The sequence below is a fragment of the Hyperolius riggenbachi genome, chromosome 9, assembly GCF_040937935.1.
Source record: "Hyperolius riggenbachi isolate aHypRig1 chromosome 9, aHypRig1.pri, whole genome shotgun sequence".
Classification (NCBI taxonomy): domain Eukaryota; kingdom Metazoa; phylum Chordata; class Amphibia; order Anura; family Hyperoliidae; genus Hyperolius; species Hyperolius riggenbachi.
The window spans coordinates 265,304,140-265,426,035 of NC_090654.1; the positions used below are offsets into that span (position 1 = coordinate 265,304,140).

At 47.6% G+C, this 121,896-nt stretch overlaps 4 protein-coding genes across 7 annotated transcripts; 1 reads left to right on the forward strand and 3 right to left on the reverse strand.

Moving 5' to 3' along the window:
- Positions 1 to 3,429: 3,429 nt before the first annotated feature.
- Positions 3,430 to 6,701, reverse strand: IRF2BPL (interferon regulatory factor 2 binding protein like). Its single transcript, XM_068254495.1, has one exon. The coding sequence runs from the start codon at positions 6,553 to 6,555 to the stop codon at positions 4,489 to 4,491; it is 2,067 nt and encodes a 688-aa protein (XP_068110596.1). The 5' UTR covers positions 6,556 to 6,701; the 3' UTR covers positions 3,430 to 4,488.
- Positions 6,702 to 27,367: 20,666 nt separating this feature from the next.
- Positions 27,368 to 64,410, reverse strand: LRRC74A (leucine rich repeat containing 74A). The gene is made up of 12 exons (XM_068254500.1): positions 63,666 to 64,410; positions 60,513 to 60,620; positions 60,340 to 60,433; positions 57,252 to 57,301; positions 55,148 to 55,229; positions 46,559 to 46,644; positions 45,576 to 45,770; positions 42,637 to 42,732; positions 34,484 to 34,627; positions 31,613 to 31,717; positions 29,250 to 29,335; positions 27,368 to 28,147 (listed from the first exon to the last, which is right to left on the reverse strand). Exons 1-12 carry the CDS (start codon positions 63,873 to 63,875, stop codon positions 27,766 to 27,768), a joined length of 1,638 nt encoding a protein of 545 aa, XP_068110601.1. The 5' UTR covers positions 63,876 to 64,410; the 3' UTR covers positions 27,368 to 27,765.
- Positions 64,411 to 76,090: 11,680 nt separating this feature from the next.
- ANGEL1 (angel homolog 1) lies at positions 76,091 to 93,556 on the forward strand. Of its 4 annotated transcripts, none has more exons than XM_068254497.1 (10): positions 76,091 to 76,184; positions 77,748 to 77,990; positions 84,010 to 84,218; positions 89,419 to 89,488; positions 89,561 to 89,997; positions 90,068 to 90,194; positions 90,272 to 90,382; positions 90,481 to 90,541; positions 93,094 to 93,260; positions 93,342 to 93,556. In XM_068254497.1, the coding sequence occupies exons 2-10, from the start codon at positions 77,777 to 77,779 to the stop codon at positions 93,518 to 93,520; spliced, it is 1,575 nt and encodes a 524-aa protein (XP_068110598.1). In that variant the 5' UTR covers positions 76,091 to 76,184; positions 77,748 to 77,776; the 3' UTR covers positions 93,521 to 93,556. The 4 variants fall into 4 exon arrangements, with proteins under 4 accessions (XP_068110598.1, XP_068110599.1, XP_068110597.1 ...); XM_068254498.1 differs by having other exon boundaries at positions 76,097 to 76,355; XM_068254496.1 differs by having other exon boundaries at positions 76,097 to 76,341.
- Positions 93,557 to 97,791: 4,235 nt separating this feature from the next.
- On the reverse strand, positions 97,792 to 114,226 carry VASH1 (vasohibin 1). Its single transcript, XM_068254501.1, has 7 exons — positions 113,817 to 114,226; positions 108,775 to 108,863; positions 105,324 to 105,380; positions 104,622 to 104,696; positions 103,400 to 103,781; positions 103,213 to 103,319; positions 97,792 to 98,296 (listed from the first exon to the last, which is right to left on the reverse strand). Exons 1-7 carry the CDS (start codon positions 114,150 to 114,152, stop codon positions 98,227 to 98,229), a joined length of 1,116 nt encoding a protein of 371 aa, XP_068110602.1. The 5' UTR covers positions 114,153 to 114,226; the 3' UTR covers positions 97,792 to 98,226.
- Positions 114,227 to 121,896: the final 7,670 nt, after the last annotated feature.

Genomic DNA, 121,896 nt, shown 5'->3' on the forward strand with positions numbered 1-121,896 from the left:
AGAGGAGGACCCGCACGTGATTGAGTTCATCACCCCTGGTCTACACCAACCTGTATGTGTTAAAAAAAAAAAAAAATTGGCAAGGTATATAAATCAAGAAATCAATCTACCTTACACCATTCATTTTTGTAAAAATTCAAAAATCTGCAGCTCCCAATCTGACATATCGATAAAAATAGAGAATTTGATCAGATTTCTCACCCAAATTTAAAAGAAATTATTTTTTTCTGTATAACTGATCGCTTTTATTAACATTCTGTAAAATCAGATCTTTCTGTTGTACTGTGTGTGGCCGTCTTAAGGGGCCCATACACCTAATCATTTTCCCGCCGATATACAGCAGATTCGATCCCTGTGATCGAATCTGCTGTGAAATCGTTGCGCAAACGCTGACAGAACGATAGATTTCCATCCGAAATCAATCGTTCCCGTCGATCGGTCAGTGCGGAAGATTTTGCTCGATCGCCGGCAGGTCGGGAGTGCATCGATAGGGGCGTTCGAATGCCCGACGACCGACGCTAGCGGCAATACATTACCTGCTCCGGTCGGCGCGACTACCCCGGTCTCCGCTGTCTTCTTCTCCGCGCTGGGCTTCGGCTGGCTTCACTGAACTTCCTGTCCCGGCAGAAAGTTTAAACAGTAGAGCGCCCTCTGCTGTTTAAACTTCCCCCGGCAGGAAGTTCAGTGAAGCCAGCGGGACCCGGAGACCAGCGCGGAGAAGACAGAGGAGACCGGGGAAGTCGCGTCGGCCAGAGCAGGTAATGTGTTTAGGGGGGGGGGGGGGGGGGGGGGGCGGCGGCAGCTTCACAGATTGTGATCGGTTTCATGCTGAAATCGATTCACAATCTGATTGCAGTAAAGGCAGCCATACGATCCCTCTCTGATCAGATTTGATCAGAGGGATCTATCTGTTGGTCGATCTGATGGCAAATCGACCAGTGTATGGCTACCTTAAAGATTTGCAGCAGATTTGACCATCAGATAGATTTCTGTCAGATGCCTGTCAAAGTCGAATCTGACCTGAATCTATCTGATGTGTGCCACACACTTGGAACAGATTTCTCACAGATTTCAGAATGAAATCTATTGGAAATCGATCTAAAGGCATTACTATTCATTGTCCAGCGCTGCGTAATATGTTGGCGCTTTATAAATACAATAAATAATAAATATATTGGACCATTGGATCCAATGCAACTCTATGGGCCATGGATCTGCTACCAGCAGCAGATCGACCTAGATCTTCCATCCTGTCAGATAGATCAAATTCATCGAAATCAGCCACAAATCGATCGATTTGAAAGAATCGATTTCTGAACGATCCTATAGAATCGATCGAATGATGGCTGAAATCGACCAGTGTATGGGCCCCTTTAGGGGTTCATGGGGTGAATGTGCTTGTCACACAGGTAATTCAGTAGATAGATAGAAAAATCCAGCTGTACTCTTCCAGAGAACAGAATACAAACTGCACACAATTTATCGTAACAGCCCCGTCTATCAAAACAACAGGAATTTCCTCCACAGATCTGACAGGACATGATGTTGAGTTGTATGGTGTGTGGCCTGTCTTCCTGCTATTCTGTATGCTATTGCTTATAACTTGTATATGATTTTATTACTGATTGCTTGCTAAATGAACCTAAATACCAAGGATGAATCACCTCTAAGATCATGTGAGGATCCCACAGCACAGTGGCAGGATCCCCTTCTTCCCCCAATACCGTGCCAGGATCCCCCTCCTGCTCCAACACCATGCAAGGATGCCCCCTCCAACACTGTGCAAGAGGAGGATGCCCCCTTGCTGACACCTTACAAGGAACCCTATCCGCAACACAGAGAGGAATCGCCCCATCAGTACACAGCGAGCATTCAACAGCCCCCCCCCCCCCCAAACACCTTTGAGGAGTCAATCCCCTCCCCCACCACACCGAATGAGGATTTGCAAGGATTCATCCCCAACACAGAGCAAAGACTGTATTACCTCCCCCCAGCCTGAGATTGCAGCTGTGCAGCAGGCATGTCTGTGCACGTCACTTCTAGTATCACGGCATACAGTGTACACGTCATGCAACATACATGCAGCAGATCAATGTCCAGACATGCAACAAGCCCTGCCTACATCGCCTGAAACCTCACACAAGATAAATATACTATACTACACATCAATGAGACAGTGGAGCAAGCAAGAGACATCAGAGTGTGCAGAGACCTCTAACAAAACAGAGTGTAGAGCAAGCAGAGACCTCTAGCAATACATCAAAGAGAGTGCAAAGCAAGCAGAGACCTCTAACGACACACCAGAGAGAAAGAGAGAAAGCAGAGACCTCTAACAAGACATGAGAGAGGGAGAGAGCAAAGCAAGCAGAGACCTTTAACAAGACAGAAAGTGCAAAGCAAGCAGAGACCTCTAACGAGACATCAGAGAGAGTGCAGAGCAAGCAGAGACCTCTAACAGAGACATCAGAGAGCAAGCAGAGACCTCTTACAAGACAGAGACAGTGCAGAGCAAGCAGAGACTTCTATAACAAGGCATCAGAGATAAAGTGCAGAGCAAGCAGAGATCTCTAACGAGACATCAGAGTGCAAAGTGAGCAGAGACCTCTAATGAGACATCAGAGAGAGAGAGTGCAGAGCAAGCAGAGACCTCTAACAAGACAGAGAAAAGAGAGGGTGCAGAGCAAGCAGAGACCCCTAACAAGACATCAGAGAGAGAGAGAGTAAGCAGAGACCTCTAACGAGAGAGAGCGAGAGCTAGACAGAGAGAAAAATAGTGCAGAGCAAGCAGAGACCTCTAACAAGACATCAGAGAGAGAGAGAGTGCAGAGCAAGCAGAGACCTCTAACAAGACATCAGAGAGAGAGAGAGAGAGTGTGCAGAGCAAGCAGAGACCTCTAACAAGACAGAAAGTGCAGAGCAGAGACCTCTAGAGAGGCATTCCAAGAGAGAGTACAGAGCAAGCAGAGACCAACAAGAGAGAGAACAAAGCAAGCAAAGACCTCTAAGGAGATATCAGAGAAAAAGAGAGCGTGCACAGCAAACAGAGACCTCTAAGGAGATATCAGAGAGTGTGCAGAGCAAGCAGTAACCTAAGAAAACATCACAGAGGGAGTGCAGAGCAAGTCAAGACATCTAAGGAGACATCAGGGAGAGTTTACAGAGCAAGCAGAGACCTCTAATGAGACGCTAGAGAGAGTGTGCGTGTGCAGAGCAAGCAGAGACATCAGAGAAAGTGCAGAGCAAGCAGAGACCTCTAACAAGACATGAGAGTGCAGAGCAAGCAGAGACATGAGAGAGTGTGCGTGTGCAGAGCAAGCAGAGACATCAGAGAGAGAGCAGACTGAGCCTAGACTGCCAGAGCACAGGAGACTGTCGGCAATAGAGCGCACCCCCCTCCCCCAGCATCCAGAGAATACAGCAGCCAGAGTGTAGTATGAATCGGATTTATTACAATGTCATCAGCTCCAAGGCACATAACAGAGTCTGTTATACTACAGAAATGTCTTCTGGACAAACTGCCCACCCTAATGTACAGATGCCACTTCGCTCTACAGATTAAAAGCATCCGTGCAAAAAGAAAAAAAATAATATATATATATATATTTTCTTTACATATAAACATGTAACCCCCTACTGGCCCAGAGACAGCCACGACTAACAGCCCTCTAAGGGTTAAACCAATTAAAATTGCATTGTGTGTAGACCTGCAGTAACCTGCTGGCTGGTAATTCCTGTGGATTATCCACCCTTCCTGGAGTAGCAGAGGGGTGGGTGGGGGTTTGTGCCACACCCACCTAATGGGGAGGGGGTAGGGGGAGAGAGAGAGGAGGCATCCAAAGACACCCCCAGCCATGAGAGTGCATATCAGCCCCTCTACAATGCCTCAGCTAGTGGACATACCTTCAACAAGTGCTAAAAAAAAAAAAAAAAAAAAAAAAAAAAAAAAAGGGGGGGGGGGGGGGTAAAAAGTTGCCGAATAATCCCTCAACACCCAAACAAGATCTACGTCACCCTTCGAAATCAGCTTTACATAACCAGTGCCTCAAACACCATGAGAAATGGGTTCTGTACATAGGGCAGCGTTTGTGTGACAGGGACCCCCCATAGGACCAGCCAAAGCATTATACAACCATCGTCCAGCCAAGGTTGAAAACTTTCTGACCACTTCCAACCCACCGACTGACATCTTTTATATACATATATATATAATTTTTTTTCTTTAATTCCTGTTTATACATCATAAACTCCAGCATGTTATCCCCAAAAGAAAAAAAGAAAGTGTTCTCGGTTCCAAATAACAGATGCCCCCTCCCCCAATGCCTAGGCAATCTCTCTCTGGTATCCAGGGGGGGAAAGGGGTATGGTGTGGTCAGGCTTTTCCCAGGGAGGTATACAATGTATGTGTTTGGTATCCCAGAGCCTGTCCTTGGTCTGCAGGTTATACAGAGGAGCTGGGTAGTAAGTTTATATACACCACATCCACTCGTACTATGGGTCTCTCTCCTTTTTAACCTTAACGTCCCCGGCAAGGATGGTGGCAATCTCACCCTGCATAAAAGCCCAAGGTACATTTGATCCAACCAGGGGGCACTTTTCTCCACTGGGGCAGTAGACCTCACCTGTTGCCCCCTGGGCCTTAATGCTTTCTCGGGAACAAGGAAAACAGAATTTGTGGCTGGGTACAGAGGGGCACTGAACAAAGTGTGTGTCCTCCAACCGTTCATGGCAGATGGTGCAGCACAGAGGTCCGCTGTTGGCCATGGGAGAGTCAGGAATGTTCTGGGGGTGTACTTGGTCCATTCCTGGATGAGGGGCTCCCCCAGCAGGCTGAAGGCTAAGTTCTGCTGAAGACCCTCCATTACGTGAATTTAAACGTCTCTGCCCGGGCACGGAAGCGGGAGACACCGGACTGCTGCTGTTACGTCGAGCAGAAGAGGTGGTGGAGTGAACCGGAGGTCCCCCACCAGTCTGTCCATCTTTGGGGGAATGAGCAGTGCCTAAAGTATCTGTCACAGACTGCAGTGCTGCCATAGGAGAAGGTCCATTTGGTGGGGCACTCTCAGGTGGGGTGGTTCTCTGAGGGTGACCAGGGCCAAGGGGTGGCGGTGGAGCAGGGCCACCATATGAAGCTGCAGAAGAAGAGGATGATGGAGTAACCCCAGCTGCTAAACTCAACTGTTTAATTCCTTCTGCCTGTCCCGTAATCCACATTTGTCCCTCGGCAGAATCCGGTTCTGGAGAAGCCTTGCGTTTCCTCACTCCTGTCCGGGACTGGGAACTCTGACCAGCTGAAGAGGACGCAGCAGCAGCAGCTGCAGCCAGGGCTCGGGGTAAATTTACAAGTGCACTGGGCAGCATAGGACAACCAGGGTCCAGGTAGGGTTGTGGCAACATGTCTGCTACTACCATCTCTTTAAAGAAACGTACTGACTCCGGAAGTAGGTCTCCCAGTAATCGCCAATCTCCAGAGCCGTGTTTGCGTTCATATTCCAGATATTTAAAGCCCGAGGATAGGCCACGGCCAAAGTCTTTCATACAGTCCTGGTACATCTGCTTGGCCACTCCAGAAGCTGAGCTGAACACATTAAGGGAGCCACTCGGGTATTCCACAAATAGTTTTAGTTCATAGTCCAACAAACCTGGCTTGGAAGTTGCATCGAAGGCAAAAACGCGTCCCAGCAGAGCATGGTCCTTTTTGAAGCGGACATCGAAAGGCGTGCAGGCGCATAGGGTGAGCAGGGTGTCCCGCACAGCCTTGGGTTTCCCTGCCCACTCCTCTGCCCGAGAACGCAGACTCTCCGTCAGTTCAGACAAGGCCTCACTGTTCCTCTGCTTTTCCTTCAGTTCCCGTTCCTGGTCAGTGCTGGATACCGAGCCCGGACGCTTGCTGTCACCGGAAGAAGTTGCTGTTGGGGGAGGTGGGACGTTGAGGCCCCCAGAGCCACTGGGGCCCCTTCCCAGCACATGTGGGGCCCCAGATGATGAGGAGCTAGAAGGGCCATTCAGCAGGGTCTGGGGCAAGAGATTTGGGGGTACGCTCAGCTGTCCCGGCCCCAGCTGGGGGATCAGTCCATGCCCTGCTCGGCCTCGGGAGTTGGGGCTCTGTCGGTTCAGTTCAGGGGGGCCATCTTCACCTGGTTTGGGGAATCCGTTCAGGCCGTTGGGAAGGCGTGCGGCAGCGGCCAGTGTGTACTCGAAGCGGCTGCGTTCACTCAGCCCGTACCTCTCCAGGCCAGAGGCCGCTGCTTTGGAGGCTCCATCCAGGTGATTAAGTTGTGCGGTGTCCTTGGCGGTTACGGCCGGATGCTGTTTGGCGGCCCCTGCGGAGCCTGGCCCCTGCGGACCCGGTGAACGGCCATCCTGGAAACCATGGCTACGCTTGAGCTGGCGTGCAGTGTCAATGACGAACTCGATGCGGTCAGCACCCTCATAGTTGACGCAGCCCCTGCACACAGGCTCAGTGAAGTCCCAGATCATGGCCCACGGCATTCTGGGTAGGTCACACAGGTAACACGACTGGCGGCGTGACGAGGACACCTGTGCAGCCGACATCATGGGACAGGCTCCGGGCTCCGCCGGTCTGCCGCTCCGATCTCACTTCTCTGCAAGCCGCAGCCCGCCTGGAGCGCGCAATGACGGGGCCGCGCAGGGCTGGGATTCCGCACATGCGCAATCACCGCCGCCAGCCGAGGAATGCCACCTGGCCGTGACGTCACCGCAGCTCACAACACGGACTGTTGCGTTGCTGGAAATGGGAGGCGCATGCGCGCTACCCAGCTACACCCCGTCTGCGGCCTCTCAGCGCACGTGTGTGCTGGGTGACACGTGATCCTCTGCAGTACATGTGCTCCGGCTTTACGGCCAGCAGGGGGAGGTGGCGAGCATGCTGGTATCTGTAGTGCCTCTATGGGGGAATGCTGGGAGCGGCCTTAGTTCCGCTACGGAGGGAAAGGTACGTTTGGCGCTGTAATGTCTCTATGGAGGGCGAAGGCATGCTGGGAGCTGACTGTATTGCCTCTTTTGATCAGGCTGGGATTTGTAGTGCTTCTTTATGGAGAGCAATGGGCATGCCAAGAGTTGTGGCGCCTCTATGGGGACATGCTGGGAGGGGGAGGCATGCTGGGAATTATAGTGCCTCTAAAGAGTTGTAGGGACATGCTGGGAGTTGTGGTGCCTCTATGGGGGTATGCCAGAAGGTGTGGTACCTCTAAGGGGCGTTCTGGGAGCTGTAGTGCCTTTATGTAGGGGGAGGGAGATTCTGGGAGTCGTGGTGCCTCTGGGGCATGCTGGGAGGTGTAGTGCTTCTATGGGGCATGCTGGGAGCTGTAGTGCCTCTATGGAGGGGGACTCTGGGGGAGGCAGATTCTGGGAGTTGTGGTGCCTCTATGGGGGCATGCTGGGAGCTGTTGTGCTTCTATGGGGCTTGCTGGGAGTTTTAGAGCCTGGAGGGTCTGGCATGGAGAAATGTGGAAGAGGGACACTGGCATGGCGCACTGTGTGGGTTAGGGGGGCTGGCATCGAGCAATGTGGGGGAGGTATCTTCCATGGCACAGTGTGGGTGGTACATGCATGGTGTACTGTGAGGGAAGGGCACTGGCATGGCACAGTGTGGGTGGGGGGTACATGCATGGTGTACTGTGAGGGAGGGGCACTGGCATGGCACAGTGTGGGTAGTAGGGCTGGCATGGCATACTGTGGGGGAGGGGCACTGGTGTGGCACAGTGTGGGTGGGGGTGTTTGCATGGCACAGCATAGGTGGGGGAGAGGGAGTGTAGGCATGGCATGGTGTGGGGGAGGGGCACTGGAATGGCACAGTATAGGGGAGGGTTACTGATATGATACAGTGGGTGTGCTGGCATGGCACAGTGTGGATATGGGGCACTGGCATGTAGTACTCTTGGGAAGGGGCACTGGTATGGCTCAGTATGGGTAGCGGTGCTATTATGGTGCTGTGTGAGTAGGGGGCTGGCATGGTGCAGTGAGGGTAAGGGTGCTGTGTAAGTAGGAGGGCTGGCATGGTGCAGTGTGGGGGAGGGGCACTGACATGGCAGAGTGTGGGTAGGGGGGCTGGCACATGATGGAGGTAGGTGGCACAGTATGGTGTAGACAGAGGGTAGTTGGCACGTCGTGGAAAGGGTAGGTGGCATAGCACTGTGTAAGGGGAAGATAGCTGGCATGTCTTGGTGCGGGTAGGTAGCACAGTACAGTGTAGGGACTGGTGCCAGTGACGTACAAGTGGAGTAACAAACACACAACTGGTGTTGTTTTCCGGGTGTGGTGAGCAGGAATTGGAGCGAGATATAAGCATGCTACATTCTCTTCACGTTGTTTTTGTTCCATTTTGTTTTTAGTTGGGCAATGATCCAGCAGAGGATTCTGGGAATCCAGGCTGCGCTTAGCTTGGCATTAGTCCAGACCCCTCCCAGCGGATGCCTTTCTTTGTTGCTATGGAGACCGTGAGATGAGCGCAAAACTGACTCCACCCCAGGAAACACACTTAACCCCTTCCAGTGACACACATCATGCTACATGTTCCAAATATCCCCCGAGCTGCGCATTTTACTCGCCTGTCCTGGGTGATGAGATCAGCCGAGAAACTAACACCAACAGATCTGATCCCATTTATACGATGCCTAATTAAATACTAGAAAGGGACACGGCTGGCTCCAAGCTCACCACGTCACGTAGCTGTGACCTTCATAACACTGGACTCTGATTCCAACAAGTTAAACTGTAACTTCACCATGGTAAAAATTGATGGGCAGAAGAGTCAGAGAACATGGCGGAGGAGCAGGAGGGGGCTGGGGAGATCACAGACATAGCAGAAGGAGAGTGTAACAAGAGACCATAGAGCTGCTAGATGTCAGGGAGACTGAGCACAAGATGGAGGAGACAATCACAAAATGGAGGGAAAGAGGAGTCTGGGAACAAGATGGAGAAGGGTGTGGGGAGGCTGAGGGCAAGATGGAGAAGGTTAAGGAAAAATTGAGAGTAAGGAAATACGGAGGACAAAATGGATACTGCTGAGAAGGACAAAGTGGAGGATGAGAAGTTTTGCAATAAAGTGACAGACAGAGTAAAGGAACTGAAGATGAAAAGAGGCAGATTACTACATGAAGAGCTAGGAGAAACTGGGTCAGAATGGAGCGAAGGGTTGAGAAGAAAATTATAGGTGGTGGGGGAGAAAATTCGAGGGAGAATATAGAATGAGGTAAATTTAGAGGGTGTGGAAGGGCTGCCTGGGGTCAATGCTGAAATAAATGCGAAAATGAGGACAGAATGGATGTACGAGGAGATGCTTGGAGGGATGCAGGGAGTCAGGAGAGGATGAGGATAACGTGTAGAGGGAAGAGGAAAATTATCGATTTTATATAGTGCTATCATTTTGTGGCATACTGTAGATTAGGATATAATGTTGGGAGACACAGCTGGATATAACATAGAGGGTGAGGGGAGGCTCTGGACAACATGGAGAAAGGTAAGAGGAGGCTAGGGACAGCAACGAGGAAGGTGTCCCCTGGCTAAGGACAATGTGGAGGGAAGTGGGGAGATGCTGGGGAAAATATAGAGGAAGGTGAGGGGAGGCTGGGATCAACATGGAGGAAGGTGGGGAGAGGCTGGAGACAATATGGGGGAAGGTGAGGGGAGGCTGAGGACAACATAGAAGAGGGTGAGGGGAGGCTGAGGACAATGTGGAGGAAAGTGAGGGGAGGCTAGGGCAACAGAGGAAGGGGAGGGGCAATATGGAGTAAGGTGAAGGGAGGTTGGGGACAACATGGGGAAAGGGGAGGAGACGCTGGGGACAACATAGAGGAGGGTGAGGGGAGGCTGAGGACGACGTGGAGGAAAGTGAGGGGAGGCTAGGGCAACAGAGGAAGGGGAGGGGCGATATGGAGTAAGGTGAGGGGAGGTTGGGGACAACATGGAGGAAGGTATAACGCCTGTGCTTAGCAACCAACAGTAATTAGGATATCCTCATACCTTTATAAAGCACATAGGGCACACCCCAGCAACCAACATGAATTAGTACATCCACATCCATTTATAAAGAATATAGCGCCTGCACTAGCAACCAACAGGAATTATGACATCCTCATCCCTTTATAAAGTACAGAGGGCCCTCCCCTAGCAACCAACAGGAATTAGGACATCCCTTTACACAGGTAAAACTCTAAAAATTAGAATATCGTGCAAAAGTTCACTTATTTCAGTAATTCACTAAACGTATATTAGGTGAAACTAATATAAGAAATAGACTTTGTACATGCAAAGCGAGATATTTTAACCACTTAAGTACCATTGGCCTCTGCCCCCTTAACCAGTCAATGGAAAACTGACTTATTAAAACGTCCTGTTTGAGCCTGTTAATTGCAACAAGACATTTTAATAAGTCACTCGCTACCGTTGCCGGTCCGCAGGTGTGCGCGCTGCTCCCGCCGCCGTTACCCATCGGTACTCCGTGTTCCCGTGATTGGAGAAGAGGACCGAGCGGTCCTCTACCCATTCGCAATGCCTGGAATGAATGGACATGACCGTGATCAGCGGCCACGTCCATTCATTAAACAGGAAGCCGTCACAGTTCAGTAAAATGTAAAAAAAAAAAGAAAAAAAGTGAACACTTCCTATAAAACAGAAGTGTTCACTAGCGCCATTGTGTGGCCAAATAGTAAAATTACACATACAGGCACATACATACACTTATACACAATATTAATAAAATGAATAACTTAAACATCCAAAGACCCCCCCCCCCCCAACAAATAAATGCTTTTAAAAAAAACCCAAACATAAATAGTTGCCTTTAGGGACTCAACTTATATAATCTATATTTTATGAGGGAATATCACTATAACCTTACTACATAGGGGCTTGTAATTATGGACCGGACAAACCCCCCCCCAGAAAAATAACACCTATACTTCCATATAATATATTGTCGCCATACATTGTGATAGGGACATAATTTAAACGGTTTAATAATCGGGACAACTGGGCAAATAAAATGTGTCGGTTTTATCCACAGGAGAATGTTTAATTTTAAAACTATAATGGCCGAAAACTGAGAAATAATGATTTTTTTCCATTATTTTCTAATTTTTCCCGTTAAAATGCATTTAGAATAAAAAATTCGTAGCAAAATGTACTACCCACAGAAAGCCTAATTGGTGGCGGAAAAAATTAGGTATAGATCCTTTTGTTGTGATATGTAGTAATGATGTTGCTGATGTTCTTATACCGCTTACAGTGATGCACATTTGACGCTCTTAAGGGCCACGTTAAATGGCAAGGAATCTGTTAAAGTGTAACTGTCGGGCATAAAATAAAAAATCAATTCTTTATTTTTATCTGGTAAACAAGTAATAAGGATGCTAACCAGGCAATCAAAAAGTTAAAAATCACTCTTAGTTTTCTTATCCATAAAACAACATTCCCCAGCTCTTATTTGGTACATCTGCCACACAAATGAAATTGCAGGGCATGCTGGGTTATCTTTTTTTTTTTTTTTTGCTGCTTTACTTTCCCCTCAGACTTAACTAATGTAGCCTGATTGGCTGAAGCCTCTTTCCCCGACTGTTTTCCCCTCCCACACCTCTGTTCCTCTGGCCAATATTTTTCATGCTGAGACAATGCATTTTCTATTGCAGAGCTGGGTTGGAGTGCCTGAAGACTGGGAGGAGGGCGGACAATGCATACACAATCAGGCAGAGGAGAGTAAGGGAGGAAATGACATCAGGATTGGCTTCAAAATAAACACAGTTAAAGGGAACCAGAGACGTTGGGGGAAAGGTTTTATACATACCTGGGGCTTCCTCCAGCCCCATAAGCCTGGATCGCTCCCACGCCACCGTCCTCCGCTGCCTGGATCCGCCGGTACCGGGTCCCGTCATTACCGTGAGTTGGCCAGTCGACCGGCGGACGCGGCCAATTGTCCGCATCACAGGGGCTCCCTCCATATACCTACGCGTGCGGCTGCATACTGCGCAGCCGCATGCGTTAGGGTATGGAGGGAGCCCCTGTGCATGCGGACAATTGGTCGCGTCCGCCGGAAGTGACGGGGCCCGGAGGATTGCAGCGTGGGAGAAACCTGTGCTTATGGGGCTGGAGGAAGCCCCAGGTATGTATAAAACCTTTTCCTATTTTTCCCTATCCTTCCTCTCTGGTTCCCTTTAAGATGGAGAATCCTAAGAAGGATCACTAAAATCAAAATGTGGACAGTGCAATACATATGTTATGTAAGTAGAGCAAGTATTTATCTACTTATATAGGAGGGTTTTTTCTTCTGAGATAGTGTTGCTGACAGCTCCTCTTTAATAGAGGTGGAGCAATCTCCAGACATAAATGCAGGACTGGAGTATCAGGAGTCCATAGTGTAGTGTAAAGGATAAAATGGAGGACAAAGGGAAGAGTGAGGAGGTATAGATGACAAGATGGAGGAGCTAGAAAAAGATGGACAAGGATATACTGAGGACAATGTGAATGAGAAGATACCGAGGACAAGATGGAGGAAGGCTATGAAGATACTGAGGACAATAAGAGGAAGGATGTGGAGATACTAAGGGCAAGATGGACAAGTTGATACCAGAGACATTGGAGAAGTAAACAGTACAGCACAGATGTTTTGTATGGACTGCTGTTATGAAGGCAGCCCCTGAGAAAAGTGCAAACAAAGTGTAAAAATTCAACATCGTTGCTGCCAAAGATGTTCCCCAGCTCCTCTCTACACTTCCTCACAGACAGGCCCAAAATAGCTTATAAAGGGGTAAATCCATGATGAACGTGAGAGCAGCAAGGGGGCGTAGTAGTTAGCAGTTTCGCCTTGCAGCCCTGGGTCCCTGGTTCAAATCTCAGCCAGGGCACTATCTGCACAGAGTTTGTATGTCTGTGTGGGTTTCCTCTCACATCCCAAAAACAAACAGATAAGTGAATTGGCTTCCCCCTAAATTGATGATACATACACGACACAATACATACATAGATGACTATGGTAGGGATTAGATTGTTAGCCCCTCTGAGGGACAGTTATAGGATACCCGAGATGACATAGACATGGGTATGTACAGTGCCTAGCACACAAATAACTAAATTGGCTTTTGAGGGCAGGAAAGAGATAAAAATAGTCAATAGTTCATACATTTTAGCTCTGGCATACTTCAATGAATGTGTCATCGAGCAAAAACAATAAAACCGTTAACTTAAAAAGTAGATTTAAACATAAAATAAAACAGTGGAATATCTTAAAAAGTCATTTTTAGGAGAAGGAAGATGGATACAATTTCATTTGTTCATTTTCGCCTCGGGTGTCCTTAAGTGACAAAACAATATACTATAAGATGTCGATGCTATATAAATGCTAAAAAAAATTAATAAATCATTGTAACAACTCTGCTCCTTCTACACCAGTTTCTACTAGATAAATTATAAAAAGAACATTCAATTGGCTCCATATCTCCAACCCCCTCACAGTCAGATCAGAGACTGGCTGGAGAGAAAATAGCAGTTATATAAAAGTCTTATTTCCTGAGAGTAATTCTGAGCGGGGTTGAAAGGAGGAGACCTTTATAATTACACAGTTCCCCACAGTCTGTAAATTGAGCCCTTTGTTACATAAGCAGACATGCTGGCTATATAGAAATCCTGTGTCACTGCATTCTTTCCATTCAGCGAATGACTCGTGACAGGTTCTCTGTGTCGTGGTCACGGCTGTTCAGGGGTTGTGACTTCCTGGTGGTAGGAAGTTATGTTTGTGATGGAAGACTTGTTAAACTGAATCTGAAAGTGGCCGGGTCATGGTTGGTGATGTTAAGGCTAATATACATGTCCAACATAATGCACAACCAACTGCACAGCAAGTTGTTTACACGACAAGTACGTACACACACGCCAACCAACTGAACAACCAACACACTTAGATACTGCGTGCACAAGCGAACTGACAAACTGCACAACATGTCCGTTTTCAAAAACATGTACACACGTGGCCAACCTGAAAGATAGTTGTACAGATTGATCCACCGGATGTATCTGGCAAATCACTTGTTATCAGTTAGTCATCTTGTCTGCCAGATGTACACACACCCAACTGTCTTCCAACAGACCAAGCTTAGATGATAGTTGGGCAGATTGTTTGGACGTGTGTATGAGCCTTTAGACTGCCACTGATGAGAAATGGCCCAGAACCTATTGGTGGATTTTCATTTGATAATTCAGTAGTGAGCTGGTTCTAGGCCTTGATTTTCGTTGGTTTTTGGGTTTCGGCACTCCCAAGAGAGGGGGACAAAATGGAGGTTCATGAGGTGATGATGGAGGATCATGATGAAGAGAGCCTCAGAATCAAACAGGGAAAGATGAGAAGAACCTGGGGAGGGCAGAGCAGAAAAGAAGTACAAAATGGAGAGGGATGGAAAATGTGCTAGAACTGAGGGAACCTGGAGAATGATAAAGAAAACTAATGGCAGAATAGAAGAATTTGAAACCGGGAAATAAATGAGGAGAAACTGAGGGAGAGGTGAGATTGAAGATGGTGAGGAAAGGTCCAAAGTCAAGGACATTGAGGGGCACGTGAGGTCAAATTCGAGGGAGTTGAGTCGAGGCCGAGGACAAAACAAATGAAACGTAAAAGCTAACATTTGTAATATAGAAGGTTCTGAGGATCATCCGGTGAGAATAGGAGGCTGGTGAGCTGAGGAGAAAATGCAGGAGAGTGAGAAGCTGAGGACAAAACGGAGGATTACAAAAAAGACGGCAGAGAAAACTGAGAAGTGTTATGAAACTGTGGCCAGAAAGAGGAAGATAAAATGGAGGGTGATGAGACTGAGGACAAAATGGAGGATGGCTGGAGGAAAATAGAGGAGGGATCTGCTGTATGGTTTAGGACTGAGGTGGTGGCATTTGGTAAGTTAAGGGTCTGACGCCGCTGTCTGCATATGACACCCGGATATCTAGATCAGAAGATGTCTGCAGCGCCAGCAGTTCGGAGCACGGCGGCTATGGATCGGGCATGTACGAGTTGGCGGCTTCATAGCTGGCTCTTCAAAGCTGATTTTACATATTTGGCAGAAGGTTTGTCTGACCCCATGTGAACTGCGCTGGCTGCAGGAGAAGTCTCTACCTTGGCTGCCTCCCCACATTCGTGGAGCGGGCCTCTGGCACAGCAGTGAGCTGCAATTGTTTTCCTGGAATTTTACATTCTGACGGATCACCATGATGTTCCTCTGCGTCTGTCAATAAATAGACTCAGCTCACTCCCCCACCTGCTGCGGCCGCCATCTTCTCTCCTACTGCCTGCAACTACAAAATGATGTCAGTTCATCTGCGGGCGGGAGAGATCTCATACAGCCATACACAAAGCAAACATCTTCCCTGCTGCCTCAGCCGTGGTGCTGCTCTGCTAACACACATTACAAGTCTCGCATGATTCAACACGGCCACTGTACACCGAGATACAATCTCACACACCATGCTCCTGTTTCCTAATAGAGCGTAAGCTATAATGAGCAGGACCATCAAACCTCCTGTTCCATAATAGTGTGAGCTGTACTGCGCAGGACCCTCACACCTCCTGTCCCTTATTAGAGTGTGAGCTGCAATGAGCAGGACCCTCTCACCTCCTGTTCTCTATTAGAGCGTGAGCTGTAAGGCGCAGGACCCTCACACCTTCTATTCCTTATTAGGGTATGAGCTGTAATGAGCAGGACCCTCACACCTCCTGTCCCCCATTAGTGTGTGAGCTGTAATGAGCAGGACCCTCACACCCCGTCCCCTATTAGTGTGTCAGCTGCAATGAACAGGACACTCGCACCTCATGTTCTCTATTAGAGCATGAGCTGTAAGGAGCAGGAACCTCACACCTCCTGTTCTCTAGAGTGTACCACGAGGCTCCGTTCTTGGACCTCTTCTTAATCTATACTCATGGCCTGGGCTGCGACAATACACTCTTTTGGTTTCCAGTATTACCTCTCTCTCTTATGACACCCAAATCTGTCTCTCTACAGTAATATATCGAGTCCTCGACAGTGGACTATATCAAGCCTCGTAGCCGTGCCTAAATAGAAAGCTCCCTACTACCGTAACTCAATGAAGGATACATCGTTGGGCCAGCGCATGCGCAGTGACGCGCAACATGGCTTATCTAACGGTGAACAGCTGAGCGAGGGGGAGGACAGAGAGGGACATACAAGACTATGGGAGCTGGAAGAAGCTCCAGGTAAGTAAAAGAACAGTGCATTATTTAATTTCAGCTCTGGTATGCCATAACCTCTCTGGGGGTATGGACCAGCCTGACTCGATTTAATGTTTGAAACTTATTATACTCAAAATGTATACTAGACCCTTGCTTGACACATTTCGGTAAGTTACAGGCAAAAATTTCATGAAAATTATTTGAACCATTGTTTGCACAGAAATCCTGCAAAAATTGAACACCAGGGAGGTGAATGTAGAAAATACCCCAATAACATCGGGGGGGGGGGGGGGGGGGGCTGCATCTGTCTACCTAATTCTGGGGGCTCTTGTGGCTACCTTTACGGAAAGGTTGCATCCGACTACCTAATATTCGGGGCCCCTATGGCTGTATATCCTGGAGGGGGGTATGCATCTGTCTTACTAGGGGCTCCTCTGGCTATCTATATGGTGGTGTGGGGGGTTGCTTTTATCTGGCTAGCTAATACAGGGGGTCCTTTGCGAGCTATAATGGGGGCTACCTAATATTGGGGGGTGCCTCTGGCTATTGCATTGCAATAGTGTGCCAGAATCTATGGAGGCAGGGGCGCAATTTGTACACCCTCCCCTTGGGAGCTCTACAGCTTAGAAAATGCCCTGCCTAGCATGGCACCTTTTCTTGGGCATGGAGGGGGGATGTGCCCTTGTCCATGGTATGACTCATCTCGCCTCTCTTGCAGAGCCCCCCCGTATCATGGACCATGCGGGCTGGAATAGCTAAGGTTGTGGAACCCCACACGCTTCAGGTTCTGATTTCTGGCTATACCAACCTGTGTTAATTAGAACCTTAAATTTTAATACAATGCATAGAAACGGAATATTTTGTATACTGCAGCAATCTGTTATTTAACCACATTTTAAAAACATTTTTCCTACCTAAACTTTAAAATCGATTTTCTCAAAAAGTCTCAGCTCCCCTCAAGGTCATTCCTGGGCTACACAAAATCTGTGGTATCTGATGATATATCTATAATACACTATCAGCCTATTATTTAGTGCGGCTCCCCCTGATGGTTAGGCCTGGACTCAAGTCCTGTGAAGGTGTCCTCTGGTATCTGACTATATATCTATAATACATTATCACCTTTATAATATAATGCAGCTCCCCCTGGTGGTCAGGTCTGGACTGCACAAGTCCTGTGAAGGTGTCCTCTGGTATCTGACTATATATCTATAATACATATAATACATTATCACCTTTATAATATAATGCAGCTCCCTCTGGTGGTTAGGTCAGGACTGCACAAGTCCTGTGAAGGTGTCCTGTGGTATATGACTATATATCTGTAATATATGTGGAGTGGCTGGCGACTGGCTCAGTCAAGCGGCTTTCCGAGGGGTACAGCAGCTGAAGGGAGCAGCATAGAATGACGGCAAGGGACCAGGGGGCTAGAAGAAGCGCTAGGTAAGTTAAACTTACCTTGCCTTAAAAAAAATTATGATATAATGATTTGTATATGTAGTAGAGCTAAGAAATAAAACATTAGGAGTAGAGATGTCTAATATTGTTTCCAGTACAGGAAGAGTTAAACTCCAGTTGTTATCTATGCAAAAAAAAGCCATTGAGCTCCACGACTTTCAAAGTCGCAGAGAGCTCTGTCTTCTGAAGCTTGTTATCTCCACTGCCAGTCACTGTATTTTCTTTTTCTCTCCAGAGGACAGGTCAATAGTTCACAAGACTGCTCTGTAAAAACATTTAGAATGCTGAGTAGTTTGTAAACTGCAAATATTAGAGAATGATGCAATGTTATAAAAAAAAACAAAAAAACAAAACTATATAACTGAAAATAAAAATAGGAAATATTTTCTTTGCTACTAATGTTTTAGTAATTATCCGTACTACACAACCAATTCATTATATCATAATTTGTTTTCAGCTTCAGTGTCTCATTAACATACCCTGCAAATTTGGTGACTAAAGCAAGTACGGGGGCTTTGCTATTAACTTCTAAGGCCGGTGCTATTGACTTCAATGCAATTTTGCAAAACTGTTGTAAAATGTTGTGGAACCACCGGAAGTTTGAGGAAATTCTCACGAGCAGGGATGCAGCAATAGCCGTGGCAGCCATAGCAACTGCTATGGGGCCCTGGAGAGGAGGGGGCCCAGGTGGTACTTTGTGTTCACTTTGTTTTCCACCCTCTAATTTTTTTCTTTTCAGTGCCCACGGACTATACACAGTGTACATTGCATGCAGGGCCGGTTCCAGACTTTTTGCCGCCTGAGGCAAACTTGTGAGGATTTGTCCCCCACCCGATTTGGAATGCACCCGACAATTTACTCTGTTTCAATTAACGTTCTCACATGACATGCTGCAGCTCAACACAATAGCACACTGGCTGGCTGTGAGCCTTGTTCTCTTCCTACTCTGACTGCATGCTGTTTGTGTAAACACAGTACAAAAATGCTGCCCCTGTAATCTCTGCCGCCTGATGCAAATGTTTCACCTTGCTTCATGAGAGAACCGGCCCTGATTGCATGGAAATGGAAATTGCCCAGTCAACTTATGTCCCATAGGGTAGGGGCAGATGGCATTGCTCAGGAGTGCCTATCTGATGGCCCCATACAAATGTTGCTATGTGGCCCTATAGTCTCTAGCTATGCCACTGCTCACGACTTGTGAGCCATCCTCCCTGGACAGGTGGGGTAGTGGGCCATCCTCACTGGGGCAGGTGGGGTAGTGGGCCATCCTCGCTGGGGCAGGTGGGGTAGTGGGCCATCCTCGCTGGGGCAGGTGGGGTAGTGGGCCATCCTCGCTGGGGCAGGTGGGGTAGTGGGCCATCCTCGCTGGGGCAGGTGGGGTAGTGGGCCATCCTCGCTGGGGCAGGTGGGGTAGTGGGCCATCCTCCCTGGACAGGTGGGGTTGTGGCCCATTCTCACTGAGCAGGTGGGTAGCACTTGTGCTGTGGACAGTGTAATGCTAAGTAGACACGATGAGATTTTTTGGCAGATCAACTATTTCCAACATGTCCAATCGTTTTCAGATTCATTTTCCATAGAAATGAACAGTAAATCAATTGGAAATTAGATCAGACATGTTGGGAATATTCAATCTGACAGTAAATCTGCAGGAAAATCTCATCGTGTTGTGTGTAGTTAGCTTTGGCAATACCGGAGCTACTTGACATGTGGCTGTGACTGGGGAGAAAGCTGGTGTTATACTGACACCCTGTGGCTATTTGAGAAAACTGCAGGAGTATCTTGAAATACTCGGACTAGCAGTCTGTACCTTGTGACCATTATCTCCAGCGGTGTCTTCTGTAAATCCCGCAATCATAAAGCACACTTTTCCCTCCCCATTCATTTTACAATTCTACTTATTAATGCTGGGATATACAAGCTAAAAAACAGTTTATACTTTTTTTTTTGTACCCTATAAATGCAGAGTGTACACACAGCAAAGTCTTATCTAATCTACGCAGGACACAGGTGCGAGAACTGTGCTCTGGACTTCTCTTCCTCATTCCCTGCAGGTATGAATAGGGCCACCATAGCTGGAGAAGAAGGGGGGGAAGAGATACCGGGGGGGGGGGGGGGGGGAGGCTACAGGCTCTTGATCCCTGGGGCAATTGCCCCCTTTGCCTCAATAGACGCGCCAGCCCAGCTGGATAGCATAGTGTTTTTTAAGTGCTGTCCCTGGTTCAAGTTCTGTGACTGGCTGTGCCCAAATGCTTCCATCTCAATACAGGAGCCTCCGAACTGCGTATGTGCGAGCCAGACTCCTGCCTGCGCAGTACAGATGTGCTTATCTACGAAAGTACTCAAGGGCGCAAGTACTTCAGAAAGCTGCCTGAGGAGTAGCGAAAACCCTACAGGTTACATAACTTTTAACGGGACAGTGCAGGGACGAGGAGAGGACCGGGAAGGCCCACAACAGGTTCCCTTTAAAGGATACCCAAAGTGACATAATGAGATAGACATGGGTATGTACATTGCCTAGCACACAAATAACTATGGTTTTATTTTTTTTCTTTCTCTGCCTGAAACAATTAAATATGGAGGTATGTAAGTGGCTGGCTCAGACAGGAAGGGAGTACAGAGTGACCCTCACTGATAAGAAATTCTCAATTTTATCTCTTTCCTACTCTCAGAAGCCAATTTCTGCTAGGAAAGTGTTTTATAGTTGGAATTTGTTATCAGTGAGGGTCACACTGTACTCCCTTCCTGTAGTCACTTCCTGTCTGAGTCAGCCACTTACATACCTCATATTTAACTCTTTCAGGCAGAGAAAGAAAAAAAGGAACACAACATAGTTATTTGTGTGGTAGGTGCTGTACATACCCATGTCTATCTCATTATGTCACTTCGAGTATCCTTTAATGCAATGTCTGCAACATTTACAGCTATGCTTCTGGCAGACTAAGGGCCGGTTCACACTTGCTATAAAGACATATCTGTGGCTCCGTTTTCGGGCCAAGACTAAAACCAGAGCCACGGATACCAATGTTTAAAAATAGCAGCCGTCTTCACCCAATTAAGACGTATCCATAGGCGATCCAGGTTGAAAAACTGAACGGAGAGTCCGGATTTGCAGGTTTTTCACGGACACAGGATACATGGAGGGGTAGTAGAAGCAATGCAAAAAACGGATCTCCCTCTACACAGACAGATTTGGACACAGAAACTGATACGATTCTAGTGTCCCAGCCCTGTCTGTGGGTGGGGAGGGGGCCGCCATGCTGGAGGGGGTAGCAGGCACAGCGGTGGGAAGTGGGGTCAGATCCTCCTCCCTCACCTGGGTGCCCCCTTCCGCGCTCCCCCTCCAGCTAGTTTCTTTTAAAATTAATCAAGCAGCAAGCGGGGAACTCACTTCCTTGTTCCACTGCTTGCCGCATCACTTCCTGCAATGCCGCCCTTTCTACTTCAGTGGGCGGAATTGCAGGAAGTGATGCGGCGAGTGGTGGAACAAGGAAGTGAGTGAGTTCCCCGCTCGCTGCTTGATTGATTTGAAAAGAAACTAGAGATGCGAAGTTCGGATCTTTTCGATGATCCGGATGATTCGAATCGGATCATTGAAAAGATCCGGATCTTTGATCCGAATCTCGGATCATTTTACAAGGGAAGCATTCCGGGGTGAAATGACTAGTAGGACAGGAGAAGGGGAGGGGGGTGGACAGACAGAGAAGGGGAGAAGATGGACAGAGGGCAGGGAGTGGACAGAGAAGGGAGGAGGGACGAGCAGAGAGCAGAAATGTTTGTTTGCACGCAATACCCACATGCTGCAATCATTGTGCTTTACATATATTTCACCTATATGTTCATCTGTATACTCCCAACTCCCAATCCCCAAAGCATTCCCAGAAGTAAAGTGCAGCTGTTTAGAGCAGTGCATGAGGATCATATTGCACAGCAATCACAGTGCCTGCCCTGTCCTAGCCCAGCATGCTGCTAACGTTACTGAGCTGTGCCAAAAGTTTCCAATGTGTTCACTGTGCACAACTATGGAACAGACAGCCTATAATCAGCAGCACATTACAGCCAGTATGTGTGCTCTACACATATCTGGCAGTGGCACCAATATCCCCTCTCTCTCATCTACCTGTGGCTGTGCAAGGCTGGCTTCCCTCCAACTGAGCGATATATCTCCGCTCTGCTTCCAGGACCCCGGTGCCCGCTGAGAGAAGGGGGCGTGCCGCTCCTGGCTCCACCCCTTTTGATCTGAATCTGTTCATTTTGATGATCCGGATGATTCGACTCACAAAATAGATTCGAATCAAAGATCCGAGTCGTTCATGATCCGGACAACACTAAAAGAAAGTAGCTGGAGGGGGAGCTCGGAAGGGGGGGGGTCTGACCCCACTCCCCACCGCTGTGCCCGCTACCCCCCTTCCTGCCTGCTACTCCCTCCAGCATGGCGGCCCTCCTACCCACAGACTGGAAACGTGCTGCAAAAATGCAGCACGTATTCGTTTCTTATCCATTCCGGTCTTTGAAAACCGGAGCCCGGATTGCGTTCTGCAACCACGTGTAGTGTGGACCGAGCCTAACACAAAGATGTAGTGTAGCAGAGGCAGAGTTCAAAGAATTGGCAAAATACTTTCTAAAACATATACATAAGAGACAGTGCATACTAAATACAGCAAAAGGAATTGTGTAGCAAAATACACAACATAGTCTGGTTTATGTAATGAACAAGATTATACAAAAAATACTGAGATTTCTTTTTCTCTCCAGTCCACTTTGCAGAATCCAGTTATCAGTTTGTCTGATCTGTGTGAAGGTAACTTGCAATTAGACTTTCAGTTTCTGCACATTATTCTGATTACAGTGAATATACCCCTATGGGAGTTATTCTTAATTACAGTGACAGTTAATTGTCATGATTTACCTGTATATATTGTTGGTTGTTACGATAAAAAATGTCAGTTAAATATATCATATAGGAGACACACACAGTGATATTTGAGAAGTGAAATGAAGTTTATTGGATTTACAGAAAGTGCGCAATAATTGTTTAAACAAAATTAGGCAAAAGCATAAATTTGAGCACCACAAAAAATAAATAAAATCAATATTTAGTAGATCCTCCTTTTGCAGAAATTACAGCTTGTAAACTCTTCCTGTAGGTTCCAATGAGAGTCGAGATTCTGGTTGAAGGTATTTTGGACCATTTCTCTTTGTAAAACATCTCTAGTTCATTCAGGTTTGATGGCTTCCGAGCATGGACAGCTCTCTTTAACTCACACCACAGATTTTCAATTATATTCAGGTCTGGGGACTGAGATGGCTATTCCAGAACGTTGTACTTGTTCCTCTGCATGAATGCCTGGATTTTGAGCAGTGTTTAGGGTCGTTGTCTTGTTGAAAGATCCAGCCTCTGCGCAGCTTCAGCTTTGTTACTGATTCCTGGACATTGGTCTCCAGAATCTGCTGATACTGAGTGGAATCCATGCGTCCCTCAACTTTGACAAGATTCCCAGTCCCTGCACTGGCCACACAGCCCCACAGCGTGATGGAACCACCTCCATATTTTACTGTAGGTAGCAGGTGTTTTTTACTTGGAATGCTGTGTTGTTTTTCCTTCATGCATAATGCCCCTTAATATGCTCAAATAACTCAATTTTAGTTTCATCAGTCCACAGCACCTTATTCCAAAATGAAGCTGGCTTGTCCAAATGTGCTTTAGCATACCTGTTTGCTGTGGGCGGAGAAAAGGCTTCCCCTGCATCACTCTTGCATACAGCATCTCCTTGTGTAAAGTACGCCAAATGGTTGAATGATGCACAGTGACTGCATCTGCAGCAAGATGATGTTGTAGGTTTTTGGTGCTGGTCTGTGGGTTGATTCTGCCGTTTCTCACCATTTGTCGCTTCTATCTGTCTGAGATTTTTCTTGGTCTGCCATTTCGAGCTTTAACTTGAACTGAGCCTGTGGTCTTCCATTTCCTCAATATGTTCCTAACTGTGGAAACAGACAGCTGAAATCTCTGAGACAGCTTTCTGTATCCTTCCCCTAAAGCATCATGGTGAACAATCTTTGTCTTCAGGTCATTTGAGAGTTGTTTTGAGACCCCCATGTTGCTACTCTTCAGAGAAATTTAAAAAAGGAGGGAAACTTACAATTGACTTACAAAAGGATACCCGAAGTGACATGTGACATGATGAGATAGAGATGTGTATGTACAGTGCCCAGCACACAAATAACTATGCTGTGTTCCTTTTTCTTTCTCTGCCTGAAAGAGTTAAATGTGAGGTATGTAAGTGGCTGACTCAGTCCTGACTCAGACAGGAAGTGATTACAGTGTGACCCTCACTGATAAGACATTCCCCTTTTTACCTCTTTCTTGCTCTCAGAAGCCATTTTCTGCTAGGAAAGTGTTTTATAGTTGGAATTTCTTATCAGTGAGGGTCACACTGTGGTCACTTCCTGTCTGAATCAGGACTGAGTCAGCCACTTACATACCTGATATTTTACTATTTCAGGCCGAGAAAGGAAAAAAAGGAACACAGCATAGTTATTAGTGTGCTAGGCACTGTACATACACATGTCTATCTCATCATGTCACACGTCACTTCGGGTTGCCTTTAAATACTCTTTCTCATAATTGGATTTACCTGTGTATGTAGGTCAGTAGTAGTAGTCGCTGAGCTTACCAAGCCAGTTTGAGTTCCAATAATTAGTTATAAAGGTTTTGGAATCAATAAAATGACAACAGTTTCCAAATTTACGCACCTGTCTAGTTTTTATTTAAACAATTATTGTGCACTTTTTGTAAATCCAATAAACTTAATTTCACTTCTCAGATATCACTGTATGTGTCTCCTATATGATATATTTAACTGACATTTTTTATCGTAACAACCAACGACTTATACAGGAAAATGACGTTTAACAAGGTTGCCCAAACGTTTGCATCCAACTGTATAACTTATTACTATTGAGTTCTCAACTGTGGGAGATCCGGCAGTGTCTGCTCTTATCTTTATTTTACTATGCATACAAAACAAGGTGACAATAGTAAATGCAGAGCATAATGTTACATATTACACGTTTGGATACTGTTAGAACTTAGTGACCAGAAATAATAGCAAGAAACCCCCCCCCCCCCCCCCTCAAAAAACAACAACAAGCAAACAGTATCTATAGTACCGTAACGAAGTTATACTATAAAGTTTCTAGATACCTTAAAGTGAATGTTTACCGGATTAAAAAAGAAAAAGTCAGATACTCACCTAAGGAGAGGGAAGGCTCGGTCCTAATGAGCCTTCCCCCTCCCTCCCGGTGCCCGTTCCCGCGCAGGATCCCCCGTGGAAGTATTCGACCAGTTTGGTCAAATACTGCCACTTCCGCATGCCGAAGGGAGCTTTCGGGAGCACTCGGGCTCCCGAAGACGGGCCGCTCCATACTACGCATGTGCGAGCGCTCTCTATGACGCACTCGCGCGTACGTAGTATGGAGCGGCCCGTCTTCGGAAAACCGAGTGCTCCCGAAGACCTCCGAAGTCCCTGCGGCGGCGAACGGGGGGAGCCAGCGCAGCACCGAGGGCACCGGGAGAGGAGAGGGAAGGCTCATTAGGACCGAGCCTTCCGTCTCCTTAGGTGAGTATCTGACTTTTTCTTTTTTACTCTGGTACCTATTGGCTTTAAAGAGAAACCGTGACTAAGAATTGAATTTCATCCCAATCAGTAGCTGACTCCCTTTATCATGACAAATCTTTTCTTTTTCACAAATGGATCATCAGTAGACTCTATATGGCTGATATTGTGGTGAAACTCCTCCCACATTGGAATGTCAGGACCATAGTCCTAAAAGTTTCCAGTCTGTAAACCTCATTGCATTGTGGGAAATAACAGCTGTTTACCGCTGGGTCCAACTGCCAAAAAACAAGCAGCATCTCCTTCCACTGACCTCACCTGCCAGCAGTAAAAATGTCATGTAATAAATGTCAGAATGTTAATCAGGGAGAGGAAAGATTTTACAATGTGAAAACACTGACTAAATCATTTATACATAATTCTTGTAAAAATGAAGCATTTTTGATTACATTATGTTCTCAATTGCGTTCCTCTTTAAAACAGTAAAACTTAAAGAGAATCTGTATTGTTAAAATCGCACAAAAGTAAACATACCAGTGTGTTAGGGGACATCTCCTATTACCCTCTGTCACAATTTCGCCACTCCCCGCCGCATTAAAAGTAGTCAAAAACAGTTTTAAAAAGTGTGTTTATAAACAAACAAAATGGCCACCAAAACAGGAAATAGGTTGATGTACAGTATGTCCACACATAGAAAATACATCCATACACAAGCAGTCTGTATACAGCTTTCCTTTTGAATCTCAAAAGATCATTTGTGTGTTTACCTTTTGTCCCCTTCTTCTCTCATGCACTGAACATTACAGGCTTCCTGCAGACAGCTCTGCCTGTGTTTGTAATCCCTCAGTATGTGTCAGCCAGCTACTTTCACAGCCTAACAGAGGAGGATTTTTATCCAGCTCTCTTCTATCACTGATAAGATAGCAGAGAAGCTGCTGGCTTATGTAAATAAAACACACACTGGAGTGTGCATAGAGGAACAGACCAGCACTGAAGAGTTGGCAGCCTTCCAGACACAGGCCGACAAGTCTGACAGGGGAAAGATACATTGATTTATTACAGAGACCGTGATAGTACAAAGTGCTGCAGTGAGCCAGAACACATTAGAATAGGTTTAGGAATTTGTAGGATGGTAGAAAAAACGTTGTAATTTTTGTTACAGAGTCACTTTAAACAAAAAAAAACTTCCTGAAGGAAAAAACAAACAAAACATCCTGCAGTCTGCTCTTATATTAACAGTCTTTGAACCAGTGTTTGTGCAGACTCATGGCTCCTACACATTTCATGATATTAAACGTTGTTGCATAACATTGTAAGGTAATAAGGAAGAATCGAGAGCCCACTATGGTGTAGTATTTTAGACCAAAATGCAGATACAGAAGAAAGTGTAGAGTTATACTCACAAGTGTGGGTTACCAACTGGCAACCACTTTTTAGGCAGCAGGGGAACTTAAACACGTGTCCTCGGAGGGGATATTAAGATATCGCTCTCTGCAGATAGGTAAAATTGGGGTTAGACCCCCTCCACTGTAGGTGGACTTGATTGTTATGCAGATGGAACAGAGGCACCTATCAGGTTAAAACAAAATTAAAATGAATAAAAAAGGGGGGGAAGTAGTACTCGCCTCCCCATCGAAGATTCAACATGATATTTATCATCAAAAATCTTTAATTGTGTACTCCAAAATATTGCGACGCGTTTCGTGAGACACAGCACACTTCTTCAGGCAGTAAAACAGGAGCAGCTGTTTTGTGATCAGAACAAGCGTGGCAATAACAACTGGCTCAGCTGACAATCAGGCATGTGTACGGCAGCCAGCGACCCCCAACCCGCAAGTAGGTCTACGCAACGCCAATCCCATTGTTCATGCCACTCCCCCACACCCTGCATGACATTACGCACACGCCACTCGTCGTCCCCTCCCATAGCAACACAGTGCCATTAGCTACACAGCTGACGTGTGCAGCCCAGCGATGTCGCCCAAAGGGATCTGCTTCTGATTCCCGACAGGCGACATCAGTTGGCAATGTGTACACACCCTTAGGGCTTTGTTTTTCATTTTTTTTTTTAAGCGCTGACAATTTTTCAAAATCGCGCTTAAAGTGCTTACACCATTATTCTCTATGAGGCCGTTCACATCTGAGCAGTTCGTTTCCGATCCGCTCAGAAAAGCGGTGCATGGGCCATTTTTGAGGCGATTTTGCCTAGCGGCTAGCAGGCTGAACACGGAGCTCCACTCTGTCTCACGGCAGGGAAAGATCGCGCGTGCATGTTCCCTGCAAATCCCCGCCCACCGCTCTTGATGCCTTTCGGTGTTAGGCGGTCCTGGGGCTGCCACCTTCCAGATGCCTATCGGTGTTAAATACTACACCAGATTGGGTTCCCATTTTTCCTGAGTTGTTTTTTGTTTGCACATATTGTGGGAACAGAGGAGGATGACTGCAGACCAGCAGAAGTTGGAGACAAGGAAAGAGAGATGAGTTGGGATCACTTTGCACTGGATGACCGCTGTCTCATTGCCCGGTTTCACTCACACAGTCAGAGGACCTCTTTGTTGGGGTCAGAGATTCGGAGAGACTTCCGTGGGAGCTGTACAGGCACTCGGCCTCTAGAGTGTCTGCAGTGCCATTCTGGATATGCACAGAACTGGTTTTATGTCTGCTTTCCCCTTCCTGGTACCAAGAGCTCAGCTGAGAGCCAGAGAAGTGGGCAGAGCTGCGATTGCTGCCTGCAGTGTCTCTTGATGCTGGAGGCGGAGTCAGGGCCCTCACTGCATTGTGAAAAGACTGGAGAGCTCTCTGGCTGCGCTGCCTTTCCTGGCGCTCTTTGGTTTCCCGGCGACGCTGCTTCTTGCGCTGATCCTTCATCATCTTCTTCCGAGAGTCCACAAGAACCCTGGAGGATGTAAAATGGGACAGTCTACGTTAGAATGTTGACTGCGCTGGACAGGAAGTAGAGAAGGGGAATTCTGGGAGGGAAGAGAAGGTAGAGGTAGTATATAATGAAATGGGGACCACCATTGAGGCAAGTACCCACATAATACCCAAAGTACGGGTCAGGTTAGGGAACCCACATTGTTTGTAATCAGGTTGCAGGTCGAGTTGGGTAGAAAATGTTGCGGGGCTAGAGCGTGTAGAAAGTCTTGCATGTTTGGTAGAAAGTGTTAGGGCTAGGTGTCATAATCCCCTTCCTCACACCTAACCATAACCTCCCTCAACTTTATCCCCTTCCTGACTTCTCGCAATGTTTAAATTATTTAGGTGAAACAGGTCAAGGTAATTAGGCAACTGTTAGCGGTAGTAAAGGTAAAATTTCCATGCCCTACCTGGGCACAGCAATATTAAAGCAGCATAGTGAATCAAGGCCTTGAAGTAAATAGGATCCTGAAAAAAAAAATTCAAACAGATACCTAAGGAGAGGGAAGGCTCTGGGTCCTGTAGAGCCTTCCCGTTCTCCTCTCAGTGTCCTCGTTCCAGTGCTGGCTCCTGACCCCCGGTGGCAGTATTCAATCAAATTGGTCATATACTTTCCGCTGCCGAAGGAGGCTTCGGAAGTCTTCGGGAAGATGGGCGGCTCTGTACTGCGCCTGCTTATGCAAATGCAGTACAGAGCCAACCGTCTTTGGGAGCACTCGGCTCCCTCAGACTCCTCAGACAGGGGATTCAAACAGGGGACACAGCGCTGCAACGAGGGCACCGTGAGAGGAGCAGGAAGGTTCTATAAGACCCAGTGCCTTCCCTCTCCTTAGGTAGGTATCAGACATTTTTTTCAAGTTCCCATTAACTTTGAACAACACCAAGCCCTGAGGCTAGGTGCACACTTAACAGAAACGTTCCTTCTGTTCTTGATTTAGCCTGCAGGATCCAGCAGCAAATCCATAAGTTCCACATCAATTTCCACATCCAGCACCTGTTGACATTGCGGCACCAGAACCTTGCACGGCACAGTGAAAACATGAGGAATAGGGCAGCAAGACTTCCCTGTCTGCAAGACTTACCTGTAGTCAATGGTTCCGGTTTGTTCTTTGTCCAGCCTCTGCACCAATATGTCGATCTGCACAGAATCCAGAGGGAGACCAAGCGTCTGTGCATAACAGAGATAACAACGTGTGAGGAGAAAAGGAAAAGTTTCTACATCATACAAAGGTGAACCGCTCCAATAAAGGATGGGAAATGTTCTAGTCACAAATGTGCGATCTTACCAAGCTAGCCCTGCTACACACCTAACACTAGAAGCCAATACTTACAATACAATTCAATCCACCACCACCCTTCCACAAGTCATACCAAGCCCTCCATATATGACTCCCCACATACCGAACACTCCATAAATATCTCTTTGCAGGTCATACAAAGCCCTAACTATACATACTTCCCTACAGATCATACCAAACCCTCCATATATACCTCCCACAGGTCATACTAAGCCTTCCATATATACCTCCCACAGGTAATACCAAGCCTTCCATATATACCCCCACAGGTCATGCCAAGCCCTTCATGTATACCTCCCCACATACCAAGCACTCCATATACAGTATATATCTTCACAGGTCATACCTAGCCCTAACTATATATACCTCCTACAGGTCATACCATACCCTTCATATATACCTTCCACAGGTCATACCAAGCCCTCCATAAATACCTCTCTGCAGGTCATACCAAGCCCCCATATATATACTCCCACAGTTCATACCAAGCCCTCCATATATATACTCCCCACAGGTCATACAAAACCCTCCTTATATGCCTCCCCACAGGTCATACCAAGCCCTCCATATATATACCTCCCACAGGTCATACCAAGCCCTCCATATATACCCCCCACAAGTCATACCAAGCCCTCCATATATACCTCCCCCAAAATCATACCAAACCCTCCAAATATACCTCCCCACAAGCCATACCAAGCCTTCCATATATACCTCCTACAGGCCACACCAAGCCCTCAAAACATACCTCCCGCAGGTCATACCAAGCCTTCCATATATACCCTCCACAGGTCATACCAAGCCCTCCATATATACCTCCCACAGGTCATACCAAGCCCTCCATATATACCTCCCACAGGTCATACCAAGCCCTCCATATATACCTCCCCAAAAATCATACCAAGCCCTCCATATATACCTCCCACATTCCATACCAAGCCTTCCATATATACCTCCTACAGGCCACACCAAGCCCTCAAAACATACCTCCCGCAGGTCATACCAAGCCTTCCATATATACCCTCCACAGGTCATACCAAGCCCTCCATATATACCTCCCACAGGTCATACCAAGCCCTCCATATATACCTCCCACAGGTCATACCAAGCCCTCCATATATACCTCCCACATGCCATACCAAGCCTTCCATATATACCTCCTACAGGCCACACCAAGCCATCAAAACATACCTCCCGCAGGTCATACCAAGCCTTCCATATATACCCTCCACAGGTCATACCAAGCCCTACATATATACCTCCCACAGGTCATACCAAGCCCTCCATATATACCTCCCACAGGTCATACCAAGCTCTCCATATATACCTCCCACAGGTCATACCAAGCCTTCCATATATACCTCCTACAGGCCACACCAAGCCCTCAAAACATACCTCCCGCAGGTCATACCAAGCCTTCCATATATACCCCCCACAGGTCATACCAAGCCCTCCATATATACCTCCCACAGGTCATACCAAGCCCTCCATATATACCCTCCACAGGTCATACCAAGCCCTCCATATATACCTCCCACAGGTCATGCCAAGCTCTCCATGTATACCTCTCACCAGAGGCGTAACTAGAAATCACTGGGCCCCCCTGCAAAACTTTGAATGGGGCCCCCTCCCCCCTCGCTTTCTGCACAGGTAGACTGAGAACCAATGTTATTCAATTGGCTAGTGCACACTTGAATGTGTTTTCCCCATGTACAGTACTCAGCACTTGGGGAGGGGGTGGAGAAGTTGGGGGCTGGGCACTGTACACAAGAGCCTGCTGCACACTGAATTGGGACTGTCTACAAAACTTTGTATGATTCCTTATCAGTGGCTGAGCAGATGCAGTCATTAGAACAATTGTGCAGAGAGCAGAAAGTTTTGTTCTCTCCGCACCCTTAGTTATGAGACTCTCAGGACAGGTAAAATAAACTTCTCCCCGCACGGGGCCCCCCTGCGGCTGCATCCCTTGCAGGGTCTATTGTTAGTTACGCCCCTGCCTCCCACAGGTCATACCACGCCCTCCATATATACCTCCCACAGGCCACACCAAGCCTTCCATATATAGCACATGGATGTATAGTAGGCATTGGGGCAGGGGTTGGAGCATCACTTCATGCAGAGAGATGTTGAGCTCTGTGCAGACTCACCGCAATATACCTACAGAAGTCACCGACTGACACACTCATGCTGCCTCCCTTGTCCATGTTCTTGAAGAAGTCCAGCAACCGCAGCTTGCGTTCATCCAAAAAGTCCTGCCACAATGAACATTAGATAATGAGGTTCAGAAACCACAAATAGTAAGGCCAACGCAAGGACCGAGATGCTAAATACAATCAGTACTGTCCCAAATGGCCACTGCTCAGGACTGCTACATAGTCTACACCGTCATGTGGCGAGTGACATCACACAAGCCATACCTGGATCACCTTCAAAGGATCAGAGCGAGGGGGTGACATCACACAGCACATGGGGAACCATACCTGGATCACCTTCATGGTATCAGGACAAGGGGGTGACATCACAAAGCACATGGGGAACCATACCTGGATCACCTTCATGGGATTAGGAAGAGGAAGTGACATCACAAAGCACATGGGGAACCATACCTGGATCACCTTCATGGGATTAGGAAGAGGAAGTGACATCACAAAGCACATGGGGAACCATACCTGGATTACCTTCATGGGATCAGGAAGAGGAAGTGACATCACAAAGCACATGGGAACCATACCTGGATCACTTTCATGGGATCAGGGCAAGGGGGTGACATCACAAAGCACATGGGGAACCATACCTGGATCACCTTCATGGGATCAGGGCAAGGGGGTGACATCACAAAGCACATGGGGAACCATACCTGGATCACCTTCATGGGATCAGGGCGAGGGGGTGACATCACAAAGCACATGGGGAACAATACCTAGATCACCTTCATGGGATCAGGGCGAGGGGGTGACATCACAAAGCACATGGGAACCATACCTAGATCACCTTCATGGGATCAGGAAAAGGAAGTGACACCACAAAGCACATGGGGAACCATACCTGGATCACCTTCATGGGATCAGGAAGAGGAAGTGACATCACAAAGCACATGGGGAACCATACCTGGATCACCTTCATGGGATCAGGAAGAGGAAGTGACATCACAAAGCACATGGGGAACCATACCTGGATCACCTTCATGGGATCAGGAAGAGGAAGTGACATCTCACAGCACATGGGGAACCATACCTGGATCACCTTCATGGGATCAGGGCAAGGGGGTGACATCACAAAGCACATGGGGAACCATACCTGGATCACCTTCATGGGATCAGGGCGAGGGGGTGACATCACAAAGCACATGGGAACCATACCTGGATCACCTTCATGGGATCAGGGCGAGGGGGTGACATCACAAAGCACATGGGGAACCATACCTGGATCACCTTCATGGGATTAGGAAGAGGAAGTGACATCACAAAGCACATGGGGAACCATACCTGGATCACCTTCATGGGATTAGGAAGAGGAAGTGACATCACAAAGCACATGGGAACCATACCTGGATCACCTTCATGGGATCAGGGCAAGGGGGTGACATCACAAAGCACATGGGGAACCATACCTGGATCACCTTCATGGGATCAGGGCAAGGGGGTGACATCACAAAGCACATGGGGAACCATACCTGGATCACCTTCATGGGATCAGGGCGAGGGGGTGACATCACAAAGCACATGGGGAACAATACCTAGATCACCTTCATGGGATCAGGGCGAGGGGGTGACATCACAAAGCACATGGGAACCATACCTAGATCACCTTCATGGGATCAGGAAAAGGAAGTGACACCACAAAGCACATGGGGAACCATACCTGGATCACCTTCATGGGATCAGGAAGAGGAAGTGACATCACAAAGCACATGGGGAACCAAACCTGGATCACCTTCATGGGATCAGGAAGAGGAAGTGACATCACAAAGCACATGGGGAACCATACCTGGATCACCTTCATGGGATCAGGAAGAGGAAGTGACATCTCACAGCACATGGGGAACCATACCTGGATCACCTTCATGGGATCAGGGCAAGGGGGTGACATCACAAAGCACATGGGAACCATACCTGGATCACCTTCATGGGATCAGGGCGAGGGGGTGACATCACAAAGCACATGGGAACCATACCTGGATCACCTTCATGGGATCAGGGCGAGGGGGTGACATCACAAAGCACATGGGAACCATACCTGGATCCGAACACGGTAAATCCAGCGCTGGAGACTTGGGCGCAGCAGCGCAGGAGACTTGGGCGCAGCCGGCGCCACCATAGGCCGTAATAGGAACTACGGCTATCGCAGGCACATGGAGTAACTTCAGCGCCGTCAGAAGACGGATCTGAAGTTGCTTTTAAAACAATAATTCGGCTTCCAGCTATTGCTGGAAGCCGAATTATTTCATTCCCCCACTATCCATGTCGGCCTGGAGGGGGAATAGTAATTAACACGGCCAGACTTGTGCGGCAGCAGAATTAGCCATATACTGGCTGTGTCCTGCGCCCAAGTCTCCGGCGCCGTTCTCTCTCGTACGCACCTGGATCACCTTCATGGGATCAGGGCGAGGGGGTGACATCACAAAGCACATGGGAACCATACCTGGATCACCTTCATGGGATCAGGGCGAGGGGGTGACATCACAAAGCACATGGGGAACCATACCTGGATCACCTTCATGGGATCAGGAAGAGGAAGTGACATCACACAGCACATGGGGAACCATTCCTGGATCACCTTCATGGGATTAGGAAGAGGAAGTGACATCACACAACACATGGGGAACCATACCTGGATCACCTTCATGGGATCAGGGCGAGGGGGTGACATCACAAAGCACATGGGAACCATACCTGGATCACCTTCATGGGATCAGGAAGAGGAAGTGACATCACACAGCACATGGGGAACCATACCTGGATCACCTTCATGGGATTAGGAAGAGGAAGTGACATCACAAAGCACATGGGGAACCATACCTGGATCACCTTCATGGGATCAGGCCGAGCAGATGCTTTCTTCGTGATAAATCCTTGCTTTCCAGCAAACAGTACACGTAATCCAGGCCGGGACATGGCTGCCGCCTCCAGGAGAGAGAGGAATTGTGGGTTCACCAGAACATTCTAATAAGAGGCAATACAACAATATTACAGACCAGCAACCAGCACTCCACATACACAGATGTCACATAACAAGGCATAGGTACACAATGATTAGGCTCCATACTACGAATAACAACCATGAGTTATTGATCATTTAAACCTCTACCTGGAGAGCGCTGGACTGTTATCAGGGCTGGATTTCTGGAAAGGCCACAAAGGCCCAGGCCTTGGGTGGCTGCAGCGCACGGGGGCACCTTAAAGGACAACTGCGGTGATATGTGACATAATGAGATAGACATGTGTATGTACAGTGCCTAGCACACAAATAACTAGGCTGTGTTCCTTTTTTTTCTTTCTCTGCCTGAAAAAGTAAAACATCAGGTATGTAAGTGACAGTTTCTGTCCGGGTCGAGACCGGGTCAGACTATAGCATAACCCTCACTGATATGTAATTACAGCCATAAAACACTTTCCTGTCAGTAAATGGCTTCTGAGAGCAGTGAAGAAATAAAATTGTCAATAATTCATAGATTTGAGTTCTGGCGCACTTCAATGAAGGTGTCATTGAGCACAGACAATGAAACAGTAAAAAATTAAAAAGTAGATTGAAATATAAAATAAAACTGGGATATCTTTTAAAAAAAGGCATTTTTAGGAGAAGGAGGATAGATACAGTTGTTTTCTCATCAGTTTATTTTCATCCAAGATGTCTTTTAAATTGAAAGAGCGGTTGCTATATTCGAAAGAGGAGGCTGAAAATGGGGAGCAACACATACAAAGGGAAACTGATGTCCAAGGTGGCTGTTAATGAAAGAGAGAGGCTGCAGTACATGGATGATACACATGGGAGAGGGGGCTGCACATGGAATGGGAGGGACTGCTGTACAAGGATGTTACACATGGGAGAGGGGGCTGCACATGGAATGGGAGGGGCTGCTGTACATGAATGATACACATGGAAAAGGGGGCTAGACATGGAATGAGAGGGGCTGCAGTACATGGATGATACACATGGAAGAGGGGGCTAGACATGGAATGGGAGGGGCTGCAGTACATGGATGATACACATGGAAGAGGGGGCTGCACATGGAATAGCAGGGGCTGCTGTTCATGGATGATACATTGGGAAGAGGGGGCTGCACATGGAATGGGAGGAGCTTGTAACGATCGGTGTCAGCATGCAGAGAGAATCTGATTATTGGTGATCTGCAGTATCATCAAGAATACAGATCTATACCCGATTATGGATGATCTGCAGAATCACCAATAATAAAGATATAGTACTAACCTCTGGACACCTCTAAATATATATAGTGAGTGTTTGGTGTAACAGTATGACTTTGAGTAACCCACCTGATGAGCAGGTGGCCCTAGGCAGTACAGGAGGTACTGCTATAGAGAGTACAGAAACCTTCCAGCAGCCTGAGACTCTCCAAGGGGTGGAGTCAGGCTGAAGGTAGAAAGGACCAGAGAGTGAGTGACACCTGACGGTGGATGTCACTGACTGATCTGGAGACTATCTCTTTAGTGGAGCGAGATAGCTCTCGAGTAGTGATGGGCCGAACCTCCGATTTTAGGTTCGCGAACCGGGTTTGCGAACTTCCGCGGAAGGTTCGGTTCGCGGAAAAGTTCGCGAACCGCAATAGACTTCAATGGGGAGGCGAACTTTGAAAAATAGAAAAAATTATGCTGGCCCCAAAAGTGATGGAAAAGATGTTTCAAGGGGTCTAACACCTGGAGGGGGGCATGGCGGAGTGGGATACACGCCAAAAGTCCCGGGGAAAAATCTGGATGTGAAGCAAAACAGCGTTTTAAGGGCAGAAATCACATTGAATGCTAAATTGCAGGCCTAACGTGCTTTCAAACATCTTGCATGTGTATACATCAATCAGGTAGTGTAATTAGAGTACTGCTTCACACTGACGCACCAAACTAACTGTGTAACGCACCGCAAGTTACCAGCTGTTTGTGTAGTGACGGCCATGCTGGACTACTGCGCAACATGGCGAGATTGCTCTTCCTCACTCAGTGATGTCAGGTAATGTGTGACTGCCTTCTCAACTTTCCATGGCATTGTTAAAAAGCTTACGTTTTGTTTTTAAATTACATTTTCTACTTGTAGCGGTACTTGTTCAGTACCGCTACAATGAGAATCCTATGGAGGCGGGCAAGTCTGGCATTGTGACCCCGGGTAATGGCCGGGGAATGAGGGATGGAATCCGGTGTGGAGCCTGAGCAATGGCTACCACTACACATCCAAGGAGGGCAGCAGTCAGGCATGCACGCCCGCCCCGAGGTAGTGACCAAAAATAACAATACAGGAGGACTATCGAGGGCTTGCTGTATTTGAAATAAATGTACTTTAAATCCTTTAACGAGAACCAGTTATGAGTACAGGTGATGGTGGCTTTTCAGCCCATATGGTCGCCCGGCTGATGTAGCTGAATGACAGAACAGTGACTGTCCAGCTGATCAAATTTGGTCTGACCACAATGAACTAACTCAGACGTATGAGGTTGTGTACCTGCGCCTTCTTCTTGTTGTTGCAGTAGTAGCTGTGAATCAGTGATTTCACCACCACCACCACCAAATAACTCTTGCGAAGTGTCAAATGCAGCGGATGTGGTGCTTGTACTAGCGCTGGTAGCACTGGCTGCGGGAGATGAGGTCTTCTGTGTTAAATACTCAAGCACGTCCTCACAATTTTGGGAAGTGATGGCACGTGCCTTCTTCTGAGCACTGTACTTTGGTCCAGGTCCGCACTAAATCACAGCAACACCACCTCGCACAGACCTGCCAGTGCCAGGTGGCCTTCCTCTGGGTCTTCCTCTACCTCTTCCTCTACCTGGTTTGTCCATCTCGGGGGGAAGCTAGGTATATGCAGTGAGGTGAGTTCACTCAACAGAAAAGGTAGATATGCAGTGAGGTGAGTTCACTCAACCCAAAGGTAGCTATATATGCAGTGAGGTGAGTTCACTCAACCCAAAGGTAGGTATATATGCAGTGAGATGAGTTTACTGAACACAAAAGGTAGCTATGTGCAGTGAGGTGAGTTCACTCAACCCAAAGGTAGTTATATATGCAGTGAGGTGAGTTCACTGAACACAACAGGTAGTTAGATGCAGTCAGCTGAGTTCACTCAACACAAAGGTAGTTATATGCAGTGAGGTGAGTTCACTCTACAGAAAAGGTAGATATGCAGTGAGGTGAGTTCACTCAACTTAAAAGGTAGTTATATGCAGTGACGCAAGTTCACTCAACACAAAAGGTAGTTATGTGCAGCGAGGTGGGTTCACTCAACACAAACGTAGGTGTATGCAGTGATGAGGTGGGTTAACTAAACACAACAGGTACTAGTAGTAGGTAAATGCAGTACTGGGTAGGTAGGTAGTACAATGTGCAGCTCACTGTCACACCCAGGTGTCACTGAATGTGCTGCTGAATGCTGGTGGGCTGCTGGCAGTGGGACACACACATTATGAATTAGCAATGCTGTCTAAGCAACACAAGTGTCCCACACACACAGGTAGTAGTCACTGAATGTGCTGCTGCTGCTGGCAGTGGGACACACAGTATGAATTAGCAATGCTGTCTAAAAAACACAAGTGTCTCACACACACAGGTAGTCACTGAATGTGCTGCTGCTGGCAGTGGGACGCACAGTATGAATTAGCAATGCTGTCTAAAAAACACAAGTGTCAGTTTCAAACACAGAAAAAAAAATTGATCACACGAGCAGGATGAGCTCTGAAAAGAGCTTTTCTGGGGCGCTATTATACCAATAAGATTCAGCTAAGCAAGCTAAGAAGGCAAGAGCCTGACTAATCTGTCACTAGGAGAACAAGTCTGCAGCAGCTGTCCCTATTCTGTCTCTAGCAGGCACACGAGTGAGGCTAATGGCCGCCAGAGCCTGCCTTATATAAGGGGGGGGGGGGGGTGGGGCTCCAGGGCTTAGTATAGCCGGATTGGCTACAATGCGCCTGCTGACTGTGATGCAGAGGGTCAATGTTGACCCTCATAGAGCATTATGGGGCGAATTGAACTTCCGGGAAAGTTCGCCGGCGAAGGCGAACCACCCGATGTTCGCCTGAAACCGTTCGGCGGCGAACCGTTCGGCCCATCTCTACTCTCGAGGTCGGGCAAGCCAGGTCGGCAACACACGGACAGACAAAGTACAAAGACAGAAGGCTGACTCGGTATCCAAGGCAGGCAGGGTTTGGCAATGGAATATCAGATATGCGTGGTACCGAATCAGAGAGCAGAGAGATAGTCAGGAAAGCAACAGGTCATAACAAATATCAAACAATGCCTAGTCTTGGGAGTGAGGTCCGTGGTCTCTACACCCTGGAACTAGTCTGATGTATAACAGAATGATAACACAAGTTCCCTAGTCTTGGGTGTGAGGTCCGTGGTCTCTACACCCTGGAACTAGTCTGAAGTATAACAGAATGATAACACAAGTTCCCTAGTCTTGGGTGTGAGGTCCGTGGTCTCTACACCCTGGAACTAGTCTGAAATATAACAGAATGATAACACAAGTAATCTGGCTCAGTGTGAATTCCCAGGTCCTCCTGGTTCAAACACACTGTTGGATCTGACTAAGGTCTGAGTGCTTCCACGTAGTGTTCGCAACGGCAGACAATTTGAGAGTGGCCAGCAGTAACCATATATAGAGCAGTGCTCTCTGGCGCCACCCTTAAAGAGACACTGAAGCGAAAAAATATATATGATATAATGAATTGGTTGTGTACTATGAATAATTACTAGAAGATTAGCAGCAAAGAAAATATTCTCATATTTTTATTTTAAGGTATATAGTGTGTTTTCTAACATTGCATCATTCTATAATATGTGCAGATTACACAACACTCAGCATTCAAAATGATTCTTTCAGAGCAGTCTGTGAACTAATGACCTCTCCTCTGGTAGATAAAAAGAAAACTGTTCACTTACAGTTGAGATAATAAAAGTCAGAAGACAGCCCTCTCCACAACTTTGAAAGTCGTAGAGATTAATGGCTTTTTTGCATAGAGATAACAACTGGAGTTTCTTAACTCTTCCTGTACTGGAAACAATTACACTGATGTATCTGATCTTAATGTTTTATTTCTTAGCTGTGCTACACATACAAATCATAATATCATAATTTTTTTTTCGCTTCAGTGTCTCTTTAAGTGATCAACCAATGATTACCAGCTCTGAGGTCAGCTGACCGGCCAGGTCAGCTGATCCCCCCTTGGCCATCATAAAAGTTCTGCCTTTAGGCGCGCGCGCGCTTATTCTTAAACCTGTGTGAACTAACAGACTCAGCCACACCAGATGCACGCTGCTGCGTGCAAACCGCGGCACTGGACGCGGAACCAGCCGCCTTGCTGTCAGTACATGCGACGGTTTTTTCACGTTCTGCCATTTTACCAGACGCACGCTTCCACGTGCAGACTGCCGCGTTGGACGCTGAATCAGCCGCCTTGCTTTTCCGCGTTCTCTCACAGAGCTGCAGTACATGGATGATACACATGGAAGAGGGGGCTGCACATGGAATGGGAGGGGCTGCTGTACATGGATGATACACATGGAAGAGGGGGCTGCACATGGAATGGGAGGGGCTGCTGTACATGGATGATAATGTGAAAGAGGGGGCTGCACATGGGAGGGGCTGCTGTACATGGATGATACACATGGGAGAGGGGGCTGCAGATGGAATGGGAGGGGCTGCAGTACATGGATGTTACACATGGAAGAGGGGGCTGCACATGGAATGAAAGGGGCTACAGTACATGGATGACACACATGGAAGAGGGGGCTACACATGGAATGGCAGGGGCTGCTGTACATGGATGATACACATGGGAGAGGGGGCTGCACATGGAATGGGAGGGGCTGAAGTACATGGATGATACACATGGAAGAGGGGGCTGCACATGGAATGGGAGGAGCTGCTGTACTTGGATGATACACATGGAAGAGGGGGCTGCATATGGAATGGGAGGGGCTGCAGTACATGGATAATACACATGGAAGAGGGGGCTGCATATGGAATGGGAGGGGCTGCAGTACATGGATAATACACATGGAAGAGGGGGCTGCACATGGAATGGGAAGGGCTGCTGTACATGGATGATACACATGCAAGAGGGGGCTGCATATGGAATGGGAGGGGCTGCAGTACATGGATAATACAAATGGTAGAGGGGGCTGCACATAGAATGGAAGGGGCTGCTGTACATGGATAATACACATGGAGGAGGGGGCTGCACATGGAATGGGAGGGGCTGCAGTACATGGATGATACACATGGAGGATGAGGCTGCACATGGAATGGGAGGGGCTGCTGCACATGGATGATACACATGGAAGATGGGGCTGCACATGGAAAGGGAAGAGCGCTGCTGCACATGAAAGCAGGGCCACAACATTCTTGGTCTAGGGGCACAAAAAGTATAAATCCAGACTTGGTTATTATGTCATGGATGGCTTCTAATACCAGCAATCCTCCTGTCTGTGCGCAAGCACAGTAGGACTCTTGTTGACTGAAGCCTTGTACAGTTTAGACTAAGCCATAGGGTGCTACCACAGAAATATCGAGTGTTTGCACCTCTGTGTCAGTTGCAAACCTATTCACAGATCAGGCATTGAACAAAGGGTTAAACAAAATTTGTTTTGCATAACTTTTCAAACCATGTCTCTGTTTAGACAGGTGGCAAGAGATTGTATTGTATATGTGAGGGTAGCGGTTGTCTGTGGCCCAGCTCTCCGCTGGTTGGTACATAGAATATGGTCCTGAACAGCACGCTAGACAACTTATGTGCAGGGTGAGGCTGGAGAGGTGACTGGTCCATCTCTGAGGCTGCATGGCTCGAAGTCTTTCTTGGGGCATTATTGTGTGGATTGTGGTTGCTTGTTCAATGGTGGCAACCTTTTCCAGCTTCAGTCTTGTTGGCTTGGTGATGAAGTTCACTATTGCAGCATGGAGGCTGCTGAGTGTGGTGCAGCAGGGAGGCTGCTGTGTGTTGTGCAGCAGGGAGGCTGCTGAGTGTGGTGCAGCAGGGAGGCTGCTGAGTGTAGTAGTGCAGCAGGGAGGCTGCTGAGTGTAGTGCACCAGGGAGGCTGCTGAGTGTGGTGCAGCATGGAGGCTGCTGAGTGTAGTGCAGCAGGGAGGCTGCTGAGTGTGGTGCAGCATGGAGGCTGATGTGTGTGGTGCAGCAGGGAGGCTGCTGAGTGTAGTGCAGCAGGGAGGCTGCTGAGTGTGGTGCAGCAGGGAGGCTGATGTGTGTGGTGCAGCAGGGAGGCTGCTGAGTGTGGTGCAGCAGGGAGGATGCTGAGTGTGGTGCAGCAGGGAGGATGCTGAGTGTGGTGCAGCAGGGAGGCTGCTGAGTGTGGTGCAGCAGGGAGGATGCTGAGTGTGGTGCAGCAGGGAGGCTGCTGAGTGTGGTGCAGCAGGGAGGCTGCTGAGTGTAGTAGTGCAGCAGGGAGGCTGCTAAGTGTGGTGCAGCAGGGAGGCTGCTGAGTGTGGTGCAGCAGGGAGGCTGCTGATTGTGGTGCAGCAGGGAGGCTGCTGAGTGTAGTAGTGCAGCAGGGAGGCTGCTGAGTGTAGTAGTGCAGCAGGGAGGCTGCCGAGTGTAGTGCAGCAGGGAGGCTGCTGAATGTAGTAGTGCAGCAGGGAGGCTGCCGAGTGTAGTAGTGCAGCAGGGAGGCTGCTGAGTGTGGTGCAGCAGGGAGGCTGCTGAGTGTAGTGCAGCAGGGAGGCTGCTGAGTGTGGTACAGCACAGAGGCTGCTGAGTGGGGTGCAGGGTGGTTGCTGGACTCCAGGACTGGGAATCCAGGAGAGGCCTGAATAAGTTAGTGGCAGACAAGTGCCATGAGGCCTGTGGCAGGTTATCACTTCTGAGGGATGGTGCAGAAGCAGAGGGCTTTGTATCTTGTATGACTGCTTCCTAAATACCTGCTGGAGTGTATTTTCTTCATGCCTGCATTTTCACATGTGCCCCCATTACATTAGCTGCCCCCACACATTGTTGCTGGTCGCTCACCGAGATGTCTATGTCCTCTATTCTATTGTCCGGCCTCTTGGTAACGGCTCTCAGCATGATGATAGCGCCCTCCACTGTCAGAGGATTTCTGGAGAGCTGCAAGAAGTGTATTTATCATTATTCTTAACTTTATTTAAAAAAGCGGCAACATACAGTGGTTTGCAAAAGTATTCGGCCCTCTTGAAGTTTTCCACATTTTGTCACATTACTGCCACAAACATGAATCAATTTTATTGGAATTCCACGTGAAAGACCAATACAAAGTGGTGTACATGTGAGAAGTGGAACGAAAATCATACATCATTCCAAACATTTTTTTTTTTACAAATAAATAACTGCAAAGTGGGGTGTACGTAATTATTCAACCCCCCTGAGTCAATACTTTGTAGAACCACCTTTTGCTGCAATTACAGCTGCCAGTCTTTTAAGGTATGTCTCTACCAGCTTTGCACATCTAGACACTGAAATCCTTGCCCATTCTTCTTTGCAAAACAGCTCCAGCTCAGTCAGATTGGATGGACAGAATTTGTGAACAGCAGTTTTCAGATCTTGCCACAGATTTTTGATTAGAGTTAGATCTGGACTTTGACTGGGCCATTCTAAAACATGGATATGTTTTGTTGTAAACCATTCCATTGTTGTCCTGGCTTTGGCCTAGTGCACACCAGAGCGGTTCGGCGGCGGTTTGCGATCCGCTTGCGGCTGCGGATCCGCTTGGGTGATGTATTTCAATGGGTTGGTGCACACCAGAGCGGGAGGCGTTTCGCAGAAAGGCATACTCCCGGACTGCTGCAGATTTTGGATTGCGGAGGCGTTTCTGCCTCAATGTTAAGTATAGGAAAACCACAAACCGCTCTGAAAAACGGCACTTCAGAGCGGTTTGCCAGGTGTTTTTTGTTACAGTAGCTGTTCAGTAACAGCTTTACTGTAACAATACATGAAATCTACTACACCAAAAACGCTTCACAAAACCACAAAATGCTAGCTGAAACGCTACAGAAAAAGAAGAAAAAGGGTTTCAAAATCCGCTAGCATTTTGCAGATCTGCTAGCGGTTTTTGGTGTGCACTAGGCCTTTATGTTTAGTCTTTTGCAGACTCCAAGAGGTTTTCTTCCAAGTTTGCCCTGTATTTGGCTCCATCCATCTTCCCATCAACTCTGACCAGCTTCCCTGTCCCTGCTGAAGAGATGCACCCCCCGAGCATGATGCTGCCACCACCATATTTGAAAGTGGGGATGGTGTGTTCAGAGTGATGTGCAGTGTTAGTTTTCCGCCACACATAGCGTTTTGCATTTTGGCCAAAAAGTTCCATTTTGGTCTCATCTGACCAGAGCACCTTCTTCCACATGGTTGCTGTGTCCCCCACATGGCTTGTGGCAAACTGCAAACGGGACTTCTTATGCTTTTTTGTTAACAATTGCTTTCTTCTTGCCACTCTTACATAGAGGCCAACTTTGTGCAGTGCATGACTAATAGTTGTCCTATGGCCAGATTCCCCATCTGAGCTGTAGATCTCTGCAGCTCGTCCAGAGTCACCATGGGCCTCTTGACTACATTTCTGATCAGCGCTCTCCTTGTTCGGCCTGTGAGTTTAGGTGGACGGCCTTGATAGGTTTACGGTTGTGCCATACTCCTTCCATTTCTGAATGATCGCTTGAACAGTGCTCCGTGGGATGTTCAAGGCTTTGAAAATCTTTTTGTAGCCTAAGCCTGCTTCTAAATTTCTCAATAACTTTATCCCTGACCTTTCTGGTGTCTTCTTTGGACCTTATGGTGTTGTTGCTCCCAGTATTCTCTTGGACAACCTCTGAGGCCTTCATAGAGCAGCTGTATTTGTACTGACATTAGATTACACACAGGTGCACTCTATTTAGTCATTAGCACTCATCAGGCAATGTCTATGGGCAACTGACTGCACTCAGATCAAAGGGGGCTGAATAATTAGGCACACCCCACTTTGTAGTTATTTATTTGTAAAAAATGTTTGGAATCATGTATGATTTTCGTTCCACTTCTCACGTGTACACCACTTTGTATTGTTCTTTCACGTGGAATTCCAATAAAATTGATTCATGTTTGTGGCAGTAATGTGACAAAATGTGGAAAACTTCAAGGGGACCGAATACTTTTGCAAACCACTGTAAATATATCAGACAAGTCACATATGGTGGTGGAGAAGTGCACGCAGGGAGAAGGGCCCTGCCAAATAGGTTTACAATCTAAGGGGAGTGGGAGAGGGACACATAAGGGGGAGGGTGTCCATCTAATGGTGGGGGTTGGAGCTATAAAGATGTCAGGCAAGCAATTTAAGGCCTGCATGAATGATGGGAGCCTGATGGGAGGAGAGAGGGAGTACCATAGAGTAGGGGCTGCTCTGCAGAAGTCCTGGAGCCTCACGAGTGACCAAGTGATGTGAGAGATGGATATCAGTAGAGTTTTGGAGAAGCGAAGAGAGCAGGTTGGGGAGTATCTCTTGATGAGATCTGATGCTGCCGCTTCTTGTTGTCCTCAGGGTGCCCCTGTTCCTGGTCCCTGGTGGTCTTCATATTTGATGGAATCCTCTAGTCGATTATGAAACAAAAGAAGTGGCGGTGGCACGTATATCGGAGCTGCGGAGGTGCAAGTTCCAAACCTCGCAAGCACAGAGAAAGGAAGATCTCATTTACGAGCGCTTTTCTTAACTGCGCAGGCACAGCTCGGACTCAAGACTACGCACTTCAGAGTAGCACCTCTCGTTGTATGGTTGAGAAGGAGGTAGTAGGGGGAGGGTACATGGTTGGGAGGGAGGTGGTAGGGGAAGGGGTGTATGGTTGAGACGAGGATGGCATGAGGTTGGTGCAGAGGGTTTGGGTGTTATACCCAACACAGAAGATCCTCTGATCACTTGAGAACAGAGGAGGTATGGGGTGGAGGGTTTGAGGGCAGGGTGGTCATCATACCTTGAGGGCACACAGGGTCTCGTTACACTCCAGGCCTTTGGACAGAAGTCGGATCCCCTCGTTGCTGATGCGGTTGCAGCCGATATCGAGGTGTAGAAGAGAACTATTTACTCTGAGAGCTTCTCCCAGGGCAAGAGCCCCCTCGTTCCCGAAGCCATTATAAGACAGATTCAGCGTCTTCAGCATCCCATTCACCTGAGACCACCAAGAAAATCAATGTGCAAATAATGCCAGCAAATATACCAGTTGAAGAAATGGAGGTCTCCTGTGTTTGCAGACAGAAATTGGAAGTCTCCTGTGTATGAGAGGATTATGGGTCTCCTGACTGTGTAGAGAGGAATGGGAGTGTCCTGTGTATGTAGAAATTAATGGAGGTCTCCTGTGTATGTAAGAAGGAATGGGGGTCCCCTATGTGTAGAGAGGAATGCGGGGGGCTCCTGTATATATAGAATGGTTTGGGGGGGGGGGTGCCCCATGTATCTACAAAGGAAAGGGGACTCCTGTGTATGTAGAGAATTTTCGGGGTCTACAGTGTATTTAAAGAGGAATGGTGGTTTCCTGCATGTAGAGAGGAATTGGGGTCTTCTGTGTATGTAGAGAGGACTGGAGGTCTCCTGTGTTTACAGGAATAAAGGTCTCCACATGTACAGACATGCTATACAGGAAGTGGCTATGCTGTTGGTGGCGCAGTACCGCAGCATGCTATACAGATAGTGGCTATGCTGTTGGTGGCGCAGTACCCGCAGCATGGCATACAGGAAGTGGCTATGCTGTTGGTGGCGCAGTACCCGCAGGATGGCATACGGGATGTGGCTATGCTGCTGTTGGTGGCGCAGTACCCGCAGCATGGCATACAGATAGTGGCTATGCTGTTGGTGGCGCAGTACCCGCAGCATGGCATACAGGAAGTGGCTATGCTGTTGGTGGCACAGTACCCGCAGCATGCTATACAGGAAGTGGCTATGCTGTTGGTGGTGCAGTACCCGCAGTCCGGCACTCAGGGCGACGGCTCCCTTCATACGGATGTGATTCCAGCTCAGGTTCAGCTCCTGAAGACCCTCGTTGGCAGCTGTAAAGTGACAGGAAGTGATCTATTATCGAAGATAAGGTTAAAGTGTACCAGAGATCGTGAATAGTAAAGACTTGATACTTACCCAGTGCTTCCTCTCGCCCCATAAACACGTCTGTGTCCCACACCGTCCTCCCGCGGTCTGCCATTGAGCTGCGAACAGCCCCGGTAACAGGCTCAATCAGGTCCAATCTGGGTCTTCTGCGCATGCGCGGATTTCCTGCGCAGTAGACGTGGACTTATGCGACTGAGCGAGTTACCGGGGCAGACCGTAGGAGGAAGGCGTGGCACTCACACTTATTTATGGGGTGGGAGTAAGTAAATATCAAATCTTTACTATTCACATGGGAATGTAGACAACACATTTAGTTAACTATTACTATAACCAAATAAATAAACCATGTTTTAATTGGTGCATAAAAAGGCCGTGGCCATCTTTATTGGTTTCAAATAAATTATTTAAAGAGGTCCAAAATAACTTTATTAAAACTTCATAAATAATTAATAAATAACCAAACACTCCAGGATAGGTCCACCATTACAGTTCAGACCCCCAATTAGTACATTTTATTAAACCGCAGGACCCCTTCACTTAACCAATAAAGTTTAGACCACGACGAAAGTGCTTGACCACGACGAATCTCTTCTTCATGGGAGGGTGGGTGGGGAGCTTGTCCCGTCCACGCTGGAACACAAGGCAGAAAACGACTGCACAAGCCCTTCTTATATATCCTTAAAACCCTCCTGATTGGCTGATGCAACATAGTTTAAGGCCTAGCAACACCTGGCAGAGTCTACCTTCTACCTATAGCGACCAATCATAGCTATGCCTACGTTCTTTTCCCTCACTACCTGAGAGAAAATAGACAGCCAATCAGGGGGTTAGTTACCTCAGCCATAGAGGCTATACTAGATACCTCACAGCAATGCCTAATGTAAACTGTCACATCTCACCTTTTTACCCTTAAACCTCATGGTTGTCACAGTCCCATGATGGGCCTGCTCTATACATTCGGCCCTGTACATGGGAATGTAGACAACACATTTAGTTAACTATTACTATAACCAAATAAATAAACCATGTTTTAATTGGTGCATAAAAAGGCCGTGGCCATCTTTATTGGTTTCAAATAAATTATTTAAAGAGGTCCAAAATAACTTTATTAAAACTTCATAAATAATTAATAAATAACCAAACACTCCAGGATAGGTCCACCATTACAGTTCAGACCCCCAATTAGTACATTTTATTAAACCGCAGGACCCCACCCGACAGGCTAACAGCCTGTCCCACCACCCACAGCCCTTTCTATGCACCATTGTAAACCACAATTGAAAATATCAATACCAACGTCACTCAAATGTACTAAGTCCTGTCTGTATAGACCCTGGGTATCACCCTCCAAATCGAAATGGCGGAAAGAAAATCCGCCGATGGAAGGCAAAAATTTTTCCAGCTTGTGGTTCAGTCGTCTCCTTACCTTGTCAAACGGGAGAAGATCAGGAGACAAAGACCAAGCCAAACGAGTGACCATTTCCAAAAATACTATAATTGTGCTAGGAGAGAGAAGGTGGAAGGCCCTGAGATCATCTCTCATTTGGAAATAAAGATCCAGGGATTTTATTTTTCCAAGATCATTGCCCCCTAAATGAACCACTAAAACCTTAGGGGTAGGGAACTTACTTAACATTTCAGTTAAAACTTCATTCAAATGATGCCAACGCATCCCCCTTACTCCATTCCAATGTACAGTATACATGTTAGGATCCAGATTCAGGTTCTCAGTATAGCATCGCCTGAAGGCCCTTTTTTGCGCCCAAAATATATAAGAATGTCCTATAATCCAAATGTCATTCTTTTGACCTGAAAAATAAAGCAGAATTAAGGGCGAATGTATAACTTGAATGTATTTGATTTCCATCTCCCCAATCGTTTGATCACTGACTCGTTTAAACCTAGTCTCGCTGCTTCAGTGGCTGCCCCAATTCTGAAGGAATGCGAGGTGAATTTAAAACTTCCAAGACCTGCGTGCTTCACGCACTTCTGTAATACTGAAGAAAACTGAAAATTAGTTAGTGCTGAGCCATCTGCATGACACAGCAAAGCTCCTGCCTTAGAGCCTCTCACCTGTAAAAAGCAGGATAAATTATTCAAAGGACATAAATGATTGCCGGGCCATGCATTAAGCTCAAGCCACTCACCTTTCCCCAACTGGTCCGTTTTAGATTTCTGAATGAAGATTGCTAATTTTGATTGTGCTAAGATCACATGCTTGTATTGCAAGCCTCCTGAATCTGTCTTGTTCTTTGCAATGATTTCGGATACCCGCAAAGCAGCAAAGAACATAAGGCAAAAGGCACATTTAAATAAACTGGATTCAAAAGCTGACGAGCAAATGAGAGTGGTAGCTTCCCATAAAGCGGACAAAACATTAATGGTTATTGGCTGCCTATTGTCAGGTGTGTGTGTAACTTTTCTATGTCCTTTTAACAACTGCCTTACCGAAAAGAAAGAGTTGCAGGCCGGCAGCCCACCTAGTTTCAGAAAAAAGGAAATTCCTGCCAGAGACTTAGAAATATGTGAATAAGATACACCTTTTTGGATGGCACTTGCTGCAAACTGAATAATCATGTCCTCCGAACACGCCCACTCTGAGCGGCCCAAGCAATTGGTAAAATTAACCCAATCCCGCCATGCAAGCGAATATGCCTGCCATGTTGACTTGGAAACGGACTGCTGGATTCTGGCGCAGACTAATTCCATAGCAGATCCCACAGGAAAGGCGGAACAAATTCTCCCACCAGCTCTGCCGATGGTGCCAAGGATCGGAATCTTGTCATCTGGAATCGTGACAAAGAGTCAGCGATGTCATTGTTAATACCGGGAACATAACTAGCCTTTATCCAGACATTAAATTTTAAAGCGTAAAGGACAAACAATCGCAAAAGTTTTACCACTAATGGAGATTTTGAGGACATGCAGTTTACAGCAAATACCACCCCTCTATTGTCTGTCTGTACCACTATCCTTTTTCCTTCAAATTGGGCTCCCCAGATAAATAAAGCTGCCAAAACTGGAAAAAGTTCTAGAAGAACTATATTGCCTGTCACCTCCTTTTGACACCAGGATGACGGCCACCGGGCATTGAACCATTTTCCTTGCAGGAAAGCCCCGCAGCCAATGCTGCCTGAGGCATCCGTAAAAAACTCCAGATCGGTGTTATTCACAAATTCATCCTGCCAGATAGAACGGCCATTATAAGTGTTTAAAAATTCTGCCCAAACTAACAAATCTTCTTTTAACTCGGCAGACATTCTAATATGTGATCGAGGTGATTTGAGGCCTCTAGAAGCCCTTGACAATCTTTTTGAGAAAACCCTGCCCATGGGCATAATTCTAGTAGTAAAAGCTAAACATCCTAGTAAGGACTGCATTTCTTGGAGCAATACTTTTTTTCTCCTCAGGAAAGTAAAAATTAGTGTCTGCAGTTTATTAATTTTTTCTACTGGTAAGCGGAATTCCATAAGGGTGGTATCAATTGTTATACCTAAAAATTCAATGGTGGTACAAGGGTAAACTGTTTTTTCGTTTGCCAGAGGGATGTTAAAATGTTCGCAAATCACTAAAAAAGTTCGTAATAAATTGAGACAAATGGGAGAATCCCCAGGACCCATGAATAAGAAGTCATCTAAATAATGGATCAGACTGATTTGACCTGAAATTGCTTGAACTACCCACTCAAGAAACGTTGAGAAGCTCTCGAAATAGCTGCAAGATAGAGAGCATCCCATAGGTAAACACTTGTCGAAGTAAAATCTATCCTCAAACTGGAAACCCAGTGAGTTAAACGATTCCGGATGAATAGGCAATAGTCTGAAAGCAGACTTAATGTCTGCTTTTGCTAACAATGCTTGTTTACCACATGAGCGAAGCAATTTCAAAGCATCATCGAATGATGCGTAAGAAACTGAGGTCAAATCATTACTAATCTCATCATTCAATGAGCTTCCTAAAGGGAATGACAAGTGGTGTATCATTCTATATTCCCCGTGTTCCTTCTTAGGGACTATACCTAGTGGCGACAAACGGAAGTTTTTAAAAGGAGGTGACAGGAAAGGACCCGCTACCCTTCCAGCTGCTACCTCTTTTGCAATTTTGTCTCTTACTACATCCCTATGAAGTGAAATTGATTTTAAGTTTTTTACCTTGACACAACCTGGACCTGAAAATATTGGCAGTTTAAAACCATCCCTAAAACCTTCAATTAGTGTTTGAGCTTTCGCTTTGTCTGGATACATTTGAAGCCATGGGAGCATGTTTGTGAGCCTCACTGGCGTAACTATTTTTAAGAAAAAGCTCCTTGGCGGAGGATTGAGATGTATTAGCTTTCTTAAAACATTTAGAAACAGGATGAGACCCGCCGCAGAATCCACATTCGTGCCTGTATTTGCACGTGCCAGGCCACTTGCATTGCGACTCATTAAAGGCAAAGCATAGACCGCGTTTAAGGCTATTCGTACCCGTGGTAGAAGGTTGTCTAAATGATGAAACTTTTTGTGGCATCATTAGGTTTAGCCAGAGCTCGGCGTCCTTTGTACCCCAGCCAGCCTCTGGATAAACCGATAGCTTTTGCCTAAACGCCTCATCGTAATCAAACCACGCGAGACCGCCAAATGATTTATAAGCTCCCAAAATGGAGTTTAGGTACAGAAACATTTGCTGACATTTTCCAGGAGATCGCTCACCAATGACACTAGCATAGATGCAGAAAGCCTGCAACCAATTGGTGAACGATCTGGCCACGGGTCTTCGCCGATCTTCCTCCGATTTTTCATCCTTTTTCTCCTGTTTTACATGTGGTAATAAAGAAAGAATATCCACGTATTCACCTTTCCACATTTTTTCTTTTACTGCCATGGACAGGTGAAACCCCAATGGAGAGAGCTTGACTGGTAATGCTTCTTTATAAGCAGTCTCAGGCACCCCTGGGCTGCCAGTGGGCAGAACCCCTGAGGCCTGAGTAGCAGTGTGAGAACTAGGAGACAATGTATTCAATCCAACAGAGGGAGGGGGAGGTGGGGGGGGGCGGGACAGCTGCCCGTGTTGCCTCCCCATTATCCCAAACCCTGCTAGCAGAAACATTAGCATCATGAGGCTGAAGTGCAGACAACAATGCAGATAATAAAGCATTAACAGAAGGGGCATACATACCATCCCTGGGAATAGCGAGCGCTGGTTGGGATCCCACAGTGGGAATGCTGGATGCAGGGGGGTTGCTGTAGGGCCCTCCGGCATGGAGCTGCACAGCACAGCCGGCAGCAGCAGGAACTGGAATCACCCGTTGCCCGGGCAACCCTGTAACTGCACCGCCAAACTGCACGCGCTCACTCCCACCACCAGACAGGGCACCCACAGATGCTGGAGGCTCCGGGCGGACTGTTCCTGCAGGCTGGGAAGGAAACAGAGAGGCCGCTTCATTGGTCGGCGGAAAGAGCCGACTGGCATCGCTGCTGCTGGCTGCGCCCCCGGTTGGGGCAGAAAAGGCCGCTCCTCCGCCCCACTGAGTGAACCCCAGGAAGCTCTCATTGGTCGGCGTGAGGAGCCGACCTACGTCACCACCGCTGGCCACGCCCCCGGCTGGGGCTGACATCGCCGCTCCGTTTCGCTGTGAGAGCCCAGGATCGCTCTCATTGGTCGCTCTGCCTGGATCGGGGGCAGGCCACGCCTCCGGATGCACCCGATAGGTCGCTCCGGCGACCGACACAAGCTCCGCCTCCTCCATAGCGCGGTTGGTCGGCGCTGCTGAGATGTTGGATGGCCCCGCCTCCAAACCCCGCTGATTGGCCGGATTCAAAACTTCGGGCGGGCGGGCCTCGATCAGCGGGGGGGACTCCGGAGCCGATGCGGACGGCACACCCAGCTCTCCACGGTCACATTGACGGGGGTTCAGTTGTGCAGGACATGGAGCAGCCGGGCTGGTCGCACACGAACTCCACGCAGGGCGGGCTTCATTGGAACTCTTCGCCGCCGCTGCCGCCGAACTAGCCGATGATGACCCAGGCCGGACATGTGCTGCACTACTCCCCGACTTCCTTCCGGACTTGCTTGAGGCTGCCGGGGACTTCTCCTTCCGTCCTCTTGACGCGCCGGCTTCAGGAGAGTAGGTGCGCCTGGCCTTCTTCTGCCTCTTCGCTGGCAACACAGCAGGTACCGTGCCACTTCTTCCCTCCGCTCTCTCTGCTTCGGCCAGCTGCAGGCACCGCGTCAGCAGCTCCAAGCCTCCTGGCTCTTCGGCTCGTGCAGCCAACAGCCTTGATATATCCATTGTGGTGGACAGCTCTGTATTACAGCTCAGTACAAGCTCTGTATTACAGCTCCTGAGCTTGTCCCGTCCACGCTGGAACACAAGGCAGAAAACGACTGCACAAGCCCTTCTTATATATCCTTAAAACCCTCCTGATTGGCTGATGCAACATAGTTTAAGGCCTAGCAACACCTGGCAGAGTCTACCTTCTACCTATAGCGACCAATCATAGCTATGCCTACGTTCTTTTCCCTCACTACCTGAGAGAAAATAGACAGCCAATCAGGGGGTTAGTTACCTCAGCCATAGAGGCTATACTAGATACCTCACAGCAATGCCTAATGTAAACTGTCACATCTCACCTTTTTACCCTTAAACCTCATGGTTGTCACAGTCCCATGATGGGCCTGCTCTATACATTCGGCCCTGTACAATCTTTGGTTTATTTTAAGCGTTCACATATATCTAAATACACATCTGAATCGCCTTTTTCCGAAATCGCGATTCCTGCACAACTAAGGTATTTTAATGGCATCGCATTTTGCGTCAGGGCCGCCATCCGAAATCACAAATAGCAAATCACAATCTTTGAAGGCCTGAACACACTTTTCAAGCACTCCGATAGCATATGCTCATTTCATTAAGACTGTAACTGCATTTGCACAGAACGCTGTGTACAGGGAGAACGATGGAGGAGGAGTGTGGCCTGGAACAATGCGTGCTCAGTGCGCCACAAGTCAGATGAATTGTGCAGACTTCACAGGAGCTCAACGGATTGGATCGGAAGGGTATTGTGGGAGCTGATGAACTACAGGAAGCTGGAAGGGACCCAGGTAAGTAAAAATCCTGTTCTCCAATCCTGTTCTCCCACTTTAATCACTAACTGACTAAGGTAAATCCTGAATGAGACTCCCGGCACCTCTCACCACATTAACCTCCCTGGCGTTCTGATTTCCCACGGCCGCAGGTGGTCTTTTTAACCTAATTTTTCTTTTAATCATGTAGCTAGCCCAGCGCTAGCTACATGATACCCCCCTCCCTGCTGAATCCCACCCACCCTTCAGATCGCCGCCGGCGATCATGCCCATCAGGAAATCCCATTCTGAACGGGATTTCCTTCAGGGCTTCACCGTCGCCATGATGACGAACGGAATGACGTCATCGACGTCGTGACGTCACAGGAAGTCCCGATCCACCCCTCAGCGCTGCCTGGCACTGATTGGCCAGGCTGCGCGGGGGTATCTGGGGGGGGCCCTGTTACGTGTCGGGTAGCAGCGGATCGGCGGCGATCGGAGAAACGCACACCTCGTAAAGTGCTAGCTGCGTGTTTAAAAAAAAAATTCAAATCGGGTGCCCTGCGGCGTTACTGGACGAGCTCAGCTCGTCCAGAACGCTAAGGAGGTTAATGGGCAGCCCATGTGTAGTGCCGGGCCCCAGATTCACTCAAGCCCCTTACAGCAGTCCCCCCGTGATGCGGCTAAAGGTGGCTCTGTTTTGCATGCATTCGTATGTGAATTACATTTTACAGTTTTTCTACTTTTTAACTCCCTTACGACCGCGTCACGCCGATGGGCTTGAATGCGGCGGCAGCCCCAAGACTGCCTAACGCCAATTGGCGTCAGGTCCTGGGGCGAGGTTTTGCAGGAGATCTCGCGCGCCGATACTCTTGCATCTCCACATGAATGACAGAACTCCGCACTGTGATCAGTCTCCCATCGCGCTAGGAGACTGTTAGACGGCGAAACCGCTGTCTATTTACATTGTACAGCGCTGCAATGTACGGCAGCGCTGTACTGGGGACAGCCAGGTGACACGGGTGTCCCCTCTGGAGGCAGGGAAGCGATCCGCTTTCATAGGCTGAAGCCTATGACAGCCGATCGCGCTGATTGGCTGGCAGCGGGAGAGAGGATTAGTAAAATAATAAAAAAACGAAGTTATAAAAAAAAAAATACAATATTTAGAAAAAAATAAACATCCTAGGAGCAATCATAGCCCACCAACAAAAAACAGTGAATGCAGATTTGTACAAGTGGGAAAGCGCAAGCAGAAAACGCCATGACAAGCGTGAAACGCCCCTAATGACTCTCCTCAATAGGATGGTGCCATCTTCCTAGCATACTGTTGTAATCTTGACTCAGGAACATGCAATGATCTCCTGTATGTCCTGATGGTGAAACGCCATATTCTCCATCACTCACCCAACATCTGACCCAGAAACTCTCCTCCTTTCTCACAGAACTCGTTGTGGCTCAGGTCCAATGCTGTCACCCGAAAATTGGTCTGCAAGAGGAGAAACAGCAAGAGTCACCTGCAGAAAGCATCCAATAATTAATATTAATTTATATTATTTACTCCCATCCTTTAGATTGTATGCAGGCCCAGATTTACCTCACAAGATCCTATAGGCACGGATGTCCTGGCTCCATGAACCTACAAACCCAACCAAACCTCACCACAAGTGTGCTGGCTGTGCCAGCTGTCAATTCTCCCTTAGTCCCCCTGCCTGTCATACGCAGCTACAGGTGCCCCTTAGTATTAGGTAGCCAGACGTACCCTCAGTAGTAAGTAGCTAGAGGTGCCCCCAAGTATTAGGTAGCTAGAGGAACCTCAGTATTAAAGAGACACTGAAGCGGAAAAAAAATGATGATATTATGATTTGTATGTGTAGTACAGCTAAGAAATAAAACATTAAGATCAGATACATCAGTCTAATTGTTTCCAGTACAGGAAGAGTTGAGAAACTCCAGTTGTTATCTCTATGCGAACAAGCCATTAAGCTCTCCGACTAAAGTTAGTCGTGGAGAGGGCTGTTATCTGACTTTTATTATCTCAACTGTTCCTGGACTATTTACTTTTCCTCTGCTAGAGGAGAGGTCATTACTTCACAGACTGCTCTGAAAGACTCATTTTGAATGCTGAGTGTTGTGTAATCTGCACATATTATAGAATAATGCAATGTTAGATAAAACACTATATACCTGAAAATAAAAGTATGAGAATATTTTCTTTGCTGCTAATCTTCTAGTAATTATTCATAGTACACAACCAATTCATTATATCATATATTTTTTTCCGCTTCAGTGTCTCTTTAAGTAGCTAGAGGGGTCACTGACTGAAGAGAGATCTTGTTAGTGGAATGCAGAGAGCTGGGTCAGTAACCTCTCATTTAAACTCTCATCAGGACTCTGCATAGAGAAGGAGAGGGAGAGGCACTAGGGGAGGGAAGTGAGCTGCCTTTCCGTCATCAGGCGCCTGTAGGCCCGTGCCTACAGTGCCTTATGGTAAATCCGGCCCTGATTGTAAGCCTCTGGCAGGGTCCCCCCCCCCCCCACCCCAGTACTTTCTGACACCCCTCTAGAGGACTAGAACAGACTATTTTGAACAAAGACACTGAACTACTGTTATCAAAGACATTTGCATGATCTTATTTTGCTGTGAAATGTATCTCCTACCTTGTATGTTAACCCATGTATCTACTGTGGGGCTCTGTGCAATATGTTGGCGCTTTATAAATACAATAAATAATAATATATAGTACCAAAATCTTCCGTAGCGCTGTACACAGTACAAAACAAATAGAGGGGAGCATAGATACGTGAGAAGATCAAAACTCTGTACAATCAGGACATCCAGCAGTACTAATACATAGATAGTGGATGTGAGTTTTGAGACATCAATACTGGTACATGTTCATATGATAAATTACAGCAGAATAAGAAACACTAGAGGGAGATCCCTGCCCTTGCAAGATTACAATCTAGTGGGTAGTGGGTTGGAGACATTAGGGAAGGAGGTACAGGGGTTAGCAGATGAGGCAGTGAGCCTCCAATGCTGCCTATTATAGTCTTGTCTTTACAAGTGTGTTTTGAGAGTACGTTTGAAGGTTTCCAGGCTTGGAGCATGACAGACAGGCTGTAAGAGAATGTTCAAAGGAGAGGGGACACTCAAGAGAAGTCCTGGATGGGGGAGTGAGAGGAGGTGAGGACAGGAGGGTCTCCTGGGAGAAGCAAAGGTTTCGGGAGGGATGAGATCATCCCCTGATCCCAATGATGCGTCCACCTAGAAAGGGGAGGAGAGTGCTCCCTCGTGTCTAGGGGAGAGGGAAATATTCCCAATACTGACTTCTTAGCAACACACAGTCTGGAGGTCACTTACTGATGAGAAAGGAAGCAGCTTCTGGCCTGGATAATGACAGATGAAGAAGGAAAGATCTGATAGGTTCACTACTGGGAAGTAGAGAGAGCTGTTACGTCATAATGACAGAAGAAGGATTCTTGCAGACTTGGGTGTGTTATTGCTCACCGAGAAAGCGTCAGCAAAGTGTCCGGCAGACTGATCCCTGAATTCATTGTCTGAAACATAAGAGGAAATATGTGAGGTCCTGAGCTTTGACTTCTACTGTCCACAAAGACAAAGCTATCCAAACACCAGGGCCGAGGCAGAGGCAAGAGAGGCTCCAGCCTCAGGGCGCAGTGTAGGAGGGTGCGCACAACTCAGCTATCATTCTCCTATTGTGTTTGTAGCAGAGAGAAATTAGAAAAGGGGATACAGGGCAGTGACTGCATGCCAGATAACTAGAGATTAAAAGGGACACCATAGATTAACATGTTTTTTTTTTCAGTTGAGATAGGAATAATTTGGGAAGTGCTGTTAAGTATATGCGTATACTTTTAAATGCTTATCCCTATGTTTACTGTTATCAAATTCCTTTTACACTTTTGCATCTGAGGCAAAATCTGACAGGACTGCTCATTCATGAAGGGAGGGGGGATTCCCTCACACTGCTTCTGTTAACCCTGTGTATGAGAGAAAGCTCTCACTGCCTGTCTCTGACTGAGCTGTCTGCAGAGAGCAGCCTTGGGTGCTGGAGGACCTTGTCCTTACTCTGCCACACAACTGGAGGTACCATTGCCATGCTTATGACTCCCAGCTGTGGTGATCGAACAAATCTCACAAGACATACCCAACTCCTGACATAAACACTTGCCTAGCTGAACTATAGGTGTGACCGCTGGCTGAAACGAAATGCTGACAAAAGTGAGGTTCTTGTTATCGCAGACCAATGAAAATCACAGTGTGGAGAACAGCAATCTACATAGCTCTGACCGTGTGCACAGCTTGGGAATATGGGCTTATGGGTTCATGAATCAGATTTCTGTTGAGGAATTTGCCTACTTCAGCAAGGAATGTTGCAAAAATTTAAAGTGAACCTTAAGCAAATATAAACTTATGATATAATGAATTATATGTGTAGTATGGATAATAAATAGAACCTTAGTTGCAAATAAAATAGTGTAATATTTTTATTTTCAGTATCATAGCTTTATTTATAACATTGCATCACAGGCGTGTATTCGATCAATTGGTTGAGTACCCACAAAGGGAGTGACAACGCTGGAACAAAGGGAACAGAAGACAGGGAAGGTTCTATATAACCTTCCCTCTCCATAGGTAAGTATCTGACCTTTTTTCCCGGCGTTACACTCACTTTAAATAATCTTCTGAAGCTGGTCAGCAAATTAAAGGCACAGTACTTGCACTTGAACATCAGTACCAAATTATGCAAGGGCTGAACTGACCACACTATCTCCTAACCATCCATACATGTCCCATCACTGATCCCATGATACTCTCATGATTCAATGGCCTCCTCTCTCACCCTCGCATTCAGGACTTCTCAGGAGTGTCCCTATTTCACTAAAACTCTCTTCCACAGCTTGTGGGCCGAGCCTTGAGAAATGCACCCTTAAAGGGAACCTAAACTGAGCAGGATATGGATTTTTCCTTTTAAAATAATACCAGTTGCCAGACTCTCCTGCTGATCCTGTGTCTCTAATACTTTTAACCACAACCCATCAACAAGCATGCAGATCAGCTGCTCTGACTGAAGTCATACTGGATTAGCTGCATGCTTGTTTCAGGTGTGTGATTCAGCCACTACTGCAGACACAGAGATCAGCAGGACTGCCAGGCAGCTGGTAATGTTTAAAAAGAAACACCCATATCCCTCTCAGTTTAGGTTCCCTTTAAAAACACACCTCTTCATAGTTCTCCTTCTGAACAATGTCAACATTCACAAAAAAGGCCAAGGTTCTGTTCCTCATCTGATAGCTCCTTCATCACCCTACCTTGTGTTGCCAAAGCACTAGACTGTAAAGCTTCATACACAAAGGGAGGAAAACTCATTTAAAGTGACCAATGAACAACTGCTTGTTCAAATCTTGTTTGAAAATAATTGAATCAAACGAAGGCTTAAACGATAAGATAATCGTTCATTTTCAGCATCGTGTACAGAGCCACAAACAATTTTTCAACAAAGTATCCACATCTACTGCACTTTGCCTAGATCCAGCATGGTTTAACGATCCAATTGTTTGGCATTTCGTTTGCACTCTTCTGCAGCCGTTCACATAACATCGCATGGATATCATCAGTGATAGATCATGGAACCATTCGTGAAGTTGTTAATCACTATTTTGATAGGATTCTATCTTTCGATGTAGTGTTGTCCGGATCATGAACGATTCGGATCTTTGATCCGAATCTATTTTGTGAGTCGAATCATCCGAATCATCAAAATGAGTGATTCGGATCGCAAAAGGGGCGGGGCCAGGAGCGACACGCCCCCTCTCCGCGGGCAGCGGGGTCCTGGAAGCAGAGCTGAGATGGATCGCTCTGTTGCATGGGAGCCAGCCTTGCAGGGAGACAGGTAGATGAGAGAGAGGGGACATGGGTGCCACTGCCAGATATGTGTAGAGCACACATACTGGCTGAAATGTGCTGCTCATTATAGGCTGGCTGTTCCGTAGTTGTGCACAGTGAACACATTGGAAGCTTTTGGCTCAGCTCAGCACAGCTCAGTAACTTTGCAGGCACTGTGATTGCAGCGCAATATGATCCTCCTGCACTGCTCTAAACAGCTGCACTTTACTTTTGGGGAATGCTTTCTTTCACTGTGCGACGTTTGCATTCAAAGTACACAGATGAGCATATAGGTGAAATACATGTAAAGCATAATGATTGCAGCATGTGGGTATTGTGTGCAAGCAAACATTTCTGCTCTCTGCTCGTCCCTCCTCCCTTCTCTGTCCACTCCCTGCCCTCTGTCCATCTTCTCCCCTTCTCTGTGTGTCCACCCCCCTCCCCTTCTCCTGTCCACAGCAGGGAAAGACCTGTCCTGCTATTCATTTCACCCCCGAATGCTTCGGTAGTAAAATGATCCGAGATTCGGATCAAAGATCCAGATCTTTTCAATGATCCGATTCGAATCATCCGGATCATTGAAAAGATCAGAACTTCCCATCTCTATTTCGATGTGTACGTATGCGGGGCTCCTCCCTCTAGTGTTTTACATTTTTGTGTCTGTACAGTGTTGCCTGGGGTTACTCACGTGCTAGCTGGAGGCGAAGCAGAGACACATTCTCCAGTAACATCCGGCAGAGCAGTTCAGAACCGCTCTCACCCAAGCCATTGTTGGAGAGGTTCTGGAAGAGAAGGGGACAGCGAGTGGGCAAGTGACCTGGCTGTGTGGTACAGCTGCACACACAATCACAGCACCCCTACCAGCTCCCGGATGTGGCGGTTCACTCTCAGCACCTCCACCAGCTTCTCCAAGCCCTCAGCATGGATGGCGTTGTCCTCCAGACTCAGCTGCGTGATGGTGCTGTTCCACTGCAAGACAGAAATGGTACATCCAGATAACTCCAACATAATCATTTCACCTCCCTTATACTGACTAGCCATCATTAGGAGTGACTGCTCCAGGCCTGGTCCCTTCATCTCAACAGGATGATCTATGACTCAAGAGACCATAACCACCGAAACAGGAGATGAAGGAGAGAAAATGAAACACTAATGGAAGTTCCAACTTTTCCCCAGGGGAAAGCTGGCAGGAAGTGTGGAAAATTATCCCAAATAGGGACCCAAACAGCAAAAAAAAGCTCACCTACAATAAAAGTGTTGTTTGGAATGAAGCTCTGGTGCTCATACACACCCCTGTAGAGAGTGTGTCCTGTACTCTACTTTCACCGAAGGATGACTGCAACTTGGAAAGACATGTGATCAATACTTCTGCAAGAGTTTCTATGTGTTTGGGGGGTATCTTTGTTTTTGTAGAATGGTGAGTGAATAACAGGAAGGGCTCATTTATTTTCATTGTGCTTACATTTTGACTTTAACTAGGTAGAATAAAACCTACAACATTATTGGTTTAGCCTCTTTTAAACTCCAGAAATGAACTGCTCCTCCTCCACCCTATCCTCTCCTCACCTCCTTCACTCCTACTACCATTGAGGAAGTCAACCACCTACTGCAGACTTCCCAAACCACTACCTCCCCCCTTGATCCCGTCCCTTCTGACTTACTCCGTCCTCACTTCCTGGATTTGGCCCCAGTCCTCACTGCCTTGTTTAACCTCTCCCTATCCATAGGCATCTTCCCCTCAGACTTCAAGCAGGCCACTGTACTACCCCTGCTCAAGAAACCCTCCCTCGACCACTCACTACCCTCCAACTACCGCCCTATCTCCCTCCTCCCCTTTGCCTCAAAACTCCTTGAGCGTCTGGTTCACAAACGCCTGACCCAGTTCATCAATGCCAACTCCCTGCTAGACCCACTGCAATCTGGATTTCGGGCTGCCCACTCAACCCAAACAGCTCTCACCAAAGTGGTCAATGACCTTGCCTTAGCTAATGCTGAAGGCAAATACTCCATACTCCTCCTCCTTGACCGTTCAGCAGCTTTTGATACAGTGGACCATCCCTTACTCCTCCAGTACATGGGTATTCATGACCTTGGCCTGGCCTGGCTCTCATCCTACCTCTCCAACCGCTGCTTCACGTCCTCCTTCAATGACTCCTTCCCATCCACCCCCAACCACCTATCGGTGGGAGTCCCCCAAGGCTTGGGCCTTCGCCCCCTACTGTTCTCGCTATACACATCCTCCATTGGCAAGGTTATCTCCTCCATGGGTTTTAACTATCATCTGTGAGCAGATGACACCCAGATCTACCTCCACATCCCTGATCTATCCCCCAATACCATGGACAAGGTGTCCTCCTGCATATCAGCCATCTCCTCCTGGCAGGGCCGGGCCGAGGCAGAGGCTGAAGAGGCTCCAGCCTCAGGGTGCAGTGTAGGAGGGGGAGCACAATTCATTCAGCTGTCATTCCCAATTGTGTTTGAAGCACAAAGAAATAAGAAAAGGGCATACATAGCAGTGACTGCAAGCCAGATAACTAGAGATTAAGGTGTTGGGGGTCCTGGGGCACCTTAGTCTAATAGCAATGAGTGTGTGATGGCTGGGATGGGAGGGATGGAGGGGCGCACATTGCTGTCTCAGCCTTGGGTGCTGAAGGACCTTGTCCCGGTTCTGCCTCCTGGATGTCCGCTAGGTTCCTGAAACTAAACCTGGACAAAACTGAATTTATGATCTTCCCATCCCTGACCCTCCCAGATGTGAATGTCACTGTTAACCACACTACCATTTGCCCTACCTCTCAGGCCTGCCGTCTGGGTGTCACCCTGGACTCTGCAACTTCCACCTCTGTAACATCTGCAAGATTTGCCCTTTCCTGACGTCTGTCACCACCAAACTCCTCATCCATGCCCTCATAATTTCCTGCCTTGACTACTGCAATGCCCTTCTGTCTGGTCTCCCTGTGACCCGAATTGCCCCACTGCAGTCTGTCATCAATGCTGCAGCCAGAATTATCCACTCTTCCCATCACTCCACCACGGCAGCTCCCCTCCCTGAATCCCTTTACTGGCATCCTATCCAGTCCAGAATAAGATTCAAGATACTGTGTCTGGCCTACAAATCTGTCCACAAAACCTGTCCAACCTACATTTCCAATCTTACTCAGAGGTACACACCTAGCCGCTCACTCCACATGAACTTCTCCTGACTGTACCCGCATCACCCAATCCCATGCACGCCTCCAGGACTTCTCAAGAGCTGATCCAACACTATAGAACCTACCTGTTCACGCACCTCCATTACCGTACACCCATCCTATGGATCTGAGTGAACTCGACTTGCCTAATCTCCATGCTCCCATCCAGTGACTGACTAAGCATTACCTTGTACTCATACTGTGCTGTGTGATCTGGTTTGCATCTATTCCTGTATTGTTCTTGTACAGTTTCCTGTCAAGTGACAGGCAGCCTATTGGGCCCATCAAAGTGCGGGGATAATGTTCCTTAAAGTGACTGGACCCGCAGGGGGTCAGGGCAGGATGAGTGGAACTCTCGTCATTGCCAATTAGCAGGCATAAGTTCGTAGCGCTTGCTATGCTACTCTGATAAGGCACATGAACTCTGATAAGGCATGTTCACTCTGATAAAGCATGCTATCTGCAGGGCCGTGCCAAGGCAGAGGCAAGAGAGGCTCCAGCCTCAGGGCGCAGTGTAGGAAGGGGCGCACAGCTCTCACCTATCATTCCCTTATTATGTTTAAAGCAGAGAGAAATATGAAAGGGGGATACATGGCAGTGACTACAAACCAGAAAACTAGAGTTTAAGATGTTAGGGGTGTTGTAGGCCCTGGGGCACCTCTTAGCCTCATAGCAATCAGTGTGCGACAGGTGGGTGGGAGGGATGGAGGGGCGCACTTTGGTGTCTCAGCCTTGGGTGCTGGAGGAACTTGTCCCAGCTCTGGCTATCTGTTATAGTGAATCAACCCCATTGTGATCTATCACCTGGGGATGTCACACTTACCATCAGTGACTGGGCTATGGCGCTGGCTCCACGCGGCCCCAGTCCATGGTGGTTCAGCTGCAGATTGCTCTCGTTCATATGACGGATGAAGTATGAGACAGGCACGACACCCATCTTATGGCACGCCGCCAGGTACACCTCTGTCTGAGGGTCTTCAGGAGAACCGCTCTCTGAATCTGAAGAACAAAGCACAAAATCAACAGTAAGCATTTGTCAGGCGATTATCTGGACACAACTGGCCATGTTAGCCGGTCAGCCCGTCTATCCATGCAAACATCACGGTAACTGCAGAAGGCTTTGCTGTCTCCTGTCCTATTACAACATGCCTGGAGATGTGTGCTGCCATCATACTCACCTATCTTCTTCCACCAGATCTTCTGCTTTTCCGGATTCAACAACCAAACACCAGACAAACTCTTATCTTGTGAACCAACAATTACAAAAAGGTGACAAGAAGAATTTACCTAGGATAATCCCAATACATCAACTGCAGCAGGATATGAGGGATAACATGTGGCTTATAGATGCCTGGTTCCTATCCACAGTCTGCAGGTCAGTGTGGTACATGTGTGTCAGCACTACACGCCATCTACATGCCTGGTACCCATCCTCTGGCTGCAGGTCAGTGTGGAACATGTGTCAGCACTATATGCCATCTACATGCCTGGTTCCCATCCCCTGGCTGCAGGTCAGTGTGGTACATGTGTGTCAGCACTACATGCCATCTACATGCCTGGTACTTATCCCCTGGCTGCAGGTCAGTGTGGTACATGTGTGTCAGCACTACACGCCATCTACATGCCTGGTCCCCTCCTCTGGGTGCAGGTCAGTGTGGTACATGTGTGTCAGCACTACATGCCATCTACATGCCTGGTACCCATCTGCTGGTTGCAGGTCAGTGTGGTACATGTGTGTCAGCACTACACGTCATTTACATGCCTGGTACCCATCCGCTGGCTGCAGGTCAGTGTGGTGCATGTGTGTCAGTACTACACGCCATCTACATGCCTGGCACCCATCCCCTGGCTGCAGGTCAGTGTGGTGCATGTGTGTCAGTACTACACGCCATCTACATGCCTGGCACCCATCCCCTGGCTGCAGGTCAGTGTGGTGCATGTGTGTCAGTACTAATGAAAAGTAGTTGTGGAGCACTCCTCAAATGCAATGCGGATGTGCCACGGTTAGACCAGCTGCACTCTAGTCCTTCAATTGTAGGAAGCAAGAAGACCGGCACCATCCATCTAGTATGCAATATGGCTCTTTTATTAGCTCTTCAAAGGCATAACAGCAGTAAAAGCAACCGCCCCTTTATCAAGCTATGCTGTGCAAGAGACAATGTATCAATGAATTTCCCCATCCTTATAAATCCTTATATACCCCAGCATGGGGTATATAAGGATGGGGAAATTCATTGATACATTGTCTCTTGCACAGCATAGCTTGATAAAGGGGCGGTTGCCCTGAAACGTCGCTTTTACTGCTGTTATGCCTTTGAAGAGCTAATAAAAGAGCTATATTGCATACTAGATGGATGGTGCCGGTCTTCTTGCTTCCTACAATGTGTGTCAGTACTACACGCCATCTACATGCCTGGCACCCATCCCCTGGCTGCAGGTCAGTGTGGTACATGTGTGTCAGCACTACATGCCATCTACATGCCTGGTACCCATCCCTTGGCTGCAGGTCCGTGTGGTATGTGTGTCAGCACTACACACCATCTACATGCCTGGTACCCATGCGCTGGCTGCAGGTCAGTGTGGTACATGTGTGTCAGCACTACACACAATCTACATGCCTGGTACCCATCCTCTGGCTGCAGGTTAGTGTGGTACATGTGTGTCAGCACTACACACCATCTACATGCCTGGTACTCATCCTCTGGCTGCAGGTTAGTGTGGTACATGTGTGTCAGCACTCGGAGCAGTGCTTTTCAGCGCTGCTAGATTTGGGCGCAGCTGGCGCCTCCATAGACTACAATAGGAATCACTCCTATCGCAGCGCTCAGTGAGTAACGTCGGCTCCGTCAGAAGACGGAAGTGAGGTTGCTTAAAAAACACAATAATTCGGCCTCCAGCAATCGCTGGAAGCCGAATTATTTCATTCCCCCACTATCCATGGCGGCCTGGAGGGGGAATAGTAATTAAAACGACCCGGACTTGTGCAGAAGCAGGATCAGCCGTATACTGCTGTATCCTGCGCCCAAGTCTACCGTCGCCGATTTCAAATGCACTCGTCAGCACTACATGCCATCTACATGCCTGGTACTCATCCTCTGGCTGCAGGTCAGTGTGGTACATGTGTCAGCACTACATGCCCTCTACATGCCTGGTACCCATCCCCTGGCTGCAGGTCAGTGTGGCACATGTGTCAGCATTACATGCCATCTACATGCCTGGTACCCATCCTCTGGCTGTAGGTTAGTGTGGTACATGTGTGTCAGCACTACATGCCATCTACATGCCTGGTACCCATCCCCTGGCTGCAGGTCAGTGTGACACATGTGTCAGCACTACATGCCATCTACATGCCTGGTACCCATCCCCTGGCTGCAGGTCAGTGTGACACATGTGTCAGCACTACATGCCATCTACATGCCTGGTACCCATGCTCTGGCTGCAGGTCAGTGTGGTACATGTGTGTCAGCACTACACGCCATCTACATGCCTGGTACCCATGCTCTGGCTGCAGGTCAGTGTGGTACATGTGTGTCAGCACTACACGTCATCTACATGCCTGGTACTCATCCTCTGGCTGCAGGTCAGTGTGGTACATGTGTGTCAGCACTACACGCCATCTACATGCCTAGACCCCTCCTCTGGCTGCAGGTCAGTGTGGTACATGTGTGTCAGCACTACACGTCATCTACATGCCTGGTACTCATCCTCTGGCTGCAGGTCAGTGTGGTACATGTGTGTCAGCACTACACGCCATCTACATGCCTAGACCCCTCCTCTGGCTGCAGGTCAGTGTGGTACATGTGTGTCAGCACTACACGCCATCTACATGCCTAGACCCCTCCTCTGGCTGCAGGTCAGTGTGGTACATGTGTGTCAGCACTACACGCCATCTACATGCCTAGACCCCTCCTCTGGCTGCAGGTCAGTGTGGTACATGTGTGTCAGCACTACACGCCATCTACATGCCTGGACCCCTCCTCTGGCTGCAGGTCAGTGTGGTACATGTGTGTCAGCACTACACGCCATCTACATGCCTGGACCCCTCCTCTGGCTGCAGGTCAGTGTGGTACATGTGTGTCAGCACTACACGCCATCTACATGCCTGGACCCCTCCTCTGGCTGCAGGTCAGTGTGGTACATGTGTGTCAGCACTACACGCCATCTACATGCCTGGACCCCTCCTCTGGCTGCAGGTCAGTGTGGTACATGTGTGTCAGCACTACACGCCATCTACATGCCTGGACCCCTCCTCTGGCTGCAGGTCAGTGTGGTACATGTGTGTCAGCACTACACGCCATCTACATGCCTGGACCCCTCCTCTGGCTGCAGGTCAGTGTGGTACATGTGTGTCAGCACTACACGCCATCTACATGCCTGGTACCCACCGTCTGAGTCCAGGTCAGTGTGGTACAACTCTGGAGATGTTGGTGGGCTGTCAGGGTGTAATGAAAGGCTCTGCAACTCCTGGCATAAGTCAGCCATCTTCCTCTAAGAGCAGCTGGTGTGTGACAAACACAAAGCCTGTGCCGCCTCAGTCATCCGACCCTTCTCATGTCATCGGAAGACCGAATTACATATCAGCTGAATGGGGCAGCTCATCTGTCATCAATATCTGATGTCATAGCTACTGCTTACGGTCATTGCAAAAGCCACCTGATGTCACCCTCATTACTAGCCGTAACCCTCACAGATGGATGTCCCTCTCTTTGCTCAGCGTCACCCCCACAACTAGATGTCATCCTCACTGCACAGTTTCAACCTCACAACTAGATATCACCCTCACTGCTTAGTGTCACCTTTACTGCCTGATGTCCCCCCTCGCTGCTCAGTTTGGGCTACTGCGCATGTGTTGTTCAGGGCCGCTCGCCTCCTCCATCGCACTTCCATGGCTGGGAGCATTCTGCTCAAGAGCACTCAGTCTTAACAAACTGCGTATGCAGTCAATGGGAGAGCGTTTATGGGGTGTGTGCGGACAAGACCACGCATGCGCTGTAGTTGTGACTGAGCCAAGTCACAGACTTTACGGGACTGACAACAGCATAGTGGAAAGGACCGAGAGAGCATTGAGGGAGCAGACGGACTACAGGGTGCTGGAACAAGTCCCAGGTAAGTAAAAATCCTTTAATCCCATTAATTTCAGGTACACTTTAAGAATGGTAGCTGAGAGGTACAGTTGTGCACCATCTGCATATAAGCAATATTGAAAACCAAATGATTTCATTAAGTTGCAGAGATTGTGCATGTAGATGGAAAAAAAAGGAGGGGGCCAAGGACAGAAGCTTGCGGTACCCCCATAGACAAAGGTTTTCCTTTTAAAGGATACCCAAAGTGACATGTGACATGATGAGATTGTATATACAGTGCCTAGCACACAAATAGCTATGCTGTGTTCCTTTTTTTCTTTCTCTGTTTGAAAGAGTTAAATATCAGGTATGTAAGTGGCTGACTCAGTCCTGACTTAGACAGGAAGTGACTACAGTGTGACCCTCACTGATAAGAAATTCCAACTATAAGACACTTTCCTAGCAGAAAATGGCTTCTGAGAGCAAGAAAGTGAGGGTCTTATCAGTGAGGGTCACACTGTAGTCACTTCCTGTCTGAATCAGGACTGAGTCAGCCACTTACAAACCTGATATTTAACTCTTTCAGCCAGAGAAGGAACAAAAGGAACACAGCTTAGTTATTTGTGTGCTAGGCACTGTACATACCCATGTCTAGCTTATCATGTCACATGTCATTTCGGTTATCCTTTAAACATTGCACGTTGCCTGGCTGTCCTGCTGATCCTCTGTTTCTAATTATTTTAGCTATAGACCCTGAACAAGCATGCAGATCAGATGTTTTTGACTGAAGTCTGACTGGATTAGCTGCATGCTTGTTTCAGGTGTGTGATTCAGATACCACTGCAGCAAAACAGATCATCAAAACTGCCAAGTAACTGGTATTTTTTAAAAGGAAATTAATATGCAGCCTCCATATCCTTCTCATTGCAGTAATGTGGATGGAAAGGGGAGAAGTGGCACAGGGTGGTAGCTGGAGAGTGTGGTGGGATCTAGAGATTGTTTTTTTTTAAAGAAGTTGTGTCACAACAGCCTTTCTGAGGACAGGAATATGCCAGTGTACAGAGACAGGTTAAAGTGTACCTGAGGTGAACCTTGGGTTAAAAACCACATACTTACCTAAGAGGGAAGCCTCTGGATCCTGAAGAAGCTCCCCACAATGTCCCCTGGTCCTCCGTTGCTGCTTGCACACACCCTGAAGAAATCTGACAAGGGGTTGTTGGATTAAAGATGGGGGCTAAGCTGCTCTGTAGGCATGAACGGCCGTACTTGCGTACAACCACGCCTGCGCAGTAAGCCAGGCTCAGTGCTACTGCATAGGGGCGGCTGTGCTCCTGTAAGTGTAGTCCGGCCATGCTTGTGCATTAAGAGGAGTGTAACTTGTCTTGCATCGTCCGGCAGAGAAGACACAGGAAGCCTCTATGCGAAGTTCGGATCTTTTCAATGATTCAGATGATTTGAATCGGATCATTGAAAAGATCCGGATCTTTGATCCGACTCTCGGATCATTTTACAAGGGAAGCATTCGGGGGTGGGGGGGGGGGGGGGGGCGAAATGACTAGCAGGACAGGACTTTCCCTCCAGTGGACAGCGAAGGGGAGGGGGGTGGACACACAAAGAAGGGGAGATGGTGGATAGCGACAGGCAGGGAGTGAACAGAGAAGGGAGGAGGGACGAACAAAGAGCAGAAAAGAAAGCATTCCCCAAAGCATTCCCAGAAGTGAAGTGCAGCTGTTTAGAGCAGTGCAGGAGGATCATATTGCACAGCAATCACAGTGCCTGCCCTGTCCTTGCCCAGCACACTGGCTGCAAAGTTACTGAGCTGTGCCAAAAGTTTCCAATTTGTTCACTGTGCAGCACAACTACGGAACAGACAGCCTATAATGAGCAGCACGTTATAGCCAGTATGTGTGCTCTACACATATCTGGCAGTGGCACCGATGTCCCCTCTCTCTCATCTACCTGTCCCTGCAAGGCTGGCTCCCCTCCAACAGAGCGATCCATCTCTGCTCTGCTTCCAGGACCCCGCTGCTGGCTGAGAGGGGGGGGCATGCCGCTCCTGGCCCCGCCCCCTTTGCGATCCGAATCACTCATTTTGATGATTCGGATGATTCGACTCACAAAATAGATTCGGATCAAAGATCCGAATCGTTCATGATCCGGACAACACTACAGGATCCAGCTTCCCTCTGCTTCAGTAAATATGTGTTTTCTTTTCCGAAGTTCGTCTCAGGTTCTCTTTAAATAGTCAGTACAGGGATGAAGGATGAGAACAGCTGTGGAATGAGATGGAAGGGAATAGAATCCAAAGAACAGTTTAGATGGGATTTGGAGATTTGAATGGAGAGAGAATGTTCAGAGTGGAGAAAAGGCAGATAGAGAGCAGTCAAGAAGAGGTGTGTAGATGGAATTTGAGGGCTGCATGGAAAAACTACTGTCAGTGCAGTATATTATTAATTCTTCACCTGACAAGCATGAAGGAGGAGGAGGGGGACAGAGAAGGGAGTTAGAAGTGCAACAAGCACTATGAACTGCTTATAACACTCTGTTTATCGGAATGGAATGGATCCGGACATAATTTGCATCCTATGCAAAGCAATAGGATCCATTCTCATTAGTCCATTTGGAATGGATATTTGTTCTGTTCTGAAAAGTGGAACCCAAGTTTGGGTCCTGCAGAACCTTTCCAGTACGGCCAGACAAAGAATGGTGACAGAGGCTGACAGAATGATTTCTATCTTATGGGAATGTACGGTGCACGTTTTGCAAAACACTCAGCTGCGGCCATCCTTTCAGGTCCCTGCACACCGCTATACTGATCCCAGACCCCAGACAACCCAACAGGCTCTCATTGGTTTGCACAGTTCCCAACTGTCCCTCTTTCAGAGGAACAGTCCCTCTTTGGGAACCAAACCTCCCTTCCCCTTTCTTCCTCATGTGTCCCTCTTTCAGGACTGAGGTACAGATCTGTGTAAATATATTTATTTTTCTACTAAGTGTTTAGTTGACTCTAAACTTTACTCCCATCCTGTAAATTGATGCATCTATTATTTCCAAATGTTAATATTAAGGAAACCTGACGATTATAAAAATGACCAGTGTGATATGAATTATAAAACTAGATCTTTAGCTTATGGATTCTTTGTGGTATGCATGACTAGGGGTGTGGCAGGGCATATTTGGAGGCGTGGGAGGGGTGTGTCTTAAGGTGTCCCTCTTTCTTATCTCAGAACGTTGGGAAGTATGGGTTTGCAGCAGACCAATAGGAATCATTCCTCCCCAGGGAGGATTCCCATCGGTCTTTTACAAACCAACGGAAGCCTGATGCTTCTGCTTGGGCTCTGGAATTGATATACCAGTGTTCACAGTGTGCAGGGACCTGAATTGATGGCGGTAGGAGCAGTGGAGGACCTGAATACACAGTGGCAGCAGTGGCGGAGGACCTAAATACACAGTGGCAGAATTGACAGAGGACCTGAATGGATGGTGGCAGCAGTGGTGGAGGACCTGAATGGACAACGGCAGCAGTAGGACCTGAACATATGGCGGCAGCAGCGGCGGAGGACCATAATGGATGTCGTCAGCAACAGTGGAGGACCTGAATACACAGTGGCAGCAGTAGCGGAGGACCTGAATGGTCGGCAGCAGTAGGTCCTGATTGGACAGCGGCAGCAGCAGTGGAGGACCTGAATGGATGACGGCAGCAGTAAACCCTGAATGGACAGAGGCAGCAGCAGTGGAGGATCTGAATGGATGGAGGCAGCAGTGGTGAAGGCATATGTACAGTGGTGTGAAAAAGTGATTGCCCCCCTTGTTAAAAAAATAACTCAATTGTGGTTTATCACACCTGAGTTCAATTTCTGTAGTCACCCCCAGGCCTGATTACTGCCACACCTGTTTCAAACAAGAAATCACTTAAAGGGACACTTAAGTTAAACAAAAAAAATGAGTTTTACTCACCTGGGGCTTCCAATAGCCCCCTGCAGCTGTCCGGTACCCTCGCCGTCTCCCTCTGATCCTCCTGGCCCCGCCGGCAGCCACTTCCTGTTTCGGTGACAGGAGCTGACAGGCTGGGGACGCGAGTGATTCTTCGCGTTCCCAGACACATTAGCACCCTCTATGCTGCTATGTGGTATATGATATATGCTATAGTAGCATAGATGGCGCTATTGTGGCCAGGAACGCGAAGAATCACTCGCGTCCCCAGCCTGTCAGCTCCTGTCACCGAAACAGGAAGTGGCTGCCGGCGGGGCCAGGAGGATCGGAGGGAGACGGCGAGGGCACCGGACAGCTGCAGGGGGCTATTGGAAGCCCCACGTGAGTAAAACTCATTTTTTTTGGTTTGACTTAAGTGTCCCTTTAAATAGGAGCTGTCTGACACAGAGAAGTAGACCAAAAGCACCTCAAAAGCTAGACATCATGCCAAGATCCAAAGAAATTCAGGAACAAATGATAACAAAAGTACTGTAATTGAGATCTATCAGTCTGGTAAAGGTTATAAAGCCATTTCTAAAGCTTTGGGACTCCAGTGAACCACAGTGAAAGCCATTATCCACAAATGGCAAAAACGTGGAACAGTGATGAACCTTCCCAGGAGTGGCCGGCCGACCAAAATTACCCCAAGAGAGCAGAGAAAACTCATCCGAGAGGCCACAAAAGACCCCAGGACAACATCTAAAGAACTGCAGGCCTCACTTGCCTCAATTAAGGTCAGTGTTCACGACTCCACCTTAAGAAAGAGACTGGGCAAAAACGGCCTGCATGGCAGATATCCAAGGCGCAGACCACTTTTAAGCAAAAAACATTAAGGCTTGTCTCAATTTTGCTAAAAAACATCTCAATGCTTGCCAAGACTTTTGGGAAAATACCTTGTGGACCGACGAGACAAAAGTTGAACTTTTTGGAAGGTGCGTGTCCCGTTACATCTAGCGTAGAAGTAACACAGCATTTCAGCAAAAGAACATCATACCAACAGTAAAATATGGTGGTGGTAGTGTGATGGTCTGGGGTTGTTTTGCTGCTTCAGGACCTGGAAAGCTTGCTGTGATAGATGGAACCATGAATTCTACTGTCTACCAAAAAATCCTGAAGGAGAATGTCCAGCCATCTGTTCGTCAACTCAAGCTGAAGCGATCTTGGGTGCTGCAGCAGGACAATGGCCTCGATTCATCAACACTTAGCAAATTTGTTAACAACAGTTTGGTAAAATACCAAATTTGTTAACTTCATTTCAGGATTCATCAAAGTTATCTACAGCTGTTAGCGAACATTCGTTAACGATTCGGTAACGATTCGCTAAAACGGAATAAAGTGCAATTCATGAAAAAGAAAGTGGGCGTGGTTTAGCGTTACATTTAGGATTAGTTATCTCCTTCACTGCTCTGTCGTTATTTCTGTCAGATCATTGCTGACAGAGAAGATGGAGCCATTTGAAGTGGTTATGTATCAGCTGAGAGTGGTTCAAAGGCGCAGAAGGGCAAGAATAAGGTCTGCAACCATATAAATTTGTAAGAGAATAGATTTATTTGCTATAACACGACATCTGCATTTCTCTTGAATCATCTTGTAAGAGAACACAGGCAGTGCCAGGGTTAACTAATTTTGCTAGCTGCACTATAATTTTTGGGAAAAGGCTCCTATCAAATTGTGGGATTGTCCCAACCACTTCCAGAATCCTGGTCCAGGTGTTAAGCCCTATTCAGAATGTTGCTACGTAGTGCTCAAAGGACTGCCTTTTACCCACAATTCCATGGGAATCTTATGGCCTTGTGTTAAATTACCGCTGTAAAATGGAAATATCGACACGTTACCGAATGGTTACCGAATTGTTATCGAATTCACACCGAATGCCGAAAAACCTTGATGAATACAACTAGAAATCGCTAAACTTCGAATTCGGTAATTTAACAAACTGGAAAAAGTTATCTCAAAGAGAATGATGAATCAAGGCCATTGACTTAAAACACACCAGCAAATCCACCTCTGAATGGCTGAAGAAAAACAAAATGAAGACTTTGGAGTGGCCTAGTCAAAATCCTGACCTGAATCCTATTGAGATGTTGTGACATGACCTTAAAAAGGTGGTTCATGCTAGAAAACCCTCAAATAAAGCTGAATTGCAACAATTCTGCAAAGATGAGTGGGCCAAAGTTCCTCCAGAGCGCTGTAAAATACTTGTTGCAAGTTATCGCAAACGCTTGATTGCAGTTATTGCTGCTAAGGGTGGCCCAACCAGTTATTAGGTTCAGGGGGCAATTTCTTTTTCACACAGGGCCATGTAGGTTTTGAGGTTTTATTCTCACTAAATAATAAAAACCAGCATTTAAAACTGCATTTTGTGTTCAATTATGTTATCTTTGACTAATAGTTAACGGTTTATGATGAGCAGAAACATTTAAGTGTGACAAACATGCAAAAGAATAAGAAATCAGGAAGGGGGCAAATAGTTTTTCACACCACTGTATATGTACGCCGCTGGTGAGCTGGGCGCAGGGTGAGCTGAATGATGGCTCACCCTACTGCCACTCACATCCCTGGTGCTGTAAAATAATATCACCCCTCAAAGTCGTCGCAACAATAAGGGAGATGTAATTTGCGGTCCTGCGCTTGCCGGAGCACCAAATTACCCAAACTTAACATTACTGCTATGGGGCACCTAGTTTCGATGCCGAGCACCGTAACCACCTGCTTTGTGGTGGAGGACGTGAATGGTCGGAGGCAGCAGCGGCAGAACACTTAAATAAACGGTGACAGCAGTGGCAAAGGACCTGTTCTGTTCAGAGGTGGCAAGAGCAGTGATAGGACTGAATGGATAGTGGCAGCAGTGGTGGAAGAATGCAGCAACAGGTACCGGGCAGGTGGCGACGCAAAAACGGAACCGGATGAAAATCTGCCCTATATAACAAACTGATCCATTTAAAGGGGTTCTTTGGTGGTGTTAAAAAAACAAAAACGACACTTACCTGGGGCTTCTAACGGCCCCCTGCAGCTGTCATGTCCCGCACCGTCCTCCTACAATCCTTGGTCCCCTGCTGCCGGTCCCAGTCTAATATTCGTCTAACTCATGGGTCCCCAAACGTTTTGGGTCGAGGGCCAGGTCAACATACTTCAGACTAATGGGGGGCTAGAGTATACAAATGATGTCTTTGCGGACCAGACAGTAAAGTATACCCAGGTGACAATCTGAAGTCCAATTGGACAGCAGTGTCACCTGATGTGGAATTTGATTGGAAACCAGCAAAATTACTGCTTTCTGGCATCCATGTGGATGGGTGGTGCCAGCACTGCTATGCTATATGTGGACCACCAATATTTAAAGATGTAGCTGACTGCATCTATAAGTAATACATTTTGTGTGTGGGGGCCCGCATTCGGCCCGCGGGCTATAGTTTGAGGACCACTGGTCTAACTAGACGAATAGTGCTCGCGTCATCAGGAGCTTACTGCGCAGGCGCAGTACAAAGTTTCTTGCACTGCGCCTGTGCAGTAAGCTCCAGATGACGCGTAATTAGACCAGGACCGGCGGCGGAGAATCGAGGATCGTAGGAGAACGGCGCAGGACATGACAGCTGCAGGGGGCCGAAAGAAGCTCCAGGTAAGTGTCAGTTTTTGTTTTTTTACTACCACCAAAGCATAGCTCCCAACTGTCCCTCTTTTGGAGGGACAATCCCTCTTTGGGAGCCCTGTCCCTCTTTCCTCGTCATTTGTCCCTCTTTCAAGACTTTGTCCCTCTTTTTATGTAAATATATATATTTCTATACTAAAAAATGTGTTTGATTGACTCTAAACTTTATTCCCATCTTTTAAATTTATATATTACTAATTTTAAAATGTTAATATGAAGGAAAATGAACCAGGATAGGAAGGGCCAGTGTGGTTTTAATGATAAAACAACATATTTTTCTTATGAAATGTTTATGGTATGCATGATTAGGGGGTGTGCCAGGGGTGTGGCTTAAGTGTTCCTCTTTCTCATCTCAAAAAGTTGGGAAGTATGACCAAAGAACCCCTAGATCCGTTTTTCATCCAGCACAGTGTGCATCCAGTCTGGAGTTTAGTCCAGGAGTGTAGTGGCTTTATAAATCAATTAAAATAATACTGTATTAATTAAAGTATCTCCTGGGGACGTGGCCTTAAAGTAAGCCTCCATCATCCGGTGTGGGCGGGGCCAGAATTATCACAGGTTCCTCCTTCGCAACGGTCACACACATCCGAGGAACGGACGATGAAGCTCCTCCCGAGACGCCGGTGATGGGCAGTATCAGTAAATCTTGGAATGAAAGGTAAAATAGGCTAGAGACGCACGTGACCTCTGCCCCTGAAGTGGAAGATGTAACCCCGGAAGTGATAAAGTGCTATTTTGGTTGTGGACGGAAACACGTGCTGTGACGTAGAAGAGAGCCGGAAGTAGCGATAGTCCGACGAAAACAAGAAACACGGGTGTGTATAAGGAGGTGAAAACACCCTAATCACTCATTCCCCGCAGTCCTGAACTCCGGCACCACCCTTCGCCCACCCAAATCCATCCACTGCTGTCCCTGAAGATCCCTCACTGACCCCCCAGATAACTTCTCCCTTATTGCTGCACGGGACACCTCCTCTTATTAGTGCACATGACCCCCACCCCTTATTAGTGCACGTTACACTCCCCCCTCATTGCTGCACATGACACCATAGCTCCCAACTGTCCCTCTTCGGGAGCCCTGTCCCGCTTTCAGGACTTTGTCCCTCTTTCTATGTAAATATATATTTCTCTACCTAAAAATGTGTTTGACTCTAAACTTTATTCCCATCCTTTAAATTGATATATTACTCATTTTCAAATGCAAGAAGTTTTAAATCAGGATGATGCCATTTATAATTTAATGTTAATTTGAAGGAAAATGAACCAGGATAGAAAGGACCAGTGTGGTTTGAATTATAAAACAACATATTTTTCTCATGAAATCTTTATCACATGTGTGATGGGGGCGTGATTAGGGATGTGACAGGGACGTGGCTTAAGTGTCCCTCTTTCTCATCTCAAAAAGTTGGGAGGTATGATGACACCCCTCCACCTTTATAAGTGCACATCACACCCCTCCCCCTCATTGCTGCACAGGGCAACCCCCTGTTTTGCAGGAAACCACAAACATGCACAGGTGAGGTAATTAGTGTCTCAGCAGAGCTGATTAACTCCCTCTATGGATTTCCACAAAACATGCACTGTTGGTGGGCCTTGAGGACAGGGTAGAGGACCCCCTCTTCTACTGCAAGACAGGACACCCTCCCCCTCATCTGCCTCATTGCTGCATAGGACACCCCTCATCTTCATTGGTGCACAGGGCACCTCTTCCTAATTGCTGTTAGCCCTGACAATAAAACCTGATTGGAGATTAAGCTGTTTTTAGAGTTCACCCCTTGCCTGCTAGTGCTATGTATGTTGTTATTAGTTGTGTACACAGGGTGGAGCTATAGTTCATGTATAGTGATGTCACTAGCTATGTAGAGGGGGAGGAGTTACAGTGATGTCACTAGGTGTGTGTGGGGAGGGGGGGTTGTGGCGTTACATTGATGTCACTAGCTGTAGAGGGGGTGGAGTTACATTGATGTCACTAGCTGTGCAGAGTGGATGGAGTTACAGTTACAGTGATGTCACTAGCTGTGCAGAGGGGTGGTTACAGTTTTGTCACTAGCTGTGTGGGGGTGGAGTTTATGATGTCATTAACTGTGCAGGAGGGGTGGAGTTAGTCATGACACTTGCTGTGCAGAGGGGGTGGGGTTACAATGATGTCACTAGCTGTGTGGAGGGGATGGAGTTAGAGTGATGTCACTAACTGTGTAGATGACTGTAGTGTCTGCTCCAGTGCAGGACATATGATGGCGTTTTGCTGATATGGAGGGCTCAGAGGACACCGAGGGGGTGGAAGCCCCCACACAAGCAGAGGAGAAGATCCAGTCAGTGAATGAGACTGAGAAGGGGAAATCGTTGGAGGAAGACCCCGCAGTTCTGGAATGGAAACTTCCCCAAGTCAAAAGCGAGAGCCAACAAGACAAACTGCAAATGGGAGACTTGAATCAGGCTCTGCCGCAGCCAATCTTGTACCACGGTGAGTAAGGTAGCCAGTCCTGTACCACAGTAATTGCCATAGCCAGTCCTGTACCGCAGTGATTGCCGTAGCCATTCCTGTACTGCAGTGATTGCCGTAGCCATTCCTGTACTGCAGTGATTGCCGTAGCCATTCCTGTACTGCAGTAATTGCCATAGCCAGTCCTGTACCGCAGTGATTGCCGTAGCCATTCCTGTACTGCAGTGATTGCCGTAGCCAGTCCTGTACCACAGTAATTGCCATAGCCAGTCCTGTACCGCAGTGATTGCCGTAGCCATTCCTGTACTGCAGTGATTGCCGTAGCCATTCCTGTACTGCAGTGATTGCCGTAGCCATTCCTGTACTGCAGTGATTGCCGTAGCCATTCCTGTACCGCGGTGATTGCCGTAGCCAGTCCTGTACTGCGGTGATTGCCATAGCCAGTCCTGTACCGCGGTGATTGCCATAGCCAGTCCTGTACCGCGGTGATTGCCATAGCCAGTCCTGTACCGCGGTGATTGCCATAGCCAGTCCTGTACCGCGGTGATTGCCATAGCCAGTCCTGTACCGCGGTGATTGCCATAGCCAGTCCTGTACCGCGGTGATTGCCATAGCCAGTCCTGTACCGCGGTGATTGCCATAGCCAGTCCTGTACCGCGGTGATTGCCATAGCCAGTCCTGTACCGCGGTGATTGCCATAGCCAGTCCTGTACCGATTGCCATAGCCAGTCCTGTCCCGATTGCCATAGCCAGTCCTGTCCCGCGGTGATTGCCTTAGCCAGTCCTGTCCCGCGGTGATTGCCTTAGCCAGTCCTGTCCCGCGGTGATTGCCTTAGCCAGTCCTGTCCCGCGGTGATTGCCTTAGCCAGTCCTGTCCCGCGGTGATTGCCTTAGCCAGTCCTGTCCCGCGGTGATTGCCTTAGCCAGTCCTGTCCCGCGGTGATTGCCTTAGCCAGTCCTGTCCCGCGGTGATTGCCTTAGCCAGTCCTGTCCCGCGGTGATTGCCTTAGCCAGTCCTGTCCCGCGGTGATTGCCTTAGCCAGTCCTGTCCCGCGGTGATTGCCTTAGCCAGTCCTGTCCCGCGGTGATTGCCTTAGCCAGTCCTGTCCCGCGGTGATTGCCTTAGCCAGTCCTGTCCCGCGGTGATTGCCTTAGCCAGTCCTGTCCCGCGGTGATTGCCTTAGCCAGTCCTGTCCCGCGGTGATTGCCTTAGCCAGTCCTGTCCCGCGGTGATTGCCTTAGCCAGTCCTGTCCCGCGGTGATTGCCTTAGCCAGTCCTGTCCCGCGGTGATTGCCTTAGCCAGTCCTGTCCCGCGGTGATTGCCTTAGCCAGTCCTGTCCCGCGGTGATTGCCTTAGCCAGTCCTGTCCCGCGGTGATTGCCTTAGCCAGTCCTGTACCGCGGTGATTGCCTTAGCCAGTCCTGTACCGCGGTGATTGCCTTAGCCAGTCCTGTACCGCGGTGATTGCCATAGCCAGTCCTGTCCCGCGGTGATTGCCTTAGCCAGTCCTGTACCGCGGTGATTGCCATAGCCAGTCCTGTCCCGCGGTGATTGCCTTAGCCAGTCCTGTCCCGCGGTGATTGCCTTAGCCAGTCCTGTCCCGCGGTGATTGCCTTAGCCAGTCCTGTCCCGCGGTGATTGCCTTAGCCAGTCCTGTCCCGCGGTGATTGCCTTAGCCAGTCCTGTCCCGCGGTGATTGCCTTAGCCAGTCCTGTCCCGCGGTGATTGCCTTAGCCAGTCCTGTCCCGCGGTGATTGCCTTAGCCAGTCCTGTCCCGCGGTGATTGCCTTAGCCAGTCCTGTCCCGCGGTGATTGCCTTAGCCAGTCCTGTCCCGCGGTGATTGCCTTAGCCAGTCCTGTCCCGCGGGGAATGGCCTTAGCCAGTCCTGTACCGCGGTGATAGCCTTAGCCAGTCCTGTACCGCGGTGATAGCCTTAGCCAGTCCTGTACCGCGGTGATAGCCTTAGCCAGTCCTGTACCGCGGTGATTGCCTTAGCCAGTCCTGTACCGCGGTGATTGCCTTAGCCAGTCCTGTACCGCGGTGATTGCCTTAGCCAGTCCTGTACCGCGGTGATTGCCTTAGCCAGTCCTGTACCGCGGTGATTGCCATAGCCAGTCCTGTACCGCGGTGATTGCCTTAGCCAGTCCTGTCCCGCGGTGATTGCCTTAGCCAGTCCTGTACCGCGGTGATTGCCTTAGCCAGTCCTGTACCGCGGTGATTGCCTTAGCCAGTCCTGTACCGCGGTGATTGCCTTAGCCAGTCCTGTACCGCGGTGATTGCCATAGCCAGTCCTGTACCGCGGTGATTGCCATAGCCAGTCCTGTACCGCGGTGATTGCCTTAGCCAGTCCTGTACCGCGGTGATTGCCTTAGCCAGTCCTGTACCGCGGTGATTGCCTTAGCCAGTCCTGTACCGCGGTGATTGCCTTAGCCAGTCCTGTACCGCGGTGATTGCCTTAGCCAGTCCTGTACCGCGGTGATTGCCATAGCCAGTCCTGTACCGCAGTGATTGCTTTAGCCAGTCCTGTACCGCAGTGATTGCTGCACACTATATATAGGAAAAGCTCTCAGGCAGAATAACAGAAGAGATCCTGTAAGCTTGGATAAAATATTGAGCCCATTATCCAGTGCAAGATCCCGTTAAAGGACAACTATAATGAGAGGGATATGGAGGCTGCTATATTTATTTCCTTTTAAACAATGCCAGTTGCCTGGCAGCCCTGCTGGTCTATTTAGCTGCAGTAGTGTCTTAATCACATCAGAAACAGCATGCAGCTAATCTTGTCAGATCTGACAACATCAAACACCTGATATGCTGCATGCTTGTTCGGGGTCTATGGCTAAAGGTATTAGAGGCAGATGATCTGCGGGATAGCCAGGAAACTGGTATTATTTAAAAGGAAATAAATATGGCAGCCTCCATATCACTCTCGTTACAGTTGTCCTTTAAGAACTGATTTTTACCTCCTAGCTGCTTGTCATCTTGATAGTAGATCGGATCTCTGCATCTTCGGAGTCCATCATGTACCACTCCACCTCCATCAGAGAAGTAATGGTATTTCCCAGCCAGCCATTGACTGAAACGTTCTTCCTTGTTTCATAAACTTTCATCAGATGTTTTTATGGGTTATGAATATTGAGTGCCTTCTTAAACCCCACCTCTTGTTTCCACCCCATTCCTTTAGATAGCAAGCTCACAAGGGCAGGGCTCTCTCACCCTTTTGTGTCTTGGAATGCTATTCATTTAATAGCTTGCACTCTGTTATACATTTTATTCATCTTGTTACATCTGCTATTGTAATCACCAGTTCTGTATTTTGTACCAGTGTCCATATTTGATGTCTGTATCATTCTGTATCCCTTGTTTGTTTTCCTAATTTGTACAGCGCCACGGAATATGTTGGCGCTTTTATAAATAATAATGATGATAAATACAGGTTGGAGTGCAAAACAGTCTGTATGCATGTTGGATTATTGTGGCTCTGTACAATTAACAAGCTGACACATCATTGCATTCCAGCGGTTCTGGAGGTGTGGCTAGCTTACAGGGACAACAAAGGATGATTTGCATATTCAGCAGTGAGGCATCATGGGACACATCATATGCTCACGCCAACCTGAATTATCACAAATTCCTTCTGTTATAAGGCGGCACACTTTTGTTTTGCTTAACATTTTAGTAAGAGGGCTTTTTGGTCCTCTGTAGCCCTTTACACACTCCTAGGAGTTCTGGTTCACCATGAGCTTGCTGGGTGGTCTGTAAAGGTGCCCATACATCTAGTGATGTATGGGCAGAATCGACCAAGAGACAGATCTTTCTCTTATCGAACCTGATTAGAAAGATCTGTCAGCTGCCCATACACCACAGGCAGATTCTCGATCAATTTCAGCATGAAATCTCAGGAATCTGCCTTGTGCACTGCATTCGCCACCTTGACGCTGTTCCTTAAAGTGAATGGGAACCGCATTTTAAAAAAATGAAGCAAATACTTACCTAAGGAGAAGTAAGGCTCTGGGTCGTATAGAGCCTTCCGTCTCCTCTCTCTGTGTTCTCTATCCTGTGCTGGCTCCCCCCCGTTTCAATCGCCCGTCAAAAGGGTATTTGGAAGTCTTCGGGAGCCGTGTCCTCCCGAAGACGTGCGGCTCCATACTGCACAGGCGTGAGCGTGCAAGAGAGCGTGCTTCCGCAGGTGCAGTACAGGGCCGCCCTTCTTCAGGAGCACTCGGGCTCCCTGAAGACTTCTGAAGCCTCCTTCAGCCGGGTAAAGCAGTATTTGACTAAATTAGTAAAATACTGCTACCGGGGGAGCCAGCACTGGAACGAGGGGACCAGGAGAGGAGCCGGAAGGCTCTATAGGACCCAGAGCCTTCCCTCTCCTTGGGTAAGTATCTGTCTCATTTTTTTTAAATGCGGTTCCCATTCACTTTAAAGTCAATGTTCCCCCAGTGCCTGTGTAAAGTGTATACATTACCTCTCCACGGCCTCTGCTTGTCCCCCGCTGGCTTCCAGGCGCATTCTCCTCTCCATACTCGCACGCCCCACGTGGTTCCTTGGAAAGAGTGCACATGTGACGTCACACACGCGTCCTTACTAGGAAACCACGTGGGGCGTGCGTGTATGGAGAGGAGAATGCTCCCGGAAGCCAGCGGGGGACAAGCAGAGGCCACGGAGAGGTAATGTATACACTTTACACAGACACCGGGGGGACATTAGGGGAGATCGTGTTGGGAGTTTCGTCACGATCGCCGATTGTCAGGCCATCGCATACCGTTACCGCCGTTCACGCTCGACGATTGTCAGGCCATTGCATAACGTTACCGATGTGCACCCGATCGAGCAACATCTTGCAGCATACGTGATTGAAAATGCGACCAATTTTCTCCTTGCCGGTCAGCCGTGCACTTGGCGGCACCGATTTTCATCCCATTCGATTGTAATAATCGAAATGGATGGTCGATCGGCCACCAAGTCGCTTGATGTATGGCCACCATAACTCTGAATATTGAGTGGTGTGTGTTGGCCAATGTTCTGCACACAACACACTGCAAGGATCAATCTGTCACAGCATGGTTCATTTCCTGCAAATCACAATCTTTATTCACACCAAAGCCTTGTTTTGTTGCAAATTCCGTGCAATTGAATTTGAGCTTTTCCAACGATTTGTTAGAAGCAAAGGAAAAGAAACAGGAAAATTGCAAGGAAATGACATAGCAGCGCCTTTGTTATGCAGTTTTCCGGTGCCCCCAGTGACTGTAACACAAATGCAAGAAAACGCAGCAGTAATTATGTTGTGTGGAAAAATCGCAGCTTATTACAGAAAATGGGAGCACCGCAATTCCCATGATTATAACAGGGCTTTCCCTGAGGGGAACCATCCACAAAGCATGCACAGTAACAAAGCAGCCATATTCCACTACTCCTACCTCACTGAGCTCCAAGCCCCCCCCCCATATCTAATGCCAGAGACCCCATCCAGGCCAGCAGGATCGCTTACCTGCTTTAGTGTAGTTTGCCTTCTTAAAACAGGTACTTGCGATAATTCCGATTTAAGCGTGCAAGTGTGGTTACCCACAATGCACAATTACTGGATATGAAAATTGTCTCTTTATGCCCCTGAAGCCAGGCTTGCATCCAGAACCGCTGGTGTATAGCACTCCTGTAGCTTATAAGATTTGCAGGGCCACATCCACCCCACATGCAGACAGCCTGTTTCGGACTGTTGGTCTTCATCAGTGCATGGCAGGGATTGGTATGGCTGTATGGGATAGGGCTTGGACCAGAATACAGTGTCATACACACATCAAGCAGTGTCACAGACACACACACACTTCACATGGTGTCACGCAGACACACATACAAACACACTGCACCTAGTGTCACATACAATCACTGCACAGTGTCACAGATGCACTCTTCATAAGGTGTCATACAGACACACACAGCCCCACACTGCAGTGTCACATACAGACACACAGTGTCACACACAGGCACAGTGACGATAGCGTGCTGATTTTCTGTCCCCTCCTCTCTCCCGACAGAGATCCTGTGGAGGGATTGGCAGGACCTGTATGATTTGGCTACACTGACGGACAAGCAGTTTGATTTCACCGTCCTGTCCTACAATATCCTGTCCCAGGACTTGATCGGCCAGAATCCCCACCTGTACCTGCACTGCCCCCCCTCCACCCTGCACTGGGACTACCGCTGGCCCAACATCCTGCAGGAGCTGCAGCACTGGGAGGCAGATGTGAGTCACTAGCGTGTGCTATCTGTACCATCCATGTCACGTGTGTGTGTGCTGTCTGTACATACCATCCATGTCACGTGTGTGCTGTCTGTACTATCCGTGTCACGTGTGTGCTGTCTGTACATACCATCCATGTCACGTGTGTGCTGTCTGTACTATCCGTGTCACGTGTGTGCTGTCTGTACATACCATCCATGTCACATGTGTACATACCATCCATGTCACGTGTGTGCTGTCTGTACTATCCGTGTCATGTGTATACTCTCTGTACATACCATCCATGTCACATGTGTACATACCATCCATGTCACGTGTGTGCTGTCTGTACTATCCGTGTCATGTGTATACTCTCTGTACATACCATCCGTGTCACATGTGTACATACCATCTTTGTCACGTGTGCTGTCTGTACATACCATCCGTGTCAGGTGTACATACCATCCTTGTCACGTATGCTGTCTGTACATTCTATCTGTGTCACATGTGTACATACTATCCTTGTCTCGTGTGCTGTCTGTACATACCATTTATTGTCACATGTGTACATACCATCCTTGTCACGTGTGCGGTCTATAAATACCATCCGTGTCACATGTGTACATACCATCTGTGTCACGTGTGCTGTCTTATCAAACCTTTTGTGTCACATCTGTACATACCTTCCCTATCACATTCCATCCGTGTCCCGTGTGTGCTGCCTGTATATACCGCCCGTGTCTTCTGTCTGTACCATCCGTGTCACAAGTGTGCTTTCTGTACATACCATGTGTGTCATGTTTCTGCTGTTCTAATACCATCCTTGTCACATGTGTGCTGTCTATACATGCTATACATGTCATGTGTGCTGTCTGTACATACCAGCCGTGCCACACGTGTGCTGTGTGTAATACCATCCTTGTCGCATGCGAGCTGTCCACACATACTATACATGTGATGTGTGTGCTGTGTGTACATACCAGCCGTGTCACACTTGTTGCTGTCTGTACATACCAGCCGTGTCACACTTGTTGCTGTCTGTACATACCAGCCGTGTCACACGTGTGCTGTCTGCACATACCAGCCGTGTCACACGTGTGCTGTCTGCACATACCAGCCGTGTCACACTTGTGCTGTCTGCACATACCAGCCGTGTCACACTTGTGCTGTCTGCACATACCAGCCGTGTCACACGTGTGCTGTCTGCACATACCAGCCGTGTCACACGTGTGCTGTCTGCACATACCAGCCGTGTCACACGTGTGCTGTCTGCACATACCAGCCGTGTCACACGTGTGCTGTCTGCACATACCAGCCGTGTCACACGTGTGCTGTCTGCACATACCAGCCGTGTCACACGTGTGCTGTCTGCACATACCAGCCGTGTCACACGTGTGCTGTCTGCACATACCAGCCGTGTCACACGTGTGCTGTCTGCACATACCAGCCGTGTCACACGTGTGCTGTCTGCACATACCAGCCGTGTCACACGTGTGCTGTCTGCACATACCAGCCGTGTCACACGTGTGCTGTCTGCACATACCAGCCGTGTCACACGCGTGCTGTCTGCACATACCAGCCGTGTCACACGCGTGCTGTCTGTACTTACTATCTGTACTTTAGTATAAGGATACATATTTAAAAGATTCAGAATAGGAAACCATTCATCAATTGTAGAAAGTCTTTTTTGTTCTTTTATTATGCATTTAGGTACAAAAAGTAATCTTCAGAGGACATCCATAAAAATATCCAAATGCAGACATTTAGAATGAATAGCCATATAATCAAACACTGTATTATCTAGTGGTGACAGCATTAGCTTGTTTCGGGTATATTGCCCTTCTTCAAACCTGTTAGGAAGCCAGAGCAAGCTCACATGCAACTAACTGGCATATATAAACATTTGGAATACACAAATCCAGGACCTGACCACCATTGACAGCTACTTGAGGGCATTTGTTTCCTGAAGAGCAACATGAAAAAAGTTTACTTGAGGTTTTGGCAAATTTAATTAAAAAAAATGGAGAAAGCACATGTACACTGTACATTCTGTAAGTATTCACAACCTTTGCCATGAAGCTCAAAATTGAGCTCAGATGCATCCAGGAACCCCTGATCATCCTTGAGATGATTCTGCAGCTTAATGGAGCCCACCTGTGGTAAGCTCAGTTGATTGGACATGATTTGGACAGGCGCACACCTGTCTATATAAGGTCCCAGAGTTGACAGTTTATGTCAGAGCACAAACCAAGCATGAAGTCAAAGGAGTTGTCTGTACACCTCCGAGATAGGATTGTCACAAATCTGGCAAAAGTTACAGACACATTTCTGCTGCTTTGAGGGTTTCAATGAGCACAGTGGCCTCCATCATCCGTAAGTGGAAAAAGTTTAAAGGGGAACTGAAGTAAGGTATACGGAGGCTGCCATATTTATTTCCTCTTAATCAATACCAGTTTCCTGGCAGCCCTGCTGATCCTCTGCCTCTAATACTATTAGCCATAGCCCCTGAACAGGCATGCAACAGATCAGGTGTTTCAGACTTTAAAGTCAGATCTGAAAAGACTAGCTGCATGCTTGTTTCTGGTGTTATTCAGATACTACTGCAGAGAAATAGACCAGCAGGGCTGCCAGGCAACTGGTATTGATTAAAAGGAAATAAATATGGCAGCCTCCGTATACCCCTTACTTCAGTTCCCCTTTAAAACCACCAGGACTCTTCCTAGAGCTGGCCAGCCACACAACTGAGTGAGGGCCAGTGCACACCAAAAACCTCTAGCAGATCTGCTAACGCTAGAGGTTTTTAAAGCAGATTTTTAGAGCGATTCTAGGCATGTTTAGAGAGGTTTTCTAAACATGCCTAGCGTTTTTTGGAGCATTTTTGTGTAGCAGATGTCCTATTTTGTTACGGTAAAGCTGTTACTGAACAGCTTCTGTAACAAAAACGCTTGGAAAGCCGCTTTGATCTAGCGTTTTTCAGAGCGGTTTTCTACTTTCCTGTACTTTAACATTGAGGCAGAAACGCCTCAGAATTCTAAAAAATGCTGCAGCCCCCAAATTTGCGTTTGTGGAAAAAACGAGCCGCTCTGGTGTGCACCATCCCATTCACTTTCATTAGCCAAGCGGTTTTCCCCCTGCAAGCGTTTTAAAAAATGCTCCAGAACTGCTCTGGTGTGCACCAGCCCTAACTGGGGGAGAAGGACCTTAGTCAGGGAGGTGGCCAAGAACCCAACGCTTTCCCTGTCAGAGCTCAGAGGTCCTCTGTGGAGAGAAGAGAACCTCCCAGACGGACAACCATACCTGCAGCAATTCACCAATAAGACCTGTATGGTGGAGTGGCCAGGCAGAAGCCACGCCTTAGTAAAAGGCGCATGGCAGCCTGCCTAGAGTTTGCCAGAAGGCACATGAAAGGCTCTCAGACCATGAGAAACAAAATTCTCTGGTCTGATGAGACAGATATTGAACTCTTTGGTGCAAATGCCAGGCGCCACATTTGGAGGAAATCAGGCACCGCTCATTACCATACCTACGGTGACGCGTGGTGACTGCACCATGCTGTCGGGATGTTTTCAGCAGCAGGAACTGGGACACTAGGCGGGATAAAGGGAAAGTTGACTGCAGCAATGTACAGAGACATCCTGGGTAAAAACCTGATCCAGAGTGCTCTTGAGCTCAGACTGGGGTGACGGTTCATCTTTCAGCAAGACGACCCTAAGAACACAGCCAAGATATTAAAGGAGTGGCTTCAGGACAACTCTGTGAATGTCCTTGAGTGGCCAGCCAGAGCTCAGACTTGAATCCCATTAAACATCGCTGGGGAAATCTTATAATGGCTGTGTACCGACGCTTCCCATTCAATCTGTTGGAGCCTGAAAGGTGCTGCAAAGAGGAACGGACAAAACTGGCCAAGGATAGGTGTGCCAAGGTTGCGGCATCATATTCAAAAAGACTTGAAACTGTAATTGCTGCCAAAGGTGCATTGACGAAGTATTGAGCAAAGGCTTTGAATACTTATGTACGTGTGATTTCTCTCTTATTAAAAATAAATTGCCAAAACCTCAAGTAAACTTCTTCACATTGTCATTATGGGGTGTTGTGTGTAGAATTCTGAAGAAAAAAATAATCCACTTTGGAATAAGGCTGTAACAACAAAATGTAGAAAAGGTGAGGCACTGTGAATACTTTCTGGATGCTCTGTACATTCAAACTGTGTCACGTGTGCTGCTAGTACATACTATCCGTGTCACATCTGTGCTGTCTGTAAAACTATCCATGTCATGTGTGTGCTAAATGTACATACCATCTGTGACAACGTGAGGAGATAAGTTTGTTGTCATAATTGAGGAGCTAGGTTGGTGCCACGTATGTTGAGGCATGTCCTGTATGAGGAGATGGGGTTGGTGCCACATATGATGAGGCATGTCGCGTATGAAGAGATGCATTGGTGTCATGTATGATGAGGCATGTCACATATGAGATGGGTTGACGTCACGTATGTTGAGGTTTGTCAGGTATGAGAGGATGGGTTGGTGCCACATATGAGGAGTTGGTGTCACATATGATGAGGCATCTCATGTATGTGGATATTGGTTGGTGTCACGTATGTTGAGGAATGTCATGTATGAGGAGATGGGTTGGTGTCATATGAGGAGTTGGTGTCATGTATGATTAGGCATGTCATATATGAGGAAATGGGTTGGTGTTACGTATTTTGAAACAGGTCATGTATGAGAAGATGGGTTGGTGTCACATATGAGGAGATGGGTTTTTGTCACATATTTCGAGGTATGTCATGTATGAGGAGGTGGGTTGGTGTCGCATGTTGAAACATGTCATGTATGAGGAGATGGGTTGGTGTCACAGATGAGGTGTTAGTGTCCTGTATGATGAGGCATGTCATATATGAGGAGATGGGTTGGTGTTACGTATGTTTAAACATGTTATGTATGAGGCAATGAGTTGGTGTCATGTATAAGACATGTCACGTATGAGGAGTTGGTGTCTCGTATGGTGAGGCATGTCATGTATGAGGAGATGGGTTGGTGCTGCGCATCAGGATATGGTTTTGTCACGTATGTTGAGGCATGTCATGTATCAAGAGATGGGTTGGTGTCACATACGAGGTTGGTTGGCATCATGTATGTTGACGCATTTCATGTATAAGAAGATGGGCTGGCATCACATATGTTGAGGCATGTTCCTGATAAATGTTCTTGGATCTCCACAGATTCTATGCCTGCAGGAGGTGCAGGAGGATCACTACAGAGATCAGATCAAGCCCAGCCTCACTGCTCTGGGTAAGTGGCCATCTTGCAGCTACCTCCACCTGCCTGTAGGGGGATGTGTGTGTGACGACTGTTTCTTTGCAGGTTACAGCTGCCACTACAAGCGGCGGACGGGTCGGAAGACTGACGGCTGTGCCACGTGCTACAAGACACAGCGCTTTACGCTTATGCAAGAAAGCCACGTGGAGTTCTTCCGACCAGGTATTGACGTGCTGAACCGTGACAACGTGGGGCTGATTCTGGTGCTGCAGCCAATCATTGCTGAGGATGCGGAAGATGCACAGACCCCTCCTCCACTGTGCATAGCCAACACCCACCTCCTGTATAACCCGCGCAGAGGGGACATTAAGCTGGCACAGCTGGCGGTTCTCCTGGCCGAGGTGGAGAAGTTATCCTGTGTGCCAGACGGTTCCCGATGTCCCATAGTCCTGTGCGGAGACCTGAATGCCACACCCAAGTCTCCGCTATACCAGCTGCTGTACAATGGAGTCCTGAACTGCAGTGGCATGCCGGCATGGAAGGTGAGAAGGCGACAGCAGAGGGGGTTTGGCTTGGTCATTTATTACCATCTAACATTGCGATTCTCTGCAGGTATCTGGGCAGGAGCAGTTCTGCAGCTTGCCACTTCCCCGGGCTCTGCCTCATCCACTCTGGCCGGACATCCTGGGTATCAATGACCGCTGTCAGTATGTGTCACGGAGTCCACCAAAGGTCAAAGGTAAGACAACCCCTCTTCATTCCTCTCTGCTGACCAATCGGACGTTTCACCTCTCTCATCTGTCCTTGTACCATTAGACAGAAAGATCTACACCCGGCAACGCCTGCTGGAGCTTCGCTATTGTGAGTACGCCCTCCAGCGGCCTCCAGACCTCCTGCCGATCAAGGGGGTGACAGACCGGACGCCAGGTGTGTGCCTTTCTTAGAGAAGGAAGTCATGATATTTCTAATCTTGCTATACTTGCCTCAATATGGCTGCCGTCTGACATGCCCTCTCTGTGTCCCAGATTCGGAGTCAACTGCAGCCCAGGCAGGGATCTTCCCGGACCCCCCAGCATCACTGTTCAGGTACTGTAGGACACGTGTGGTAAAAGGTCAGCTTATAGTCAGGGTGTGGCACCTCTGTGCACAGAGGGTAGTGTGGGTGTGTCTCTATCTAAGGGGCAGCAAAATAATACAGCTCAGTGTTACAATTTCCTCTCTCCTGATGACCTCAGCTTAATGGAATCTGTTTGCCTAAGCACAACATGTGTAGACAGGTGGCTACATGTACTGTTCTGTGGAAAGAGGAGGGGACACAGGACGGTGCCTATGTTTTCCTATGGAGAGGGGAGGCTGTATGTACTGTCTTATGAAGAGGGAAGGAGAGGCAGGAGGCTGCATATGCTATCCTGTGGAGAGGGGACATGGGACACTGTATGTACTGTCCTACGGAGAAAGGAGGGGAGGCAGGATGCTGCATGTTCAGTCCTATGGAGAGGGGACGCTGTATGTACTGTCAGGTTTAGATGCCAGTATAGGTAGTCAGGTTTAGGTAGCCAGGTATAGTAGGCGCAGCATAGGTAGCCAGGTATAGTAGGCGCAGCATAGGTAGCCAGGTATAGTAGGCGCAGCGTAGGTAGCCAGGTATAGTAGGCGCAGCGTAGGTAGCCAGGTATAGTAGCCACAGCATAGGTAGTCAGGTATAGTAGCCGCAGCGTAGGTAGCCAGGTATAGTAGCCGCAGCGTAGGTAGCCAGGTATAGTAGCCGCAGCATAGGTAGCCAGGTATAGTAGCCGCAGCATAGGTAGTCAGGTTTAGATGCCAGTATAGGTAGTCAGGCATAGGTAGCCAGGTATAGTAGGTGCAGCATAGGTAGCCAGGTATAGAAGCCGCAGCATAGGTAGTCAGGTTTAGATGCCAGCATAGGTAGTCAGGCATAGGTAGCCAGGTATAGTAGCCGCAGCATAGGTAGCCAGGTATAGTAGTCGCAGCATAGGTAGTCAGGTTTAGATGCCAGTATAGTTAGTCAGGTTTAGGTAGCCTGGTATAGTAGCCGCAGCATAGGTAGTCAGATTTAGTATAGGTAGTCAGGTTTAGGTAGCCAGGTATAGTAGCCGCAGCATAGGTAGCCAGGTATAGTAGCCGCAGCATAGGTAGCCAGGTATAGTAGCCGCAGCATAGGTAGCCAGGTATAGTAGCCGCAGCATAGGTAGCCAGGTATAGTAGCCGCAGCGTAGGTAGCCAGGTATAGTAGCCACAGCATAGGTAGTCAGGTATAGTAGTCGCAGCATAGGTAGTCAGGTTTAGATGCCAGTATAGGTAGTCAGGTTTAGGTAGCCTGGTATAGTAGCCGCAGCATAGGTAGCCAGGTATAGTAGCTGCAGCACAGGTAGTCAGGTATAGTAGCCGCAGCATAGGTAGCCAGGTATAGTAGCCGCAGCATAGGTAGCCAGGTATAGTAGCCGCAGCATAGGTAGCCAGGTATAGTAGCCGCAGCATAGGTAGCCAGGTATAGTAGCCGCAGCATAGGTCGTCAGGTTTAGATGCCAGTATAGGTAGTCAGGTTTAGGTAGCCAGGTATAGTAGCCGCAGCATAGGTAGCCAGGTATAGTAGCCGCAGCATAGGTAGTCAGGTTTAGATGCCAGTATAGTTAGCCAGGTGTAGTTGCCATGGTGCTTCGAATCCCCCCCCAAAGATCCCTAGCGCTTGGAGAAAAAGATTTACTCACCCTGGCCTCTGTCAAGCAGCAGCCACACACCCTCCTCCACCGCATACAGCTCCGGTCTATGTACAGTACTGGGACACGGCTTGATGACGTCATCAAGCCGCGTCCCGGTACTATACACAGACCGGAGCGGTACGCGGTGGAGGAGGGTGTGTGGCTGCCACAGGACAGAGGCCAGGGCAAGTAAATCTTTTTTCCATGTGCCGGAGTCCGGGGATTGGGGGAGATCCATATCCACGATAGGAAGGGAGGGCACACATAACGCTGCAGCGAAGTCCCACAACTGCTCTGCCCAGCCGGCTCCACTCACTGGGATTCCCTAGGACGGTTGGATGCTTGATTTGCACATTGTGGGTAGCACAGAACGCTACCCATAGTGTGCCGAGTGTAGTGGAGTGTCCCAGTGTAGTGGAGCCGGCAGGGCAGAGCAGCTAGAAATCTCTGGCGGCATGGGACAAGCCTGGATCGTCCATACCGCTTTCAGCATTTTATTTTTTTTGCCAGGCTCATCCATACTGCTAGAGGGGTTAAACAATACCAGATGCCCGGCTGTCCTGCTGATCTACTTGGCTGCAGCTGTCTGAATTACACCAGAAACAAGCACACAGCTAATTATGTCAGATTTGACACTGATGACAGAAACACCTGATCTGCTTAATGCTTGTTCAGAGTGTATGGCTAAAAGTATTAGAGGCAGATGATCACAAGGACAGCCAGGCAACTGGCATTGTTTAAAAGAAAATAAATATGGCAGTCTCCATATCCCTCTCACTTCAGGTTCCCTTTAAACCCCCCAAAAGCATTTTCAGAATAACAATAGTGGAGCTGGGTTTTGTGTTAGCAGGTGGTAGCCGGTCAGATGTTTCGGGCTGATCTGTGTCAGGGTTGATCTGTGTCACTCTTCACCTGCAGGACACCCCATTTACTGCAGCATCACCTCCAGCTGACCTCAGCCTACACTCACTTCCTGCCTGCCAAAGGTCGCCACGAGGTCACCACATTTCCGTTGGGCATTGGCAGTACTGTGGATTACATTTTCTACTCTGCAGAGCCTGTCCCCATCTGCAGCACAAACCATGGTGAGCAAAGCAGCGAATGCTTCATAACTGCAAGGCCCTTCCACACATGAGTGTCCGTCACCTCTCCCGTGTGTCTTCCAGGTCTCCGCTTATTCCAGGATGGTAAGTTGAAGCTTCTAGGACGACTAAGCCTTCTCTGCGAGGATGATTTGTGGGCGGCCCAGGGCCTTCCCAACCCCTTCTGCTGCTCCGACCATCTCTGCCTTCTGGTCCGCTTCAGCCTGGATCTATCGAGTCCTCAACCCAGCAGTGAAAAGTGACCACCGAGGCACAACAGCAAAAGGAACTCTGTCTCATCTCCTAGTCTGCGGGTTTCCTGATTTTATTTAATTCCTAGGAATTTCAGCTCCACCTCAACATTTTTTTTCTAGGCTCCACCCTAATATTCCCCAGGCAAGTTCTTCTCCCAAGCAGTGTTCTCCTCAGGCTATTTTAGCCGGGTGCTCCACCCAGCTAGTTTTGGAGACCACCTGGCTGTCATCGGTTCACCTCCTCCTATGCTGTAAGCACAGCCCTGCATTCTCTCATCTCGCCCCACACAGCTACTTTTTCAAGCCACCCGGCTAGAAAAAATGTCTGGGGAGAACGCTGCCAATGTTTCCTCCCCACCTACCCAGTATGCCATCAGCTCCTCCTCTGACCCCCAATGGCTCCTCAGCTCCTCCCCAGACCCTCAATATTCCTTCAGCACCTCCTCTGACCTTCAATATATCCTCAGCTTCTCTGACCATCAATATTCCATCAGCTCCTCTCCAGACCCTTAATATTCTCTTATCATTCATTGACCTCCCCTCAGCACCTCATCTGACCCCCAATATTCCCTCAGCACCTCCTCTGACCCCCAAAATTCCCTCAGCACCTCCTCTGACCCCCAAAATTCCCTCAGCACCTCCTCTGACCCCCAAAATTCCCTCAGCACCTCCTCTGACCCCCAAAATTCCCTCAGCACCTCCTCTGATCTTCAAAACCCCCTCAGCTCCTCCACAAACCCCCATTATTCCCTCAGCACCTCCTCTGACCCTCAATATTCCTTCAGCTCTTCCTCTGAAACCCAATATTCCCCCAATATAGCCTCAGCTCCTCCTCTGACTTTAAATACTCCCTCATCAGCTGGCGCATTTAACTGTCCATTTCCAATCCAAGCTACATAGACCTTCATCATCTCAGAATTTTTAGTATTACATTGACCATCCCTACTTTTGGCCCTAGTAACAGCTCCTCCCCATTCTTTCGCTATACCTTCAGTTCCTTCCCAGTCCTCTGGTATCCCTTCAGCTCCTCTCCATTCTTCCGGTATCCTCTCTGCTCCACCCCATTCTTCAGTACCCCCTCAGCTCCCCATTTCTCCAGTATTCCTTCAGCTCCTCCCACTTCCTACAAAACACAGCAGAAAAATGCAGTATAGGCTGCCTAAATATCAAAACACAGATCCTACCAGGAGGATACCTAAATCATAATGTTTATTAATATCATAAATAGGTGAAACAAAATACAGGGTGAGGGTTTAAAGGTCCATAATTGCAAAGCGAGTAGTAAAATGTAGCTTTTAATTACAATTTTCCTTAAAAATTAAAAATCAGATATGAAAAAGATAAGTCACATGATGTTAGTTTGAATTGCCTAACACGTTTTGCGGCTCTTAACTTAGCTGCTTCTTCAGAGGCATAATGTTGCAATTTCAAAGGTCTTGACAGAAGGTAATTAAAAAGTAGGATATGGAATCTAGTGTACATTCATATCACAAATGCTCCAGGTGTCCTTTACATCTGGTCAACCAAATGTCAAATAGCGTGTATATACCAAGTGGTAGTTACTGCAAGGAGGGTAAAACCGCATAGTCAGCACAAATGCATAGCAGGAACTAGGTGTCCGTCATGGGCGTGTATGTATGGCTGTAGTGTAATCCAGAAGACTGGACTCACCTTCTCCATCTACACCAGTACAATCCTCTGGATTACTCTACAGCCGCATACGTCCTATGCATTTGTGCTGACTATGCGGTCTAGCCCTCCTTGCAGTAACTACCACTTGGTACAAACACGCTATTTGACACTTTGCTGACCAGGCGTAAACACCTGGAGAATCTGTGATGTGGATGTATACTAGATTCCATATCTAATGTTTTAATTACTCTTTGTCACAACCTTTGAAATTGCAACATTATGCCTCTGAAGAAACAGCTAAGTTAAGAGCTGTAAAATGTGTGTTCGGCAATTCAAACTACCTTCACGTGACTTAAAGGTAAGGTCCGTGGTGTTTAAAAATTAAAAATCTACTTACCTGTGGCTTCCTCCAGCCCCTGGCAGCCATCCTGCGCCCTCGCCGCAGCTCTGCTCTCCGCTGGTGGCCCGGGGTCCCCTCCGGTGCAAGATGTCTACTTGCGCTCCACCGTGCGGCTCACGAAGTCACACTGATGTCATCTGGACTGTACTGCGCAGGCTGGAGGAAACCCCAGGTAAGTAGATTTTTGATTTTTAAACACCTCGGACCTTCCTTTTAAGGACATATTATTTTTGTCATATCTGACTTAAGGAAAATTGTAATTGAAAGTTACGTTTCACTACTTTCTCCTATTTATGGTGTGTGACTGAGGGGTGGCCAATATACTACTGGTCATTATTGTACAGTTTAATAAATATGTTAAAATACCCATAGATACTTTACAGTGGCATAGACTATGCAAGTAAGGGATTCAACCAAATACAGAACGATAGTTAACAGTAACAACTACACAGCGACTGTAACCTTGCTCAGTGGAAATCCCCTATAGAATACCCCAACAGCATGGAAAAATCTCCCCATTCCTTCAGTATCCCCATGGCTCCATTATTTTCTCAGCTCCTCCCCATTCATCGTTTTCTCAGCGGCACCCCATTCCTTCCGTATCCCCTCAGCTCCTGCCCATTACTCTAGTATCTTCTCTGCTCCTCCTAATTCCCCCATCATCTTTTCAGCTGCACCCCATTCTTTCAGTATCCCCTCTCCCTAGACCCCCATTATCACCTAAATATGAATACTGTATTGAATACCTTGCTTCTCAGCAATGCTAAACTCTAGGCTGGGTAGCATAGGTCGGTGCACTTCTCCTGCAGGTACACCACTCATGCAACAATGGTCAATATGCAATGCAGTCGAAAAGGCACTCCACATGCTTCAAACTTGCGTTTGTAGTCTTATTGATCAACCAAGACAAACTATATGTTAGAAGTGTAAAGACCCTTCCTCAGGTTTAGACACACTACATGTTATGGGCACACAGACCCTTCCTCGGGTGTGTCTGTCTACACCTGAGCAAGTCCCTGTGCAGCTGTAATGTGTCTGTCTACACCTGAGGAGGGGTCTGTGCACCTGTAACATGTCTGTCTACACATGAGGAAGGCCCTGTGCATCTGTAACGTGTCTGGCTACACCTGAGGAGGGGTTTGTGCACCTGTGAAATGTCTACCTACACCTGAGGAGGGCCTTGTGCGCACTGTAACATTTAGTGTGTATGGTTTCTTAATAACATTTTTACATATGCAAGTTTGAATTCTGTACCGTGCCCTATTATCACAGTCAATTACAAAGATATAGAAATCAATCAAAAAAATATATCAGGAAACCAGCAAAGATTAGCAATGAACTTTCTTCTTTTTAATATTCAGAGTGCAAAAGTGTACAAGATTATTCGATCCATAGACATATTTAATTCCATACAAGTGGAGAAGACACGTTTATGGAGTCTATCAGAATTTCATAAATTCAAAAGGGAGTGGCATCAAAGTTGGGTATTTGGCTGTCCACCACCACCTGGTCCCAGGTTGTCCTGGTTTGGTGCGGCTACCTTTTTTGGCATCTGTTCGGTGGTATGTCCTGGCTTATTGACTGTCCAGATGATCTCTGCTCAATAATGTCAATTTATGAAATTCAGATATACTTTGTATGTATAAAGACCTGAAGAAACGTCATTGCGATTCGAAACAAATCAACGTTGTCGCCTGCCTTAAATGAGTATTCTCCACTTGTATGGAATTAAATATGTTCATGGATGAATCTATGGGTTGAAGAGTCTTGTACACTTTTGCACTTTGAATATTAAAAGGAAGAAAGTTTATGGCTACATTTTTCTGGTCTCCCGATATGCTTTGATTGATTTCTAGATCCTTGTAATTGATTATGGTACATACTGGTGTGGTGGGATGAGAAAAGTACATCTCCCAATCATAAACATTAGAGTGCCTTATCACCTCACCTCCTCTTCTTCATCCTCTCAGCACCCCATCTTTCCTCCAGTTTGACTTGGCTCCCTCCCATCTCAGCTCATACCAATGTAGACCTAATGGCACTATGTCCTCTTGGTGACAAGTTCCAATGCTTTGAGTTCTATATTTTAGTTCCCAAATGGAACATGTGTGATGCCCCCTCTGGTGACATGTTTGTAATATTTGTACATAAGAAGCAATTTTAGAGAATTTTTACATTTGGAGAAGAAATCGGCTGTAATAAACATGTAAATAAAGCGTGTTTGGTGTGATAAGAACCATACGGCAACCACGACAGATGAGCTGCTTTATTGGGACTCTGTGTAAAAGTGCTGGATAAATAAGGGTAGATAAATAACCAAAAAAAAAAGACAGTCCACGCCCAGAATGGCGTTACTAGTGATCGAGGGCAATAGGCTGGCACATGTGGTACGCTACTAAGGCAAACTTCAAAGGGTTAATACTGACCTGAAGCCCCCTCCCCTTAGTGGTCACTGACTGGCCATGTACCCGGCCATAAATGTCACGATTGGGAACTCCGCCTCTTGTCCTTGGCACAGGTCTACATATAAAGGATGGGGGGGAGGAGTGTCTCCAATCCAGAAACTTAGGGGAAGGGGGAGAGGGGGAGTCAGACCCGGATGTGGTAGCCACTGAGGTCCGTCAGAGGTTTGGGGGTCACACCCGGATCTGGTAGCCACTGAGGTTCGTCAGAGATTTGGGGGTCACACCCGGATCTGGTAGCCACTGAGGTCCGTCAGAGATTTGGGGTCACAGGGTTTATCCCCAGACGATCTAGAAGGTAGAATACAAAATAATTTTTTTTATGATACCAGTTTCTTCTGTGACATTGTACACAATGCAAGACATACAATAGTGGTGGCTGTAAATACAGACAGTGCGTGCACAGTACAATCACAACCTGCAGCTACACAAGTACAAAATACACACATAGTTGAATGCACAGTACAAGCAAAACGTTCGAAAGAGGGGCTAAGTCCTAGATGTGAGACTTAGAGGAGGTGTCCAACCTTCAAGACAGGAGGACTTCATGGGAGGAATGAAGGTTCTAGGTGGGATGGTATCTGGAGATTGAGAGCTGCAGTTGTGCTCGTAAGTTTATGTACCCTAGGCAGAAATTGTAAAATACTGGCCTTTCTGAGAAACGCTGCTTAACCACTTCCGGGTTTCGGGTGGTTTGGATGATCTGTGCTGCGGAGGCTCTTCAGCCCGCAGCACAGATCAGATAGCAGGCAGGGCGATCAGACTCCCTCCCCCCCCCCCCCCCCCTTTTTCCCCCTCTAGGGGGATGTCCTGCTAGGGGGATCTGATCGCCGCCGCACTGCTGTGCCTAGTAGGGGGGGGCTCCTCAAAGCCCCCCTCCGCAGCGCTAATCCTCCCTCTGCCTCCTTCCCTCCCTCCCCTCTTCATTATGGACTGTGCAGGACGGAAATCCGTCCTGCGCTGCCTCAGATAGGCTTCAGCCTATCAGATGCCGATGATCTCCGGCCAATCAGAGGCCGGGGATCGCCGATCTCCTCTACGGCGCTGCTGCGCAGCAGCGCCGTATGTATGTAAACAGCGGGGAAGATCTTCCCCGCGTGTTTACATTTACCCTGCGAGCCGCGATCGGAGGCTTGCAGGGTGTTCACGGAGACACCCTCCGTGAACTGACATGGAACGGCCGCTCGTACGAGTGGCCGTTTCCATGAAAACCGCTTCAGGATTCAGGGGCGTACTTATGCGTACGCAGAATCCTGAAGTGGTTAAGAATGATCATAATTGGATTTTGGTCATCCAGAACAAATCCTGACCAAAGCTGGCCGGCCAAGCGAAGCAGGCACCAAAGTTGGGCGCTATCATAACAGCAATGCTATGCTCTGTGCCCCATGCTAGAGTAATTTATGGATCCGGTGACCTTGAATTGCATTTCCCTCTGAGTTGCTACAACTCAGAGGGGAAATAGTATAACACCACCAGGGAGTTTATCGGCAGGAGGGAGAGCAGTCTTTCGGCTTGCCCTGCGTCCAACTCACCAGCGGCTGAAGAACATGTATGTCGGCCAAGTACAAAAAAAAAATCAGTAACGTTCAGCAGCAGCGGTAGTGTCTGCACATCCCCAGGTTCCTTTAACCATCTTAGCGGTATGGACGAGCTCAGCTCGTCCATCACCGCCGATGGCTGCCGCTCAGGCCCTGCTGGGCCGATTTTGTTCAAATAAAGAGCAGCACACGCAGCCGGCACTTTGCCAGCCGCGTGTGCTGCCCGATCGCCGCCGCTCTGCGGCGATTCGCCGCGAGCAGCGGCGAAAGAGGGTCCCCCCAGCCGCCTGAGCCCAGCGTAGCCGGAACAAAAAGTTCCGGCCAGCGCTAAGGGCTGGATCGGAGGCGGCTGACGTCAGGACGTCGGCTGACGTCCATGACGTCACTCCGCTCGTCGCTATGGCGACGATCTAAACAAAACAAGGAAGGCCGCTCATTGCGGCCTTCCTTGTTTATTCTGGGCGCCGGAGGCGATCGGAAGAACGCCTCCGGAGCGCCCTCTAGTGGGCTTTCATGCAGCCAACTTTCAGTTGGCTGCATGAAATAGTTTTTTTTAAATTTAAAAAAAACCCTCCCGCAGCCGCCCTGGCGATCTTAATAGAACGCCAGGGTGGTTAAAGGACACCTGAGGTGAAAATAAACTAAGGAAGCAAACAATTGTATCTATCCTCCTCCTAAAAATGACTTAAGATATTGCACAGTTTTATTTTATATTTAAATCTACTTTGTTTTTTCTGTTTTATTGTTTTTGCTCAATCACACATTCATTGAAGTATGAGCTAAAATCTATGAACTATGGATCCTTTTTTCTCGTTCCTGCTCTCAGCAGCCATTTTATAGTTGTAATTTCTTATCAGTGAGGGTCACACTGTAGTCTGACCCAGTCCTGACTCAGACAGGAACTGCCACTTACATACCTGATTAACTCTTTCAGGCAGAGAGAAAAAAAAAAGGAACACAGCAGTTATGTGTGTGCTAAGCACTAAGTTTTCATACGGCAATAAATACTGGCAACACATGGGGCTGCAAGGAGAGCCAAAGCCACCCACAGGCTCACTGCTGGGAGGGGCTGCCCTGTCTATATCCCCGTTACAGTGAGAGGACAAGGGGAGCAGAAGTCGGGACGCGGCGGCAGTGTGCAGATGTTAGAAGAGCCAAGTGTCATGCAGACACCACCACAGCTGCCACTTAACTTTACCGATTCTTTCGACTTGGTTGGCCAGCTCTGGTCAGGTTATGTTCTGGTCGGCTAAAGTCGGAAATTAAGGTTTTTTTTACACTGGCCAGTCAGATTTTGAAGTAGCCAACTTTGGGATCTGGCCTTAACATATAAAAAGACAACTGACCATGCCCAAAATGCTCTCATTCACAGTTAGTGGTTGGGCAAAGCCATTTATTATAACACGATGTTTATTTTTAATATCATAATGTTAAGTGGAAGCATCCAAATGGCTTTGATGAAAGGTTTATATACCCTTTTTGGTTTGATAATATACATAGAAATTATCACACACAAGTTAATTGGATATTAAGGAGGGCAATTGCCCACATCCGTGACTTGTTTGCTTGTAACTATAGTAATCTGTGTGTGAGGTCAGCGAGATTCTGACCTCCTGCCACCTGCACATTCCAACCATATAAAAAGCAAAAGAACTGTCAAAGGATTTGAGGGAGAAGGTTGTTCAACTTTATAAAACAGAAAAAAAGATATATTAAAAGGATATTCAAAGCATTGAGAATATCAATTAGCAGTGTTCAGACGCATAAAGAAGTAGAATTAAGGGGTTCCGTTCACAGCAAGCCACAGTCAGGTAGACCAACTCAAATTTCAGCCAGAATTGTTAGGGATGTAAAGAAAAACCCCCATAACTTCAGCTGTCATCCAGGCTCATCTACAGAAAAGTGGTTTGGATGGTACAAGATACACAATAAGGAGGCACTTGAAGAAAAATGGGCTGCATGTTTGAGTAGCCAGAAGAAAGCCAATAATGGTAATGCCACAAAACAGTACCTAGACAAGCATCAAAACTATTAGAAAAAAACGTTATTTGGAATGATGAGCTAAAAAAGTTATCTCATCATTCCGTCAGTCATAGACACAATGCTTGGAGAGGACTCAACAAGGCCTATGATGAAAAGTACACCATCCCTACTGTAAAGCATGTTCTTTTGTTTTGTGGGTGTCTGTCTTACACACAAGGAATTTAGTCAGAGTTGATGGCAAGATGAATGCAACGTGTTGTCAGAAAATTTTGGAAGACAATTTGCACTCATCAGTCCGGAAGCTGCATAGGAGATGCCCTTGGACTTTCCAACATGACAATGACCCCAAACACGGTCAAATCATTGGCTACAGCAGAAACAAGTAAAGATTCTGGTGTGTCCATCACAGTCTCCAGCAGGGCTATGGAGTCGAGGAGTCAGAGCAATCTTTGGGTACCTGGAGTCCAAGTCACTGGTTTCATAAACGGAAGAGTTGGATGATTTTTGTACCCATTCCGTAACCATGCAAGGACTGTGGAGTTGGAATTAAGGAGTTGGAGAAATTTTGGGTACCTGGAGTCAGAGGTTTCATAAACTGCCCTGGTCCCCAGACCCCAACATTTACCCACTTTAGGAAGATCTCAGGCATGGAGCTCATGCTAGATGGCCAAGAATTTACAGGAACTGGAGGCTTCTTGCCAATAATTGTCAGCTTTACCATCTGAGGAAATGTAAGCTGGCTATACACTGTAAAATTTTTTTTTACTAAATTAGACAGTTGATCAGACAAAACATCTAGTCGATTGTAAATTGAAGTGGAATTCAACATTTGCGATCAATAGTACGATTCATGTTAAAGGGAACCTAAACTGAGAAGGATATGGGATGTTTCCTTTTAAAATAATACAAGTTGCCGAATTCTCCTGCTAATCCTGTGTCTCAAATACTTTTAGCCACAACCCCTGAACAAGCATGCAGATCAGGTGCTCTGACTGAAGTCAGACTGGATTAGCTGCATGCTTGTTTCAGGCGTGTGATTCAGCCACTACTGCAGCCAAAGAGATCATAAGGACCGACAAGCAACTGGTATTGTTTGAAAGGAAACATCTATATCGCTCTCACTTAAGATTCCCTTTAAAGGGAACCAGAGACGTTGGGGGGGCTTTTATACATACCTGGGGCTTCCTCCAGCCCCATACGCATGGATCGTTCCCACGCCGCCGTCCTCTGCTGCCTGGATCCGCCGGTACCGGGTCCCGTCATTGCCGCAAGTCGGCCGGCAGACGCGGCCAATTGTCCACATCACACGGGGCTCCCTCCATATACATACGCATGAGGCTGCCTTGTGCGCAGCCTCATGTGTACGAGTATGGAGGGAGCCCCTGTGATGCGGACAATTGGCCGCGTCCGCCGGAAGTGACGGGACCCGGTACCGCAGATACAGGATGCGGAGGATGGTGGCGTGGGAGTGATCCGGGCTTATGGGGCTGGAGGAAGCCCCAGGTATGTATGAAAGCTTATTCTATTTTTTATCACAGTTCCTCTCTGGTTCCCTTTAAGGCAGGGATGTCAAACTGGTCCTTCAAGGATAGCAGATCAGTGAGTAATCTGTATGAATATTCTGCAGAATTGGTGGGCCAAGACTTTTTCCACAGTTGATGTAAAAAAAACCTGAATGAACATTACCGCCTGTCCTGACGCTCCCGGCGCTGCGGGCTGGACTGTCCTCGTTGGGGGGAAGGGGTGACATCACGTTTTCTCTCCTTGGGAGGGGAAGGGGGTCCCTTGGTAATCTAAGATTGGAGAAGAGACATGATTGGAGTAGAGGGTATCACATGACACATTCACACACAGAGACTCCGCCCTCATTTACCCTGAGTCTCATCTCCCGGCTGTGTCTCTCCAGCTCTCTCCGCAGAACCTCGCCGCTCACTTCTTGCACATCCAACACCAGCTGCTTCCAGTCAATCTGCTCCACGCTGTGGGGGTCATGTGACACAAAGGGGCCGATCTTCACTTTGCGCAGTGTGTGCCAGCAACCAGAGTACGCATCCTGGAAATCCGCTATCAGGTCACTGAGGGTTCGATGGCGAAATGGTTTATACATCAGATCTTCCCGCCGACTGATCCCCACTGCACCAAAGTATCCGTTCCAATGCAAGCCAAGCACAATATGGCGGAAGCAGCCTCCAGAAAACTGTGTCTTGAAGCTGATGGGGAAACGCTCCAAACCAGAGATGCTATTGGTCAGGTAGCTGTGGGAGGAGCTCAGGAGCAGAACAGAGACTCTACCATGTAGATCAGACCACTTATACACTGTCACCACCACTATTCCCCCCCCCCCCCCCCCCCCAATACACATATTCCAGGTGTCACAGACCACCGGTATCCAACGTCTCACTGCCACTCCTTCCCCCACACATACTCCATGGCACACTGCCACTACACCCCCCCCCCCCCACACACACACACACTCCATGTCACACTGCCATTACCCCCACACACACTCCATGTGTCACACTACCGCTCCCCCCCACACACACACACACACACTCCGTGTCACACTGCCACTCCCCCCCACACACACTCCATGTGTCACTGCCACTCCCTCCCCCCACACACACTCCATGTCACACTGCCATTCCCTCCCCCCTGCACACACTCCATGTCACACTGCCACTCCCTCCCCCCCACACACTCCATGTCACACTGCCACTCGCTTCCCCACACACACACTCCATGTCAAACTGCTACTCCCCCCAACACTCCATATCACACTGCCAGTCCCTCCTACACACACGCCCCATGTTACACTGCCACACCCCCCCCCCACATTCACTCCATGTCACACTGACACTCCCCCCCCCCCCCCCCCCTCCACACACACACACACACACACACTCCATTTCACACTACCACCCTCTCCCCCCCACACACACACACTCCATTTCACACTGCCACTACCTCCCACGCACGCTCCATGTCACACTGCCACCCTCTCCCCCACACATTCCAGGTCACATACATGTATACTATGTCATTTCTACAGGAACCCCCAAACAGTACACCACAAAACATGAGCAGATGAAGGATACATAGCAAGAATTACGGCCTCTAGACATTTGATTGGCAGGGCTTCTTTGGTCATCTCTTTTGCCAGGTCCATCAGCCTGCAGAATGAGAACACTGATCAGCATAAATCACCCCAATGTACCCCACAATACCTCCATGTCCACCATTCACCCTCAGTTCACTCCTATTGTACCCTAGAATACCTCCATGTTCACCAGTCATCCTCAGATCACCCATATATACCCCACAATACTTCCATGTCCACCAGTTACCCTCAGATGACCCCTATGTACCCCACAATACATCCATGTTCACCAGTTACCTTCAGAAGACCCCTATGTACCCCACAACACCTCCATGTCAAACAGTCACCCTGAAATCACCCCTATTGTTCCCTAGCATACCTCTATGTCCACCAGTCATCCTCAGATCACCCATATATAACCCACAATATCTCCATGTCCACCAGTCACCCTCAGATGACCCCTATGTACCCCACAATAGCTCCATGTCCACCAGTCACCCTCATATAACCCCTATGGATGCCACAATACTTGCACGTCCACCAGCCACCCCCACATCACCCATTTGTATTCCGCAATACATTCATGTCCTGCAGGCATCCCTGGAACACTAATCTGTACCCAACAATACTTCTATGGCTATTAGTGTCTTCTAGATAAACCAGTGAAGCTGCTGGCTCCCCTTTGCATAGTAAAGCTCACCCAGTAAGTGGTCGCGTCTTCTTTATCTCAAAAAACTGGGTCCCGGTGTGGTTGTATCTAGGTAGAGAGTTACTGAAAATGCAAACAACGAGGACTACGAGTGTATGTAAACTTGTGGTGAGAACAATGAGAACTACAAGGTATGTAATCTCGTGGTGCAAACAAGGACTATGAGTCTATGTAAACTTGTGGTGAGAACAACGAGGACAACATGTGTATTTAATATAATCTAGAAGGTCCACACACTAAATGAATGAAAGGTTGTTTTTTATTCACATAACGTGCCAGATGTCCATTCAATCTACCAACAAATGTTTCGTGGCCACAGCAGGTCCCCTTTGTCAAAGTATCGGACAGAGTGGTAACAATATATCATAGTGTAAGTCATGTATATAAACAGTACATTCACATAAACACACCCCTTCGGAATTCAAAATTGCCGCTATTGTCGTGAGGGCTGTGGAGTCGGTACAAAAATCATCCAACTCCAAATCTGACTCAGTGTCCCACGGCGGTCTTGCTGTGCCCCTCCGAACAGCGGGGATGTAAATATTTACCTTCCCGGCTCCATCGCAGGCGCAGTATCCGCTCTCAGATAGGAGGAAATACCCGATTGCTGGCGGTCCGCTCTACTGCGCAGGCGCAAGTCACCTGCGTAGTAGAGTGGACCCAACAGAGATCGGGTATTTCCGCCTATCTCCGTACGGTTTGTCACAACAGCGTTGGTCACTGTTTCTCTTAAATGCGTTTTAACTGAAATCTTTTTCCCAATGCACTGCTATGGAGAAGAAAAAGAAACTCTACCAACTGATTAAGTGTAAACAGGGCCTAAGAATCCCCCACGAGGAGATGGGCTAGTCCAAAACCTGTTGGTTCTGTCAGATTTCTTATTATCCCAGCATAAGAAACAGAAGTGTTTAAAGAGGAATTGTCGCAAAAATCTTAAAATTTAAAATACTTTTCTCCTATATTGCTGTCACTTACAGTAGGTAGTAGAAATCTGACATTACCGACAGGTTTTGGGCTACACCATCTCTTCATGGGGGATTCTCAGCATGGCCTTTATTCTTTATAAAGACATTCTCTGAAAATGATTAATACAAAGCTGTTGGCCAGCCTGCCTGCTCAATGCACACTCTTTTGGCAGTTGGACAGAGCAACTGCCATTCACTAAGTGCTTTTAAAAATAAAGAAAACCCTCCTATAAGAAAATGGACTAGTCCAAAATCCGTTGGTAATGTCACATTTCTACTACCTAGTGTAAGTGACAACAACATAGGAGAAACGTCATTTATGTCTCATTTTACTCTGGAAGAAATGTATTTTGTGTTAGTATGGATTTACATGTATTTAAAATTTCATGATTTTCGCGATAGTGGCCCTTTAAGAGCCCGTTTCCACTAGCGTGAATCTGCATGTGTTTCCTACATGCAGATTCGCATAGACAATACAAGTGGATGAGACTGTTTCCACTTGTCAGGATTTCTGAGCGTTTTTCTGTGCATAAAAAAATCTGCACGGCAGAGCCATCAGAATGTGCATACCGCTATGCGATTCGCATACAATGTATTTAATAGGAAATTTGCATGCGATTTTGGTATGTGAATTTTAATGCAAATTTGCATACGATTTTGCATAGAAACAATGGAAAAGCACACAGGTACTGCCATGGTTAAATTTGCATACATAGTCATCCATGCAAAATCGTATGCAAACTCGCATGCAAATTCACATACAACCGCATGTGAAATTCACATCCGCATGCAAATTTTTTCAGCTGCGATTCGCACCGCACAAGTGGAAACGGGCCCTCGACAACCTCCTTTTATTAATGCAGTGTGCGGACCTTCTGGATTATATTGCATGGACTGTACCGGCCCAGCACCTTGCTATCCTGTATGGTGTACGACTGTCCTTTGAATCCTCAATTACGAGTGTTTGTAAGCTTGTGGTGAGGACTACGAGTGTATGTTAACTGAGAACAACAAAGACTAAAGGTGGCCATACATCAGGCAACTTGGCAGCCGATTGACCATCCGATTCGATTGGACCTGAATGGGATGAAAATTGGGGCCGCCAAGTGCATGCCGATCAACTAAGCGACCAATTTCAGGCCGAAATTGGTCGCATTAATTGGTCAGACATGCTGCAAGATGTAGGGCTGAGTTGCTCGATCAGGTGTGAGGTGGTAACAGAGCACGGTCCCCCATAATGTGTAATGTGCCCCCCAAGTGCACTTTACATTACCTGTCCATGTCCACCGATTGTCCTCCGGACGCTGTCCTTCGTCCATACACGCACCCCATGTGGTTGCCAGAGGGGGCACGTGTGTGACCTTACACACACACAACCCCGTATACGGCAATCACGTAGGGCGCGTGTATGGAGCAAGGAGACAGCGGCAGATGGGGACAGGTAATGTATAGTGCGCGGGGCACATAACACATTAGGGGGTCAATATAGGGCCAGTGAATGCAGCATCACAAGGCCGATTCTGGATGAATTTTAGCATTAAATGGATTGGGAATCGGCCTGTGGTGTATGGGCAGCCGACAGATCTCTCTCTAATGCGATCAGAGAGAGATGTGTCTCTTGGTCAAATCTGCCCTTCATCATTAGATGTATAGCTACCTTAAAGTGAACCTCCGAACTAAAAATCTACTCAGCAGAGCAGAAAAGGTTTGGTGTTTAACAGTTTCAAAGCATCAGAACTTTGTTTTTCTTACCAAAGCATCATTTTTAGCTGCATTTTTAGCTAAGCTCCACCCATCAAAGAAAACTGCCGGGCGGTTTTTCCTTGATGCTGTGCAAAGCATCCTATGTTTTTATTCACGTTGCCTAGCAATTGGGAGGGGTGATCAGCACACAGGACAGTTGGAGCTGTGTCTCATGCTCCCTGTCACCTCCTTTCAACCAAAAAGATGGCTGCCCTTATGAAATCAAACATTTGCCTCTTTTAAAACCGGGTGGGTAAGAGATTATATTACCTATCTATTTTAATTAACATAATGAATGTAACTTAATGACAGTATTTTTGTTTAGGCTGAAGTTCCTCTTTAAGATGTAAACTTGTGCTGAGAACAATGAGGACTACCAGTGTATGTAAATATGTGGTGCAAACAACGAGGACTTGCCACAATTGTTATACGGTGAATAAAAGGTGAAACAGTCTCTGAACATTGTGGGAAAGGAATTACTTTTTTTCCTGCACAAATTACATGTTAAACAACCTCCTAAATGTATAGTTTGTTAGTGTAAAAATCGGGAGGAAGGGGTGATAAAGGGAGTTGACCCCAAGAGTATGTAAACCTCTAAATTCAGCTATAAGTGGATGGCTGATAAATGTTGGATGGGGGGGCGGGGTAATGTAGGTGATGTCAGAGCCCCTCCTCCCACGATTCATGGCATGATTGGATTGTGTATTGTCCCCTACATACAGTATAAAGGATACTGCAGTTCCCGGATATATCGCTGCACAGCTTCCACTCTTTCCGGGACAGAGGATCCGGCACTGAATACTGGAACTGCTGGTATCGGTATCTGCAAAGCAAAAGGGTGGTCAGTGTGTAGCAGAAGGAGGGGGCGGGGGTCATGCAGCTGGAACAAGAAGTCTTGTGGGACAGGCTGACTGTGACTCTGGGATATTCAAGCTCTCTAATAGTTTTTCCAGCCCACAACAGTGTTACTTCTGTACTACCAGCTGGGCTAAAGAAACATAACACCACTAACCACTGTCCCTGGAGTTACTAGCATCCCGTAACCTCCATGATAAGCTAATGGTATTCCCCATGTCCCACCCACCCCCTCCCCCCATGATAAGGTTTTTGAACAATCCACATCCCCCATTGGGAAGTAATAGGACCCTGACGTATAGAAAAACAAGGCTATGTAGTCCATATACAGCACTACTCAATTGTAACAAAATTATAACAATTTTATTTTAACAATAAGTACACAGTAGCAAAACAATAAAACCAATTAAAAATACCATAATACTGTCCAGCAAATACAGTGATCACAATGTAATATAATATTGCACCAATTCAATTTGCATAGTGAAAACACCAGTATAATAATACCAATAATAGCTATCACCTGAGGTGTTAACGAATGAGGCACCATAAGGCGTAGAACTCGGGTGCTGTTAGTGTGCTCAATAATAAACTACTGTAGTGATAAGAAATGTGCAATTGTTGCTCAGTAGCGACTATCAGATATGCAGTGAAAAAAAGTCAAAACAGACAATTGAAAACACACATATATCAAACATAAAAACAGTGAGCATGAAAAAGAGCATAAGTAATTACAAAGTACATTGATGTGGTTAATGATGCTGGGGACACACAGTGCAATATGGGAGCAGTACAATACGTCACCCGGTACACGAAAAGCTGGTATGGTCACAGGGGTGTGATGGGGAGAGGAGCACCCGGCAGACTACTCTACTGACTGCTACCAGTGGGGTCCCACAAGGGTCGGTACTGGGTCCAGTACTCTTCCATTTATTTATTAATGACCTAGTAGATGAAGTAGAGAGTAATGTAGCTATTTTTGCAGATGATACAAAGTTGTGCTGGATTATCAACACACAGGAAGATAGGGACATATTGCAGAAGGATCTTGATAGAATGGCTATATGTGCAAGTAAATGGCAGATGAAATTCAATGTTGAAAAATTTAGTCATACAACAATGGTTTAACACCATAAATACAAAACGAGCTACAGATGGGGGCACGAAGACTTGTAGAGGAACGTAGGCGTACTTGTTGACAATAAGTTAAATAAATAGTATTTAGTGCCAGGCAGCTGTAGCAATACTATTTTGGGATGAATTAAAAGGAAATAAAAACTTGTGATGCTAGCGTAATATTGCCCCTGTTTAGCGCTCTAGTGAGGCTGAATCTAGAATCAGGAATACAGTTCTGGGAACCGCATTAGGGACGTTGCAGGTGCAGAGAAAAGCAACAAAATTGATTAGAGGGATGGAAAGCTCACTTTTCACGGCTAACTGATGATACAATGGTACTTTCAGCATCCCCCCATAATGAGGTAATGGTAACCTCAGCATTACCACAGGATGAGACAATAACACCCTTGACATCCCCTCGTGATGAGGTAATGGTACCCTCAGCATCCCCACCTGATGAAACGATTATACCTTTAGCATCCCCCCATGATAAAACAATATTATGATAATGTTACCCTCAGCATTACCCCATGATCAGACAATAGTATCCTCAGCATCCTCCCACGATGAGACAATGGTACTCAGCATCCCCCCCACAATGAAGTAATGGTACCTGCAGCATCCCCTCATAATGAGGTAATGGTAACCTTAGCATCTCCCCATGAAGAGGTAATGGTAACCCTAATATCACCTATGATGAGATAATGGTACCCTCTGCATTCCCTCATGATGAGACAATGGTAACTCCAGGCTCCAGTATCTCCCCATGATGAAATAATGGTATCCTCAGCATCCCCCAAAATGAAATAATGGTACTCCCAGCCCCCCCCCCCCCACCCCGTGAGGAAATAATGGTACCCTCAGTACCCCCGAAAAACAGCTCACTTTGCTCCCGCAAAAGTTGAGGCAGCGTTAATTACTTTTCCGCCTTCAAGCCACCACGGACTGTGGGGAAAGACTTAAATTAGCTGCCAGATTTTTCTGGAAGGCAAATTATGCTGCTTTTATTGTAATTTGTGCTCCATCTCTTGACGCCACCCAAATTACTAAGCACCACTATAGTCGTAATTCCCATTATGGCTTATGGCGGCGCCTGGTACGACAAAATTTCCGGTGTCGTTTTGCCTGACTTACCATCAGCATCCCCCATGATGAACTGAGGCAACCCCTCCTGATGAGGTAATGGTACCCTCAGCATCCCCCACATGATTAAAAAAATGGCAGTATCCCCATTATGAAACAATTGTACCCTCAGCATCCCCCCAAAATGAAGAAACGATGGTACCCTCAGCCTCACCCCATAATGAGACAATTGTACCCTCAGCATCCTCCATGATAAGTTACTGGTACCCTGAGTATCCACAATGATGATGTAATGGTACCCTCAGCATCCCCCCCATGATGAGTTAATGGAAGATATCAGCGCTATATAAATACTAAATAATAATATTAATTACACTCAGAATCCCCCCATAATGAGACAAGGGTACCCTCAGCATTCCAGCATGAAAAGGTAATGGTACACCCAGTATCCACAATGATGAGGTAATAGTACCCCCAGCATCCCCCTATGATGAAACAATGGTACCCCCAGTATCACTGCATGATAAAATAATGGTACCGCCAGCATCCCCCCATGATGAGACAATGGTACCCCCAGTATTATCCCATGATAAAATAATGTTACCCTCGGCATCCCCCACGTGAAGAAAAAAAAATTAACCTTAGCATCCCCTCATGATGAAATAATGTTAGCCTCACTATTCCCTCACAATGAAATAATGGTAGCCTCAGTATCCCCTCACGATGAAATAATGGTAGCCTCAGTATCCCCTCATGATGAAATAATGGTAGCCTCAGTATCCCCTCATGATGAAATAATGGTAGCCTCAGTATCCCCTTACGATGAAATAATGGTAGCCTCACTATTCCCTCACGATGAAATAATGGTAGCCTCAGTATCCCCTCATGATGAAATAATGGTAGCCTCACTATTCCCTCACGATGAAACAATGGTAGCCTCAGTATCCCCTCATGATGAAATAATGGTAGCCTCAGTATCCCCTCATGATGAAATAATGGTAGCCTCAGTATCCCCTCATGATGAAATAATGGTAGCCTCACTATTCCCTCACGATGAAATAATGGTAGCCTCACTATTCCCTCACGATGAAATAACGGTAGCCTCAGTATCCCATCATGATGAAATAATGGTAGCCTCAGTATCCCATCATGATGAGACAATGGTACCATGAGCGTGTACATGTAATTAAGGTACCAGTAAATATGGGCGTGGGGTTAAGCCGAAAAATGGCTCACCCTGCTCCTGCACAAGTCCTGGCGGCATTAATTACTATTCCCCCTTCACTGCCGTGGACTGTGGGGTAAGACATAAATCGGCTGTCAACTATTGCTGGTAGCCAAATTGCCGTTTTTATCATAATTTGGGCACTGTCTCTTGAGGTCAACCAATTTACTGAGTGCCGCTATAGCTGTAATTCCCATTATGGCCTATGGCGGCGCCAAAATTTCCAGCGCAATTTTGATGAAATGAATGGTACCCTCAGCACCTTCCCGTGATGAAACAATGGTACCCTCAGCATCTCTGCATGATGAGACAAGGGTACCCTCTGCATGCCAGCATGATGAGGTAATGGTACCCCCCAGCATCCCTCCATAAGGTAATAGTACACCCAGCATCCACCATGATGAGGTAATGGAACCCCCAGTATTCCAGGATAAAAGATGGTACCCCAGCATCCACCATCATAAGTTATTGGTACCCCCAGCATCCCCCCATGACAAAACAACGCTACCCCCAGTATCCCCAATGATGAAATAATGGTACCTTTGGCATACCACCCATTAAGAAAAAAATTATACCCTCAGCATCCCACCATAATACAGTAATAGTATCCTCAGCATCCTCAATGATAATGATACTCCTCAGTATTCTTTTATGATGAGGTAATGGTACCCTCAGCACGATCCCCATGATAAAATAATGGTATCCTCAGCATTCCTGGTGATGAGGTAATGGAACCCTCAGAATCCCTCCATGATGAGACAATGGTATACCCAGCACCCCCATGTTGAGGTAATTGTACCCTCAACATTCCCCTATGATGAGGTAATGGTCACCCCAGTATCCCCCTATAATGAGGTAATGGTATCCTCAGCATTCCCTCATGATGAGGTAATGGTCTCTCCAATATGCCCCACGATAAGACAATGTTACCCCGCATCAACCCATGATGAGGTAATAATATCCTAAGTATTCTCCTATTACGAGGTAATGGTCCCCCCCAGCATCCCCCCCGATGAGGTAATGCCCCGCATCCCCCCATGATGAGGTAATGGTCCCCCCAGCATCCCCCCATGATTAGGTAATGGTGCCACTAGTGTCCCCAGGTGATGAGGTAATGGTACCATCAGCATCCCTACATGATGAGGTAATGGTACCACTAGTGTCCCCAGGTGATGAGGTAATGGTACCCTCAGCATCCCTACTTGATGAGGTAATGATCCCCCCATGATGAGATAATGGTACAACTAGTGTCCCCATCATGAGGTAACGGTCCCCCCAGCATTCCCCCATCCTGAGGTAATGGTACCCACTGCATCCCTACAAGATGAGGTAATGATCCCCCCATGATGAGATAATGGTACCACTAGTGTCCCCATCATGATGAGGTAACGGTCCCCCCAGCATCCCTACATGATGAGGTAACGGTCCCCTGAGCATCCCATCATGATGAGGTAACGGTCCCCCAGCATCCCCCCTTGGAGGAAGTGATGATCTCACCCGCGGCAGGTCGTCTCGGGCTCGGATCAGCCGCACCGTCTGTTCTCCCCCCGGGTGTATCCGGGCCACATAGCGCCACATCCGCTCCCACACCTCCTCCTGGATGGGGAGACCCCCTCGGTTGATGTAGAATGGGGTCCCCCCGTCATCCTCCTCCATCCCGGGACCCCAACAGTCAGGAGCCGCCCGGCCGCATCCCGCCCTCCGGCCAATCACACGCGGGGGGCGGAGTCTCCCAGCCACCAGACGCCGCATCACCCCGCCCACACCGACGTCAAAGCTGCCCGTCTCCGGTTTGTAGGAGGAGCCGTCTGACGTCACACTCAAATTGTACATATTATTAATCGGGGAGGGGGAGTTGACGTCCTCCGCCGCGCACAGTATGTGGGAGTAGAGATGACTGTGTTGGATCTGTCCGCTTTCCACAGCACAGACCCCAAGCAGCGTCTCCTCAGCACACACGGGGGCTAGTGACACCCCCCTCACGCCTGACCCCTCCCCGTCACGCCTGACCCCTCCCTCACACCTACTCCTGCACTTGCACTAGTGCAGTGTGCACGCTTGCCTCCAGGGCTGTTTCTGGCTGCCGCTGCAGTATTGGTGCCCTAGGCGAGGTAACTTGTTGTCCCCCTTACATATCTTATGAATGGGAGAATCATAGCCTGCATTAGTTGGTGAGCACCAGTATTAAATTGTTATAATGAAATGATGGTCATCAAAGTCTATGTCTGGGAGCACACACGGCAGAGCGGAAACTGTGCGTTTTCTGCATAGTGCGCTTTCTAAGGCCTCATTTCGTGCTTGTTCACACTAGGGGCTTTATTGGCCTTTTTTTTAAGCGCAGGCGATTTTAAAATCGGCCACGAAACGCTGGTGCAATGTGGCCCGTTCACACTGCATGCGTTTCCAGCCGCGTTTTGGAAACGCGTGCAGGTGGCCGATACGCACGACATCAGACATTGCATAGAGTGCAATGTCTGATGTTCACACTGCATGCGTTCCGGACCTGTGCGGTCCGGGAACGCATGCTGCACGCAGATTTTGCTAAAACGCGTGGCTGTCCCATTCACTTTTCAGTGATGGGATCAGCAACGCACACAAACGCGGATGGCCATGCGTTCGTACGCGTTGCGGTCCGCACGCGTTCCGCACGCATGGCCATCCGCATTTGTGATCTGAACGGGCTTAAGGCCTCGTTCACATCTAGCTAGCACAAATGGGCGTGTGATCTGAACACAATGCATACGATCGAACGCCATCTACCCGCTGCGCTGCTGATCCCATCCATTGACAGTGATGGCATCAGCGCTTCGCTTGCGGGCAAAATGCAGGCAGCAGTATGCAAGCACTTCCTAGCGCATCGTACTGCTGCGCAGCGCAGTAGATGTGAATGGTAGAAGGGCTGTCTATGCCTTTCTACGGTTCCTGCGTTTTAGCACATCATATGCGCTTCCAAATGCGCACGGAAGCCTGTATGATGTGAACGAGGCCTAAGGCCTCATTCACATCTAAGATGGAATTGCGCGATTCCCGCTAACCTCAAACCGCTAGCGTTTTTTCAAACCGCTAGTCCTATTGTACCATATGGCAGTGATCTCACTGACAAGATCAAGGGCGATTAGCGATAATCGCAAACATATTACCTGCAGCGTTTTGGCCACAATTCTGGAGAGATCGCGATTAGCATGTATAGAACCGATAATCGGGATCGCTCCCAAAACGCTACTTTGTGCAGTGATTTTTCCGCACGAATCACGGAAAATCACTCCAGCAGAACGCTAGCGGTAATCACTTGCGTCTTGCGATTTCAAGTGTGAACGATCCCTTATTATGCGGCGATTGCGTTTGCGTTTTTTGAGAATAAATATATTGTATTCTTTTCCCGGTCAAAGAGTTCACTTCCTGACTTGCGTCAGGGAGTAAATGAAAAAAATGCTCGGGAAAAGTGCTTAGAAAAGCGTTGCATGATCTTCAACAACGCAGCAAGTCAATGGAGACGCAGTGGTATGCATTTTACATGTGTTTTTGGTTAAAAAAATTATTTATGATGTATTTCCGCTTTCTATTGTCTTCCTAGTGATTTGCATAAAATGCAAATGAAAAACGCATACAAATTGTATATGCGAACCACAAACGCATTAAAACGCACGCAAAATGCTTGAAAAACGCATCTGCGGTAAAAAACACAAACGCACCAAAAACACAAACAACATAAAATGAAACAACATAAAACTTTCATGTTATGTTATGTGTGCGCCCAGCCTTTATCAATGGAGTATCATATTTATAGAAAAAAAAAAAAACATCTAAAATGCAGCTCTCTGGCTCTCTATTGAGATACGTTGCGTCTTACATGTGTTTTTGAGAATAAGAGCACTTTTCCACTGCTGCTTGTGCTTCCGCCCCCGATCGCGCTGCGTATGTGCAAGCAGCAATTTCCACTATCCGCAATTCCGCCGTTTACCTGTCGGCAACCCAGAGTGATTGCGGCAAGAATGGCGCAGGCGATTGTTTGCATGGGGGGGAAAAGCTATACGCACTAGTAGCAAGTGAGCACCAGGATGTGAGCACCAGGATGTAAGCTGCGGTGCTCAAGCATTTGGGGAAAAAAATGCTGGGATCCGCTTTTTGAAGCGGAACGCAGCGGGTGGAAAAGGGCCCTAAGGCCTCGTTTCCATTATGGAAACGCATTGGCAGGGACAGCAGACAGTGCATAGACTGCACTGTCTACTGTTTCCATTCATGCAGTGCAATTCACTTTTGAATAGCAGCGCATGGTTGCCTGCATTTTGAGGCGATTGCGCCCGCAATCCCATTCAGTATAATGAATAGGAGCGCAAGCCCTGCCCCCCAGTAGCAAAGCAGAAAGCAGAGCCGCACAGCTCTGTGTTGCAGGGGAAACTTAAGGCCAAGGTCACACTTATTTAACCACCCTGGCGTTCTGATTAAATCCCCAGGGTGGCTGCGGGAGGGTTTTTTTTAAATAAAAAAAAAAACTATTTCATGCAGCCAACTGAAAGTTGGCTGCATGAAAGCCCACTAGAGGGCGCTCCGGAGGCGATCTTCCGATCGCCTCCGGCGCCCAGAATAAACAAGGAAGGCCGCAATGAGCGGCCTTCCTTGTTTTGCTTATATCGTCGCCATAGCGACGAGCGGAGTGACGTCATCGACGTCAGCCGACGTCCTGACGTCAGCCGCCTCCGATCCAGCCCTTAGCGCTGGCCGGAACTTTTTGTTCCGGCTGCGCAGGGCTCAGGCGGCTAGGGGGGCCCTCTTTCGCCGCTGCTCGCGGCGAATCGCCGCAGAGCGGCGGCGATCAGGCAGCACACGCGGCTGGCAAAGTGCCGGCTGCGTGTGCTGCACTTTATTTGATAAAAATCGGCCCAGCAGGGCCTGAGCGGCAGCCTCCGGCGGTGATGGACGAGCTGAGCTCGTCCAGACCGCTCAGGAGGTTAAATCGCATGTATCTTAGAAAACTCATGAAAAAATGCACATAATGACAGTCTATGGGCCACACAAAAAGGCATTGGTAGGAGTTTTTTAATGCATTTTTAAAACGCTCAACAAATTCATTCTTTCTGCATACTGTATGCAGAACCCATGCGTTCTGCATGCAATGCTTTCCTATGATGAAAAAAGCACACGTTTTTGCAAATAAGGTAAAAACTCATTTGAAAATGATTTATTTTTACTTGTTAAATATGAATATTAATGAAAAAAACGAAAACACATGAAAAACTCAAACGCAGGAAAAAGCGCAAAAAAACACCCACAGCAGAAAACTGATGGAAAAGGGTCCTAATGCAGCCTACAGGCTTTCATTAATGGCAAGAAGGCTAGCAGGGGAAGGGAGTATTTTAAAATTTTAGAATATTGTCCTGGAAATAATCAATTACAGCTAAATTATCACATTGATAGAACCTGCCAATCTGTAGGGATGAGAACTCCAAGTTTCCCATCGAAAATCGGCTTTGATTGGCGGAAATCAGTATGCGGTAATCGGAATTCCATGGAAATGCCGCTATACCAAAACTCAGACATTTTAGGCCAATCGCTAAGCTCGGAAGCCGTGGACCAATTAGAGAATGAAGAATATTTCAGCGGAAATTGGACTACTGCGGTTATTTTAGGCCAATCACAGAATGCAGAATTTTTCAGCAGAGATCAATATTACTGCAGAAATGTTATACCAATCCGAAGACTTCAGACTTATTAGGCCAATCGGAGAATGCAGACGTTTCCCGCGTTTGCCAATCGAAATGCATTTTTTGTATAATAGCGTACGCTATTTACTGTGAACTAAGCCTAACAAGCCATGGTCACTAATCTATACCATGGGTACCAGTCTGTGTTTGGCATGGGTACCAGTCTGTGATTGCCATGGGTACCAGACTAAATAGCATGGGTGCTAATCTGTGCTGGCAATGGTTACTAATCTGTGCTTGCCATGGGTACCAGTCTGTGCTTGTTAAGGTGGCCATACACTGGTCGATTTGCCATCAGATTCGACCAACAGATAGATCCCTCTCTGATCGAATCTGATCAGAGAGGGATCGTATGGCTACCTTTACTGCAAACAGATTGTGAATCGATTTCAGCCTGAAACCGATCACAATCTGTGCAGCTGCCGCTGCTTCGCTCCCCCCCCCCCCCCCGCATACATTACCTGCTCCGGCCGGTGCGTGTCTCCGCTGTCACCGCTGTCTTCTTCTCCGCTCCGGGCTCCGTACCATTCCTGCAGCTACTGAACTTCCTGTCCAGGGGAAGTTTAAACAGTAGAGGGCGCTCTACTGTTTAAACTTCCTGCCGGGACAGGAAGTTCTGTGTAGCTGCAGGAACGGTCCGGAACCCAGCGCGGAAAGAAGACAGTGGGGACCAGGGGAGTCGCGCCGGCGGAACAGGTAATGTATACCCGCTGTATTGCGTCGGTCGTCGGGCATTCGAAAGCCGCTATCGACGCACTCCCGACCTGCCGGCGATCGAGAAAAATCTTCCGCACGGACGGATCGACGGGAATCGACGGGAACTATCGATTTCAGACGGAAATCGATCGTTCTGTCAGCGGTGTGCGCGACGATTCCACAGCCGATTCGATCACTGTGATCGAATCGGCTGTATATCGGCAGGAAAATCGTTAGGTGTATGGGCCCCTTTACACGTGTGACATCACCCTTCAGTTCCTGTTTCCTTTGACACAGATTACCATTCAGCCCTCATCCACTGGGGCTTTTATCTCAGCACTGTAGACAAAGTAACCTTTTGGATCTGTTGGTGAGCCCACACACGATACAAATTTGATTGTATGTACAATCGACTCTATCTGCAGTCTCGTTCAGAGATTGGTTATTCTACCACCACTTCCAAGAGCCTAAGAAGACAAGACGAGACACAGAACATCTATATGCAGACATCAAATCAACAAACGTTGTGTCCAGTGATACCTTTAATGACTAACTGTACATGGTTTATTGCAAGCTTTCGAAACGTTAAGTTTCTTCTTCAGGCATTATACAGAACTGGATCAGAACCGTACAATAAGACGTTTTGAATCACATACAGACTTCTATATGATTCTGTAGGCTCAATCTGACATGATGCCACACAGTTGTGCCCCCTTTGACATGTAAAAAGACATCCTCAGTGTCCAGATATATGGTACTTCTGGCAGCATTTGTCACTACAGCTAAACACACACAATAATCAACACAAGGGCACGACTGAAACAATTTTCATCATTTATTAACAAAGTCAGGCATAAAATTACAGAAACACTTCAAAAATGATCTAACAAAAACGACTAAAATTGTATAGTAATAGAGTCGGGAAATAAAGTGGAAAAAACTGAACAAAGTCTCAGCAGTCGTATGCTGGGATACACGGGTCGTTTTTGAGCTTATTAGATGGTTAGATAGATAATTTCCGCTATTGTAGAGAAAGTGATGTATGAGTGGCACTCCCTGCTGAAGGAAAAGTGTGAGTGAAGGGCAAACAGTGGTGCCCAGCAACCCCCACCTCCATCACACCACCGCCGCATGGACCACTAGATGGAAGCAATTTTGGCAACAAGTTACCTGTCGTGAATTTACTGTAATAAAGCACAAGGACGGAAGGTGCCCGGTGTTTTCTCCTTTTTTTTCTCGATGACACTAGATAGATAATTTCCGACATGTCCGATCACCGTTTGATCGCTTTGCTGCTCGATTTATCATTGAAGTGAATTGAAAAAAGATCTGAAACCCTATTGGGTGAAGGCGTTAAATGCCATTAAGGCAAAGGACAATCATGAGGGGAAATTGGGACGGGATTCATTGGGTTCACACATAACTGTAATACCAAAAGAGGGGAAGGATCTGGCATCATGTGCGGGGTATAGGCCCATATCCCTATTAAACGTCGATCTAAAAATTTTAGCAAAAATCTTAGCAAATAGGTTGGCCCCACTATTAAAAGAGTTGGTGCATTATGATCAGGTGGGGTTCATACAGGGAAGGGAGGCAAGGGACAATACCCTTAGGTCGGTGGATGTGATTCAATGGGTGGGGTCCTCACCTGGCCCTGTGGTTTTGCTATCCACGGACGCGGAAAAAGCATTCGACAGGGTCAGGTGGGGATATATCAAAGTGGTGTTAGAGCATGTGGGTTTGGGAGAAAATATGAGAGCTTGGATCACGTCCATGTATAGAGACTTGACAGCTAGAGTTAAAGTTAATGGAATGCTGTCTAGCCCCCTGGAAATAACAAATGGAACCCGTCAGGGCTGCGCGCTCTCCCCCCTGGTGTTTGCTCTAACTTTGGAGCCCTTTCTGAGAACAATTAGAGGGAATATAGATATTACTGGAGTAAAAATAGGATCAACGGAACATAAGGTCGCGGCATACGCGGATGACCTCTTGTTCTATGTAACAAACCCAAAGATAGCAATGCCAAACCTGATGAAGGCATTCATGGAATATGGGAAGATCTCAAATTTTAAGATTAATTGGGATAAATGCGAGGCAATGAGTATGGGGATGAAGGAGGAGGAAGTTGAATTACTAAAAGCAAACTTCCCATTCAGGTGAACGAAAGATTCGTTAAGCTATTTAGGCGTAAAATTGGCTAGAAATATACATGGCATTGTGGGGTTAAATTATTATCCACTCCTTAACATAGTAAAAAAGGATCTAGAGGGTTGGGCAAAACTTAGACTTTCATGGTTCGGAAGGATCAATGTACTTAAAATGAATATTATGCCGAGGCTGTTGTATGTCTTCCAGGCCCTCCCGGTTCCCCTACCTAGAAGTTATTTTGACGAACTAAAAAGGGTGTTTACAAAGTTTGTGTGGCAAAATAGAAGGGCGAGGTTAAAATTCGCATTCTTAGCGCAATCAAAAGATAGAGGGGGACTGGCAGTGCCTGATCCCATGAGGTATTATCAGGCGGCGGTTTGTACGAGGGTGGTGGATTGGAACATAAATGAAGCATCAAAACAATGGGTTTCGTTGGAAAGGGAATTATTTGAGGGGGAGCTGAGAGAAGCACCATGGCTTACATATATTCCAGATACATTCGATCACAGCGCCAGGGATTACGTTGTATAAACACGAACTCCAATCCACCTCCAGAGGCCCCTCCTGTGTTTTGGGTGCTATATGACGTGATCTCAGCAACCCAGTGAACAAAAAGGAGAAGAGGTACTCTCAGTGGATAAGTCTAAGGCAAAAATTTATTGGATAGATGATATACAGTAAAAACACTCACATTATGAGGGTCCTATGCCAATTAGGACCCTCTGCGGTTAGTTCACTTCCCACCCTGTGGTACTCAGCAACACACACGAACAAGATGCATAGCCCGCTCTCGTCCCGACTAGTTTCGGCCTTTCAAAAATTAAGAGAAAAAGAAAGCCCCCATGCACAGCACCACTTGTAAATTTACAAAAACATACTTTATTGAATAATAAGTATTAATAATAAGACCATAATGAGATTCAACATGATAAAAACAATTAAAAAACGGCATAAGACAATTCCCTGCTATCAAATAATGATACATATAATGATGATGTTAATAAATGCAAACAACCTCTTGCATCCAAAAA

Coding starts and splice junctions, on each gene's coding strand:
- ANGEL1 (XM_068254497.1), top strand. CDS start 77,777: ATGGAGGGCTCAGAGGACACCGAGGGGGTGGAAGCCCCCACACAAGCA. Junction 89,489..89,560: donor GCCCAGCCTCACTGCTCTGG/GTAAGTGGCCAT, acceptor GTTTCTTTGCAG/GTTACAGCTGCCACTACAAG. Junction 90,542..93,093: donor CCCCCAGCATCACTGTTCAG/GTACTGTAGGAC, acceptor CTTCACCTGCAG/GACACCCCATTTACTGCAGC.
- VASH1 (XM_068254501.1), bottom strand. CDS start 114,152: ATGTACAATTTGAGTGTGACGTCAGACGGCTCCTCCTACAAACCGGAG. Junction 105,381..108,774: donor CGATATATCCGGGAACTGCA/GTATCCTTTATA, acceptor CTCTCTACCTAG/ATACAACCACACCGGGACCC. Junction 98,297..103,212: donor CGGGAGCGTCAGGACAGGCG/GTAATGTTCATT, acceptor TCTACCTTCTAG/ATCGTCTGGGGATAAACCCT.
- IRF2BPL (XM_068254495.1), bottom strand. CDS start 6,555: ATGATGTCGGCTGCACAGGTGTCCTCGTCACGCCGCCAGTCGTGTTAC.
- LRRC74A (XM_068254500.1), bottom strand. CDS start 63,875: ATGCTTACTGTTGATTTTGTGCTTTGTTCTTCAGATTCAGAGAGCGGT. Junction 57,302..60,339: donor GCTTCGCCTCCAGCTAGCAC/GTGAGTAACCCC, acceptor CTTATGTTTCAG/ACAATGAATTCAGGGATCAG. Junction 42,733..45,575: donor AGACCCTGTGTGCCCTCAAG/GTATGATGACCA, acceptor CACTTCTTGCAG/CTCTCCAGAAATCCTCTGAC.